The sequence below is a fragment of the Heterodontus francisci genome, chromosome 2 (genome assembly GCF_036365525.1).
Source record: "Heterodontus francisci isolate sHetFra1 chromosome 2, sHetFra1.hap1, whole genome shotgun sequence".
Classification (NCBI taxonomy): domain Eukaryota; kingdom Metazoa; phylum Chordata; class Chondrichthyes; order Heterodontiformes; family Heterodontidae; genus Heterodontus; species Heterodontus francisci.
Window position 1 is genome coordinate 210,265,894 of NC_090372.1, and position 128,877 is coordinate 210,394,770.

Below are 128,877 nucleotides of genomic sequence, written 5' to 3' on the forward strand. Positions count from 1 at the left end.
CCATTAGTTAGACTCTTCCCTGCATCCTACAGCTCAAAAACTTTTAGTCAAATAATTTGCAGGAAGTGTGAGTTGATAACAGCGAGGGCAGCGTGGGACCTTCGTAAATGATGGAACGAGCTGAGTAACTCCTTAACCAATGAGATGTAAGAATTGAGAAAGACGTGGAGGAACAGCAGAGAAGTAAAGTGAATTAGAGTCAAAATCAGGTACTGAAAGATAAATAAAGAGCAGGAAAAGATTGGATTAAGAGGGGAAAAAAAGACAAAAAGGAAAACTAAAATGTGACACTAGAGATATTGCATTAGGACTAATTATCCGTTGGCTTTGAAAAGCTAAAGAGATAAATAACAAACTATATCTGAACAGGAAGTTGGCTTAATGCCAGCACCTCTGACAATGCAGCAACTCACCATAGGTTAGGTGCTCAAGTCTTTGAAATGTGCACTTGACTTCACAACCTTTCTCAGACATGAGTGCTACCAACTGAGCCATGGCTTTTCAATTGAAAGTGGGAGGGCGGGGGGGGGGGGGGGGGGGGGGGCAAGCAAAGAGTTCAAGGTGGGCTCTAAAAGATAGGATAATGAATAAATGATTAATTTAGAAAATAGTTGTAAAAAAAGAAAGAAAAGTGGGAAAGAGTGAATCTAAGGAGTTGAGGTGAACAGAATTAATCAATTTTTTGGGTTGAAGTTCTATTTTAAGACATTTGCTCTTGTTGTTTACAGTATTATTCTAGGTATCACACTTCAGGAAGGATGTAAGGCCTTGGAGAGAAGCGTTACTAGGATAATACCAGTGATGAGGGATTTCAGATGTGGAGCAGGTAGGGAAGCTGTGATTGTTCTCCTTTGTGTAGAAAAGATTAAGGGAAGATTTAATAGAAGTGTCCAAAAAAAATGAAGGATTTTGATAAAGTCGATAGAGGGAGACTGTTTCCACAGGCAGGAGAGCCACTAATCAGAGGACACAGATTTATAACAATTGTAAAAAAAATAGGGGAGATGAAGAGAATTATTTTTATGCAGTGTTTTAATATGATCTGGAATGCGCTGTCTTTAAGGGTGATGGAAGCAGGTTAAATAGTAACTTTCAAAAGAGAATTGGATAAATACTTAAAAAGGAAAACCTATGTAGAGCTCGAAGGAAAGAGCAGAGGCCTGTGACTAATTGGTTAACACTTTCAATGAGATGGAACAGTCATGAAAGGGTGAATAGCCTCCTTCTCTGCTAGATTTCTGCCATGAAACTACTTTTGATATTTGCGTAAGTTTGTTTTTGTAATATTACTGTTTGTTGCAACATCATAATGAAGAGCACAAAATTCCCTGCATGTGACGGTAGTTGAGTAAGAGTTTATAAGTCATTTAATTGGAATGGAATGAGGTGATGATACTTAGTAGCTTTGGTGGACATCCGATCTTTTCTAGTAGTCTGAAGAGACCACGTCTGCTGACGAGGTCAAAGGCTTTGGTGAGATCAATGAAAGCAATGTAGAGGGGCATCTGCTGTTCACGGCATTTCTCCTGTATCTGACGAAGGGAGAACAGCATGTCAATAGTCGATCTCTCTGCACGAAAGCCACACTGTGCCTCAGGGTAGACGCGCTCGGCCAGCTTCTGGAGCCTGTTCAGAGCGACTCGAGCAAAGACTTTCCCCACTATGCTGAGCAGGGAGATTCCACGGTAGTTGTTGCAGTCACCGCGGTCACCTTTGTTTTTATAGAGGGTGATGATGTTGGCATCGCGCATGTCCTGGGGTACTGCTCCCTCGTCCCAGCACAGGCATAGCAGTTCATGTAGTGCTGAGAGTATAGCAGGCTTGGCACTCTTGATTATTTCAGGGGTAATGCTGTCCTTCCCAGGGGCTTTTCCGCTGGCTAGGGAATCAATGGCATCACTGAGTTCCGATTTGGTTGGCTGTATGTCCAGCTCATCCATGACTGGTAGAGGCTGGGCTGCATTGAGGGCAGTCTCAGTGACAGCATTCTCCCTGGAGTACAGTTCTAGGTAGTGCTCAATATGAAAGGCACAATTCAACATGGTGGCTCCTCATCAGAGCCCTTTCCTATCCTGAGTGGTGTGAAACAGGGCTGTGTTCTCGCACCCACACTTTTTGGGATTTTCTTCTCCCTGCTGCTTTCACATGCGTTCAAATCCTCTGAAGAAGGAATTTTCCTCCACACAAGATCAGGGGGCAGGTTGTTCAACCTTGCCCGTCTAAGAGCGAAGTCCAAAGTACAGAAAGTCCTCATCAGAGAACTCCTCTTTGCTGACGATGCTGCTTTAACATCTCACACTGAAGAATGCCTGCAGAGTCTCATCGACAGGTTTGCGTCTGCCTGCAATGAATTTGGCCTAACCATCAGCCTCAAGAAAACGAACATCATGGGGCAGGATGTCAGAAATGCTCCATCCATCAATATTGGCGACCATGCTCTGGAAGTGGTTCAAGAGTTCACCTACTTAGGCTCAACTATCACCAGTAAACCTGTCTCTAGATGCAGAAATCAACAAGCGCATGGGTAAGGCTTCCACTGCTATGTTCAGACTGGCCAAGAGAGTGTGGGAAAATGGCGCACTGACACGGAACACAAAAGTCCGAGTGTATCAGGCCTGTGTCCTCAGTACCTTGCTCTACGGCAGCGAGGCCTGGACAACGTATGCCAGCCAAGAGCGACGTCTCAATTCATTCCATCTTCGCTGCCTTCGGAGAATACTTGGCATCAGGTGGCAGGACTATATCTCCAACACAGAAGTCCTTGAAGCGGCCAACATCCCCAGCTTATACACCCTACTGAGTCAGCGGCGCTTGAGATGGCTTGGCCATGTGAGCCGCATGGAAGATGGCAGGATCCCCAAAGACACATTGTACAGCGAGCTCGCCACTGGTATCAGACCCACCGGCCGTCCATGTCTCCGTTATAAAGACGTCTGCAAACGCGACATGAAATCGTGTGACATTGATCACAAGTCGTGGGAGTCAGTTGCCAGCATTCGCCAGAGCTGGCGGGCAGCCATAAAGACAGGGCTAAATTGTGGCGAGTCGAAGAGACTTAGTAGTTGGCAGGAAAAAAGACAGAGGCGCAAGGGGAGAGCCAACTGTGCAACAGCCCCAACAAACAAATTTCTCTGCAGCACCTGTGGAAGAGCCTGTTACTCCAGAATTGGCCTTTATAGCCACTCCAGGCGCTGCTTCACAAACCACTGACCACCTCCAGGCGCGTATCCATTGTCTCTCGCGATAAGGAGGCCCAAAGAAGTAATTGGAATGTTTTGGGACTTAAGTTTTCAAGTTGATCTTTCTTTTCATTTCATTGATTATTGTTTCAAAGCTTTTACTGAGCTATTTTGGGTCAATACTGGATCAATATTGGATCAATCTGAATCCAGTGCAGAACAAATAGTTGTGGCACTCAAATGAATGTTGACTTTCTCGCCCGCAAAGCATATTGCAATGCTTTGCTGAGCTAATGCCTGAGCAAAGATCAGAGATAAGGAGGTGATAAAATGATTGTTGATGATAGGCTGAGGTCATGAAAAGTTCTATGTAGAGATGAGACATTCTTTACAAAATGTACAGTATGCAATAAAAAGATTGTTTTATCACAGACTAGAACATTAGATAAGAGACGTGAAAGGGAGATTTGCTCCCTCTCTCAAATTTACATCAGCATCAATATCCCTCATAAATACATAAATGTAATAAAAGTCTAGTTAAGGCCTCTATAAGTGTCAGATTTTATAGATATGCATTCTACTGCTTTCAACAAACACCAAAGTCTGATAGGAAACAGCTCAGAGTCTAAAATAGATTGTCCAGTATTAAGTTACTAAGGCCATCAGTGCATTGGCGATGAGCATGTTTAAAAAAAGACATACACTGTATAACACGCCACACGTCCATCTCTAAAATGATCCAAGCTTCCAGCTACGGACTGACATAAACTTAGATAGAATCTTTGGTTAGGTATCACTTGGAATACTGTGCACTTTTCTGGTTTCCATATTACAAAATAGGATATAAAGGCACTGGGAGAAAATGCAGAAAAAAAGATTTACAAGATGATACCAGAACTGAGAGGGTGTAGCTATCAGGACAGACAAACCATGCTGGGGCTCTTTTCTCTGGAAGAGAGAAGGCTGAGGGGTGACCTGATTGAGGAATTTAAAATTATAATGGGGTTCGATAAGGTAGATATGGAGAAAATGTTTCCACTTGTTGCGGTGTCTAAAACTAGGGGTCATCAATATGAGATATAAGTCAACAATAAATCAAATAAGAAAATCAGGAGAGTCGTCTTTCCTCACAGCAGACTGATAAGACCTGAAGTAATAGCATCTGTGGAACACAGCAGTAATGAGAATTGTGCACTCTAGAGGCGGCTCATCAAATGAGGAGGACTATGCCCCAAGGAGGGACAGGAGGACAACTGGTCAGGGGAACACAAAACCTGCTGGCTCAGTGCGGCCTCGTAATGGAGGAGGGGGAGAAGGTGGCAGAGTGGCCCGGGTGCAGCCACCTGTTAGGAGACGAGCCTACCCAGCAGGCAGGGTCTACTGCCCGTATTAGAGCTTCCTGAAACTGTCAGAATGCCAGCAAGGGTCTCCAGAATTATTGTCGTGTGCTCCACCTTACATAACCTGGCGATGGAGAGGGGAGATTCCCTGAAGGATGATGAAGGTCAGTGCAAGGCTTCCTCAGACAAGAATGGTGATATGGATGGGGAAGAGGGGCCACAGCCAACTGAACAGTGGGGAGATGGAGCTGAAGGTCAGGTGGAGTTGAGTGCAAGGGAGATCTGGAGGCTCTAATACTCAGGTGTTTCACCTGCACAGAGCCCCATCAACCATAAACCGACATAGCAGTCTGAGGAGTCAATGACAGGAGCTGGAAGGGCAGAGGCACTCACTCACCTTCAGGGGGAAATCTGATCTGAACCAGGACACCATTCCATCAAACACCATTCCATCAAACACCATCCAGCCCAAATGTGTCACATTTCAAATAACCCTTCTCATGCAGTGCAACCATATCACCTACAACAGCAGCAATGACGTTTGACATGTAAAAATGCCAAGTGAAAACTTTAATTACTTATAGTGCGTTGAGATATGAAATAAAAATTTACATCTTGCACCAGTGACCCTGGAGTGCTGTCACTGTGATTTTTTTGAAATGTTTGCAAATGCTCACACGTGTGGACGATCCCTCTCCGCCAGCCACACCAGAGGCAGTGGCTGATCAGGCTGCCGCTTTGCTCCGGATGACTTTGTCAGGCGTCCTCTGCCTGCCCGAGGCCATGTGGGCTTCATCATCTCAAGGTGACCATGAGAAGTCTCAGGAACACCCTCTGACACCCTGGGAGTATGCGGTACTGATGTCACTGGCAGAGGGGACAAGGAGCTACAGGATGCATGAGGAGCGCCAGGAGAGGACCTCCCATCTGAAATCTGCTGCTGCCCCAGTGCCCTCCTGAGACTCGATTGGTCCTCAGTGCTAACCTCAGAGGGATGAGCAGCCTCAAACTGTCGCCTGCGCATCAGATTCCATTCTCTAATGCTCTGGTCCAAGGAGGCCACTCTCTCTGTGAGGTTATGCATTGCATCCAGGATCAGCCCCTCCACTACAGTCGTCAATCTGTCAATGGAGGAGGCCAGATGGTCAGATGACAGAGAATGTGCAGCACTCAGGCCCTGGACGGACACCTGCAGTATGAGTCAGAGCACGCAAAGTCTCTCATAACTCTGCCAGATCTTCACGCACCGCATGCTGCACTTGAAGCATCTCCTGCCGAATGGTTGTCATCAGAGGCTCGTCATCAGCTTGTGGCTCTGCACTGGCCTGGCCTCCCACAGTCCTCCGATTGTCAGAGGTATCGGCCGGGACTGCCTCTGGCAGCTGGCTCGGCAATTGTGTGGTGCTGGCACCAGGTTGTGACCACGATTCCGAGGAGACAAGCATCCCAACTGCGTTGTGGGCACATCTGTGTGATTTCACGTTTGGGAGCACCCTTCAGTGTCTGAGACAATCGCCTCATCACACGCCCCTACCCACTCACCCACTACCCCTCAACCACACACTGGGGAACTCACTCTCCTGGCCAGATGTGCCGGCATCGCCCTCAGCTATACAGAGTCCTCTGTCCTCCCCTGCCAGCATTAATGCATCATCCTCCAGTCTGCTCAGATTTGCCAGGCTGGCCGCTCTGCCACCCCTCTCAGGCATTATGTGCCCTCTTCTCCTGTGTATACACAAAAGGACTTAGTTAAGACATATCACTTGGATGATCACGCACTCACCCCTTGGGTTGAGTGCTGCATCTCAAACCAATGCCAGTGAAGTGTACAGATGGAACACATCTGGACCACTGAGCATCACAGATGTGCCCATTATGTGGCCCAAGGCATGGCTGCAGCTAAGGACTGGACATGGACAGCTTCCACCTTGCAGCTTCAGCATTCATTGACCCTTCCGTTTCACATAAAAGATGAGATGAATGCGGAATGCCCCTTAACCGGGCAGTGCGTATAAGGTCATTGACCCGCTTGCAGCACTGGAGCCATGTCAAAGAACAAAGAACAAAGAAAATTACAGCACAGGAACAGGCCCTTCGGCCCTCCAAGCCTGCGCCGATCCAGATCCTCTTTCTAAACATGACGCCTATTTTCTAAGGGTCTGTATCTCTTTACTTCCTGCCCATTCATGTATCTGCCTAGATACATCTTAAAAGTCGCTATCGTGCCCACGTCTACCACCTCCGCTGGCAACGCGTTCCAGGCTCCCACCACCCTCTGCGTAAAGAACTTCCCACGCATATCCCCCCTAAACTTTTCCCCTCTCACTTTGAACTCGTGTCCCCTTGTAATTGAATCCCCCACTCTGGGAAAAAGCTTCTTGCTATCCACACCGTCTATACCTCTCATGATTTTATACACCTCAATCAGGTCCCCCCTCAACCTCCGTCTTTCTAATGAAAATAATCCTAATCTACTCAACCTCTCTTCATAGCTAGCGCCCTCCATACCAGGCAACATCCTGGTGAACCTCCTCTGCACCCTCTCCAAATCATCTACATCCTTTTGGTAATGTGGCGACCAGAACTGCACGCAGTATTCCAAATGTGGCCGAACCAAAGTCCTATACAACTGTAACATGACCTGCCAACTCTTGTACTCAATACCCCGTCCGATGAAGGAAAGCATGCCGTATGCCTTCTTGACCACTCTATTGACCTGCGTTGCCACCTTCAGGGAACAATGGACCTGAACACCCAAATCTGTCTGTACATCAATTTTCCCCAGGACTTTTCCATTTACTGTATAGTTCACTCTTGAATTGGATCTTCCAAAATGCATTACCTTGCATTTGCCCTGATTGAACTCCATCTGCCAATTCTCTGCCCAACTCTCCAGTCTATCTATGTTCTGCTGTATTCTCTGACAGTCTCCTTCACTATCTGCTACTCCACCAATCATAGTGTCGTTTGCAAACTTGCTAATCAGACCACCTATACTTTCCTCCAAATCATTTATGTATATCACAAACAACAGTGGTCCCAGCACGGATCCCTGTGGAACACCGCTGGTCACACGTCTCCTGTTGCCCAGCCAGTTCTTTATCCATCTAGCTAGTACACCTTGGACACCATGTGCCTTCACTTTCTCCATCAGCCTACCATGGGGAACCTTATCAAACGCCTTACTGAAGTCCATGTATATGACATCTACAGCCCTTCCCTCATCAATCAACTTTGTCACTTCCTCAAAGAATTCTATGAAGTTGGTAAGACATGACCTTCCCTGCACAAAACCATGTTGCCTATCACTGATAAGCCCATTTTCTTCCAAATGGGAATTGATCATATCCCTCAGTAACTTCTCCAGCAGCTTCCCTACCACTGACGTCAGGCTCACCGGTCTATAATTACCTGGATTATCCCTGCTACCCTTCTTAAACAAGGGGACAACATTAGCAATTCTCCAGTCCTCCAGGACCTCACCCGTGTTTAAGGATGCTGCAAAGATATCTGTTAAGGCCCCAGCTATTTCCTCTCTCGCTTCCCTCAGTAACCTGAGATAGATCCCATCCGGACCTGGGGACTTGTCCACCTTAATGCCTTTTAGAATACCCAACACTTCCTCCCTCCTTATGCCAACTTGACCTAGAGTAATCAAACATCTGTCCCTAACGTCAACATCCATCATGTCCCTCTCCTCGGTGAATACTGATGCAAAGTACTCGTTTGGAATCTCACCCATTTACTCTGACTCCACGCATAACTTTCCTCCTTTGTCCTTGAGTGGGCCAATCCTTTCTCTAGTTACCCTCTTGCTCCTTATATATGAATAAAAGGCTTTGGGATTTTCCTTAATCCTGTTTGCTAAAGATATTTCATGACCCCTTTTAGCCCTCTTAATTCCTCGTTTCAGATTGGTCCTACATTCCCGATATTCTTTCAAAGCTTCGTCTTTCTTCAGCCACATAGACCTTATGTATGCTTCCTTTTTCCTCTTAGCTAGTCTCACAATTTCACCTGTCATCCATGGTTCCCTAATCTTGCCATTTCTATCCCTCATTTTCACAGGAACATGTCTCTCCTGCACGCTAATCAACCTCTCTTTAAAAGCCTCCCACATATCAAATGTGGATTAACCTTCAAACAGCTGCTCCCAATCTACATTCCCCAGCTCCTGCCGAATTTTGGTATAGTTGGCCTTCCCCCAATTTAGCACTCTTCCTTTAGGACCACTCTCGTCTTTGTCCATGAGTATTCTAAAACTTACGGAATTGTGATCACTATTCCCAAAGTAGTCCCCTACTGAAACTTCAACCACCTGGCTGGGCTCATTCCCCAACACCAGGTCCAGTATGGCCCCTTCCCGAGTTGGACTATTTACAAACTGCTCTAGAAAACCCTCCTGGATGCTCCTGACAAATTCTGCTCCATCTAGACCTCTAACTCTAAGTGAATCCCAGTCAATGTTGGGAAAATTAAAATCTCCTATCACCACCACCCTGTTGCTCCTACATCTTTCCATAATCAGTTTACATATTTGTACCTCTATCTCACGCTCGCTGTTGGGAGACCTGTAGTACAGCCCCAACATTGTTACCGCACCCTTCCTATTTCTGAGTTCTGTCCATATTGCCTCACTGCTCGAGTCCTCCATAGTGCCCTCCTTCAGCACAGCTGTGATATCTTCTTTGACCAGTAATGCAACTCCTCCACCCCTTTTACCTCCCTCTCTATCCCGCCTGAAGCATCGATATCCTGGGATATTTAGTTGCCAATCATGCCCTTCCCTCAACCAAGTCTCAGTAATAGCAATAACATCATACTCCCAGGTACTAATCCAAGCCCTAAGTTCATCTGCCTTACCTACTACACTTCTTGCATTAAAACAAATGCACCTCAGACCACCAGTCCCTTTGCGTTCATCATCTGCTCCCTGCCTACTCTTCCCCTTAGTCACGCTGACTTCATTATCTAGTTCCTTACAGGCTTTCGTTACTACCTCCTTACTGTCCACTGTCCTCCTCATTTGGTTCCCATCCCCCTGCCACATTAGTTTAAACCCTCCCCAACAGCATCCTCCTGACAATGCCGTAGCTGCTGACCTCCTCTGCTAACTCCTGCCACGGCCTTCTTTGTAACATGGGAAAGCCTCCTTCTTCCGTCAGATGGGAAGAGGAGCTCCCGCCTTGCCTCAGCCACCAGGAGGAAGACCTGTAAGGATTCCTCTGAGAAGTGGGGTGCCATGCAGCTACCTCTCCCTTCCATTCCTGCAATTTGTTTCTGGTGGGATTCTGATTTTTCTGAAGTGTTGGCTTGGTGAGCACTTTCAGATCTCCTACTGTCCTTTCAGCCTCAGACCCTTGTTTTTTCTCCTCGCATGTGTTCAGTGTCTCCGATCAACATCCTCCTTCTTGCTTCAGGTAAGCCTTTATGAGTTTTAAATGGCTTTTAAATGGCTTTCAGACGATTCTTCCGGTTCTCGCCCCACCCTCGCCGACTCTCAGCCTCCCGCCCTTTTCAGTCGGAAGTCCGCCGCCGGATCGCTAATTGGCTGCCTCGCGTCTGATACCGGCGGCAACGGGTTGTGGAGCGGGAGCGAGTTCTTCACTCGCTTCCGCCTCATCAGACTGTGAGCTGCCGTCAACAGTAAAATTCCAACCGTGATCCGAGAGTTTGGAACTTTCCAACACAGTGACGAATCTGGAGGGATGATTTTAACTTGGGTGTCTACCCTCTCAGCTGAGGTAAAAAAAATCCCACGACATGTTTGAAAGACACCCCACTGTCCTGATCGATATTTATCCCTCAACCAATATCAATAAAAGAAAATTAGTCTTTTCAAAGAAAATTGTTTCCAGTACCTTGTGGTTTCACTTTCGGGTTTCCAGCATCCACAGTCTTTCTGTTTCATTAATATATATTATCTAGTCATCATCCCGGCACTGTTCATGGGAGCTTGCTGTGCACAGATCGGTTGCTGCAATGGCCTAACATTCCAACAGTGACTACACTTTTAAATGTACTTGATTGGCACAAAAGGTCTTGGGGGCGTCCTGCTGTTGTGAAAGGCGCTATATAAATGCAGGTCATTCTTTCTGCATACAGAGAGGGCACCTCCCACCCAGTGACATGTTCGAAATTGAGATGTTGAGGAAAAGAATTGATATAGGGAAGGAACTGGTGGGAAAAGTGGTGACTTTCCAGCTCAGCATTTCACGGACCGTTTGGTCAACTCCATCGAGCAAGTAGACAATGAACTGCAGAACAAGAAGTCTGACTGTAACACCAACCTCCCTCCTTCACTCTGAGGCATTTTGATAGTCGGGGGGATGTTTTATTACTCTGTGTAAGCTTGTGGGCCTGGAGTTTCCTCTGTGGGCACAAGTTGGAAATTGTGCTCATCTTGTCGATGCCGAGTTAACACCCAAGTATCCTCCCAATCTCATTAGGATATTCCCAAACTTTAAAAAGAGTGTAAATGGCTGGAAAAAAAATCTGGCCCCAGCAAACCATGAACCCACACCACATATTTCTTCCTTGAGTCTTAATATTTTATGTTTCAACTCATTTCACCCTCATTCGTGTATGTTTAAGAACCTGCAATAGTTAATGTTCTTCAATTTATACTTATGTCATAAAAAGGCATTGGAAGAAACTGAAAATTTATAGCAAGTCTCGCTGAGCACAACTTTTTTTAAAAATGCTTAAATCATTGCAATTAAGAGACCAGAAATATGGCCTGCCTCTTCTGCAGTATCAAAAGATCTAGCCACAATACTGAGACACTTTTTTAGATAATTGGCAAAAGAATCAAAGGAAGATAAATAATTTTACTCAGCGAGTTGTTTTGATCTGGAATGCACTGCCTGAAAAGATGATGGAAGAATAGTGACTTTCTAAAGGGAATTAGTATGTACTTGAAAAGGAAATACTTGGCAGGCAGTGGGGAAGGAGAAGAGATCTTTCACAGAGCTGGCATAGGCACGATGGCCTGAATGGCCTCTTTTTGGGCTGTACGATTCTATAATTCTATGCATTGCGCTCCATGCACTCAAGGTTTCTTTTAATTTGAACGATTTTCCTGCTTTAATTTTTCAGCCACTGAGGCCAGATTACTGTGTGATTTATTCTGCTGTCTTACCTTAGCTCTGCATAATGCATCTCTCCATAGGTCATTTTATCCCTTCCTCACTGGAAGGTGCAACTCTTATTCGGATACAGTTCCATTGGCACCAACATGCTTTCTTCATGTGTGAGCTAAGAGGAAAGAGCAGTGGGGTGGAACTAATTGGGTAGCTCTTTCAAAGAGCTGGCATAGGCATGTCGGGTCGAATGGTCTCCTTCTGTGCTGTTCGATCCCATGACCCCATTCTTCCCCCAAGCAAGCACAATTGAAGGATACTCGCACTGGAGAGTTGGAGAGCGTGGCATGTTTTGTGGGTGGAAATGAGTTTGGGTGGAGAACTTGCTGGATGGTGATTAAAGAAAAAAAAGAGAGAAAGACTGTTAAAGATCGAGGCACATTGGGCATATTGTAATTATGCATGTAACTCATTTTAAGTGAATTTAGTAAATGCATATATAAGGTCCACGAACTCTAGAGCTAGAATGAGTTGGAGTGCATCATCAACTATATTGTCAGCACCTAGACCCAACTTAGGCACTGGATATTGATGTTACCCCTTGATATGACAGAAGGTGAAGTGCATTGGTTAATTTCATCTGGTTCTTCAAATTCATGAAGGTGTGTGTGTGTGTGTGTGTGTGTGTGTGTGTGTGTGTGTGTGTGTGTGTGTGTGTTGGGGGCGAAGGTTAATCATTGGTTCAATGGTTTGAAGTTGGTGTCAGCCATGGCTCAGTGGTAGAATTACAACAAAAGTATTTCATTGGCTATAAAGTGTTTCGGGATGTCCTGAGGTTGTGAAAGGTGCTATATAAATGCATATTCTCTCCTTAAAGTTAAGATCACAATATTTCATCGTTCTCATTAGACGCCCGAGTTCCTTTTTGGATTTCGAACTTGCTTCTTTTCTGTTCTCCTTATTTGGTATAAAATTTTCAAGAAGTTCATTAGGTGGAAACTATTTCATCTTCATCCAACTGCCAAGGAGAAACTTCAGTTTTATTGTCCTTTTAATTCAAAAGATGATATTTTAACTTCTCCAGATGCCAACAAATCTCTTAAAACTGAGTCAGCATTTCCAGTTAATGGCATATTGCTTTCTCAAGATCTATTGGTAAGATTTATTAATAGTGGTAAGATTTATTATATTGGTAGGGTTTATTAATAGTGGTAAAGTTCATTATTATTGGTAAGGCTATTAATAATAGTGAGATTTATTATTGGTAGTAGTAAGGTTTATTAACACTTAGCAGAGTAAGGTTTATTGCAGGAGCCAGTTTTATGAATAATAGATAGAGGAACAGCAGGACTTCTCTGACCTCTAGCATCTACATACAGTGCTCTGTGGGAGCTCCAGGACTCTTCCCATTTCCTGGATAATCATATGTGCAGGAAGTGTCATCGGTTGCAGCAGTCCGAGCTCTGGATTTTGGAACTTGAGCAGCAGCTGACATCACTGTGGTGCATCCATGAGTTTGAGAGCTTCATGGATAGCACATTAATAGATGTGGTCATCTGCAGCTTAACAGTATGCAGGGAGAAAGGGAATGGGTGACCACCAGACAGTCAAGGAGAAACAGGCAGGTAGTGCAGGAGACATAGGAACATAGTAGCAGGAGTAGGCTATTCAGCCCATTGAGCCTGCTCTGCCATTCAATACGATCATGGCTGATCATCCACTTCAATGCCTTTTCCCCACACTATCCTCATATCCCCTTATGTCATTGGTATTTATAAATTTATCAATCTCTGCTTTAAACATACTCAATGACTGAGCTTCCACAGCCCTTTGGGGTAGAGAATTCCAAAGATTCACAACCCTCTGAGTAAAGAAATTTCTCCTCATCTCAGTCCTAAGTGACTTCCCCTTTATGTGAAATTGTGTCCCCTGTTTCTAGACTCCTCAACCAGGGGAAACATCTCAGCTGCATCTACACTGTCTATCCCTTTAAGTATTTTGTAGGTTTCAATGAGATCAACTCTCATTCTTTAAAACTCTAGAGAATACAAGCCCAGTTTCCCCAAACTCTCTTCATAGGACAGTCCCGCCGTCCCGGGAGCAAGTCTGGTGAACCTTCATTGCACCCTCTAAGACAACAATATCCTTCCTAAGGTAAGGGGACCAAAACTGCACACAGTACTCCAGGTGAGGTCTAACCAAGGTTCCATACAATTAAAGCAAGACTTCACTGCTCCTGTACTCCCATCCTTTTGCAATAGTGACCCCTAAGTGCATCCCACTCTCCGATGAGTATTCGGTTCTGAATACTGAGGAAAGTGATGGTTCATCTGGGGATTGCAGCCAGAGCCAAGTCCACGGCACCACAGGTAGCTCAGCTGTACAGGGCGGGGGTGGGAGGGTGGCACGGTTCAAGATGGAATGGAAGAGCAATAGTAATAGACGATTCAATAGCTGAGGGAAAATACAGGCATGTCTCTGGCTGCAGACGTGAATCCAGGATGGGGTGTTGCCTCCCTGGTGCTAGGATTAAGGGCAGCACAGTGGTGCAGTGGTTAGCACCGCAGCCTCACAGCTCCAGCGATCTGGATTCAGTTCTGGGTACTGCCTGTGCAGAGTTTGCAAGCTCTCCCTGTGACCGCGTGGGTTTCCGCCAGGTGCTCGGTTCCTCCCACAGCCAAAGACTTGCAGGTTAATAGGTAAATTGGCCATTGTAAATTGCCCCTAGTGTAGGTAGGTGGTAGGAGAATGGTGGGGATGTGGTAGGGGATATGGGATTAATGTAGGATTAGTATAAATGGGTGGTTGATGGTCAGCACAGACTCAGTGGGCTGAAGGGCCTGTTTCAGTGCTGTATCTCACAATAAATAAAAAAATGTTACTGAATGGCTGCAGAGCACACTGAGGAGGGAGGGTCCAGCAGACATAATTCACATTGGCAGGAGTAATATAGGCAGAGAGATGGAGTCCTGCAGTCAGAATTTAGGGAGCTAGGCAGGAAATTGGCAAGCAAGATCTCAAAAATAGTAACCTCCAGGTCACGCCCAGTACCATGTGCAAGTGAGTTTAGAAATAGGAGGATAAAGCAGATGAATGCATGGCTGGAAAGATGGTGCAGGCGGGAGGGCTTTAGATTGTTGGAACATTGGGACCGGCTCTGGGGAGATGGGAGCTGCAGAGGCTGGATGGGTTATGTAAATAGAGCTGGGACTGAGCTCTTTGTGGGGTGATTTGCTAGTGCTATTGGGGAGGTTTTAAACTAACTTGGCAGGGGTGTGGGAACCAGGAGGTAATATCAGAGAATAACATCAAGGTGCACAGCATACTGGGGGAAATAGATAGCACTAGAGTAGGGAATGGTAAGTTATTAGGTGGTGTCAGAGTAAGGGAGAAAGTAATAAAGTCTGAATCAGGGTTAATGTGCATGTATGCGAACGGACAGAGTGTGGTTAATAAGACTGGTGAGGTACAGGTACAGATTGACATATGGAAATATGATGTTATGGCTATAACAGAGACCAGATACAAGGTGTTCAGGAAAAATAGGAAAGGAGGAAAAGGGGGAGGGGGTGACAGTATTCGCAGAATCACAGAATTGTTACAGTACAGAAGGAGGCCATTTGGCCCATCATGTCAGCACCAGCTCTCTGAAAGAGCAATTCCCCTGCCTTCTCCCCGTAACCCTGCACATTCTTTCTCTTCATATCACTGTCTAATTCCCTTTTGAATGCTTCAGTTGAACTGCCTCCACCACGTTCTCAGCCAACGCATTCCAGATCGTAACCACTCACTGCATGAAAATGTTTTTCCTCACGTCACTTTTGCTTCTCTTACCAAACACTTTAAATCTGTGCCCTCACTTTCTCGATCCTTTCACGAGTGGGAACAGTTTCTCTCTATCTACTCTGTCCAGACCCCTCATGATTTTGAATACCTCTATCAAATCACCTCTCAGCCTTCTCTTCTCCAAGGAAAACAGTCCTAACTTCTCCAATCTATCTTCATAACTGAAATTCCTCATCCCTGGAACCATTCCCGTAAATTTCTTCTGTTCTCTCTCCAATGCCTTCAAGTCTTTCCTCAAGTGCAGCGCCCAGAATTGGATGCAATACTCCAGTGAGGACAAACCAGTGTCTTATACAAGTTCAACATAACTTCATTGCTCTTGTACTTTATGCCCCTATTAATAAAGCCCAAGATATTTTATGCTTTATTAACCACTTTCTCAACCTGTCCTGTCACCTTCAGTGACTTATGCACATATACAACTAGGTCCCTCTGCTCCTGCACCCCCTTTGGAATTGTACCCCTCATTCTAAATTGTCTCTGCATGTTCTTCCTACATTTTTCTGCAGTGAACTTCATGTGCCATCTGTCTGCCCATTCCAACAACTTGTCTGTGTCCTTTTGAAATTCTACACTATCCTTCTCACAGTTCACAATGCTTCCAAGTTTTTTATCATCTGCAAACTTTGAAATTATACCCTGTACACCAAAGTCTAGGTCATTAATTTATATCAGGAAAAGCAAGGGTCCCAAGACTGACCCCTGGGGAACTCCACTACAAACCTTCCTTCAACCCGAAAAACGTCCATTAACCACTACTCTTTGTTTCCTGTCACTCAGCCAATTTCGTATCTATGTTGCTACCATCCCTTTCATTCCATGAGCTACAAGTTTGCTCACAAGGCTGTTGTGTGGCACTGTATCAAATGCCTTTTGAAAGTCCATGTACATCACATCAACAGCATTGCCCTCATCAACCCTCTCTGTTACCTCCTCAAAAAACTCTAGCAAGTTAGTTAAACATGATTTTCCCTCAACAAATCCATGTTGGCTTTCCTTAATTAACTCACATTTGTCCAGATGAGTATTGCTCTTGTCTATTGATTTTGACTATTGATTAATGAGAGCATTGCAGGGCTGGAGAAAAAGGATGTCCCAGAGGGGTCAAGGACAGAATCAATTTGGCGAGAGCTAAGGAACAAAAAGAGTGCAATTACATTGCTCGGTGTTGTCTATAGGCCACCAGCTAGTGGGAAGGATGTGGAGGAACAAATTTGAAAGGAAATTACAGAGGTGTACCTTCCTTCAATGATAAGGTCAGAAATGGGGATGTTCGCTGATGATTGCACAATGTTCAGCACCATTTGTGGCCCCTCAGGTACTGAAGCAGTCCATGTAGAAATGCAGCAATATCTGGACAATATCCAGGCTTGGGCTGATAAGTGGCAAGTAACCTTTGTGTCACACAAGTGCCAGGAAATGACCATCTCCAACAAGAGAGAATCTAACCATCTCCCCTTGACATTCAATGGCATTATCATCACTGAATCCCCCACTATCAATATCCTAGGGGCTACCATTGACCAGAAATTGAACTGGAGTAGCCATATAAATACCGTGGCTACAAGAGCAGGTCAGAGGCTAGGAATCCTGCGGCGAGTAACTCACCTCCTGACTCCCCAAAGCCTGTCCACCATCTACAAGGCACAAGTCAGGAGTGTGATGGAATACTCTCCACTTGCCTGGATGGGTGCAGCTCCAACAACACTCAAGAAGCTCAACACCATCCAGGACAAAGCATCTGCTTGATTGGCACCCCATCCACAAACATTCACTTCCTCCACCACCGATGCACAGTGGCAGCAGTGTGTACCATCTACAAGATGCATTGCAGCAATGCACCAAGGCTCCTCAGACAGCACCTTCCAAACCCGCGACCTCTACCAACTAGAAGGACAAGGGCAGCAAATGCATGGGAATACCACCACCTGCAATTTCCCCTGCAAGTCACACACCTTCCTGATTTGGAACTATATCGCTGTTCCTTCACTGTCACTGGGTCAAAATCCTGGAACTCCCTCCCTAACAGCACTGTGGGTGTACCTACCCCACATGGACTGCAGCGGTTCAAGAAGGCAGCTCACCACCATCTTCTCAAGGGCAATAAATGCTGGCCTGGCCAGCGACGCCTACATCCCATGAATGAATAAAAAAAAAATCAAGTCTCCAGCAGATACAAACCTCGCCTATCCAACCTTTCCTCATAAGACAACCCACCCATTCCAGGTATTCAGCTAGTAAATCTTCTCTGAACTGCTTCCAAAGCATTTATATCCTTCCTTAAATAAGGAGGGCCAATACTGTACACAATACTCCAGATGTGGTCTCACCAATGTATAGCTGAAGCATAACCTCCCTACTTTTGTATTCAATTCCCCTCGCAGTAAATGATAACACTCTATTAACTTTCCTAATTATTTGCTGTACCTGCATACTAACCATAAAGTTTAACAAGTGATTTTGTACTGTTAGCAATGCTAACCAGTTACCAGAATAGTTATTAGAATGCGGAAGGATTTTTAAGTTCTCAGTGAAAACAGAGATGAGGAGAAATCTTTTCTCTCATAGGGTTGTGAGTCTTTGGAATTCTCTTCCTCAAAAGGTGGTGAAAGCAGAGTCTTTGAATATTTTTAAGGCAGAGGTAGATAGATTCTTGATAAACAAGGGGGTGAAAGGTTATTGGGGTTAGGCAGGAATGTGGAGTTGAGGTTACAATCAGATCAGCCATGATCTTGTTGAATGGCAGAGCAGGTTCAAGGGACCGAGCAGCCGACTCCTGCTCCTAATTCGTATTTTTGTATGTTGAGGAATGTCCATAATTGGCAACTTATTAATGTTCTGTATTAAGACCTGGCTTCCCCAAACTGGCACTCATGAACCTAGTGCAGTATTCTTTAACCCACAATTTAGGCTTTGATATCAGAAACACGAATTCTAAATTTGCAGATGACATTAGTTGGTGGTTTAGTCAATACTGAGGGGTCTGCAATAAGTTACGAGAAGGTATTAACAAATTTGCAGAATAGGCATATAATTGGCAAATTAATTTTGACATAGATAAATGCAAGGCATTACATTTTGGCAAGAAAAATAAGGAGAACATAAGAAATAGGTGCAGGAGTAGACCATACAGCCCCTCGAGTCTGCTCTGCCATTTGATATGGTCATTAAAGGCCAGCTCGGATCTGCAAAGGAAACCCGACCCATGCCCGACAGAACCACATGCGACCCGAGCCCGAGACGGCCCGAGGCCTTTCATTTTTTCCCGGCGCCCAACCCGACCCGACCAGCAGTTAACCTAGCTTCCGTTTTTCACTTTGTTGCTTATCTGCACAAGCTTAAAAAAAACTGTAACTAAACAACCTTTCTAGTCCAAAAAGAACATTAACATTGAAGCCACTTACCGGAGGTGGTGACAGAATGTGTCCGACCCGACCCGATCTGAGCCAGAACGCCAGACCTGGAAGAGCGACCCGACCCGACCCGAACCCGACACGTCGTCGGCTGATCTTTGTCCTCAATTCCACTTTCCTGTCTGCTCCCCATATCCCTTGATTCCCTGAGAGACCAAAAATCTGTCTATCCCAGCCTTAGATATATTTAATGATGGAGCATCCACATTCCAAAAATTCATAACCTTTGAGTGAAGAAATTTCTCCTCATCCCAGTCCTAAATGATCGACCCCTTATCCTGAGACTGTGCCCCTGTTTTCTAGATTCTTCAGCCAGGGGAAATAACCTCAGTGTCTACCCTGTCAAACCCATCCAGAATCTTCAATATTTCAAAGAGATCACCTCATTCTTCTGAACTCCAGAGAGCAGAGGCCCAATTTACTCAGCCTCTCATCGCAGGACAACCCTCTCATCCCAGGAACTAATCTAGGAGTTTGCATATTACTTGGAAAATAGAATCTAAAGAGTCGAGGAGCAAAGGGATCTGGGAGTACAAACACTCAAATCACTAAAAGTACCAATACAGGTTAACAAGGCTATCAAAAAAGCAAACCAAGTGCTAGAGGGATAGAATTGAAAAGTAAACAAGTTATGCTAAACTTGTTTTGAACCTTGCTCAGACCACACCTGTGGTCCTTGAGTGCTGTGTCATTATAAAAAAAGATTTATAGGCATTGGAGAGGGTCCAAAAATGATTTACAATGATGATACCAGAAATGTGGGGGTATACATAGTAGGAGAGGATGAACAGGCTAGGGCTCTTTTCTCTTGAAAAGAGAAGGCTGAGGGGTGACCTAATAGAGGTCTTTAAATTATGAAAGGTTTTGATAGCATAGATACAGAGAGAGTGTTTCCACTTGTGGGGAAAAGCAAAACTAGAAGCCATCAATATAAGAAATCAAATAGGGAATTCAGAAGAAAATTCTTCCACCAAAGAGTGGTGAGAATATGGAACTTGTACCATAGGGAGTGGTGGGCATGAATAGTCAGGATGCATTTAAGGGGAGGCTAGATAAGTATATGAGGGAGAGAGGAATAGATGGTTAGTTTTTTTTTTAATTAATTCATTCACGGGATGTGGGTGCTGCTGGCTAGGCTGACATTTATTGCCCATCCCTAATTATCCTTGAGAAGGTGTTGGTGAGCTGCCTTCTTGATAGAGTTAGATGAGGAAGGATGGGAGGCGGTAAGTTGCAGCACAAACTCATTTGCATAGTCCAAATGTAAAATCTTCCATGAATCAGTGTAATGGTGCAATGTAATCGATCACAATTGATTATTAAATGGGACATAGCCAATGGAGCCTCAAGATTATTGAATGAAACTAAATGAAACTGAAAATGTGTTCAAGTACTTGCTTAAGCTAAGGAACCAGGCCAATCAGTGGTGTCCATTGACTGTCTTCTGTATCAAAATTGACTGAATTTGTACTCATATAACTGAATTTAATGTAACTGTAGCATTGGTCTGAGAAACAGACCTGAGTGAGGCTTCTGGTCACTGCAGCTCATTAATGATGGAGTAATGTGACCACTGGTGCCTGCGTGCCCAAAGCTCTGGACACGTTTTGATGGACACCCCCAAATGGCACAATGGGCATTGAAGTCCTTTGGGACATCATGAGATCATGTAAGGTATTATATAAATGCAAGTATTTCCTTTTTAGTCAAGAGTTGGATTATTGTGTACAGTATTAGAAACTCCAAAAAAGGAAGGATATTAACACAGTAGAATAGATACAGAAAAGGAACATTGTCATTTGTAAAGAGGCATTAACATTATCCAAAGCAGCCTTAATGTCTGGCAGTGCATAACCATTGAGTTTTACTGACAGAATCACATATCCCTTAGTTAGACTGAAGTCTGCTCCACTCTCACTGCATCCGTTTATGTCTCCTATACAAATAAACCCATCATAAAAAAGATGGGTTCCGAAGAAGGGTCACTGACCCGAAACGTTAACTCTGCTTCTCTTTTCACAGATGCTGCCAGACCTGCTGAGTGGTTCCAGCATTTCTTGTTTTTATTTCAGATTTCCAGCATCCGCAGTATTTTGCTTTTATTATATAAAAAAGATGTGAAAGTGTGATTGAGCTTGAGGTCAAAGTTAAGCCAATCATTTTGCAGGACATTCGTGTAAAATGTGTTGAAATTTTAATGCTTCTAATGTTCACCCTTCACAACCAAAAGAAGTTTGAGAAGTTTATGAGGCATGCTGTTGTTTTACATGTAAATCCAAAAACTTGTCACATCTTTTGCTGCTGTATTGTTTTAAGTACCTCCACATGGTTCTAAACTGGTTCCACTGATAAATCTTAGGTAGAAAATTGTAGATTTCTCTGAGCGCTAGCATAGTTTTCTTTTCTTCCTCCTGTGAACAACATCAGACAGTCACATATTGGTTGTGGCACAGCTTAGGGAGCCAAGTAAAGGGTTGGAAGTTATGCTACAGTTGCCTAAGGGTTTGGTTAGACCACTTCTGGAGTACTGAGTTGAGTTTAGCTCTGGGCACTGCACCAGAGGAAGGATATATTGGCCTCAGTTCAGATTCAACAGAATGATACCGGGGCTAAAGGGTTAAATTATGAGGACAGGTTTCATAGACTAGACTTGTATTCACTTGAGTATAGAAAATTAAGGAGTGATCTAATAGAATGCTCCTGTGAAGTGGCTTAAAGGTGCAATATAAATACAAGTTTTGTGGATTAAAGGAGTTATCGAAGGTATTTCCTCTAGTGGAGGAATCCAGAACAAGGAGGTAAACCTTAAAATTTAAGCGAGGTTATTCAGGGGTGATGTGAGGAAGCACTTTTACACACAGAGGATTGGAAATCTGGCATTCTCTCCCCCAATAAGCTGTTAAGGCTAGGGACCAATTGAAATCTCAGAACTGTGATTGATAGTTTTTTGATAAGTGAGGGTAGTAAGGGTTAGAGAGCCAAGTAGGGTAAATGGGCTTGTGGCACCAATCCACCATGATCGAATTGAATTGTGAAACAGGCTTGAGGGGATGAATGGCCTCCTCTTTTCCTGTGTTCTCAATGATATGCCTCAGCTCCAATCACCTAATGACGTATACCTACCGCTCCAGGGAGACACTTTTTCCCCCATTTTTCTCACACAAGTTATTACTGTTTGAATGAGATTAGGGGTCTGAAATGCTATGGTGCTCTTACTAGTCTCTTGCTGGAATTGCAGAAGAAATAACCTCAGCAGCTGAATGTGGTTGCTGATGCTGTTCATCAAGGAATTCCAGTGGTCTCCGGCTGGAGTTATGGTCTGGAGACCAGTAGCAAACCCTGACCTCTCCCACAAACAATTGCTGGGCCTACTGCTTTAATCCAAATTGGGGCAGTTTTGTGCTGGAGGCAAGTAACTATAAGGAGCTGATTTGAGATTGATCCCTTACAACAGCAAAGTACAATAAAGAAATACTTGAAAGGAAGACTTACAATTTATACATATCTTTGCCTTGAATTTCCGATTCAAGAGAATGATACCAGGACTAAAAGAATTAAATTATGAAGATAGGACAAACTAGATTTGTATTCACTTGAGTATAGAAGATTAAGGGGTGATGCAATCGAAGGCTCCTGCAAAGTGCCTTAAAGGTGCATAATTAATTAAAGGAGTTGATAGAATAGATTGAGAGAAATGCCACAACCTTAGGCCCTCCCAAAGCCCTTGAAGTACTTGTTGAAGTGTTGTCAAATGTAGGGAAACACGAGAGCCAATTCAAGCACAGCAGGGTCCCATAAATAGAGAGAGAAATGTTCCGAGCCATCCTACTCGAGGACCAGCTTCGGCATAACAGGCCACAGTTGAAACTGTAATATTCTGATGCTGATTAGTCTGAAAGACTGATGGTTACAGGAACAGGAATGTATTTACATGCATCTGCTATCTATGGCTTCCAATTTCAGTCTGCAGGAGGGTCTGTGCAAGTTCAGTTACATCACTTCCTGTGATGACGCACACAAACTATTTACATATTCTGCCCAATAACAACCCTATATCACATTATACTACAGAAACCAGAGAAGACATTTTAACTGCTATCTGTATGGTTCATGGCCTCTTAATGAAAGCCATTTTACGATCAGGTGAGGGGGGACGGAGTCACCAGACTCCCTCTTGTCCTCCTCCTTGTTTCACTCCAACAGGGTTTATTCCCTTTTAATACAGTGGATGTGCTTACCACCTCAGTAAGCATTTTAACTTTTTCCTTTGTTGTGATCATAAAAGAACCAATCAGACAGGTTTGCTTGAGTTTAAACAAGAAAGAGGTAAGTTTGTTGTCCTTAACCAAAAGCCCAATATAGATAAAATAATAAAATTATACTACACTTTCACTCACACACGAACACAAGAATCATACGGCTGGATTTTAAGAGCCTGCCATCGATCTTGGCAGTGAGCTCAAACGATTGCGGCTCACGTGCACTGGCCACACGCCAAACAGCCACCGCAATCGCTGGTGCGGCAGCTCATTTAAATAACCCCTGAATTGCGTGGAGGGGGAAGGCTGTCCATCGCCGTCAATGGCAACAGCTGTCTGTGTGGAGGCGCATGCGCCATTTTTAAAGGGCAGCCAGCCCAAACTTTATACAATAAATTTCTAATGCCCCTTTCCCAACTCCAATAACAATTCATTAACTATTTGCCCTTTCCCCCTCAAAACACTTACCTTTTCAATCCCCACAAACTACACAAAGTTTAAAGTTCACCCCTTCCCACCATCCCTTAAACCTATTATGTTTATTTGACCCCATCCCTCTCCCCACCACACTGAAAATCTTACCTCCTTCTCCCTCCTCATCAATGTCACGCCGGCTTTCCCCAGATGGGGAATTGAAGGCATGGGAGTGATGGCTGCTGCACTGAGGATTGTGGCAGGCCTGGAAGATGGAAGGTAAGTTTATTCAAATGTATTCACTTTATTGATTTAAATATTGAAATTCAGGTCCCATCGCCCAGAGGCGGGGGAGCCACCACGGGACCTTCCTGCCACTGGGAGGATCGAGCTGGGCCCTCCTGGCATCAGCCACCGTGGGGGGGCGGCTGCCGGACCCATATTCCAGGCCCCCCGTCACAGAGCCCATGTCGTGGGCTTGGTAAAACCCTGCCCTTACACACAAATAAAGGACAGAGTGATAAGAAATAGTTTGGTTTGAATTAGAGTCCAGAACAAGTAAAAATGAATACACAGTCTGTGGGGTAGGATGATTCGTTGTCTTCTGGCTGAAGTTGTGATCCTGGGGTTCTGGGTTGATAGTTGTTCTTGGAGACAGTTGAGCAGAGGGTGTCCTTCCCAGGTCTTTCTCTTGGAACTAGCAGCTGGCAGCTGGGCCTCGCACTCCCCACATGAGGTCTTCTGGAGAGAGGGAGAGAGAGACATCCCTTCTAGCTTCTGCACAGATTGAATTGTCTGCTGTGTGTAACAAAACTCCCAGTTTTACACAGTCTGGGGAGATGGTCACTTGGTTCTCTCAATCCCCTTGGTTTCTGATGAGGTCTAAAGTCTAAAACCCAAGACCTCTCTCAGGTGGTATTGTCATTGTTTTCCCCTTGGAGGGACATCTCCACTCATCGATGCCTCAAGATGGCTTTGAATGTCCTGCTAATGAAAGCGATCTCGGTAGTTCAATCAATATAGCAAGCCATTGTGTTGGGTAAAGGCTAATCAGACATACATCTCCACTTTGATGCCTTGTAATGTGAAAGATGTTCAAATGCAATTTCTAGCTGTGGCAGAGTCTTCCTAAAAATTGAATGCAATATTCCAGCTTTCCTTTTTTTTTAAGTTTAATGTAGGTTTCCAATCGATAAATTAAAAAATCATCCTTTGGCATAGTAGGTTTTCTTGACACCATTCTGAACCAGTAAAAATGCCTTTAGGATGCTCACACATTGAGACTCTTCAAGTTTCTTTGATCCGTCAGCTGAGTAATCACTAACCTAGGATATTTCATCTGTTACGACCGACTGGTCCAGTCAAAGCCCCCAATCAAAATATCCAATTCTGATTGTGGTGAGACAAATGCACTATTAATTTAATCCCATCCCTCCACAGATTGCCTAACATATCATCTTTAAACTTTCCAAATTAAAGAAAGACCCAGCCAAACTGTACCATCAGTGATGTACCATCACCCTGAATGATGCTAACCAAATCAGGTGTCTTTAAATCAACAAACTAACTGTTTAATTATAAAAACTAAATTCTTAAACACTACTAAGACATAAACAACATTTAAAATAAAAAAAATTAGGGTCCTTGCAAATTTACAGTCCAATGTTGCTTGAAGACCTCACAGCCGTCCAATGGGGAGAAATGTTCTTCAACAGTAGAACAGTCTGTAGTCTAATTCAAGCAATAAGTGATGATTTCCTTCTCCAGCGATGAATTTCAATAAGGAACGACTTGCAAACACTTTCTAAATGAATCAATTTGACTTTAGAATTTTTGAGGGATAAAATATTGTCACAGTCTAACTTTCCTTTCCTCAATTTAAATTATCAGAGATCTCTGTTTTGGCTTGAATTTTTTTAGAATTTTGCGAGACAATAATAAATAAACAGACTAAGTTCTCTTCCTTGAGTTTAAATGGTCTGTTTCTCCTTTCAGGTGCTAACACACAGCTGTTTCTCTGTTTCTCCTGTTAGAACAGACTGTTTGTGCTGTAAGCCTGTTCAAAATTGAATTGTAACAAATGTATCTCTCGATACTCAGTCCGGGTCGCTGTATCCAAGGCAACGAGAACAAAGAACAAAGAACAAAGAAAATTACAGCACAGGAACAGGCCCTTCGGCCCTCCAAGCCTGCGCCGATCCAGATCCTCTATCTAAACCTGTCGCCTATTTTCTAAGGGTCTGTATCTCTTTGCTTCCTGCCCATTCATGTATCTGTCTAGATACATCTTAAAAGACGCTGTCGTGCCCGCGTCTACCACCTCCGCTGGCAACGCGTTCCAGGCACCCACCACCCTCTGCGTAAAGAACTTTGAATCACAGTCTCCAAATGGCTGTGTCCAAGGCAACGAGAATGCACTCTTTGACTCAGTCTATACAGCTGGCTGCCTTAAAGCAGTATGGCTCTTTTCCAGCCTTAAAGGCATACCGCATTCTTTCTGGAAGATAAAACTACAGGCTCATAACACATCCGAAACTGTGATTGAGGCAGACTCCTGGCTACAGCCCGTATTAAGATTAGGACAGCACAGTGGTGCAGTGGTTAGCACCGCAGCCTCAAAACTCCAGCGACCTGTGTTCGGTTCTGGGTACTGCCTATGCGGACTTTGCAAGTTCTCCCTATGACCGCGTGGGTTTCCGCTGGGTGCTCTGGTTTCCTCCCACAGCCAAAGACTTGCAGGTTGATAGATAAATTGGCCATTGTAAATTGCCCCTAGTGTAGGTAGGTGGTAGGAGAATGGTGGGGATTTGGTAGGGAATATGGGTATACAGGATTAGTTGTAAATGGGTGGTTGTTGGTCAGCACAGACTCGGTGGGCCGAAGGGCCTGTTTCAGTGCTGTGTCTCTCTATGACTCTAAGAGCTGGAACTCTAGAAGGAGTAATGTGCAGCACATAAAATAGGCAGAGTCCAGCTCCAACCAAATCATGGTAAATCTAATTGCATTTCCCATAGCTACTCTCAGCTAAGATATCGCCAGTTAATTTCTTGGGCTGGATTTAGTTCTCCCCCAGGCTTCAGGTTCCATGACAGGGGGCCCACCCCGCCACTCAGTGACAGGACCCCCATTTGAATATTAAAATGAATGCGTTAGTGACATTCACGTCACCACCTGATATCCCGCTGTGATCTTCAGCCCGTTGGTTGGTATTCCCATGCCTTCCGATCCCCGCCTGGGTAAACGAGGCATCACACTGGTGGGGAGAGGGGAGGAGGTAAGTTTATCAGGGTGCGGGAGGTGGGGAACAGAGTCAAATTAACATCATGTGTTGGGTAGGGTGGGAAGGGATGGAGTTGAACATTTATGCAGTTTTGGGGGGTAAAGGTCAGATTGTAAAGGGAGGAAGGCAAGTAATTAATTTAATTGTTATGAAGGGGGGGGGGGGGAGAGGGGCAAAAGAAATGTATTTATTTATTTATATTCACTTTATCTTTAAATATTTAATTTCCTGGTAGGGCTGACAGCACTGGAAGCTGATGCCATTGCCGGGGACAGACAGCCCACCCCTTGCACGTGATCGGGGGGAGGTGGCGGCCCATGCTGGCTATTTAAATGAGCCACCACACAGAAGATTGCTGTGGCTCTGTGATATGCGGCCCGCATGGACGGGCTGCCGTTTTCTTTCGACCTGCCGCCAATGTGCACGGAAGATCGAGCCCCATATTTCTGACCACTGTGATTTTTTTTTGTCAGTTTTATTGAAAGCCCATGTATAAATACTCTGGTCTATCTGCTACATTATACTGATACATAACATTTACAGCACAGAACAGGCCATTGCAGACCAGCAGGTCCATGTTGGTACTTATACTCCACCCGAGCCTCCTCCCATCCCTCATCATCTAATCCTATCAGCATATCCTTCTATTCCTTTCTCCCTTATGTGCTTATATAGATTCCCCTTGAATGCATCCATACTATTCACCCCAACTACTCCTTGTGGTAGTGAGTTCCACATTCTCACCATTCTCTGGGTAAGGAAGCTTTTCCTGAATTCCCTATTGAATTTATTAGTGGCTGTCTTATATTTGTTGCCACTAGTTCCGGTTTTCCCCACAAGTGGAAACATCTTCTCTACATCTACCCCATCAAACCCTTTCAGAATTTTATTGACCTCTATCACCTCAGCCTTCTCTTTTCTAAAGAAAAGAGCCCCAGCCTGTTCAATTTTTCCTGCTAAGTATATCTTCTCGGTGTCATATTTGTGAATCTTTTTTGCAACTTCTCCAGTGCCTCTACCAGTGCAATAATCAGGGGGCATAGATTTAAGGTAAGGGGCAAGAGGTTTAGAGGGGATTTGAGGAAAATAAATTCACCCAGAGGGCGGTTGGAATCAGGAACGCACTGTCTGAAGAGGTGGTAGAGGTAGGAACCCTCACAACATTTAAGAAGTATTTAGATGAGCACTTGAAAAGCCACAGCATACAGGGCTACGGGCCAAGTGCTGGAAAATGGGATTAGAATAGTTAGGTGCTTGATGGCCATAGGAATATAATGGGCCGAAGGGCCTGTTTCTGTGCTGTATAACTCTATGACTCTATATTTTCTACATAATATTGAGACCGGAACCTTACACAGTTCAAGTGTGATCTACATGTTTGATAGAAGCTTAACATAACCTCTCTGCTTTTCAATTCTACTCCTCCATTAGTGAAATCTAGTGCTTGGTTTATATTTTTAATATCCTCATTCACCTGTATCACTAATATTAGTGATTTGTAAATGCGTACCCCTAGATCTCCTGCTCCTCCACCCCATTTAAACTTTTTATTTAAGCAGTATGTGGCTTCCTTATTGATCCTGCCAAAACACACTGCCTCACACTTATCAGTATTGAAATTAATATGCCAATTACAAGACTGTTCTGCAAGCTTATTTATGTCTCCTTCTATTTTGTCAGTTCTTCCTCAGTATTCACGATACCTTCCAATTTAGTGCTGTTCACAATTTAACCAGTGTTCTGGCCAGCAGATGATTTTGTCATTTATTTGCTGTTTGTGGGATCTTGCTGTCCGCAAATTGGCTGCCATGTTTCCCATATTACAACAGTGACTACACATCAAAAAGTACTTCATTCATAGAATAAAATCATAGAACGGTTACAGTGCAGAAGGCCATTCAGCCCATTGAGCCCATGCTGGCTCTCGGCAAGAGCAACTCAGTACTCCCACACCTTGCCTTTTCCCCTGAGCCCCACAAATTCATCCTCTTCAGGTGCTTATCCGATTCCCTTTTGAAAGCCCCAATTGAACCTGTCTCCACCACACTCTCAGGCAGTGCATTCCAGATCCTAACCACTCGCTGTGTAAAAAAAAAAGCTTTTCCTCGTGCTGCCTTTGCTTCTTTTGTCAGTCACCTTAAATCGATGCCCTCTGGATCTCGATCCTCCCGCCAATGGGAACAGTTTCCCCCTATCAACTCCGTCCGGACCCCTCATGATTTTGAACACCTCTATCAAATCTCCTGTCAACCTTCTCTCCTCTAAGGAGAACAGTCCCAGCTTCTCCAATCTATCCATGTGACTGAAGTCCCTCATCCCTGGAACCATTCATTGGCGCTAAAGTACTTGGGATGTCCTGAGGTCACATAGATGCAAGTCTTAGAAGATGGGGGAGAGAATCCAAGATTTTTACCCTATATTGGCCCTTTCTTGTTTTTTTCTTTCCCAGGATGGAGAGTTCCTCACAATGAGGGGGATTGTAGGGCTGACAGTGCCTGTAGGTTACTGAAGCTCTGGATGGGACAACAGTAAGGCATCGTTTGCTCTTCTCCCTCACTCTGCCCTATCTCCGGACTAAAGTTATACACTACTGATAGGTACGTAATAGGGAAAAAATGCAACTCTCCTTGAAACGATTGGCCCCGCGCTGCAGAAAATCCAGCTGTTCCAATATATTATGGATTTCCGACGTGCTCCCTTCATTGGAAACGATCTGCTTTGTTTCAAGTCAGGGCAGATTTGTCTCCTCAGTTAATGATGCAAATGCCGATGTGGGGCATGTCATCGCTCCTGTTCTCAAGTCAAGACTTCAGCACCTGGAAGCCAGATGGTTTCTTTCTGTGCCCTGGCTCGGAGGAGAAGCAGAGTTAAGAGGGAGATGTCAGGAATAATCTTGTGTCAATATATTTATTCCACCTTCATCCAACAAGCCTGACAGCTGCTGAACAGTGTGGTATGTCTAACTCCTTTGCTGGCTCCTATTAATGTTCAACAACAGGTCGGTCTGTCTCTCTCTCTCTCTCTCCACCCCATTCCCGCCCCTCTTTACAAACCCATGTCATTTCGTGTCAGTTTCATTCACAGCCTGTCCATTTCAGCAGCTGCGGGGGTCCTGGGGCAGACAGTTTTCGGGCCAAGCACCAAACTCCAGAGACGGGAGTGGCCAATAGACCCTCCCTCAGAGCCCTTGAGGCAGGGGAGTGCGTGTAACGACCGAATTTTCTCAGAGAGGAATTGCTGACGAGCTGCGGGCGCACGTATCCAGTGCAATGCAGCCGTTTACTCTGCACCTCACCTTGTCTCTGCTCTCTTACCCGCTGGTAAGTTTGTTTTAGTATATAAATATAATTGCTTCTCTTGGCTTTCAATGTGACAACTCCTTATCCCCGTCTTTCCGTTACGTTCCACTCTTGGGTAATGGTTCAATGCAATTATTTTTGTTGTGTTTTTAAAATAACATTTGAACAAGCTACTCAATATTTACAAGGGAACTGGTATAAGAGGACCGAATGCAATCTGGAAGTAAGAGGACACTGTCCCCTGGCACCACGTTGCCAATCTATTGCCTTCAAGAGAGATCAAGACAATGCCGAAAGTTGCCAGGTACTGATCCTCGCTGCTTCCTGAGGTGAAACTTGTTTCTCAAAGAGAGCCGAGAGTTCTCTCCATTTGTAATCAGACGGAGATGGTGATTGCACCCCTCCAAGCCCAATATATCTGACCTGAGGTGTGGTGTCCCAAAACTGAACATAATACTCTAGATGGGGTCTTTTTTAAAATTTGTTTCATGGGATGTGGGCATCACTGGCAAGACCAGCATTTATTGCCCATCCCTAATTGCCCTTGAGAAGGTGTTGGTGAGCTGCCTTCTTGAACTGCTGCTGCAGTGCACCCACAGTGCTGTTAGGGAAGGAGTTCCAGGATTTTGACCCAGTGACAGTGAAGGAACGGCGATACAGTTCCAAGTCAGGATAGTGTGTGACTTGGAGGGGAACTTGCAGGTGGTGGTGTTCCCATGTAATTGCTGCCCTTGTCCTTCCAGTTGCGGGTTTGGAAGGTGCTGTCCAAGGAGCCTTGGTGAATAACTGCAGTGCATCTTGTCGATGATACACACAGCTGCCACCACTGGAGAGATTTCCCCTTCGCTTTACATTCACTTCAATTTTGCTCGGACTCCTTGATACCACACCCAGTCAAATGCTGCCTTGATTTCACTCTCACCTCACCTCTTGAGTTCAGCTCTTTTGTCCATGTTTGGACCAAGGCAGTAATGAGGTTAGGAGCTGAGTGGCCCTGGCGGAACCCAAACTGAGCATCAGTGAGCAGGTTGTTGCTGTTAATGTGGCACTGGATAGCTCTATCAACAACACCTTTCATCACTTTGATGATGACTGAGAGTAGACTGATGGGATGGTAATTGGCCAGGTTGGATTTGTCCTGCTTTTTGTGGACAGGACATACCTGGGCAATTTTCCAAATTCTGTTCTGATGAAAGGTCACAGACCTGAAACATTAACTCTGCTTCTCGCTCTACAGATGCTGCCAGACCTGCTGAGAATTTCCAGCACTTTCTGTTTTTATTTCAGATTTCCAGCATCTGCAGTATTTTGCTTTCAATTTTCCTCATTGTTGGGTCGATGCTAGTTCTGCTCCCATCTGCACAACTTATTATCACTCCTAAATTAAATAGTGTCATTGGCAAACTTGGAAATATAACTCTCTATTCCTTCCTCTAAGCCGTTAATAAATATGGTGAAAAGTTCAGGCCCAAGTATAGATCCCTGGGGAAGACCACTTGTCACAATCTGAGTACATACACTCTAGGGCCACTCTCGATCACCTATCTGTTAACTAATTTCCAACCCAAGTCAAAAGGCTTGGGCACAATTCAAAGGGCACAAGTCAAAAGGCACAATTCTGTGCTCTCTCATTTTTGTCAATAATCTTTTCTGTGGAACATTATTGATAGTCCATATAGTTAAATATTATATACACTATCCTTTGTTCTACTTTATTAGTGACCTCATCAAAACGTTCAACAGGATTAGTCATAAACAGTTTATCTTGAACAACACCATGCTGGTTTTTTCTGATCAGCTTGCATCAGCCAAGGTGCTCAGCAATGAAATATTGAAACATTCTGGTAGCTCCACCACAACTGACAACTGAGAAAAACCACAGACTGCAGTATTGTGGAGTTAGAGACAGAATACAAACTGCAATCATGTGCAGGGTTAGTAAGAGAACTCAAGCTGCTTATTGCATACAATTGCTATTGATTGAAAAATCAGATTAGGGTTAGATTTAATTATGAGGAATTGACATATTCTACCTTGCAAACCCAAATAACGAGTTTCATGGAGTTCCTTTATTTTAAAAGATTTGTAATATTTCTCTCGAGCTCTTGAGAACAGCAACAAGTGATGATGCAGCTTGTTATCAAATATAGACATGAGATGAGTTTAAGGAGGAAATCCGTTGAACAACTCAGAGAGCTCATACTCCGCGTTGTGGAATGTTCCAGATATTTCCTCAGTAATTCCAGATTAGTAGTCAAAATGTTATTACTAAGAATAACATTAAGATAAATAAAGCAAATTTTATGACCTATTGTGAATGTACTGGCACTTTTACACGGTTTCTCGCACTGTGGACTGTATCGTGACTGGAATCAGCAGTTATCAGGTTGCTATTAAGGAGAGAGAGACCTATTGCACTGGAGTGGTTAGATCTGAATTTTCTATTTGGGGAAACACGTAAGACTCACATTGGTCAATATTTTAAACATGGTCTTTTAAAATATCTGAGTTGTTTCTCTCCAAAGCGAGTTATTAGGTGAAACTTTTTCATCAATTTGTTATTTGCAAACTTCAGACTATTTTACAAGAGGGATGAACTTGCATTTAATCAGTGCCTTTCATGACCTCAGTACTTCTCAAAGCATGGCACTTTATTTTGAAGTGTTGTAATGTATTCGCCATTGTAATGCAGGAAACGCAGAGGCTAATTTGCTCACAGCAAGCTCCTGCAAACAACAATGAGGTAATTATCAATATTGGACAGGACACTGAGGAAAACTTCCCTGCTCTTCTTTGAAAAAGTGCCATGGGATCTTATACAGACGCCTGAGAGGGTGGACAATTTCGGTTTAAGGGCACAGGGAGTGGTAATGGGACAAGTAAAGGAAGAAAAGATGTGTCTAGAGGAGGTGTGAATACCATCTGAAAGCAAAGAAAAGGAATGAAGAACAAAGAAAGAAAAAGAAAACAAACCAGCAATAAAAAGGAAACAAAATGGGAGCAGAGGTTACGATCTGAAATTGTTGAACTCTGCCTAGTAATAACAGCCCCAATGTTGTGAGTAGGTTTGATGACATCTTAGAGAACTTCGATCTGCAATGACATGTTCAGTCCAAATTTTAAAGTTCAATATTTTATCAATGGCTTGACCTCCTGATCCCTATGCCTCATTAATATACGCACATACAAATTAAGAACAGTAATGGCACTCCTCTCTACCAGACAAGAACTTGCATTTATATAGCGCCTTTTACAAACTCAGTACATCTCAAATCACTTTATAACCAATTAAATACTTTAAAAGTGCAGTCACTACTATAATATAGGAAATCTGACAGCCAATTTGCGCACAGGAAGCTCCCACAAACAGCAATGTGATCATCTGAAAACAAAATACTGCAGATGTTGGAAATCTGAAATCAAAACAAGAAATGCTGGAAATACTCAGCAGGTCTGGCAGCATCTGTGGAGAGAGAAGCAGAGTTAACATTTCAGGTCAGTGACTTTTCATCAGAACTGGCAAAGGTTAGAGGTGTATCCTGACCTGAAACGTTAACTCTGCTTCTACACTTAGCTTCCTCATAAATGCTCTCATTGGGTGAAGTTTCACTGTGGGACTGCACATGATAGTTATACCCTGTACTGCAAGGGTATCCCAAAATGTTCCGTTGTCGATTGGAGATTTGTGATGCTTTCAGAATTTGTTCTCATGGACTTTCTGCAATTGCTGATGATAGATAATCATTGTATTTCTCAGTACAAAAAGGAGACCATTCAGCCAACTGAGCATGTGCTGTCTCTTTGAAAAGGCTCTCCATTTACTCCCTATTTCCTGCCCTTCATCAAATATTATTCACTTCCCTTTTAAAAGCTATTATCGATTCTGCTTCCTTCATTATTTCCATTAGGGCATTCCATGTCCTAACAACAATTTGCATAAAAGTATTGATCCTTAACTCTCCCGATTATCATTTGGTGATATCCCTAAATTTATGATGTCTTCTTGACAACTTACTGGTGGAAACAGTTCTGCCCGATTCACCCTTATCAAAACACGTCATAAGCAGATCTCCTTTGGAAAGACCAAGCAGTGATTTAGTTTGGAAGGAAGTGTGAGGAAAGGCAATATAAATTAACCGGTGCAATTTTAAAGGTGATACCGAAGCAGAGAGACCTGGGATGTACACATACAAATCTTTGAAAGTGGCAGGGCAAGCTGAGAAGGCTGTTAAATGTTGTGCAGGATCCTTGGCTTCATGAATAGAGCCACAGAGTAGAAAAGCAAGGAAGTTGTGCTAAACATTTATAACCTGGTTACGCCCCAGCTGGTGTATTGTGTCCAGTTCTGGACACCACACTTTAGGAACGATGTCAAGGCCCTGCAGAGGGTGCAGAGGAGATTTACTGGAATAATATCAGGGCTGAGGGACTTCAGTTATGGAGAGACTGGAGGGCTGAGATTGCATTCCTTTGACCAGAGTAGGATAAAGGGGAGATTTATTAGAGGTGTCTATAAGTTTTGAGGAGTAAATCAAGTCCACTCGTGGGGATGAAGGATGGCCATCAGTGGACACAGATTTAAGAGATAATTGGTAATTGATTCAGAGAGGAGATAAGGAAAATGTTCCTTATGCAGCGAGTTGTAATGACCTGGAATGCATTGCCTGATCAGATGATTGGATAAAACTTTGAATGAGCTGTCACAGAAACGATGGACTGAATTGTCTCCTTCCACGTTGTATGATTCTGTGACTCTATCTCCTCTTAGCCCTCTCTACTCTGGTGAAAAGAGGTTCAATTTTTCTACTCTCTCCTCATAACTGGAGTCTCCCATGCTCAACCACATCGTCATCAAATTATTGATGATTATTGATGAGTGATTAAAATCAGGGATTTGCAAGAGGCCCGAATTAGAGAGTGCAGAATCTCAGAGGGTTGTGGGGCTGGAGGAGATCACAGAGATAGGGAGGGGGCGAGGTCATGGAGGGATTTGAAAACCAGGATGAGAATTTTAAAATCAAGACGTTGCTTGACCAGGAGCCAATGTAGGTCAGCAAGCACAGGGGTGATAGGGGAACAGGACTTGGTGTGAGTAAGGACATGGGCAGCAGGAGTTTGGTTGACCTCAAGTTTACAGTGTGTAGTATGTGGGAAACCAGCCAGGAGTTCATTGGAATAGTCAAGTCTAGAGGTAACAAAGGCATGAATGAGGGTTTCAGCAGCAGACAAGCTGTGACGGGTATAGTCAGGCAATGTCATGGAGGTGGAAATAGATGGTCATACTGATGGTTCGAATATGAGGTCAGAAGCTCATCTCTGGGTCAAATGTAACACCAAGGTGGCCAACAGACTGACTTAATCTCAGACTGTTCCAGGGAGAGGGATGAAATCACACAATAGCCTGTTGATATTTCTCCCGGTTTCTCCAGTGCCTGGAAGACCAATCTTCAATTCCTGGGGACCCTATTTCCAACCCCGATTCCAACAAGTAGCAGCTCGTGCTGTACAATCTCCGAATTGTATATCCCGGTTTTGAGCAACCTAATCGGTGGTCATTAAGAGGACGGCTCAAAGAAAAGGTTCCAAAGCGTTGGGAAGTTGCATTCTTTGTGGATTCGGAAGGGATGGGAATTCTCCCTTTGGCTTCACAAAACAACTGCCAACTCATGTTCACCCTCCTTCCTGATCACCTCCCAGGTCTTACCTGTGGGCCTTGAGGCTACGCCTGGATTAGAGATGGCAGCTCGCTGGAATTGGGATGACAATGAGGTCTGAAGACTATTTTATTCCAGTCAGAATTGCTCCCGATTTCATGTACTGTCCTGCTTCTACCTCCCGTTTTCTCAGCTGGTATCTTTATCACTTTACAATGTACTTTATTTAGTATTCTTTCTTTCTTTTTTTCTTTTGGGCCTCCTTATCTCGAGAGACAATGAATAAGCGCCTGGAGGTGGTCAGTGGTTTGTGAAGCAGCGCCTGGAGTGGCTATAAAGGCCAATTCTGGAGTGACAGGCTCTTCCACAGGTGCTGCAGAGAAATTTGTTTGTCGGGGCTGTTGCACAGTTGGCTCTCCCCTTGCGCCTCTGTCTTTTTTCCTGCCAACTACTAAGTCTCTTCGACTCGCCACAATTTAGCCCTGTCTTTATGGCTGCCCACCAGCTCTGGCGAATGCTGGCAACTGACTCCCACGACTTGTGATCAATGTCACACGATTTCATGTCGCGTTTGCAGACGTCTTTATAGCGGAGACATGGACGGCCGGTGGGTCTGATACCAGTGGCGAGCTCGCTGTACAATGTGTCTTTGGGGATCCTGCCATCTTCCATGCGGCTCACATGGCCAAGCCATCTCAAGCGCCGCTGACTCAGTAGTGTGTATAAGCTGGGGGTGTTGGCCGCTTCAAGGACTTCTGTGTTGGAGATATAGTCCTGCCACCTGATGCCAAGTATTCTCCGGAGGCAGCGAAGATGGAATGAATTGAGACGTCGCTCTTGGCTGGCATACGTTGCCCAGGCCTCGCTGCCGTAGAGCAAGGTACTGAGGACACAGGCCTGATACACTCGGACTTTTGTGTTCCGTGTCAGTGTGCCATTTTCCCACACTCTCTTGGCCAGTCTGGACATAGCAGTGGAAGCCTTACCCATGCGCTTGTTGATTTCTGCATCTAGAGACAGGTTACTGGTGATAGTTGAGCCTAGTTAGGTGAACTCTTGAACCACTTCCAGAGCGTGGTTGCCAATATTGATGGATGGAGCATTTCTGACGTCCTGCCCCATGATGTTCGTTTTCTTGAGGCTGATGGTTAGGCCAAATTCATTGCAGGCAGACGCAAACCTGTCGATGAGACTCTGCAGGCACTCTTCAGTGTGAGATGTTAAAGCAGCATCGTCAGCAAAGAGGAGTTCTCTGATGAGGACTTTCCGTACTTTGGACTTCGCTCTTAGACGGGCAAGGTTGAACAACCTGCCCCCTGATCTTGTGTGGAGGAAAATTCCTTCTTCAGAGGATTTGAACGCATGTGAAAGCAGCAGGGAGAAGAAAATCCCAAAAAGTGTGGGTGCGAGAACACAGCCCTGTTTCACACCACTCAGGATAGGAAAGGGCTCTGATGAGGAGCCACCATGTTGAATTGTGCCTTTCATATTGTCATGGAATGAGGTGATGATACTTAATAGCTTTGGTGGACATCCGATCTTTTCTAGTAGTCTGAAGAGACCACGTCTGCTGACGAGGTCAAAGGCTTTGGTGAGATCAATGAAAGCAATGTAGAGGGGCATCTGTTGTTCACGGCATTTCTCCTGTATCTGACGAAGGGAGAACAGCATGTCAACGGTCGATCTCTCTGCATGAAAGCCACACTGTGCCTCAGGGTAGACGCGCTCGGCCAGCTTCTGGAGCCTGTTCAGAGCGACTCGAGCAAAGACTTTCCCCACTATGCTGAGCAGGGAGATTCCACGGTAGTTGTTGCAGTCACCGCGGTCACCTTTGTTTTTATAGAGGGTGATGATGTTGGCATCGCGCATGTCCTGGGGTACTGCTCCCTCGTCCCAGCACAGGCATAGCAGTTCATGTAGTGCTGAGAGTATAGCAGGCTTGGCACTCTTGATTATTTCAGGGGTAATGCTGTCCTTCCCAGGGGCTTTTCCGCTGGCTAGAGAATCAATGGCATCACTGAGTTCCGATTTGGTTGGCTGTATGTCCAGCTCATCCATGACTGGTAGAGGCTGGGCTGCATTGAGGGCAGTCTCAGTGACAGCATTCTCCCTGGAGTACAGTTCTAGGTAGTGCTCAACCCAGCGGTCCATCTGTTTGCGTTGGTCAGTGATTATGTCCCCCGATTTAGATTTGAGGGGGGCGATCTTCTTGATGGTTGGCCCAAGAGCTCTCTTCATGCCATCATATATTCCTCTGATGTTTCCGGTGTCTGAGGCCAGCTGAATATGACTGCATAGGTGTTGCCAGTAGTCGTTTGCGCAACGCCTAGCTGTTCTTTGTGCAGTACTTCTGGCTGCTTTAAGTGCTGCGGATGTTAAATCGCTGGGGGCTTTCTTGTAGTTCAACAGTGCAATGCGCTTAGCGGCTATGACAGGTTCCAGCTCTTCATTATGAGATTGAAACCAGTCTGCATTTCTCTTCGCACTTTTGCCGTAGGTGGTCAAAGCTGACTCATAGATGGCGTCTCTGATGTGGGCCCACTTGGTCTCAGCATCCCCTGTGGGAGTGTTTTGAAGGGCTGTTACAAGTGAATTTAGAAATTTTTGTAACGGCTGTGGGTGAGAAATTCTGCTCGTGTTGATGCGCAGGTGGCCCTTCTGCTTGGAATGATGCAACTTCTTTGGTCTGAGTCTAACCTTGCTGCACACCAGGGAGTGGTCAGTGTCGCAGTCCACACTGTGGAAGCTGCGTGTGATTTGAACACTGTTTAAGGTGGCTCGCCTTGTGACAATGAGGTCTAGCTGGTGCCAACGACGTGCTCTTGGGTGCCTCCATGAAACCTGGTGACAGGGTTTAGTGTGAAAGAACGAGTTGGTGATGCAGAGGTTATGATAGGTACACAACTCAAGCAGTCTCTGCCCGTTCTCATTCATCCTTCCAACGCCATAGCGCCCAAGGCAGGAGGGCCATGAGTCATGGTCGGCCCCAACCCTGGCATTAAAGTCCCCCAGCAGGAATAGGTGTTCGGTGTTGGGGATGCTGCTAATGATGTTATGCAGTTGTTCATAGAACTGGTCTTTAGCTTCAGGTGGGGAGCAGAGTGTTGGAACATAGATGCTGAGTAGGTGTACTGGACCAGAGGTGGTGAGCAGTCGGATGGACAGTATGCGTTCCGAGCCATTTGAGGGAGGCTCCATCATGCTGAGCAAGGAGTTTCTGATGGCGAAGCCCACTCCATGCTGTCTTGGTTCTTCAGGATCCCTGCCCTGCCAGAAGAAGGTGTAGTCTTGCTCTGCTAGAGAGCCACTCGCGGCTATTATTTAGTATAGGAATACACTATGACACAACCCACATGGCTGGCTCATATCACACCTATGCCACAGAATTGGCTTTCATCCTTCATTATAACTTTAATCAATGGGATTTCCCAGTTGATATACTTATCACCACCAGCCCCCCCCCACCCCCAAAGAATATACCCATCAGCATGAAGCTGTATCCCAGATCTTTATTTCAGATTGTACCAAAGTGCTTGGAAATATCTTAGTTGACGTTTCAGGTCAGTAACCCTGGCAGTTCTGATGACGGGTCACTGACCTGAAACATTAACTCTGTTTCTCTCTCCATAGATGCTGCCAGGCACGCTGAATATTTCCAACATTTCTTGTTTTTATTTCAGATTTCCAGCATCTGCAGTATTTTGCTTTTATTATTATGGAAATATCTTATATTGATTTTGCTCTAAACAGTTGTAACACAAAACAGATGATTTTACGAATGCTATATGATGTCCAATTAAAACTCTGCTGATTACACCTTGCAATGGAAATATAAGCCAGATATTGGATTTTGACTATCTCAAACTCCCTAAGCAAATTATTATCTTGCTGCTTGGCAACTGTTTAGTATCTTATAAAGTGCAAGTGATGAAAGACTAGCACCTGGAAGTTTTCACATGACTGATCTAAAATTAAGTTAGGAGACTGCGTCGAAACTTTTACTGCACAGCATTGATATGAAGCCTGGTAAGATAGGGATGGTTTCTACCCCCTTCTAAGGTGGTAATAGACTTGGCAACACAAATCTTGTTGTGAATCGACTTTATTGAGATAAAGGTAAAGACAAGTTTATTAAGTTTTCAGATAAGCCATCGTCACAAACACAGGCAGTGACTAACAGCCTAACACAGATATTACCCGTATTGGAGACTGGACGGCAGAGCACATGACTCTTTCTCTTGTAGCTTTTGGTCTTCAAGTTTTTGGTTGCTCTCTCTCTCTCTTGTATCTTGTTGTTCAAAAATTCTCTGCCTGCGGGGACACGGTCAAGGCTTCTGTTATCCTGGCAGCTTTCCAATTAACCCTCCCCCCTCCCAATCAGTGATTAGTCTTGTATTTCTTAACCAACCAAAAGATCATTTTGTAATGGTTGCTAACCTTTCACATTTGTGTAAGTAGTACTCCTTTGATTTGACTACTTTATCTCAATGCTTTTACATTTCGAGGCTCCTTATCTCTTTACAAGGCAAATCTACACAGAAGCTGTTTTCACTGTCTGTTCTCAAGCTGTTAACCATTTTGTTGCAAGTAAGCATTTTAAAACTTGACATAATCTCCAAGAATTCCTCTCGCTGACATCTTGTCTATACTGTGCCCTATTTCCTAAGTTTTCCACTTTAACCATACTACAAAGAAGGGCTCTAATAAAGCTAATCCTTTTTTCTCAACCAAGGATTCCCCCTCACTGTGGTTGACGGGGCCCTCAACCGTGTCTGGACCATTTCCCGCACCTTTACCCTCACCCCTTCCCCTCCCTCCCAGAACCATGACAGGGTTCCCCTTGTCCTCACTTTCCACCCCATCAGCCTCCACGTCCAAAGGATCATCCTCCGCCATTTCTGCCACCTCCAGCGTGATGCCACTACCAAACGCATCTTCCCCTCCCTTCCCCTGTCAGCATTCCGAAGGGATCGTTCCCTCCGTGACACCCTGGTCCACTCCTCCATTACCCCCACCACCTCGTCCCCTTCCCGTGGCACCTTCCCCTGCAATTGCAGGAGGTGTAATACCTGCCCATTTACCTCCTCTCTCCTCACTATCCCAGGCCCCAAACACTCCTTTCAGGTGAAGCAGCGATTTACTTGTACTTCTTTCAATGTAGTATACTGTATTCGCTGCTCACAATGTGGTCTCCTCTACATTGGGGAGACTAAACGCAGACTGGGTGATCGCTTTGCGGAACACCTCCGCTCAGTCCGCAAGCAGGACCCTGTGCTTCCGGTTGCTTGCCATTTCAACACTCCCCCCTGCTCTCATGCCCACATATCTGTCCTGGGATTGCTGCAGTGTTCCAGTGAACATCAACGCAAGCTCGAAAAACAGCATCGCATTTGCCGATTAGGCACACTACAGCCTGCCGGACTGAACATTGAGTTCAATAATTTCAGAGCATGACAGGCCCCCCATTTTACATATATTTTTGGTTCTTTTTTCTTTTTTATATTTTTTTTGTGTGTTTATTTTATCTCATCTTAGTTTGTTCAGTTTGCTTATCCACTGTTTTTTTCATGTTTGTACTTGCTGCTGTTCAATTTTCAGTCCGTTAACACCCTATCTGTACTAATGCTTTGTCTTCAACACACCATTAACATATTGTTTGCCTTTGCTCCACGACCTTCTGGTCAGCTATTCTGTGACCTTGTCCTATCTACACCTTCTCCTTTGTTATCTCTTGCCCCACCCCTGCTTTACTTGCTTATAACCTTTCACATTTCTAATATTTGCCAGTTCTGAAGAAGGGTCACTGACCTGAAACGTTAACTCTGCTTCTCTCTCCACAGATGCTACCAGACCTGTTGAGTATTTCCAGCATTTCTTGTTTTTATTTCAGATTTCCAGCATCAGCAGTATTTTGCTTTTATTATAATAAAGCTAGATGTTAGTTTATGATAATAAGTTAGTTGTTAGTTTATAATAGCTGGATTTTTAAGAATTAGTACACTGGTTAGTAACTTTTAGTAGCCTCATAATCTTGCAGCAGTATTTGTATAGACAGAGATCTATAACAACAAGATTTTACATTTACATAGCGCCTTTAACATGGTGAATCGCTGCAGGGTGATTCACAGGAGCGTTATCAGACAAAATTTGACACTGAACCACTTAAAGAGGTGTTAGGGCAGGTGACATAAGGACATAAAAACAGGAGCAGGAGTAGGCCATTCGGTCTCTCGAGCCTTCTCCGCCATTTAATAAGATTATAGCTGATCTGATTGTGGCCTCAACTCCACTTTTCCGCTGGCCTCCCATAACCCTTGACCCCCTTGTAGATCAAAAATCTGTCTAACTCAATGACCCAGCCTCATTGAGCAATGAGCTTGGTCAAGGAGGTAGGTATTAAGGAACAGCTTACAGGAGAAAAGCCTGTTAGAGAGGCAGAAAGGTTTAGGGAATGGATTTCTGAGCTTAGGGCCTAGGCAACTGGAGGCACAGCTCCAATGGTGGAACGAAGGAAATTGAGGGCCAGAATTGGAGGAGTGAAGAGATCTCAGAGGGTTGTAGGGAGGAGATTACAGCGTTAGGGAGGGATGGAGTCATTTGATCATCAGGATGAGAATTTTAAAATCAAGACACTGACAAACTGGAGGCTGATGTAGGTCAGAATGCACAGGGGTGTTGGGTGAGAAGGATTTGGTTTGAGTTAGGATATGTGCAGCAGAGTATTGGATAAGCTCAAGTTTACTGAAGCTAATGCTTACACCGCTGAGCTAACAACCCAGAGATCTCGGCCTGGACTTTATGCTGGTGACGGGGGTCTCGACGTCTGGAAAAAGTGATGCTCTTCTCCGGAAGACCCGCTGAATCTAGTACCAATCAGGGCAATCAGGGCAACTGGCGTCGGAAGTCCCGCCCTCAGAGACGCACCAGCCAATCAGAGATTGGCAGCTCTTCCACTGAGCAGCTGCTGCCGGCGGAGCAACTACCCGAGACCCAGGTGTGTCGCTGGACCCAGGCCACAAGTAGGTCAGGGCGGGAGGGGTTTTGCAGGGTGCGGGTCACAGGAAAGGGGAGTGTAGGGGCGTCAGTAGCAAGGGGGTGGCTTTCAGCAGGCTCCCCCCCACTTCCCGATGCCTAGTCCGTCGTTTAGGTATTAAGTGCCTTTTAACAAGGGAACCCCCCAACCCCCCAGAGCCAGGAAGCAGCCCGCACAGTCTTTTGTGCTGTGCCTCCCATGTGGTGACAGGGCCACCTGCTGTACGGCTAATTGCGGTGACAGCAACATGAGGCCCTTAATTGAACATTAATTGCCCAGTTAAGGGCCTCAATTGGCAGCGGGGCAGGAAGACCGTACACATGCCTTCCTGCCCCAGACTAAATTTTGGCGGAGGCGAGAAGATGGCGTCTCCAAACACGCCGTGCGGGAGGGCATAAATTTCCCCCCCTTGAGTTCAAATCCCACTGGGCCAAGATACAAACTTGAGTTCCATTAGTCTGATAGTTCCTGGGATGGCACCTAGAAACAAAAATGAAAGGGGCTGCATTGTTATAAAAATGTTCTTCAGGAAGGGAATTGTACATTCCGACCTGGCCTGACCTACACCTAATACCAGTCACACAATAGCTGGTTAATTTTTATGGCAGGGTGAGTGGGTAATTTTAAGGCTTATCCCCGATTGGGAAGTGGTGAGAGTGAATTGAGAGCTTGTTTTACGCCTCGCCTGATCCATTTAAGGAAAACTAAAATCGGGCGAGGTGTAATGCAGCTTGCCAATTCTCTACCGGCCATTTTTCAACACACAACGAGGAATGACCCTCTTGGTGCTCACGGAAGTGACCTGTCGAAGCACTCAGCTGCCAGGTGATCACTGTGTGTCATCATGGGAGCGTCATCATGAAACCACGAGCATCAAAGGTTGAACGAAGGCCCACCACCACCTTTCGTGTGCTTCTAGTATTGGGCAAAAAAAACCCGACCTCACCAGCCTCACCTACAACCTGAGACCAAATGAAAAGAACTGGTTAAGATCCTGGATGTTCTTTTAAAAGAGTTATTGGTTGCTTTTTGGTTAATGAAAATGGATTTGTTGCAGGCAAAACTTGCATCCGCAGTGCCTGTTTTTTGGGTAGCGTGAGTGTCCTTAGAAGTCAAAAATGGTGTATGCTGGGGTGCACTCAGTTCTGGTGCAGGTTGCACTGGATGCCACATTAGTGAGTGCATTAGTGCGCACAGTGAGCATTTGTCTGAATATGCAGAGTAGGCATATCATGACGTCAATCAGGGTGTAACGCTGATTTGACACCTACACTGCCATTTTCGAGGTCAATTCTCTAGCAAAAGCTGTCTGTTAATCAAACAGGGCTGAACATGCACTCAGTGCCAAGAAGAACCCCCCACAACGACACTCCCCTCCACCCAGTGCTATTTAAAGGGATCAGCAACTACTTAAAGGAAAGTTGGTGATTGATTTCAACTGGCTGTTGCCACAATAGTTTAAATGTTTGGTGCTTTCTGGAGTTGTGTAAAGTTGGTGACGTCTACAGGGAGTGGTGTGGCAGGCACTGAAGATTCAGCACAAACCAGTTGCTCCCAGACATGAGTGCAATAGTAGCTCTTCCCTTTGGAGAGTGAACAGAGGCCACGCAGAGCAGGACAAGCTGCTGGAGGAGGGAGGAGGGAGTGAAGGGCTCTCAGCAGGAGGCTATATCTGCCCAGGGTGTTCAGGGAGCAATTCCCCTACCTGAACCTCAGTGAGGGATAATGTCTGAGACATCTGTGTTTCAGTAAGGACATCTCATTGAAATCTGTTGTCTGTTTCAGCCACAGCAGCAATGGTGGGAGGATGAATGCTGTCATGCTGCGAAAGAACAGCAGGTTCATGCTCCATGGAGCCACTGCCACTCCTGTGGGGCAGCACCTCAACAATCCTAGTAATCAGCTGGAGGACAGGTTGCTGGACTGTTGTGGCATCCTGCAAGACCCTTTGCACACTGTAATTCACAGCCATATTGGCAACAATCTGAGCTTGCATGTCAACAAACTGAGCTTACATGACAGCAATCTGAGTTTCCGCTGCAGCACCTTGGGGTTGGGTGGGGGGAGGTTGTGCGGTGGGGGGGGGGGGGGGCGATGCTCCTGCTTGTGCTTCAGTGGAAGCTGAGGCATTGGACATCAGACCTTGCATCATAGTGGGGTCTATAAGAGTGAGTTGACCACCACTTCCACACTGCAAGCTGCGTGAAAAGCCCTGTTCCAAGTTGGCGCCAGCCTCCTTCATACTCCTTGACATTTACCATAGGCTTTCTGGCAGCCCTGCCAGTGCACCAAGCATTTCATTGTGTCTATCCCTCAGCCTTCTTCTGTAGGTCACCCCATCGAAGACCTCATCTGCGTTCTCTGCAGCAGGACTCATGTGCGACCTTGCCCTTGGATGAGCTGGCAGCTGCGCAACCCTTGCCCCTGCTTTGTCTGAAGGCCACTCATGCCCACTGTCTGACCACGTGCAGATCCCACCTCTAAGCTACCCTCTGATACAGAGTGTTAGTATCGGAACTGGTGGCTGTGTGGGGGAGATCGAGTGATGGTTTTTCTTCTTCATCACTGTCTTCTTCCTCTTTATCCTCCTTCTCTTCTACCACTGCCTGACCAGGAGGCACTCTCCCGATTTTGTGTCCCCTGCTGAGACCTGCAGCAGCTCAACTGCACAGTTAGCACTGGCTGCAAGCTACATGGTAATGAGCATCTGAAACTCTGGGCCTGTTTTCAGGGGCTGTCCAATTTAGCCCCCATCAAATTATACAGCAGCGTGCTAGCCACTTGGCCTTACTTGCCTGCAGTTTACCTACACCCTCTTTTTCTATTTGAAATATTTGCTCAATTCCCTTCCACCATTGTTTCTGGAAGAGCATTCCATATCACAACAGCTCTCTTTTTTAAATTTATTCATTCATGGGATGTGGGCATCCCTAGCCAGGCCAGCATTTATTGCCCATCCCTAATTGCCCTTGAGAAGGTGGTGGTGAGCTGCCTTCTTGAACTGCTGCAGTCCTTGGGTGTAGGTACACCCACAGTGCTGTTCTATTGATTTTGATTCTGTGCTGATATAACTACATGTTATCTGAAAGGAGGAAGCCACATAGTTAAGGGGAGGGGAGAAATTATGAATGTATATTTATACTATCTACAGCTTGTAAATCAGAAGAGACTGTATGATGTGCGGTTAGTGGAATGTGAGAAGGAGGATTAGATATGCTAAATGAATCATCAAATGAGGCCATATGGGTTGAGTTCAGAAATAAAAAAGGGGCAGCCACATTACTCGGAGTGTACTATAGACCCCCAAATAGTGAGAGGGAGATAGATGAACAAACATGTAGGCAAATTTCTGAGTGCAAAAACTATAGGGCAATAATAGTTGGGGATTTCAACTGCCCATATATCAACTGGGATACAAACAGTCTGAAGGGCACAGAGGGAACAAAATTCTTGAACTGCATTCAAGAGAACATTTTTAGCCAGCAGGCAACAAGCCCAACGAGAGTGGGCGCAAATCTAGATTTAGTCTTCGGTAATGAATTTGGGCAAGTGGAGGAAGTAACAGTGGGTGACCATTTTGGAGATAATGACCATAATACATTTAGATTTAGCATTATTATGGAAAAGGACAAGGATAGAGCAGGAGCAAAGGTTCTAAATTGGGGCAAGACAAATTTTACGAAATTGAGAAGTGATCTGGTGATAGTGAACTGGATACAGCTACTTGAAGGAGAATCAGTGGCAAACCAGTGGGAGGCATTCAAAAATGAGATTCTAAAGACACAGTCTTGGCATGTCCCCACAAAGATAAAAGGTGGTACGGCCAAATCTAGAGCTCCCTCGTTATCTAGAAGCATACAGAGTAAGTTAAAGCAGTAAAAGAAAGCTTATATAATAAAAGCAAAATACTGTAGATGCTGGAAATCTAAAATAAAAACAAGAAATGCTGGAAATACTCAGCAGGTCTGGCAGCATCTGTGCAGAGAGAAGCAGAGTTAACGTTTCAGGTCAGAGACCCTTCATCAGAACTGGCAAATATTAGAAATGTAAAAGGTTTTAAGCAAGAAAAGCAGGGGTGGGGCAAGAGATAACAAAGGTGAAGGTGTTGATAGGACAAGATCACAGAGAATAACTGACCAGAAGGTCATGGAACAAAGGCGAACGGTATGTTAATGGTGTGCTGAAAGACAAAGCGTTAGTACAGAGAGGGTGTGAATGACTGTAAAAGCACAAAGCACACCAAGCACAAACATAAAAAAACACGTGGAAAAAACCAAAACAGTGGGTAAGCACAGTGGAAACAAACTGAAAAACCTAAAATAAAATAACCAAAGAAAAAAGGAAAAAGAAAAAAATGACTAAGCATAAAAAGGGGGACCCGTCATGCTCTGAAATTATTGAACTCAATGTTCAGTCCGGCAGGCTGTAGTGTGCCTAATCGGTAAATGAGGTGCTGTTCCTCGAGCTTGCGTTGATATTCACTGGAACACTGCAGCAATCCCAGGACAGAGATGTGGGCATGAGAGCAGGGGGGAGTAATAAAATGGCCAGCAACCGGAAGCTCAGGGTCCTGCTTACGGACTGAGTGGATGTGTTCCACAAAGCGGTCACCCAATCTGCGTTTGGTCTCCCCAATGTAGAGGAGACCACATTGTGAGCAGCGAATACAGTATACTACATTGAAAGAAGTACAAGTAAATCGCTGCTTCACCTGAAAGGAGTGTTTGGGGCCTGGGATAGTGAGGAGAGAGGAGGTAAATGGGCAGGTATTACACCTCCTGCGGTTGCAGGGGAAGGTGCTGTGGGAAGGGGACGAGGTGGTGGGGGTAATGGAGGAGTGGACCAGGGTGTCGCGGAGGGAACGATCCCTTCGGAATGCTGACGGGGAAAGGAGGGGAAGATGCGTTTAGTAGTGGCATCATACTGGATGTGGCAGAAGTGGCGGAGGATGATCCTTTGGATCTGGAGGCTGATGGGGTGGAAAGTGAGGACAAGGGGAACCCTGTCACAGTGCTGGGAGGGAGGAGAAGGGGTGAGGATAGAGGTGCGGGAAATGGGCCGGACACGGTTGAGGGCCCTGTCAACCACTGTAGGAGGGGGGGAATTCTCGGTTGAGGAAAAAGGAAGACATATCAGAAGCACCGTCATGGAAGGTAGCATCATCAGAGCAGATGAGTCAGCGACGGAGAAACTGGGAGAATGGAATGGAGTCCTTACAGGAGGTAGGGTGTGAAGAAGTGTAGTCGAGGTAGCAGTGGGGGTCAGTGGGGTTATAATGAATATTCGTAGACAGCCTAAGCCCAGAGATGGAGACAGAGAAGTTGAGGAAGGGAAGGGAAGTATCGGAGATGGACCATGTAAAGGTGAGAGAAGGGTGGAAATTGGAAGCAAAGTTAATAAAGTTTTCCGGTTCTGAGCAGGAGCAGGAAATGATACAGTCATCAGGGTAATTTATCCAGCTGTTCCCCTTCGTTGCACTTCCCCTAAGATTCCCCTACCAACTCGAAGCTGCAGTCTTGTGGTATTCCACTCCTGCAGGGATCTTGTAACCTTTAGGACTCACAGAATCCTCAATTGCGGGTACACAGCAGAGCTTACCTCTCTGTAAACCATGTTGGAAAGTGTATTTTCAACATACTACATTGGAGCTTAGTTCAGATTCAGAATTAACTAACGATGATTTACAGAAATTAGATAGGATATGTATCAAACAGTAGGCCAGTGTTTGAAGCTATAGAAACAGAAAGAGGCCATTCGGTCCATCGTGCCTGTACTGGCTCTTTGAAAGAGCTATCCAAATAGCCCCATTCCCTTGCTCTTTGTCCATAGCCCTGTAAATTTCTCCTCTATAAGTATTTATCCAAAACCCTATTAGATGTTTCTATTCCTCCACCTTTTAAGGCAGTACATTCTAGATCAGAACAAAACACAGCACAAAAAAAAATTCTCCTAATCTCCCCTAAATATCTTAAATATACTATACTCATCCTTGATTTTAAATAATGTATTTTCCAAGAGTCTGTAACATGTTCCAGCATTCGCTGTCACTTCAGAATCACTCAGGACTACCCTGGGCTATTGTCATTTTGACTTCTCTCTCTCTTTGTCTCACAGTCCCTGAACTTAAAAGGGCCATTAGCCTTTGAACGGTCTGAAATGCACACTAATGGAAAAACGTTTCCAGTAACATGTTCAAAGATGCATATATGTGTGCTGTCAAAGCATCCAAATGAGGTCTTCCTGGTTTAATTAATACAGTAACTTGGACAATTGTGGATTAATTAGGGAAAGCCAGCACAGATATGTTAAAGGCAAATGGTGTCTAACTAATTTGTTTGAGTTTATTGATGAGAGAGGTTTGATGAGGGTAATGAGGGTACATTTGGTAGGTGGAGTGTAATGTGGGAAAATGTGAACTTTCCCACTTTGGAAGGAAGAATAGAAAAGCAGAATGTTATTTTAAATGGAGAGAGATTACAAAACTCAGTGGTACAGAGGGATTTGGGTGTCCTGGTACGTGAATCACAAAAAGTTAGTATGCAGGTGCAGCAAGTGATTAAGAAGGCAAATGAAATGTTGTTGTTTATTGCTAGGGTAATAGAATATAAAAGTAGGGAAGTGTTGCTACTGCTGTGCAGAGCCTTGGTGAGACCACATCTGTGTGCAGTTTTGGTCTCCTAACTCAAGGAAGGATAAAATTGCATTGGAAGCAGTTCAGAGAAGGTTCACTCGACTGATTCCTGGGATGAAGAGGTTATGTTATGAGAAAAGGTTGAGCAGGTTGTGGCTATACCCATTGGAGTTTAGAAGAATGAGAGGTGATCTTACTGAAACATCTAAGATCCTGAGGGGACTTGATAGGGTGGATGCTGGAGGGATGTTTCCATTTATGGGAGAGAGCAGAACGTTGGGACACAGTTTAAAATAAAGGGGTCTCCCATTTAAGATGGAGATGAGGAGAATTTTTTTCTCTCTGAGGGTTTTTCATCTGTGGAATTCGCTTCCTTAGAGAGCAGTAGAGACTGGGTCATTGAATATATTCAAGGCTGAGGTAGATAGATTCTTGACCAAGGAATCAAATGTTATGGGGGGCAGTCAGGAAATTGGAGTTGAGGCCACATTCAGATCAGTCATGTTTGAGGGCCGAATGGCCTACTGCTGCTTCTAATTCGTATGTTCATATGCAATTCAGTTGATGTGGCGCATATGGATTTTCAATAGGCTTGCCAGCAAAGTTAAAGCCCATGCAATAAAAGGGACAGTGGCAGCATGGATACGAAGTTGGCTGAATGATAGGAAACAGAGTAATGGGGTTTTCTAGGGGGTCAATACTAGGGCCACTACTTTTCTAAATATATATTAATGACTTAGGTTTCATGTACAGGACACAATTTCAAAGAATGCAGATGACGCAAACCTTGGAAGTATTGTGAACTGTGAAGAGGATTGGACAACGTATGTCAGCCAAGAGCAACGTCTCAATTCATTCCATCTTCGCTGCCTCCGGAGAATACTTGGCATCAGGTGGCAGGACTGTATCTCCAACACAGAAGTCCTCGAGGCGGCCAACATCCCCAGCTTATACACACTACTGAGTCAGCGGCGCTTGAGATGGCTTGGCCATGTGAGTCGCATGGAAGATGGCAGGATCCCCAAAGACACATTGTACAGCGAGCTCGCCACTGGTATCAGACCCACCGGCCGTCCATGTCTCCGCTTTAAAGACGTCTGCAAACGCGACATGAAGTCCTGTGACATTGATCACAACTCATGGGAGTCAGTTGCCAGCGTTCGCCAGAGCTGGCGGGCAGCCATAAAGGCGGGGCTAAAGTGTGGCGAGTCGAAGAGACTTAGCAGCTGGCAGGAAAAAAGACAGATCCGCAAGGGGAGAGCCAACTGTGTAACAGCCCCGACAACCAATTTTATCTGCAGCACCTGTGGAAGAGTCTGTCACTCTAGTATTGGCCTTTATAGCCACTCCAGGCGCTGCTCCACAAACCACTGACCACCTCCAGGCGCTTACCCATTGTCTCTCGAGATAAGGAGGCCAAAGAAGAAAAAGAAGAAGAGGATAGTGATAAACTTCAAGAGGGTATAGACAGGCTGGTGGAATGGGTGGACAAGTGGCAGATGAAATTTAATGCAGAGAAGTGTAAAGTGATAATTGGGGTAGGAAGAATGAGGAGAGGCAATATAAAATAAAGGACACAATTCTAAAGGGGGTGCAGGAGCAGAGGGACCTGTGGGTAGATGTGCACAAATTGTTGAAGGTAGCAGGGCAGTGTGAGAAAGTGGTGAAAAAGGCATACGGGATCCTGGGCTTTATAAATCAAATCAGAGAGTATAAAAGAAACCAAGTTATGATGAACTTTTAAAACACTCGCTTGGCCTCAACTGGTGCATTCTGTCACATTCTGGCACCTGTGAAGGCTCTAGAGAGGGTTCAGAAAAGATTTTCGAGCTTGCATCCAGGGATGAGGAACTTCAGTTACACGGATACATTGAAGAAGCTGGGGCTGTACTCCTTAGAGAAAAGAAGGTTGAAAGGTGATTTGATAGACGTTTTCGAAATCATGAGGGGTCCGGACAGAGCAGATAGAGAGAAACTGTTCCCATTGGTGGAAGGGTCAAGAACCAGAGGACACTGATTTAAGATGATTGGCACAAGATTGGTGATATGAGGAAAAATGTTTTTACACAGTGAGTGGTTAGGGTCTGGAATGCACGGCCTGAGAGTGAGGTGGAGGCAGATTCAATCGAGGCCTTCAAAAGGGAATTGGATACGTACCTGAAGGGAAAAAGCTGCAGGGCTACAGGGAAAGGGCGAGGAAGTGGGACAAGCTAAAATTGCTCTTGCAGAGAGCTGGCACCGACTTGACAGACTGTACGGCCTCTTTCTGTGCTGTAATCATCATATGATTCGATGAAAGCATTTATTAATACTGTATGAAAAGTGAAGACAAGGGCAATCTTTGAGCAGCCATCTTGGACCTTTTTTTAGTCTGATTTTTATTGTTAATAAGAACATAGGAGCAGGAGGACGTCATTCAGTCCCTTGAGCCTGTTCTGCCATTCAGTGAGATCATGGCTGATTTATATCTTAACTTCATCTACCATCCTTGATTCTGTAACCCGTAATACCCTTACCCAACAAGAACCTATCAATCTTCAGTTTTAACATTTTGAATTGACCCCCAGCCTCAACAGCTTTTCAGCAGAGAGAATTCCTGATTTCCCTACCCTTTGTGTCAGAAAGTGCTGCCTGACATCATCACTGAGCAGGCTAGCTCTAATATATTTACCGATATATATATATAAACAGAAAGCCTCTTTGCACCTGCATGCTGGGTAGCTCCAGTGCAGTGCTGAGGGAGTGCTGCACTGTTGGAGGTGCCATCTTTCAGATGAGATGTTAAACCAAGACACTGTCTGCCCTCTCAGGAGGTCATAAAAGATCCCTATTATGGCATTATTTCGAAGAAGAGCAGAGTGGTTATACCTGATAAGCTGGCCAATATTTATCCTTCAATCAACATCAGGAAAACAGATTATCTGCTCATATCACATTGCTGCTTGTGGGAGCTTGCTGTGCACAAATTGGTGGCTGTGTTCCCGACATCACAACACTTCAAAAGTACTTCATTGGCTGTAAAGCACTTAGGGACATCCAGTGGTCATTAAGGCTGCTATATAAATGCAAGTCTGTCCTGGTTGCTGTAATGATTAATCAATATTGTGAACAATAATGCACATTTGTATATTTGTTTTACAGATTAACTCAATGCATCCAAATTGTATTATATTGCAACATATCCAAGAAGATGAAACCAGCTGTGCAGGGATAAACTCGAACCAGTCTGAAGAATTCAACGACACTGCTGCAGGAGCATTTGGTATGTGACTTTGCTTCTATTCCTCCACAGCAAACAATTCAGTCAGCTCCTCGCTGTGCGAAAGGATGCACAGACGTGCTAATGTGGTGACCTGAAATTCCTAACCTAAAAATATCAACCAATTTATGGTATTTGTGTTTAAATACCCATGTCAGGTATAAAAGTCAGGTGTCATCTGTAGCTCAGTTGGTAGCTCTCCCCTCCAAGGTGCAGGTTGTGAATTCACATCCCAATCCAACGACTTGAGTGCAAAATCCAGGCTGACATTCCCAGTGCAGTACTGAGGGAGTGCTGCACTATCGCAGGTGCTGTTTTCTGGATGAGCTGTTGAATTGAGTCCCCGTCTTCTCTCTCAGGTGGACTTAAAGATCCCCATGGTGCTATTTGAAGAAGAGCAGGGGAGTTCTTCCTAGTGTCCTGGCCAATATTTATCCCTCAACCAACATCAGATAAAAAACAAAATAAAAGCAAAATACTGCGGATGCTGGAAATCTGAAACAAAAACAAGAAATGCTGGATTCACTCAGCAGGTCTGGCAGCATCTGTGGAAAGAGAAGCAGAGTTAACGTTTCGGGTCAGTGACCCTTCTTCGGAACTGACAAATATTAGAAAAGTCACAGATTATAAACAAGTGAGGTGGGGGTTGGGCAAGAGATAACAAAGGAGAAGGTGCAGATTGGACCAGGCCACATAGCTGACCAAAAGGTCACGGAGCAAAGGCAAACAATATGTTAATGGTGTGTTGAAAGACAAAGCATTAGTACAGATTAGGTGTGAATATACTGAATATTGAACATCAGCAAGTGCAAACCTGAAGAAAAACAACCTGAAAAAAACAGAGGGTAAGCAAACTGAACAAACTAAGATGAAATGAAATAAATGCAAAAAAAAGATTGTAAAAAATGTAAAAAGGAATGCAAAAAAAAGGATGAAAAAATAACTAAAAATGAAAGTAAAGTGGGGGGCTGTCATGCTCTGAAATTATTGAACTCAATGTTCAGTCCGGCAGGCTGTAGTGTGCCTAATCGGTAGATGAGATGCTGTTCCTCGAGCTTGCGTTGATGTTCACTGGAACACTGCAGCAATCCCAGGACAGAGATGTGAGCATGAGAGCAGGGGGGAGTGTTGAAATGGCAAGCAACCGGAAGCTCAGGGTCCTGTTTGCGGACTGAGCGGAGATGTTCCGCAAAGCGGTCACCCAGTCTGCGCTTGGTCTCCCCAATGTAGAGGAGACCACACTGTGAGCAGCGAATACAGTATACTACATTGAAAGAAGTACAAGTAAATCGCTGCTTCACCTGAAAGGAGTGTTTGGGGCCTGGGATAGTGAGGAGAGAGGAGGTAAATGGGCAGGTATTACACCTCCTGCGATTGCAAGGGAAGGTGCCCTGGGACGGGGACGAGGTGGTGGGGGTAATGGAGGAGTGGACCAGGGTGTCGCGGAGGGAACGATCCCTTCGGAATGCTGACAGGGGAAGGGAGGGGAAGATGCGACTGGTAGTGGCATCACGCTGGAGGTGGCGAAAATGGCGGAGGATGATCCTTTGGATATGGAGGCTGGTGGGATGAAAAGTGAGGACAAGGGGAACCCTGTCACGGTTCTGGGAGGGAGGGGAAGGGGTGAGGGTAGAGGTGCGGGGAATGGGTCGGACACGGTTGAGGGCCCTGTCAACCACAGTGGGGGGAGGTTTGCACTTGCTGATGTTCAATATTCAGTATATTCACACCTAATCTGTACTAATGCTTTGTCTTTCAACACACCATTAACATATTGTTTGCCTTTGCTCCGTGACCTTTTGGTCAGCTATGTGGCCTGGTCCAATCTGCACCTTCTCCTTTGTTATCTCTTGCCCAACCCCCACCTCACTTGTTTATAATCTGTGACTTTTCTAATATTTGTCAGTTCCGAAGAAGGGTCACTGACCTGAAACGTTAACTCAGATAAAAAACAGTTTAATTGGTAATTTATCGCATTGTTATTTGAGGGGCCTTTCTGCCTGAAAATTGGTTGCTGCATTTGCTACATTACAACAGAGACTACACTTCATTGGATATAAAGCACTTTAAGACATCTTGAAATCATGAAAGGCACCATATAAATGCAATTTCTTTCTTTCTTTCTTTCTTTCTTTATTAATATCGCACCGTATGATTTCAGTCCGACAGTTTGATAATGTGCGGCCCCTTTCATAAGGCTTCAGCCAAGAGGAGCACTGAAAGAAGCCAGTGGGGGATGGGTGGAGGGTAGAAATTGGGTTTGTTTGCGCCCATTTCATTGGCCGGAAAATTAGGGCTGGAGGGACGAGAATCAAGTGGCGATCTCTCTCACGCACGATCTCCCCCTTCGAGTGCATTGGCTGCCAAATTGGAAACTGGCGACTTTCGAGCGTGCAGGGTGCTTGCCTGAATCAGGCATTAGGCATCTTAACTCAGCAAACCGGGGTTCTAAACTGCTTTCTCCCTCCATGGTCTCATCAATGGGAAATTCAGAAGCAGCACGGATCAGACAGATTAAATTCCGTGGTCCAGTTCGAATGATCCCTGTTCCTGTTAAGTGGGATTTAGTGTCAGAAGCACAATGCCTCATACGGGTGTCACAATTTACCCAGAAATTAGGGTTTCTCATAGCAGTTTATTAACCTATTCCAGAAATACAGGACTGAATTTTCCTGATGGCGTGTTTGCAGGTGTTGGGGCCCTGTTGGGACGGTTCCCTTACACATTCCTGCCGCCACAGTTAGGGCCGATTTTGCGGCACCGCCAGCATTTTATCACCAGTGGAGTGCCCCCCCCCCACCCCACCCCGCCGCCACGTGTGTGGAAGTCGCCAGCTCCGTGGAGACAGCCTCCCTGCGGCAATCCGGGGAGCGGGGCATCTGAGACAAAGGCTGTATGTCCCAGTGATGGGGTCAGGGGCAGGAAAGGCAGCCGATGATTCCACTGGATGATATCCACTCCGATCCATGGGTCTACTGGCTTGGCCTCTCTGTAATCTTGGCCTCTCCCGGTGGGGCTGCCAAGGCTCTAGAGCTGACGGGCCTCTGATTGAGCCGGCAGCATTGGGGGCCCTCCCACCATCCTTAATAGGACAGCATGTGTGGAGGCGGCCAACTAGAAGGCCGGCTTTGGGAAGATAGCTCCATCCCGGTAAGTGCAGGCTTGGGACCTCCCATTGGTCCCAATGTTGGAGTTCTGAACCCAGGAGGAAAACCCAGTAGGGTCCGGCTTCTATTACCATTACACCTCAGAAATTAGTGGAGATGGGTGTAACGGGCCACAAATTATGGTGGTCCTAGCTGGATACACAGCAGCCAGTGGCCTGGACACATAAACGGCACAGTTCCAGAAATTTCCATGTGGGCTGCCCGATCGTAACTTTGACAGAGAGATTGGGTGACAACCTTGTAGAAATGGCCGTCAATGTCAACAACTTGTACTTAAATAGTACCTTTAACATGGTGAAAATGTTCCCACGGTGCTTCACAAGTGCATTATGAAAACAAAATTTGAGGCACATAGAGAGGTATTAGGACAGGTGAGCAAATGCTTGGTCAAAGAAGTAGGTTTTAAGATATTTAGGAAGCCTTGAGGAAATTCTATCTCGCACATGGATTCCAAAGCTCAGGAGCAAGGATGTCTTGCTGCAGTTATACAGGGCCTTGGTGAGACCACATCTGTATGCAGTTTTGGTCTCCTTATCTGAGGAAGGATGTTCTTGCTATGGAGGGAGTGCAGCGAAGGTTCACCAGACTGATTCCTGGGATGGCAGGACTGACGCATGAAGAGAGATTGGGTCGATTAGGCTTGTATTCGCGAGAGTTTAGAAGAATGAGAGGGGATCTCATAGAAACCTACAAAATTCTAACAGGACTGGACAGACTAGATGCAGGAAGGAGTGGCAGGGGAGTCCAGGACCGGGGTCACAGTCTAAGGATAAGGGGTAACCCATTTAGGACTAAGATGAGGAGAGATTTCTTCACAGAAAGCAGTTAAGGCCAAATCATTAAATATATTCAAGAAAGAGTTAGATATAATTCTTAGGGTTAAAGGGATCAAGGGATACAGGGAGAAAACGGGAACAAGGTACTGAGTTTAGACGATCAGCCATGATTGTATTGAATGGCGGTGCAGGGTCGAAGGGCCGAATGGCCTACTCCTGCTCATATTTTCTATGTTTGTATGTTTCTATATTTTAGCCTCATAGAAGGTGCAGCACCACTTCACCAGAATGATACCAGGGCTTAAAGAGTTAAATTATGAGGCGAGGTTGCATAGATTTGACTCGTATTGCCTTGCACTTAGAAGGTTGAGGGGGGATCTAACTGAGGTGTATAAAATGATGAAGAATTTAATAGAGTAAATACAGTGAAACTATTTCCTCTGGTGGGGAATACAGAACAAGAGGGCTTAGTCTTAAAGTGAGAACTAGGCCATTTATGGGTGAGGAAATCAGGAAGCACTTTTTCACACAAAAGATCATGGAGATCTGCAATTGTCTCCCCAAAAGGCTGTGGATGCTGGGGCAAGTGAAATTTTCAAGATTGAGATCGAAAGATTTTGGTTATATAAGGCTATCATGGGCGGGCAAATGGAGTCGAGGGACAGGTCAGCCATGATTTAACTGAAAGGGCGAACAGCCTCGAGGGGCTGAATGGCCTCTTGTTGTTCCAAAGCTTGCGAAGCTTAGACTCTACCAACCTTGGTCTAAGCTCCTTTGGGTAAGTGGGATGTGACCCTATGGAGGGAGAGTGTGGGCTCTATACTGGACCGGCAGATAGCCTACAGCTGGGTGAAGAATTCCAAGTAGCAGGAATTCGAATAGGAGCATGGAGAAGGGTCTCAGTATATGTCCCTCAACAGAGAAAGCAAAAACAAGGAGATAGCCTCTAGTAGTGTTTGAATGAGGATTACAGCAATGTTGAGTATCTCATGAGAAACAACGTAATAATTATATTGCTCCGAGAATGTTCCAGATAATATTATGCTTGGAACATATTGGCCATCAGTAACTCCCTGGTTCTCCGAAACATTAGTTTTTAATTGGTAATGAACAGCTCCAGGACCGATAATGATTATAATTCATTCCAAATTACATGAGTGCATAAATTAAATTAACCATATTAGCTCTCAGAGAAAAATATGAGAAAGAATTTTGGCTTGTAGGCTTTGACTTGTCTAAACATATCAACTATTGTTCCCTGAGCTTATGGAATTAAATATTGTGCTGTTCATTACCTAATTACTGTTGTGCCACATGGGAATATATAGTGCTTTGCATGACCTCAGGTTGTCCCAAAGTGCTTCACAGCCAATGAAGTACATCAGAAAGGGAATTAGCTGCACCTTGCTCTTCAAGGTTAAAGATTTATGTTTTAGTTTAGAGGAAGTAGCGAAGGAAATTCCTGTGCCTAAAGCAGAGATCAGCAGAGATGGGAGGCAAATATCAGAGATGCCTTTATGGGGAAGCTGCATAGGTATATGAGGGAGAAAGTGATGGAAAGATATGTTGATAGGATAAGATGATGTAGGATGGGAGGAGGCTCTTGTGGAACATAAACACCAACATAGAGCAGGTAGGCCGAATGGCCTATTTCTGTGCAGTAATATAACGTATCTAAGAGCAAGATGGCCACAGCTTCTGATTGTAAAGGATAAGATTAAGACAGATGCCAGGAATTCCAGAGTCTAGGGCATAGGCAACTGAAAGCTGGCAATTAAAATGCTGGAGCGATTAAATCAGGGATGTACCAGACGCCAGAATTGGAAAGCACAGAGATCTCAAAAGCTTGTCAGGCTGAAGGAGGTTACAGCGATAGGGAGGGGTGTGGCCATAGAGGGATTTGAAAATAAGGATGAGGATTATAAAATGGAGGCATTGTCAGACTTGGAACCAGTGAAGGTCAGCGAGCATGGTGGTGATGGATGAATGGGATTTGGAGTGAGTGAAGAGACAGGTAGCAGAGTTTTGGATCAGCACAAGTTTATGGAGGGTGGAAGGTGAGAGGTCAGGCAGCAGTGTGTTGGAAAAGTCAAGTCCAGAGGTAACAGCAGCAGAAGGATATTTCACAGGTGGAAGTAGGTGAGCTTGGTGATAGTGTGGATATAAAAACTCATGTTGGGGTCAAACACAACTTCAAGGTTGCAAACCAATAAAAGCAGGCTATTTCTCCGCAAAATGCAGTCAGTGGAGGATAGTTACGTAATACAAATTATGAAGATAAAATCGATCCCAGTCATTTCCTGCAGGCATGATTGCCGAGGGATTTACCCAAGCATCTCATTTCTTGCCACGACTTAGGGTGTCACTATATGCAGCCATAAATGTGTGAGATGTCTTGATAATGAGATAAGGCATTATATAAGTACAACTCTCTCCTTTTATCAGTGCCAACTCAAACAGTAAGTGTGGTTAAAATCATCAAACCTTGTGAATCTCCCAGTGGGAGGACGAGAGGGATGGTCGGGAGCCTAGAAGAAGGATACCTGACTGTCTAGGTGATTAGTACAATGACCTAAAGGAGGAATAGAAAAGTTAGAATTAAAAGATGAGGCAATCGAAGAAATTCAAACCCACTTTGCCAGCGACACCCATATCCCAAGAATAAAACAAGAAGTTTAGTCTCTGCTGTCAGAATTCCATCTTCAGGATTCTGGCAGGAGCACTCAGCTTCAAAGCACTTGTTTAACTGAAATATTATCAGACTCAGATTATTCAGGGAATGTCTCCAACCTGGACACTCAAGCAGAGGTTGCACTGAAATGAAAATGAATATTGTTGGAAATGCTCATCAGTTTCTCTGGCAACAGGAAGATAGGGCTAGCATGTCATGCTGAAGAACGTTCATCGGAAGTCCCATATCTTAGAGTCATAGAGTAGTACAGCATAGAAACAGGCCCTTCGGCCCACTGCGTCCATGCCGACCATAATGCCTGTCTATACTAGTCCCACCTGCCTGCATTAATTCCATATCCCTCTATGCCTTGCTCATTCAAGTACCTGTCCAGATGCCTCTTAAATGTTGCTACTGTTCCTGCCTCCACCACCTCCTCAGCTCATTCCAGATACCCACTATTCTTTGTGTGAAAAATTTACCCCTTTGATCCCCTTTAAATCTCCTCCCTCTCATCTTAAATCTCTAGTTTCAAGTCACCCCTACCATGGGAAACAGACTCTGGCTATCTACCCTATCTATGCCTCTCATAATTTTATATACCTCTATCATGTCCCCTCTCAGCCTCCTTCACTCCAGGGAAAACAGACCCAGCCTATCCAATCTCTCTTTATAACTCAAGCCCTCCAAACCAGGCAACATCCTTGTGAATCTTTTCTGCACCCTCTCTAGCTTAATCACATCTTTCCTGTAGTGCGGCGTGTTGATGGCATGTTGACAATTGTTGAAGTAAGGGAACATCTATAGTTGCTCACGTGTTAGCATTACAGAAATGATTTATGCTCCCTCTACCTTACTGCTCTGTGTTCTTGTCTTGTTCCTTCCCTGAAGGTTGCCCTTGGGAATGGGACGGCTTGATTTGCTGGCCTTCAGCTGCCATTGGAGAAATGGTCAACAGGACCTGTCCCAGTTTTTTGGATCCTCTTTTAGCCAAGAAGGGTAAACATTTTCTCCTACTGTTACAGTTCCCAACATTGATATCAATAAGCTTTCAAAAGAACCATCACAGGTACAATGGCCTCCTTCTGTTCTGTATTGTGCCCATACTAGCACCACACTGGGCTTTCTTTTTATTTGTTCATGAGATACAGGCATCGTTGGCTAAGCCAACATTTACTGCTCATCCCTTAATAGCTGATAGGCTGTAATCCAATGTCTTGCCTGTTGCCCTTTATCCTGTTATGTTTTAGCTCCACTGTACATCTCATTCACTTTTAAATGTTATGGTTGACTCAGCTTCATCGGCTTTTTATTTTATTCATTCTTGGGTCATTAACATCGCTGGCAAGGCCAGCATTTATCACCTATCTCCAATTCCCCCTCAAACTGAGTGGCTTGCTCGGCCATTTCAGAGGGCAGTTAAGAGTCAATCACATTGCTATGATCTGGAGTCACATGTAGGCCAGACCAGGTAAGGATGGCAGATTTCCTTCCTTGAAGAACATTAGTGAATCAGATGGGTCTTTATGATAATCTGGTAGTGTCTTGATCATTATCAATGAGACTAGCTTTTTAATTCCAGATTTATTAATTCATTGAATTTAAATTCCCCAAGATGATGTGCTGGGATTTGAACTCATATCTCCAGAGCATTAGTCCAGATCTCTGAATTACTAGGCTAGTAACATTATCGCTATGCTACCGCGCCCTTGATTATGGCAATGTGCTCCATATTCAAATTACCCTGTGCATGTAAATTATTTCTCTAAAACCTACCTTTTATGTTTCATTTCTTTCACATATCCTGTGACCCCAGTGATGAAAGATGAGAATTCTTTTTGTTTCCATTTTGGTCCATTATAGTAAAGTAAGAAAGTATTTCCATTTTATAGCACCTTTCACTTCCTCCCATTGCCCCATCTTTGGCGGCTGCGCCTTCAATTGCTTATACTCTAAGCTCTGGAATTCCCTCCCTAAACCTCGATACCTCTCTACCCGTGTCTCCTCATTTAAGATACTCCTTAAAACCATCAATTTGACCAAACTTCTGGTCCTAATAGCTCCCTATATGGCTCGATGTCAAATTTTAATAATTGCTCCTGTGAAGCGCCTTGGGGCGTTTTACTACATTGAAGGCGCTATATAAATGCAAGTTGGTGTTGTACCCTGACCGATGTTTATTCTTCAAACAACTAATCATCGGGCCATTATCACATGGGTGTTTGTGGGATCTTGCTGTGCGCAAATTGGTTGCCACGCTTCCTACATTACAACAGTGAGTACACCTTAAAAAGGGCTGTAAAGTGGTTTGGGGCATCCTGAGGATGGGAAAGGTGCTATAGAAATGGGAGTTCTTTCTTTTTCACTGCCGATGAAGTAGCCCAGTCAAGGCAATGGTGGGACCATTTCTGTGGGGCCAGGAGGAATAGCAGTGGTCTGATGTTAATATGACTGTAGTTACAAATCACTGTTGCTTTTTTGGCTTGAAGTACAAGTGACAGGGTTGCAGAGAACCCAAAATCAACCTCTTTGTGTGACATGGATATCAGGATAGATTCAGCTTACAAAGCGTTAACTCTCAGAGATACACATTCCATTTAGAATATGGATTATAATGTTTCCCAGGTAGAGTACCGGTCATCTTAGACTGCTTACATTTGACTATCATATTAACTTTTGAGACAATGTAGTCATTAACACTTGGTCAAAAGTATTTAATGCCATTATGATAGAAGGAGTTTTCATTCATTCAGCCCAGCTGAATAAACAGATCGAGTGCTGCAATGTTCACCACCAACAAGGCAGCTATTGGTTCAGAGGTGATCGCTTTGATTGGCGGCTTAGTGGACCAATCCTCAACACCCAGAAGTGAGGGTCAGGTCAGAGGTCAGATATTCCTCTTGCTCTCTGCCTCTGGAGGGAGGCTTTGAAATAGGGAGACACAGAGAGATCTTGCTCTCGAGCCAAACAAGGAGATTGAGAGCTTCTAGGCTTAGTCATCAGCATGGACAGTCTGTAAAACAGGATGGCTCACTCAGTGACAGCTAATTTGCTAAGTGAGTTTAGCCTATAATGGTGGCATGGACCGATATCATAGTACAAGGAGTTTTAAGAAACAGATTTATTTCACCGGAAAACCCTTCATAGGAACTGGGATAAGGTGCTCAGCACCTTGAGCCTGTCCCACCATTCAATTAGATCCTGGCTGATCTGTATTCTAACTCCAATTGCCCTCCTTAGTTATGTAAAATAAAACTTTTCTGAAATAGAGTGCTTTCCTGTTTTTCTTCTAAAACAGAAAAATGCACATGAAATACACAAGATCATATTATCCAGCAAACAGAACAAAGTGGATCTGTATCACAGTATTGTTTATCCAGATATTGGCCATTAGAGGTGAACTCCACTTAGTAAGGGACTTGATGTCCACTTATGACCAGCTCCCATTCTCTTTTCCAAAGAAACAAAGACAGGCTTCTTGAATCTATGCATAGTTTAAATTCCTGATACCTCCAAGACATCTTTGTTCCATACCTTTGTATCTCCCCAAGAGCAATTTCAACCTCAATGTTATTGTATATTTAACAAAATTGTTCTTTATGTTTCTCAGGGGTTATATACCGAAAGTGTACAGAACAAGGATGGAGTAATTTGATGCCAGCCTTTAAAGTGGCATGTGAATTTCTGAACATGTCTTCTGAAGAATTTGACTTTGATATGGTGTGTATATTAACACATATTTTTCAGAAACACAATCTTTATTACACAGCTATAGCTCATGAGAGCTATACGGTAACACTTGAAGAACAGGGATTAGAAAAGTTTAGAATCAATTTGGAAATATCAGTACAGAAGTGTTGATTAGTTTTGGGGCTTGTAATTGCTGCATATGTAATCTATCTAATCCCATTTCCCTGTTCTACTCGAATCCCATTTGCCTTTTCTCTACTCAGGGTCCATAATCATGATCCTTACTCTAATCCCATTTACCACTCTTTTCCTGTGTGCTTTACTATGTTTATTTAAGTGTTATTTTAAATGCCTTTTTAATTCCACAATTGGCTTGGCTTCAATTGCACTTGTGGTAATGCAGTCTAACAATCCTCTGCATGAACACATTTATTCCATCTCTTCGTTTTTATGCTTCTAGAGCTAGGGGTAAATTTGTGCCAAATTTCTACCAATTCACCAGCCAGTGGAAATCATTTTTCACTATTTATCCTTTCAGTGCCTTTCATAATTTCAAACGCATCAATTAGATCTTTCTCTGCTCCAGTAATTAAAATATTGAGTTTCTCATCATAACTATATCATCTCATCCCTGGTATTAAGTCAGTGAATTTTCATGGAATCATAGTATGTTCACAACACAGAGGGAGGCCTTTCCACCTGTCTTGTCCGTGCTATCTCTTTACAAGAGCAACGCAGCTGGTCGCACTTCACTGCCTTTTTTCCCTGTGGCTCTGCACATTTTTTCTCTTCAGATAATTATCCAATTCTCTTTTGAAGGCCATGATTGAATCTGCCTCCATCACACTCTCAGGCAGTGTTTTCCAGATCCTAACTACTTGCTGCACAAAAAGATTTTCCTCATGTCGCTTCTGGTTCTTTTGCCAATCACCTCAAATCGGTGTCCTCTGGTTCTCGACCCTTCTGCCAATGGTACATTGTACCCTTTCTATCTACCTTTGCTGACCTGGTGGGAGGTATTTTACCAGGCCCTTGGAGGTGGGTTTGGAAGTGGGGCGGGGTGGGGGGGGGGCGGAGGAGAGCAAAATTAGAGAAAAATGCATTGGGCCAGTTTGCCGATGTGTCCTGCCTCCAACCACTTTTCCCAGGGGCGGCCTGAATCCTATATTGGCAAAGATCCACAGAACCATGCACCAGCTCTGCATGAACCAGTGTCTACAGAAAAGAAGGAGGAGGCATGTAAATGGTAAATGGTACTATTAATAGTTAATTAATCAGAACTAGGTAGTTCAAGGGTGATCAGGAAGCAATTCTTCACACAAAAGGTAGTGGAAATCTGGAGCTCTCCCTGCAGAAAGCTATTGAGGCTGGAAGGGCGGGGAGCTGGGTCAATTAACAATTTCAAACTAAGGTTGATAGATTATGTTAGATAAAGGTGTTAAGGAATATGGAACCAAGGCGAGTAATTGTAGTTGAGTTATAGGTCAGCTATGATCTAGTGGAATGGTGGAACAGGCTCGAGGAGTGGCCTGCTCCTGTTCCTATCTCCCTAAAAGGAATCTCAATACGATGCTCACTGCAAAGTGTGAACTTGTGCTTGAAGGTCATCACTCATACAACATGCTATGTGCTTAGTTGGTACAAATAACGTGAGCACTATTTAAAATCTTTTTCTTTTTTACAATCAGAAATCCTATTATATCACTCTTAAGCGAGTGTACACTGCAGGATATGCAACATCCATGATCGCCCTGGTAACTGCTATCATAATCTTTACAGCCTTCAGGTATGAGGTTTGATGGATTAAATCTTTGCTTGGTCACCTGTTCAATATCTTTCGCACGTGACTGATTGTCTGTTGTTCCACCCAGGAAGTTCCACTGTACGCGGAATTACATCCACTTGAATCTCTTTGTGTCCTTTATCCTCCGCGCTGCCTCAGTCTTCACCAAAGATGCCATTTTGTTTTCGGACTCTACTATAAACCACTGTTCCATCTCAACGGTAGGACATCCTTGAGTAGATTTTAGATGTCAAGGCATGTTGTCGTCATCAGTTGAAACGTTATAACCAAGACCCATATCTGACTTCTCAGTTGGATGTAAAAGATCCAATGGCCACTATTGAAAGAAGAGCAGAGGGAGTTCTCCCTGTTGTCCGGGCCAATACTTATCCCCCAACCAAATTTACTACAACCACTTATCTGGTCGCTTATTACATTTTGGTTTGTGGGAGCTTGCTGTGCACAAATTGGCTGCATGCTTCCTACATTACAACAGGGACTACACTATGAGTGTACAATTTGCTATAAAATGCTTGGGATGTCCCGAGGTCAGGAAAGGCGCTATATAAAGGCAAGTCTTTCTTACATTGGTTAACTCAACTTGTCAGAAAAAGATAGAATTTTGTTTAACTGGACTGAAATATCGGGAATAGGCTTTCAGCTGACCCCTGTCCAGTACAATGAATATCCATGAGATTAACGGGACCTAGGAGTGCTGGATAGAGATATTCTCCCCCTCTTTCCTCCAGGTCTTAAATACAAAATAGCCACTGATAAATTCAATAGGAGAAGCTTCCATGCCCAGAGAATGATTAGAATGTGGGATTCACTACCACATGGGGTAGTTGGGCAAATAGTATCAATGTATTTAAGGGGAAGCTCGATAAGCACATGAGGGAGAAAGGAATTGAAGGATGTGCTGATAGGCTGGGATGAAATCGAGGCGGGAGGAAGCTCTTATGGAGCAGAAACACCAGGCTAGACCAGTTGGGTTGAATGGCCTGGTTCTGACTCCAGATAACTTGATGTAATTCATTTTTGTTTTCCAGGTGACTTGTAAAGCCGCTATCACATTCTTTCAGTACTGTATCCTGGCTAATTTCTCGTGGCTTCTGGTGGAAGGGCTGTACCTGCAAACACTGCTCAGCCTAACGTTTGTATCAAACAAAAAGTACTTCTGGTGGTACTGTTTAATTGGTTGGGGTTGGTATTTCCTGTCTTGTTTCCTGTGTCAAGAGCCGGGCGGGGTCATGAGGCGATCGCGGGTCGTTCACTGCGTAGGCGTTTTGGCAAAGAGGGGTGGGGGTAGGGGGTGAGCAGTGCATGAATTATTTTATCATCATTCAGATCAGTTTAGATTTTTACTGCATGCTGGAACTTTTTCTAGGAGTCTCCAAGATTTATTTCCTGGACACCACAGTAAGCAACACAGGAAATGAGTGCACCGACTTGGAGGGGAGGAGTGGAAAAGGGGCAATTTTGAAGAACTCTGCCTGGCAGAAACGGGGCTGAGGTACCCCGAAGCTGGTGGGGTATGGCTTCCCACTGATGCTACCTGAGGAAGTACCTACCCGCTGGACCAGGCTGCCCGACATTGCACCAGTTGGAGAGGTGTCCTAGGATGCTTCAGTTCTACTACCCCTATGTTAACAAAGCCTGATCCTCAAATAGGACTGGCCCACTCATCATCAGAATCCTTTCGCAGTATGTCCAGCCAGAGTTGGCAACTCAACTTTTAAGGAGCAGAACTTGACAGCACAGGATTTTTATAGATAGCTACAGCGAACAATTATTGACAAAGAACCAGGGTTGGCAATGTGTCCATACACAGACATCAGAGTCTGTGGTAAAAACCTGAGATCCGTGGTAATTTTAAATGTCTTGCTCCAAGGTCAAGCCTTTAAACTTGTTTTATAATAACCTAGTGGTTAGGTTAGCAGGACAGTTAAAATTAGCAGGAGTGAAAGTAGTTTATTTTATATTTGCTCAGATCTGGGCATCGCTGGCTAGGCCAGCTTTTATTGCTCATCCCTCCCTTGAGAAGGTGGTGGTGAGCTGCCTTCTTGAACCGCTCCAGTCCTTGTGGGGTACGTACATCCACAGTGCTGTTCGGAAGGGAGTTCCAGGATTTTGACCCAGCGACAGTGAAGGAACGGTGATGTAGTTCCAAGTCAGGGTGGTGTGTGGCTTGGAGGGAAACTTGCAGGTGATGGTGCACCCATGCATCTGCTGCCCTTGTTCTTCTAGGTGATAGAGGTCGCGGGTTTGGAAGGTGCTGTCGAAGGAGCCTTGGTGCATTGCTGCAGTGCATCTTGTAGATGGTACACATGACTGCCACTGTGCATTGGTGTTGAAGTGAGTGAATGTTGAAGGTGGTGGATGGGGTGCCAATTAAGCAGGCTGCTTTGTCCTGGATGGTGTCAAGCTTCTTAAGTGTCATTGGAGCTGTGCCCATCCAGGCAAGTGGAGAGTATTCCATCACATTCCTGACTTGTGCCTTGTAGATGGTGGACAGGCTTTGGGGAGTCAGGAGGTGAGTTACTCGCCACAGAATTCCCAGCCTCTGACCTGCTCTTGTAGCCACAATATCTATGTGGCTGGTCCAGTTCAGTTTCTGGTCAATGGTAGCCCCTAGGATGTTGATAGTGGAAGATTCAGCGATGGTAATGCTATTGAATGTCAAGGGGACATGGTTAGATTCTCTCTTGTGTGAGATGGTAATTGCCTGGCACTTGTGTGGTGCGAATGTTACTTGCCACTTATCAGCCCAAACCTGGATGTTGTCCAGGTCTTGCTGCATCTCGACACAGACTGCTTCAGTATCTGAGGAGTCGCGAATGGTGTTGAACATTTTGCAATCATTAGCGATCATCCCCACTTCTGATCTTATGATGGAGGGATTGACTTCCAGCAACCACAACCATCTTCCTTTGTGCTAGGTGTGACTCCAACCAGTGAAGAGTTTGCCCACTGATTCCTATTGACTCCAGTTTTGTTAGGGCTCCTTGATGCCATACTCAGTCAAATGTTGCCTTGATGTAAAGGGCAGTCACTCTCACCTCACCTCTGGAGTTCAGCTCTTTTGCCTATGCTTGGACCAAGGCTGTAATGAACTCAGGAGCTGAGTGGCCCTGGTAGAACCCAAATTGAGCAGTGAGCAGGTTATTGCTGAGCAAGTGCCGCTTGATAGCACTGTCTATGACCCCTTCATCACTTTACTGATGATAGAGCGTAGACTGATAGGGCAGTAATTGGTCAGGTTGGATTAGTCCTGTTTTTTGTCTGCAAGATTAATTTGGGCAATTTTCCGCATTGCCGGGTAGATGCCAGTGCTGTAACTGTACTGGAACAGCTTGGCTCGGGGCAGGGCTAGTTCTGGAGCACAAGTCTTCAGTACTATTGTCGGAATGTTATCAGGCTCCATAGCCTTTGCAGTATCGAGTGCCTTCAGCTGTTTTTTTTGATATCACGTGGAAGGAATCAGATTGGCTGAAGACTGGCATCTGTGATGCTGGGGACCTCAGGAGGAGGCCGAGATGGATCATCAACTCGGCACTTCTGTCTGACGATGGATGCAAATGCTCAGCCTTGTCTTCTGCACTGATGATGGGGATATTTGTGGAGCCTCCTTCTCCTCTAAGTTGTTTAATTGTTCACCACCATTCACGACTCAATGTGGTAGGACTGCAGAGCTGTGATCAGATCCATTGGTTGCGGGATCACTTAGCCCTGTGTATTGCATGCTGTTTCCGCTGTTTGGAATGCAAGTAGTCCTGTGTTGTAGCTTCATCAGGCTGACATCTCATTTTTAGGTATACCAGGTGCTGCTGCTCCAGGGCATGCCCTCCTGCAATCTTCATTGACCAGGGTTGATTCCCCGGCTAGATGGTAATGGTAGAGTGGGGGATATGCCGGGCCATGAGGTTACAGACTGTGGTTGAGTACAATTCTGCTGCTGCTGATGGCCCACAGCATCTCATGGATGTCCAGTTTTGCATTGCTAGATATGTTCAAAATCTATCTCATTTAGCACAATGGTAGTACCAGACCACATGATGGTGGGGACCCTCGGTGTGAATATGGGACTTGGTCTCCACAAGGACTGTGCAGTGGTCACTCTTACCAATACTATCATGGACAAATGCATCTGCGACAGGTAGGTTGGTGAAGAGAAGGTCAAGTATGTTTTTCCCTCTTGTTGGTTCCCTCTTCACTTGCCGCAGACCCAGTCTAGCAGCTATGTCCTTTAGGATTCAGCCAGTAGTATTGCTACCGAGCCACTCTTGGTGATGGACATTGAAGTCCCCCACCCACAGTACCTTCAGTGCCCTTGCCACTCTCAATGCTTCTTCCAATCTGCGGCACAGTGGCGCAGTGGTTAGCACCGCAGCCTCACAGCTCCAGCGACCCGGGTTCAATTCTAGGTACTGCCTGTGTGGAGTTTGCAAGTTCTCCCTGTGTCTGCGTGGGTTTCCTCCGGGTGCTCCGGTTTCCTCCCACATGCCAAAGACTTGCAGGTTGATAGGTTAATTGGCCATTATATATTGCCCCTAGCATAGGTAGGTGGTAGGGAAATATAGGGACAGGTGGGGATGTGGTAGGAATATGGGATTAGTGTAGGATTAGTATAAAGGGGTGGTTGATGGTCGGCACAGACTCGGTGGGCCGAAGGGCCTGTTTCAGTGCTGTATCTCTAAACTAAACTAAACAATCGGTGTTCAATATGGAGAAGTACTGATTCATCAGCAGAGTGGGGTAGGGTGGGGTGAGGGGGGGGTCAGTAGGTGGTGATCAGCAGAAGGTTTCCTTGCCCATGTTTGACCTGATGCCATGAGACTTCATGGGGTCCAGAGTCAATCTTGAGGACTCCCAGGGCAACTTGCTGCCAACTGTATACCTCTGGTGGGTCTATCCTGGCAGTGGGACAGGACATACCCAGCGATGGTGATGTCTGGGACATTGTCTATAAGGTATGATTCCGTGAGTATGACTATGTCAGGCTGTTGCTTGACTAGACTGTGGGACAGCTCTCCCAATTTTGGCACAAGCCCCCAGATGTTAGTAAGGAGGACTTTGCAGGGCCAACAGAGCTGGGTTTGCTATTGTCATTTCCAGTGCCTAGTTTGATGCCGTATGTTCCATCTGGTTTCCTTGCTTTTCTTACACTTTGTAGCAGTTTGATACAACTGAGTGGCTTGCTAGGCCATTTCAGAGGGCATTTAAGAGTCAACCACATTGCTGTGGACCTGGAGTCACATGTAGGCCAGACCAGGTAAGGATGGCAGATTTCCCTAAAGGAAGGAAATTATTGAAGGACCATCAGTGAACCAGATGGGTCTTTACAACAATTGATAATGGTTTCATGGTCACCATTAGACTAGCTTTTAATTCCAGATTTATTAATTGAATTCTAATTTCACCATCTGCTATGGTAGGCTTCGAGCTCATGCCCCCAGAGCATTATCCTAGGCCTCTGGATTACTAGTCCAGTGACATTACCACTATGCCACCGCCTCCCCATCAAGGATCGGAGCATCGGACTAGGTTCCAGCTGGCTACATGCCAATGAAAATTTGACACGTGGTGTAGGCTCTCTTTATTCTGTCAACAAAACTAATTCACATTGGCATTGCATACTGTTTTGCTTGCTAGCTGGGTTAGTACAGTTGTGCTGCTCTCCATTGATGTTTGTGTGCTTAGCTACATTATTTATGGAAGGAAATGTGTTTTAAATCAGACTTTGTGTTGATGGCATTAGTCTGGCTGTACACTTTACCTAAAGATTAATTTCCCCCATGTCCGTGGCTGAGTCAATAATTTTGTCAAGTGTTCGTGGTGCTCCATGTTGGTGCCTATCCCTGCAGAGAACCATTTCACAGCCAGCCTCGGACCCTGCTTTGTGCAGGTAGGCTACCAGCTGCCTGGATCAGACAGGCGTAATGACAGACCTGGGCCTGCAAATTTAATCAGACAGGCCTCAGGGATCCTTGGGATGGCTGAGGTGCCTCCCCTCCCTCCTTACCTTCCCCTGTTTACCAATTTTTCAACTTTTCAAGCTCACAGCTGATGGCTGGGAAGTTGAAAATAGGCCCTCACATGTCAACATTTAAGGAGAGATGATTGAAGGAAAAGGAATTAAAGTGATCAAGGAACAAAGCAGGTGAACGGGATTAAGACTACTGCCTGTATAAATGCCAACATGACCTGCTTACTCCTATTATAACTGGTACATGTCGATTTTCAATGGTAAATGTTGACAGTAATTGTGCAATTAAATAATAGAGGTGAAGTTTCCATATACAATAGATCTTTTAATAGAATATATAGATAATAAGTATTGCCTTAAAGTTTTTAATTGGCAGCTTTCTAAACAGTTTTGCTTTCCATTTCCCGTAGGTGCACCGTCCATTGTACTAGCAATTTGGATCATTATAAAGCTGTGCATTGATAACGAAGGGTAAGTCTAAATCATTTCTGAAATCTAGGGCCTGATTTTAACTCTGTTTAACTCTGTCCAACTCTGTCCAAGTGAATGGGTTTTGAATAAGTTGAAATGGGAACCTCGTGGCTTAAACATCTCATTTTTTGTTTTGCTTTTTCCGAGATCATTTTGCACCTTCAGGAATCTAAAAAGTGAATGAAAAGCAAATTTTAGAAACCAGAGTGAAATTTTCTGGGCCTAGCACTGCCCTGCTCCCCACCACCCCCCACCGGCCCCTCCCCCAACCACCACCCCCTTGCCCCCTCACTATCTCACATCGAACAGTAGGGTAACTGCAAAACCATAGGGGTGGAAGGGGGCAGGGATATTGACTGCAGTTTCTAGCCAACAGAGCACATGATAGACCCTCAGCCTGAACTCAGGAACCACGGGGATAATTTAGGCCGCCAAGTGAATTCATTTTGTCAACGTTTCTCTGCCAAATAGGCATATGGGAGCCTTGGCTTTATAAATAGAGGCATAGAACACGGGTTAAGTCTCAGTTGGAGTATTGTGTCCAGTTCTGGACACTACACTCGAGGAAGATGTCAAGGTCTTGGAGAAGGTGAAGAGGATACTTACCAGAATGGGACCAGGGATGAGGAACTTCAGATAGGGGAGAGACTGGAGAAGCTAGGATTGTTCTCCTTAGAGCAGAGAAAGGTAAGAGGAGAGTTAATAGAGGTGTTCAAAATCATGAGGGGCTTTTGATAAAGTAGATGAGGAGATTGCTTGCACTGGTAGCAGTGTAAGTAACTGGCAGAACCAGACCTGAGATTATTGGCAAAGAATCTCGGGAGGAAATGAGGAGAAGTTTTTTAATGCAGTGAGTTGTTATGATCTGGAATGTACTGCTTAAAAGGGCAGTGGGAGCAGATTCGATAGTAACTTTCAAAAAAGAATCGAATAAATACTTAAAAAGGACATATTTGTAGGGCTATGGGGAAAGAGTGGTGGAGTGGGACTAATTGGATAGCTCTTTCAAAGAGACATTACCCCAAGCATAATGGGCCAAATGGGCTCCTTTTGTGCTGTGGGATTCTCTGGCACATCTTTAAATCCACTGGCTCTGCCTTCCTCTATCCCACTGGTTTGCTAGTCCAGGGAAGGCGTATGGGCCACAGAAGGGTGCGAATGGACAGCTGTGGTCTCCTGAGCAACATCCTTGAAAATGGCTGCCCTGTTGAGGTAATTTGCCTGAGATTCATTGTCAGTTATTAACTTGTGCATATTTTTTTTCTCATCTCTCTTCAACCTTCACCTCAATAGAAATTGTCAAAACAGAGATTGATAGATTTTTGTTACGCCAGGAATATGGAAGCAAGGCAGGTAAATGGAGTTAAGTTACAGATCAGTTGTGATCTAATTGAATGGCAGAACAGGCTTGAGGGGCTGAATGGCCCACTGCTGTAATATGTTCTTCTCCCAAAGTTGTTGATTCCCTTGCTGGCATTATTGTAGTTGCCTCCAATGCCCATACCATCGGTCAGCCCTGACAATGGGGCTCGGTAGGACAATAATCTAAGGGAGGACAATTGGCATCACAGCCAAGCCTAATCTCTGTCATCCACACCTTCCAACAGGGCTCACTGGATTAACGATTGGTTAATTTTTCCCTTCCCTGCCCCAGGGTTCATGATGTTAATTATCGGGCCCCAGCCACATACCTGGGTTGATTCAGCACAGGGGAGGAGAACTTCCTGTTGTGGGACTCAGCAATCACTCAATCATTATCTCTCCTCCCATCTCTTCTCTTGGTGAAGGGAAAAGAAGATAAAAGAGGATAAAATGGAACAGATCCATAGCAACGACTAGGCCTTCGGATTTGGTCCTGTCATACAGCATTCAGAGAAATTCAAACTAATGATTACATTTTTTGCAGAAGAAAAATTCATTATTTTATTTTTAAGGTTTACCTTTGTGCAGTTCAATGAGAGGACGGGTGAATTGAATTGCAAAACAAGCTGAAGTTTTGGCTGAGAGTTAAATGGACCTGGAGTTGAAGTTTTAGCAAATTACTAATGTAAAAAAGTGGTTCAATTTTTTTTTCATGTCCATTACAGTACCTGGCATTAATCTTTATTTTGCTTGTTTTATTTATTAATTTCTTCTCAAAATGTAAGTGATGCTGACAAGGCTTCATTTAATTGTCCATCCCTGGTTGCCGTGACAATGTGGAGTTGGTTTTAGGGCAGTTCCCTGGCTTAGGGAAGTGTAATCATCGAACTCATACTTGGACACTCTGGTGGGAGGACAGTATGATCCTTCCAGACGGACCTTGCGATTTGCTCTGCTGTTTACCCAAAGAAATTAACTTTACAACCAAAAGGTTAATTTATTTTGCCATTATAAGTTATTGTTGTGTCTCAGTGAGTTAAACAATGAGTGGCTGATCTGCACAAACTGTAAAGGTCCCAAGTTTGATCCCTGGTCTGTGTTGCATTAGCTGATTTTAAGTCAGGAAATAATTAACATCATAAATGACCTTTAGTGTCTCGGAGTTCAAGTATAGGAAAACCGTCTGAGGTTCCTTCTTCAGGTAAGGAGAGGATAGAAAGAAGAAACCTGTAAACTCCAGGAAGGTATCAATGGACTAGTCAGGTGGGTGGAACAGTGGCAAATAGAGTTCAATCCAGAGAAGTGTGAGGTAATGCATTTGGGGAAGGCCAACAAGGTACGGGAATACACAATAAATGGTAGGATACTGAGAAGTGTAGAGGAGCAGAGGGACCTTGGAGTGCATGTCCACAGACCCCTGAAGGTGGCTGGACAGGTAGATAAGGTGATCAAGACGGCACACGGGATACTTACCTTTATTAGCCAAAGCATAGAATATAAGAAATAAAAATAGAAAGTGCTGGAAAAACTCAGCAGGTCTAGCAGCATCGGTGGAGAGAGAAGCAGAGTTAGTGTTTTGGGTCAGTGACCTTTCCCACTGACCTGAAACATTATCTCTGCTTCTCTCTCCACCGATGCTGCTAGACCTGCTGAGTTTTTCCATCACTTTCTGTTTTTATTTCCGATTTCCAGCATCCGCAGTATTTTGCTTTTAGCATAGAATGTAAGTGCAGGGAGATTATGCTGGAACTGTGTAAAATACTAGTTAGGCTACAGCTGGCGTACTGTGTGCAGTTCTACTCATTACACTATAGGAAAGATGCAATTGCACTATAGAGAGTACAGAGGAGATTTACGAGCATGTAACCTGGACTGGAGAATTTTAATTAAGAGAAAGACTGGATAGGCTAGGGTTGTTTTCTTTGGAACAGAGGAGGCTGAGGGGAGACCTATCTGAAGTGTATAAAATTATGAGAGGTCTAGATAGTGTGGATAGGAAGGTCCTATTCCCCTTTGTTAAGGGGGGCATAGGTTTAGGGTAAGAGGTAGGAGGTTTAGAGGGGATTCAAGGGGAATTTTTTTCATTCAGATAGTGATGGGAATCTGGAACTCACTGCCTGAAAGGGTGGTGGAGGCAGAAGCCCTTATAATATTTAAGAAGTACTGGGATATGCACATAAAGTGTCATAACCTACAAATCTATGGACGAAGAGCTGGAAAGTGGGATTAAGCTGGATGGCTACTTATCGGCTGGTGTGGCCACGATGGGCCGAATGGCCTCATTCTGTGCTGTAAATTTCTCTAATTCTATGATTCCATAAAAGACCTGGGTGTAGTGTTCCGGCAGTCACTGGTGTGAAATATAATAACTTTGATGAGGAACCTAGTGGAACTGGCCCTGGTGTGCAGTTAGAATGCTCACTAGTTCTTCTTCTTTGCGCCCCTCTATGAACATTTTCCATGTTACATACCATCAAACACTACAAGCAGTGAACCGAGGACCACCTTTCAGAGCTCCAGTGCTGTACAATAGTCACTGAGAGGTGCATAAAGTGATTGTGCAGGACTTGCCCACCATCGACATACAGGACCACCAAGGAGTGGCCAACTCACCAGGATTGCCCTGGAGTCTCCAGGAATTAAAGACTAATCTCCAGGGGGAAAAGTCACAGTGGCATTAAAATAAAATGGTGTGTTTTAAAAAAAAAAAAAATTCTTTCAACTCTTCGGTTATTTATAATAAAAAATATCTGAGATGGGGGAAGAGGCTCAAAAGCTATCCAATCGAGTAAAGAGGAGTCTCTTCGCTTTCCGATTGGCCGTGGGGAGGCGGATGCTTTGATAATGGGCGCGATGGGTGACCAATGGCGAGAAAGTGGGGGCAGGGCAGAATGAATGACACTTCCAGGAATGCAACCAACTGGAGTTGGCAAATCTACCATCACACCAATTTAATGAATAAAATTGAACTGAACTGTAAGATTAATGCAAGAAATGACACCCAGGAGTGCCAATGACAGAAAGCTTTATACATTGAGTATAATGTATTGTGGAACAACCTGGTAATTTACTATTTTTTAAACTGTCTTGATTCCCTTCTAGATGTTGGGATGATAACGAGAATGTCTATATCTGGTGGATTATAAGAGGTGCCATATTGCTCGCAGTCTTAGTGAGTAAAAACATTATTTTTTTGATCAAATGAATGGAGTAAAATTAAATTAGAATATTAATTAAATCTAGGCTGACACTCTATAGCAATACTGAGAGAGTACTTCATCTTTGGAGGTGCCATCTTTTGGATGAGATGTTAATCTGAGGCTCCACCCGTCCTATGAGCAAGGAGGTGAAAGGTTATTGGGGTGAGCTGGGAATGTGGAATTGAGGTTACAATCAGATCAGCCATGGTGGAGCAGGCTCAGGGGGCCGAGTGGCCTACTTCTGCTCCTAATTTGTATTCGAAGTACTTTTGAAGTGTAGTCACTGTTGTAATGCAGGAAACGCAGCAGCCAATTTGCACACAGCAAGCTCCCACAAACAGTTGTTTCCCTTCCGGGGGAGTTATGAGTGGATACCTAGCAGAAGAGAATGTCCTGGTAAAGAAAATCCATTTGTAGTGAGTGGAGTAATATGGCTTCTACGCAATGGCACTATCTACATTAATGAAAGCCAATCAGCTGACTGTTCAAAGACATGGGAAGCAGGGTCTTTTGGAAAAATTTGTTAATGCTTTATCTGCAGAAACTGCTGTAGGACATGATAAATAAAGGAAGCTTATTTTATAATCAGACAATCCATTGTAGTGATTTGGTTGAGGGATTAATATTGCCAGGACACCAAGGAGAATTTCCCAACTCCTCTTCAAAATAATGCCATGGATCTCTTACAGCCAGTTGAGAGGGCAGACGAGGGCTTGGTTTTACATCTTATCTGAAATTCCAACTTTTAACAGTGCAGCGCGCCCTCTGTACAGTATCGATTCTGTACGCAAGTCTCTGGAGTGGGAATTGAACCCACAATTTTGTGACTCAGAGGTTACTTAGATGAAGTGGGTTAAGGAGAATTTCAAATATTGAGGGTTGGAGAATGGGCTCAATGGACCAAGTACTTTTTTTCTCATTCTGTTCTCATGTTTTAAATCAGTATGGTTGTCAAATATCAGGGGACATAGATCAAAGAAAAGAAACCAGGAGCAAGGCGGGTAAAGGAAAAATGTTAGCACTCCCATGGGCCAGGGATTTCTGCAATAGGAAAGTTACTGGAGTGTCAATGTCTGCTGTGGCTCAATTGGTTGCACTCTGAGTGAGGAGATTGTAGCTTCAGGTCCCACTTGAGCACAATAATTAAGGCTGATACTCCAGTGCAGTACTGAGGGAGTGCGACACTGATGTAGGTGCTGTCTTTTGAGTGAGATGTTAAACTGGGGCCCTGTCTGCCTTCTCAGTTGCACATGAAAGATCATATGGCACTATTTCAAAGAAAAGAAGGGGAGTTAACCCTAGTGTCTGGATAGTCTTTATCCCTCAATCTACATCACGGAGACTGTAATAAAAAGTCAGCAGCATTTATTTCTAAAAGGACGGCCATTTTTAATGAACTTCATTGCAATTTTTAAGGAAGTAACCGAAAAAGTAGACAAGGGAAGTGGAGTGGACATGGTATATGTGGACTTTAAGGCACCTTAGAGTGGAATTACTGGAGTAAACTTTAATTGCTTTTATAAATCAAATTTAGATTTCCATTGTCTGCAATCTAATATCAAATTAAGCTCTGCAAATACTTGATAACAAGGTTTCAAATGAACAGGATGTTCTGTTTTTATATTTATTGCAAAGGTCAACTTCATGATATTTCTGAATATCATTCATATTCTGGTGCAGAAGCTGAGATCACCAGATGTAGGAGGAAACTCATCCGCCCATTTCTCGTAAGTGACTATTTACAACAGGATGACAGATCTACCTTGGGTATGAGTTATTAATTTGGACTAACATGGCAGAGAAGATGATATTCGTAGATTTTCCCTGTAATAAGGTGTAAATAGTTTTAGAGTCATAGAATCATTTACGGCACAGAAGGAGGCCACTTGGCCCATTCAGCCCATCGAGTCCATGCCAGCTTTTCACTGAGCAATCCAGTCAGTCCCTGCTTGATCCCCGGAGCCCTGCAAGTCTATTTCCTTCAAGTGCCCATCCAGTTTCCTTTTCAAATCATTGATTATCTCCGCTTCCACCACCCTCATAGGCAGTGAGTTCCAGGCCATTACCACTCACTGCAGAAAAAGTTCTTCCTCACATCCCCCCTGCATCTCTTGCCCAAAACCTTCACTCTGTGTCCCCTAGTCCTTGTACCAACAGTTAATGCGGACAGTTTATCCTTGTCTAACTTACATATCTATGCTTGTCATAATCTTGTACACCTCTATCAAATCGCCCCTCAATCTCATTTGCTCCAGGGAGAACAACCCCAGCTTTTCCAACGTACCTTTGTACCTAAAATCCCCCTTCCCTGGAACCATTCTGGTGAATCTCCTCTGCACCTTCTCAAGGACCCTTACATCCTTCCTAAAGTGTGGTGACCAGAACTTGACGCAATATTATAGTTGGGGCCTAACCCAGAGCTTTATAAAGGTTTCCTACGTAAATGTATCAGTTCTTTATAAAAGCATCTCTTCCTCTAGTAATAATACAGCACTGTATTACATTATGAGAAAGAACACTGATATGGGGTGCAAAGGATAGATCTGAAGAGTGTATCAGCTTAGGAACATAGGAACATAGAAAATAGGAGTAGGAGTAGGCCATTCGGCCGATCGAGCCTGCTCCACCATTCAAACAGATCATGGATGATCATCTACCACTACGCCATTTTCCCCCACTATCCCTATATTCCTTGATGTTGTTAGTATCCAGAAATATAATCAATTTCTGTCTTGAACATGCTCAGTGATTGAGCTTCCACAGCTCTCTGGAGTAGGGAATTCCACAGATTCACCACCCTCTGAGTAAAGAAATTCCTCTTCATCTCAGTCTTAAATGGCCTGCCCCTTATTCTGAGACTGTGTCCCCTGGTTCTAGACTCACCAGCCAGAGGGAAACATCCTATCCACATCCACCCTGTCACGCTCTGTAGGAACTTTTAAAGTTTCAATGAGATCATCTCTGATTCTTCGAAACTCTAGAGAATACAGGCCCAGTTTCTGCAATCCCTCCTAATAAGACAATCCCGCCATCCCAGGGATTAGTCTGGTGAACCTCTGTTGCACTTCCTCTATGGCAAGTATATCCTTCCTTAGATAAGGAAACCAAAACTGTACTGAATACTCTTGGTGCGGTCTCACCAAGGCTCTATACAATTGCAGCAAGACCTCTTTACTCCTGTACTCAAATCCTCTTGTGATGAAGGCCAACATACCATTTGCCTTCCTAATTGCTTGCTGCACCTGCTTTTAGTGACTCATGAACAAGGACACCCAGGTCCCTTTGGACATCAACACTTCCCAACCTCTCACCATCTAAGAAATACTCTGCCTTTTTGTTTTATCTAGCAAAGTGGATCACTTCACACTTATTCACATTATATCTCATCTGCCATGTTCTTGCCCATTCACTTAGCCTGTCCAAATCCCTTTGAGGCCTCCTTGCCTCCTCCTCACAACTTACATTCCAACCTAGTTTTGTGTCATCAGAAAATTTGGAAATATATCATTTGGTTCCCCACATCGAAATCATTTCTATAGTTTGTGAACAGCTGTGGCCCAAGCACTGATCCTTGCAGTACCCCACTAGTAACAGCCTGCCATCCTGAGAATGACCCATTTATTCCTACTGTCTGCTTTCTGTCTGTTAACCAATTCTCAGTCCATATTACCCCCAATCTCATGTGCTCTAATTTTGTTTACTAACCTCTTGTGTGGGACCTTATCAAAAGCCTTCTGGAAATCCAAATACACCACATCCACTGGTTCTCCTTTATCTATGCTACAAGTAACTTCCTTAAAGAACTCCAGCAGGCTTGTTAAACATGATTTCCCTTCCATAAATCCATGTTGACTCTGCATTTCATATCATTATTTTCCCAGTTATCTCATCCTTTATAACAGATTCTGACATTTTCTCTACTACTGACATCAAACTAACAGGTCTGGAGTTCTCAGTTTTCTCTCTCACTCCCTTCTGAAGTAGTGGGGTTACATTTGTTACTTTCCAGTCTGCAGGAACCCTTCCAGGATCTAAAGAATATTAAAAAATGTATCCACTATCTGTATGGCCACCTCCTTCAATACTCTGGGATGTAGCTCATCTGGTCCAGGGGATCTATCAACTTTCAATCCAATTAATTTTTTTAGTACTACTTCTTTATTGATACTAATTTCTTTCAGTTACTCATTTTTACAAGTCCCTTTGTTCTCTTGTATTTCTGAGAGATTTTCTGTGTCTTCCTCCATGAAGACAGACACACAGTCTCTCCACCGTTTCCCTATTCTCCACCACAAATTCTCCTGTCTCTGCCTGTAATGGACCAACATTCATCCTAGCTAATTTTTTCCTTTTCACACAGCTAAAGAAGCTTTTACAGTCCGCCTTTATGTTTGTGGCTAGCTTCCCTTCATATTCTCTTTTCCCTTTCTTTATCAGTTCCTTGGTCCTCCATTGTTGGACTCTAAATTGCTCCCAATCCTCAGGCTTACCACTTTTTCTGGCGACTTTATAATCCACTTCCTTTGATCTAATGCAATCTTTAACTTCTTTTGTTAGCCACGGTTGATTCATCTTTCCTGCTGAGTTTTGTGTCTTACAGGAATGTATATTTGTTGTAAACCGTGTAATACTGAGCTTGGCTGAGTTGGTATCACTCTTCCTTCTGGTTCAAACCTTTCTGGGTTCTAGCCACATAAGGGTGTGATCTCATAATCCAGAGAATGTGAGCTCATATACCATGGAAGTTTGAGAATTCAGTCAAAAACATGCAGAAAGAAAACAACTGACATCAGTAAAAGTGAGCATCGTGCTGTGGGATTGTTGTTAAAAATCCAACTGGTTCACTTAATGTTCCTTCCGGCAAGGAAACTTGCCAACCTTACCCCAGTCTGGCCTATCTATATGTGACTCCAGTCCCACATCAATGTGGTTCTCTCTTAACTGCCCTCAAAAGTGATTTGGCAGGCCACTCAGTTACCATTACCTTCTCAGGACAACTTGGCTTGAACATTAAATGCCAGCTTTGCCAGTAACGCCCACATCCCGCGAATGAATGGGACGCCACCAGTACAGTGCAGTAGTGAGGGAGTACAGCACTGCCAAAGTTGGTGTCCTTTGATGGTCATTCATTTCACTGGACTGATGTTTGTAGGATCTTGTTTTGCAAATATATAAGACACTGTAGTCTATGTCTGGTGAAGTACTATGCTACTTGATAAGGTGCTTCATAAATACAAGCCTTGCTTTTCATAATAATGGTCAGATGTATATCCATTGGGTCTGAGACTGGTATCTGCTTAAAAATAACATGAGAGTGGCTGACCTGAGTTATACTGTCAGCTCTGTAATGCTTTCTGGGCTGCTTCAGCATCCAAGCAGCAGTTAAAAGTCATTGTTAACAGCAACTTTAATTCCTACAGATTCCAATGCATTGCTTGGGATCTTTTTAAGCCTCCTCATATCACTTTGAGTTTGTAGTTGATGCAAAGCTCGAAGTTGTGTGGGGCTACTTTATCAAGATGGACCCACACTGCTTGCCTAAGTCCCTTAAATTCAACCAATTTGACCTTAAAGCTGGAGCCTAACTAGGTTATTAATCAAGAGGGGCATATTGGTCGCATCCAATCCTCTTGACTTCAAGCAGTAAACGTTGGATAGAGCTCAGGGATGGGAACAGAACCATAGAAAAGTTATGGTACAAAAGGAGGCCATTCAGCCGATCATGTCTAATGTTGGCAGGTTCTTCCTTTTCCCTAGCCCAGGATGCGTTAAGGCAGTGGCTGTACTCTCTTTCCTCCATCACCTTTGGCAGTTGTCAGGGATGTAACCTGGACTGTCTGAGTGCTGCAGAACAGAGAACAGAAATAGAATGGAGAAAGCTGGATGCACACAAAATAGAGATAGGCTACTACTCGGGGATTGGACCCTATCTCAGAACTGGAAGAAAAGTCTACAGACAACTCACATTATGGGGCTTAGCTAAAGGAAAGAGGAGAGAGCAGCCATTGAAATTTAGTAATCAAATTGGCTAAATGCTTGCACATCAATACAGCTCATGAAATTGGGAGATTTGTTCAAAAAACTGGAAAGAGACAGGATTTCTTCATGTTATACATAGAAGCCATTCAGCCCATCCAGTCTATTCTTGGATGTTTCTATGGTTAGTACCTCAACCTGGAAGTGAATTCCACAGCCTCACGATACTCTGTGTGAGGACGTTTCTCTTGCCCTCTGTTCCAAATCTCTTCCACTTAATCTTGTATTTACGGTGCTTCGTTCTATACCCCTCAACTGTCTGCTTCTATCTAGCCTGACCTGTCCTTCCATAACTTTAAAGAGCTCTATAATATCAGTCTTTAAACTGTTATTTTAGGGAAGAACATTTTTTCAAGTCTTTCCTTATATTATGATGTCTTAATACAAGGCAGCAACAAATCTAGTGTTCTGCCCTGTCTAATGCCTCAATATCCTTCCTGTAGTGCCCAATACTGCACACACAGCTCTAACTGAGGCTTTATTAAGGGTTATAATAGGTTCATGATTATAGAGTTGTAGAGTCATAACGGCCCTGAAGGAGACTATTCAGCCCATCGAGTCCTTACCGGCTGTCTGTAGAGCAGTAAGGTTCACCAGACTTGTTCCCGGGATGGCAGGACTGTCCTATGAAGAGAGATTGGGGAAATTGGGCCTGGATTGTCTGGAGTTTCGAAGAATGAGAGGTAATCTCATTGAAACCTACAGAATACTTAATGGGATAGACAGGGTAGATGCAGATAAGATGTTTCCCCCAGTTGCAGAGTCTAGAAGCATGGGGGACAATTTCAAAATCAGGGCTGAGATGAGGAGAAATTTCTTTACTCAGATGGCTGTGAATCTTTGGAATTCTCTACCCCAGAGGGCTGTGGAAGCTCAGTCATTGAGTATGTTTAAAGCAGAGATGACAGATTTCTAAATACCAATGACATAAAGGGATATGGGGATAATGTAGGAAAAAGGCATTGAACTGCATGATTGTATTGAACGGCTGAGCAGACTCGATGGGCTGAATGGCCTACTCCTGCTCTTATGTTCCTATGTTCCTTCCTATGTAATACAGTTAGTCCCATTCCCCTGCAATTTTATTACCCCCAAGCGACCATCCAATTTTCTTTTGAAATCACTCATTGTCTCTGCTTCCACCACCCTCGTGGGCAGCGAGTCCCAGGTCATTCCCAATCACTGTTTAAAAAAGTTCTTCCTTACATCCACCCTGCATCTCTTCCCCAAAACTTTAACTTTGCGTCCCCTCGTCCTTTAGATTACTTCTTCGGTTTTATATTCTGCCTCTTGTCTCTAAACCTAAAATTTCATTTGCTCTTTTTTACGGCCTTATCAAGGCCTTTAACAGCTAAAAATTCCCCATGTCTTTGTTTCAAGAATGCTACATGGAGATAGGAACCCCTCTGGACATCGGGGCAACATTGTAAGAATTTTTGTGAAGGCTTCTCTATTCCATGGTCTTTAGCTAAATCTTAAACCGGTTATAAAATCCATTTTCAATGAGGGATATTGAACTGAGGAAATCTTCACAACCATGCTCCCAGTGACCCTCCATTCCTGGCCCTTGTTCACTCTTTGCCCTTCCCTGAGATGAGGGCAGTAGTTCAAGTTTGAATTTTTTTTGTTTTTGTTTTAAAAATACACTTTCTTTTCCAGGAGACTGACCAAATCAACTCTGCTCCTCATCCCACTCTTTGGCGTCCATTATATTGTGTGCGTGTTTCTCCCCGATCACATCGCGGAAGATCTGAGGCTCCACATCGAGCTTGGGATAGGATCGTTTCAGGTACAGTCCACACCATTCAAGCTAAGCACGGGCTGTCACTGATATCAGATAAACACGGACCATTCGCCGGTGCATAAGAACCTAAGAACATAAGAGATAGGAGCAGGAGTAGGCCATTCGGCCCCTTGAGCCTGCTCCGCCATTCAATAGATCATGGCTGATCTGATTGTGGCCTCAACTCCATTTTTCTGTCTGCCCCCCCAGAACCCTTGACTCCCTTGTAAATCAAAAATCTGTCTAACTCAGCCTTGAATATATTCAATGTCCCAGCCTCCACTGCTCTCCGGGGGAGACAATTCCAAAGATTAATGACCCTCTCAGAGAAGAAATTCCTCCTCATCGACATCTTAAATGGGAGAGCCCTTATTTTTAAACTATGCCCTCTAGTTCTAGATTCCCCCATAAGGGGAAACATTGGTGCTTTTTATAAAAGGCTTTTAACACATTAAGCGCAGTCAATAAATCCTTATTCTGTACTTACCATTTGAAAGGCTGTGCTGAATTCAGGTAAAATCAGGCTTTCAAGCAGTTCCAATCAGCTGCTTGCATCGTGTCACCATAGTGATGAGAATCTGAGTGCAATGGTTAGCCACTAGGAGGTGATAATATTTTTACAATATGCTGGTTGCTTACCTTGACTGTGTTGCCAATCCGGGTGCATAGCTCACAAATCACACGAGCATCAACTCACCCATTATAAGCATTGGGGACTGTATGTGCTCAGACATTCAGAGGGCAACTTTAAACCCCACCTCCCAAAAAAAAACAGGAGGGTTTGGATGGGCTGGGAAGTTAAAATGTTAAAACTCTGACAGAGGAATCCAGCCATCATTGAACCTGCCCATTTCTAGTCTTAAAGGAGGCAGAATGAGGAGCGGGTGATTAACCTACTCCCAGGAGTTGGGTTGGTCAGAAAAACCCTTTAAGGAGACTGTGTGCCTACATTTTACCAGTGATTCTATTTTTAACCACAGTCAGCCAGGTTTCCAAGGCCTCAGGGTACAATTCTAAAGGGGGTGCAGGAGCAGAGGGACCTAGGTGTATATGTGCATAAGTTATTGAAGTTGACAGGACAGGTTGAGAGAGCGGTTAATAAAGCATACAGTATCCTGGACTTTATTAATCGGGGCATAGAGTACAAGAGCAAGGAAGTTATGTTGAACTTGTATAAGACACTAGTTCGGTCTTAGCTGGAGTATTGCATCCAGTACTGGGTGCTGCACTTTAGGAAAAACGTGAGGACATTGGAGAGAGTACAGAAAAGATTCACAAGAATGGTTCCAGGAATGAGGAACTTCAGTTATGAAGACAGATTGGTGAAGTTAGGACTGTTTTCCTTGGAGAGAAGGCTGAGAGGTGATTTGATAGAGGTATTCAAAATCATGAGGGACTGGACAGAGGAGATAGAAAGAAAGTGTTTCCACTCGTGAAAGGATCGAGAATGGGAGGGCACAGATTTAAAGTATTTGGTAAGAGAAGCAAAAGTGAGATGAGGAAATACTTTTTCACGCAGTGAGTGTTTAAGTTCTGGAATGTGCTGCCTGAGAACGTGGTGGAGGCAGGTTCAATTGAAGCATTCAAAAGGGAATTGTACAGTGATATGAAAAGGAAGAATGTGCAGGGTTATGGGGAGAAGGCAGGAGGATGGAACTGAGGGATTTGCTCAATCGGAGAGCCAGTGGGCACAATGGGCTGAATGGCCTCCTTCTGTACTGTAACGATTCTGTGATTCTGACAGGTAAAAGGGGGCAAGATGGACTGATCTGTGAGGCAAGTGCCTTTACAGCACTGCTTGTGGGCCTGGAGAAGCAAAAGTGTTTCTTCCAGGCCCAACAAATTACCCAGTAAACACCCGCCTGGACCTCCACTGTCTCTCCCCAACTAACATCCCCTTGATCACCGACACCCCTCTCCTCGATCTCTGAACCTCAATGTGATCACCAATGTGATTTCTGGCTCCATCACCGCTCTCTCCCCTCCCCTGTATCTGTTTCTGATCCTTGACTCTGCCTCTGATTTCTTCTCGACCACTCCACAACACACTGTACCCATCCCCTCCTCCCCCTCCCCCACAATCTCTAACCCCAACAGCACTAAACCGTCTGTTCCTGGACTGCGGCCTTACCTGCAGCAATCCCCACCCAACAGGGTAACAAACCTGTCACTCAGACTGACTTTGGGGCAGGAAACCTGTTAAAAAAACACAGACAAGGCAGAGTTAAATTTGGCACTTGGGCAATTCTGAAATACATCTCTGCCATTGACCTTAACTTTTTAAACATTTTTTCATGGGATGTGGGTGTCACTGGCAAGGCCAGCATTTGTTGCCCATCCCTAATTGTCCTTACCAACTGAGTAGCTTGCTCGGCCATTTCAGTGGGCAGTTAAGAATCAACCACAATGCTGTGGGCCTGGATTCACATGTAGGCCAGACCAGGCAAGAACAGCAGATTTTTTTTTCCCTAAACAGCATTAGTGAACCAAATAATAGCTTGTTCGTGGGCCCATTACTAAGACAAGTAATGCCACATTTTCAATTACTTGAATTCATTAATTAAGTCTAAATTCCACCAGCTTCCAGGGTGGGATTTGAATCCCTCTCCCCAGGATCAGTAGGCTATTGGCATTACCACTGTCTCCCCCAATCTTCTCTTCTATGTGGCAGTAACATTCCACATTCTAACCACTGGCTGGGTAAAGAAAACCCTTGGTTCCTTATCATCTGCTCATTCCAGAACACCAATCCTACCATCTTTCCGTTACAACGTCTAGCTAATTCTTAAATGAGATGAGTGTCATTTGGAACAGACACACTTCAGCAATATTGAAGAAGTAAATATAATTGTACAGCTCTAATGTAACTGATTCTACTCCTTTCTTTTTAAAACAGGGCTTTGCTGTGGCTCTACTATATTGTTTCCTGAATGGAGAGGTAAGAAATTATTCATTGGAGATGCTTGCAGGAGGCATTATAGTTACAGAGCTGGCACCAATTGTGAAGAGCAGGCTTGTTTGGAGTTTTCTCCGGACATTCCCACGATTCTATGGCTGCTAGCCATGCCAGTTAGAATGTCAGGCAGCAAGTTCCAGAGAAAGTATAAGAACAGAGGAATATGCTTTATATAAACTACTTGAACCTCTCAATTAGTTTTGAGTCTGTAACTCAACCCTAGGCATCCATTTTTCTATATAGAAATCACCTGAATCCTGCAATTTAATTCCAGCCTATAATTCACTCCCGGGTATCCATTATCTGATAGATAAACCATTTGAACCCCTCAGATTCGTGTCCTAGGCCTAACTATCTTGAGCTGTTCCATCAATGACCTTCCCTCCATCATACGGTCAGAATCCAGAAGTAGGGATGTGTGTTGATTGCACAATGTTCAGTTCCATTCATAACTCCTCAGATACTGAAACAGTCCGTGCCCGTACAAAAATTGGACAACATTCAGCCTCCAGCAAGTAACATTCGTACCACACTAGTTCCAGGCAATGATCATCTCCAACAAGAGAGAATCTAACCATCTCCCCTTGATGTTCAATGACATTACCATTGCTGAAACCCCCACTATCAACATTATGGGGGTTACCATTGACCAGAAACTGAACTGGAACTGGCAACCACATAAATACTGTGGCTACAAGAGCAGGTCAGAGGCTGGGGATTCTGCAATGGGTAACTCACCTCCTGACTCCCCAAAGCCTGTCCACCACCTACAAGGCACAAGCCAGGAGTGCAATGGAATACTCTCCAAATGCCTGGATGAGTACAGCTCCAACACTCAAAAAGCTCAACACCATCCAAGCTAAAGCAGCCCCCTTGATTGGCACCTCTCCACCACCTTAAAAATTTACTCCCTCCACCACCAATGCACAGTGGCAGCAGTGTGCACCATCGGATCATTCGGGAGGTGGAGGGGATTATTGACAGGAGTTATAGGGAGGCAGTCACACCTCAGGTAAAAGAAGTAGGTAGATGGGTTACCGTCAGGGGAAGGAAAGGGAACCAGCAGGCAGTGCAGGGATCCCCTGTGGCCGTTTCCCTCAACAACAGGTATACCGTTTTGGATACTGTTGGGGGGGACGACTTACCAGGGGTAAGCAATGGGGTGCAGGTCTCTGGCACAGAGTCTGTCCCTGTTGCTCAGAAGGGAAAGGGGAAGAGGAGCAGAGCATTAGTCATTGGGGACTCCATAGTTAGGGGAACAGATAGGAGGTTCTGTGGGAACGAGAGAGACTCACGGTTGGTGTGTTGCCTCCCAGGTGCCAGGGTACGTGATGTCTCTGATCGTGTTTTTGGGATCCTTAAGGGGGAGGGGGAGCACCCCCAAGTCGTGGTCCACATAGGCACCAACGACATAGGTAGGAAGAGAGATGGGGATTTAAGGCAGAAATTCAGGGAGCTAGGGTGGAAGCTTAGAGCGAGAACAACCAGAGTTGTTATCTCTGGGTTGTTGCCCGTGCCACGTGCTAGCGAAGAGAGGAACAGGGAGAGAGAGGAGTTGAACACGTGGCTGCAGGGATGGTGTAGGAGGTTTTGGTTTCCTGGATAATTGGGGCTCTTTCTGGGGTAGGTAGGACCTCTACAAACAGGATGGTCTTCACCTGAACCAGAGGGGTACCAATATCCTGGGGGGGAGATTTGTTAGTGCTCTTCGGGGGGGTTTAAACTAAATCAGCAGGGGAATGGGAACCTAAATTGTAGTTCCAGTGTACAGGCTGTTGAGAGTAGTGAGGTAGGGGATAAGGTTACAAGGACGCAAGAGGGCACTGGCAAGCAAGAACTTGGTTTAAAGTGTGTCCACTTCAACGCCAGGAGCATCCGGAATAAGGTGGGTGAGCTTGCAGCATGGGTTGGTACCTGGGATCTCGATGTAGTGGCCATTTCAGAGACATGGGTAGAGCAGGGGCAGGAATGGATGTTGCAGGTTCCGGGATTTAGATGTTTCAGTAAGAACAGAGAAGAGGGTAAAAGAGGGGGGGGTGTGGCATTGTTAATCAAGGAAAGTATTACAGCGGCAGAAAGGACGTTTGAGGACTCGTCTACTGAGGTAGTATGGGCCGAGGTTAGAAACAGGAGAGGAGAGGTCACCCTGTTGGGAGTTTTCTATAGACCTCCGAATAGTTCCAGAGATGTAGAGGAAAGGATAGCAAACATGATTCTCGACAGGAGCGAGAGTAACAGGGTAGTGGTTATGGGGGACTTTAACTTTCCAAATATTGACTGGAAATACTATAGTTCGAGTACTTTAGATGGGTCTGTTTTTGTCCAGTGTGTGCAGGAGGGTTTTCTGACACAGTATGTGGACAGGCCAACCAGGGGCGATGCCACATTGGATTTGGTACTGGGTAATGAACCCGGCCAGGTGTTCGATTTAGATGTAGGTGAGCACTTTGGCGATAGTGATCACAATTCGGTTAGGTTTACCTTAGCGATGGGCAGGGACAGGTATATACCGCAGGGCAAGAATTAGAGCTGGGGGAAAGGAAATTATGACGCGATTAGGCAAGATTTAGGATGTGTAGGATGGGGAAGGAAACTGCAGGGGATGGGCACAAACGAAATGTGGAGCTTATTCAAGGAGCAGCTAATGCGTGTCCTTGATAAGTATGTACCTGTCAGGCAGGGAGGAAGTTGTCGAGCGAGGGAGCCGTGGTTTACTCAAGAAGTTGAAGCGCTTGTCAAGAGGAAGAGGGCGGCTTATGTTAGGATGAGACGTGAAGGCTCAGTTAGGGCACTTGAGAGTTACAAGCTAGCCAGGAAGGATCTAAAGGGAGGGCTAAGAAGAGCAAGGAGAGGACACGAGAAGTCATTGGCGGATAGGATCAAAGAAAATCCTAAGGCTTTCTTTAGGTATATCAGGAATAAAAGAATGATAAGAGTTAGAACAGGGCCAATCAAGGATAGTAGTGGGAAGTTGTGTGCGGAATCAGAGGAGATAGGGGAAGCGTTAAATGAATATTTTTCGTCAGTATTTACAGTAGAGAAAGAAAATGTTGCCGAGGAGATTACTGAGATACAGCCTACTAGGCTAGATGGGATTGAGATTCACAAGGAGGAGGTGTTAACAATTTTGGAAAGAGTGAAAATAGATAAGTCCCCTGGGCCAGATGGGATTTATCCTAGGATTCTCTGGGAAGCCAGGGAGGAGATTGCAGAGCCGTTGTTGTTGATCTTTATGTCGTCATTGTCGACAGGAGTAGTGCCGGAGGACTGGAGGATAGCAAATGTTGTCCCCTTGTTCAAGAAGGGGAGTAGAGACAGCCCTGGTAATTATAGACCTGTGAGCCTTACTTCAGTTGTGGGTAAAATGTTGGAAAAGGTTATAAGAGATAGGATTTATAATCATCTTGAAAAGAATAAGTTCATTTGCGATAGTCAGCACGGTTTTGTGAAAGGTAGGTCGTGCCTCACAAACCTTATTGAGTTTTTCGAGAAGGTGACCAAACAGGTGGATGAGGGTAAAGCCGTGGATGTGGTGTATATGGATTTCAGTAAGGCGTTTGATAAGGTTCCCCACGGTAGGCTATTGCAGAAAATACGGAAGTATGGGGTTGAAGGTGATTTAGAGCTTTGGATCAGAAATTGGCTAGCTGAAAGAAGACAGAGGGTGGTGGTTGATGGCAAATGTTCATCCTGGAGTTTAGTTACTAGTGGTGTACCGCAAGGTTCTGTTTTGGGGCCACCGCTGTTTGTCATTTTTATAAATGACCTGGATGAGGGTGTAGAAGGGTGGGTTAGTAAATTTGCGGATGACACGAAGGTCGGTGGAGTTGTGGATAGTGTCGAAGGGTGTTGTAGGGTACAGAGGGGACATAGATAGGCTGCAGAGCTGGGCTGGGAGATGGCAAATGGAGTTTAATGCGGAGAAGTGTGAGGTGATTCACTTTGGAAGGAGTAACAGCAATGCAGAGTACTGGGCTAATGGGAAGATTCTTGGTAGTGTAGATGAGCAGAGAGATCTTGGTGTCCAGGTACATAAATCCCTGAAAGTTGCTACCCAGGTTAATAGGGCTGTTAAGAAGGCATATGGTGTGTTAGCTTTTATTAGTAGGGGGATCGAGTTTCAGAGCCACGAGGTCATGATGCAGCTGTACAAAACTCTGGTGAGGCCGCACCTTGAGTATTGCGTGCAGTTCTGGTCACCGCATTATAGGAAGGATGTGGAAGCTTTGGAAAGGGTGCAGAGGAGATTTACTAGGATGTTGCCTGGTATGGAAGGAAGGTCTTACGAGGAAAGGCTGAGGGACTTGGGGTTGTTTTCGTTAGAGAGAAGGAGGAGAAGAGGTGACTTAATAGAGACATATAAGATAATCAGAGGGTTAGATAGGGTGGATAGTGAGAGTCTTTTTCCTCGGATGATGATGGCAAACACGAGGGGACATAGCTTTAAGTGGAGGGGTGAAAGATATAGGACAGATGTCAGAGGTAGTTTCTTTACGCAGAGAGTAGTAGGGGCGTGGAACGCCCTGCCTGCAACAGTAGTAGACTCGCCAACTTTAAGGGCATTTAAGTGGTCATTGGATAGACATATGGATGAAAATGGAATAGTGTAGGTCAGATGGTCGGCGCAACATCGAGGGACGAAGGGCCTGTACTGCACTGTAATGTTCTAATGTTCTAATCTACAAGATGCGCTGCAGCAACTCACCAAGACTCCTTCGACAGCACCTTCCAAACCCGCAACCTCTATTACCTAGGACGACAAGGGCAGCATGGGAACACCACCACCTGCAAGTTCTCCTCCAAGCTGTGCACACCATCCTGACTTGAAACTGTATTGCCGTTCCTTCACTGGTGCTGGGTCAAAATCCTGGAACTCCCTTGCTAACAGCACTGTGGGTATACCAACCCCACATGGACTGCAGCGGTTCAAGAAGGCGGTTCACCACCATCTTCTCAAGGGCAATTAGGGATGGGCAATAAATGCTGGCCTGGCCAGCGACACCCACATCCCATGAATGAATTTTTAAAAAAACTTGATTTTAACCCCACTTCCTACTCGCTGATGGCAACAGCAACAGGTTTAGAAGGTGTTGTCTAAGGCGCCTTGGTGCGTTTCTGCAGTGCATTTTGTAGATGGTACACACTGCTGCCACTGTGCGTCAGTGGTGGAGGGACTGAATGTTTGTGGATGGGGTGCCAATCAAACGGGCTACTTTGTCCTGGATGGTGTCGAGCTTCTTGAGTGTTGTTGGAAGTCAGTCATAAAATGACGTGATTCCTTCAGTAAAGTCACAGAAAAATAACAAAGTTTCTTTGATTAAAGAACAAATATTGGATACCCAAGAGCTGGAATACAAGCTGGAATCTTTAATCAAGAAGTTCATATGGTTTAAAGCACTGGATAACCGGGAATTACAAGATAGAATCTACCTGAGCAGTTAAGATGGTTTATGTGCAGAATAATGCATAGTTTGGAATTGCTTAAGGCTGGAATCTCACCAAATGAGTCACAAACTTTGTATAAAGAATATAACGAGGCCCAGTACTGAGTTACAAACTGGAATCTAGACAGGTGTGCAAGGGGTTCAATGAATAACTGAAATAATGAGAGGTTCATGATTTAATTAATGGATTCATAAGTTTATATGTGAATCGGAGCTTCATAAATAAGAGTGTTCAAAGTTCGTTTAGTAGTACAGAACTTGAGTATTGCTGAAAATAGAGACATGTTGTCGAAGCTTTTCGTCTTGCACTCATCAGGACAATCCGCAAGAATAACCAATGTAAGGGAAAACAACTTATACTGCATGAGAAGAGAGTGCTGATTGGTTGGTAAATGAACTCTGATTGGTAGAGGCATTGCCATGGACAATGCACTAGTTTACAGTGACAGACAGTTAACTGCCAAGCTTTGTTTGAAATTTAAACCAGGCAGCTTGACTCTGATTCTTGCGGATTGTTCTGATGAGTGTTCAAAGGTTTATATATATCTATAGCCCTGTCTCTCCTGCCTCTCCTTCTCTGTCTCTCCTGTGTATATCCCTCTTACTGTGTCTCCCTTCCTCTCTTTGTGTCTCTTTTTCTCTCAGTGTAGAATCATAGAATGGTTACAGCACAGAAGGGGGCCATTTGGCCCATCATTTCTGTGCCACCTCTCTGCAAGAGCAACTCACCTAGTCGCACCCCACCCCCCCACCGCCTTTTCCCGTAGCCCTTCAAATTTTTTCTAGTCAGATAATTATTCAATTCTCCTTTGAAGGCCTTGATTGAATCTGCCTTCACCATAAAGTCTGGCTCGGGTCTGCAAATGAAACCCGACCAGAGCCCAACAGAACCACATCCGACCCAGAGCCCGATCCGGCCCTAGTCCTTCCATTTTTTTCCCGCGCCCGACCCAACCCGACCATCAGTTAACCTACCTTCCGTTTTTCACTTTGTTGCTGATCTGCATAAGCTTAAAATAACTGTAACAAAACCACCTTTCAAGCCCAAAAAGTAAATGAATCCTCTTAATCTTCTCTTCTCCAAGGAGCACAGGCCCAGCTTCTCCAATCTATTCACATAACTGAGGTTCCTCATCCCTGGAACCATTCTTGTGAATCTTTTCCGCACCCTCTCTAATGCCTTCACATCTTTTCTAAAGTGTGGTGCCCAGAACTGGACACAATACTCCAGCTGAGGCCAAACCAGTGTTTTATCCAGGTTTATCATAACTTCCTTGTTCTTGTACTCTAGGCCTCTATTTATAAAGCCCAGGATCCCATATGCTTAATTAACCATTTTCTCAACCCGCTCTGCAATGATTTGTGCACATATACCCCCAGGTCACTCTGCCCCTTCACCCCCTTTCGAATTGTATCCTTTATTTTATATTGCCGTTCCTCGTTCTTCCTATCAAATTGAATCACTTCATACTTCCCTGCATTAAATTTCATCTGCCACATGTCCACCCATTCCGTCTTTTGAAGATTATCACTATCCTCCTCACAGTTCACAATACTTCCAAGTTTTGTGTCATCTGCAATTTTGAAATAGTGCCCTGCACACACAAGTCTAGGTCATTAATATTTCTTTTGGGCCTCCTTATCTCGAGAGACAATGGATACGCGCCTGGAGGTGGTCAGTGGTTTGTGAAGCAGCGCCTGGAGTGGCTATAAAGGCCAATTCTAGAGTGACAGGCTCTTCCACAGGTGCTGCAGAGAATTTGTTTGTCGGGGCTGTTGCACAGTTGGCTCTCCCCTTGCTCCTCTGTCTTTTTTCCTGCCAACTACTAAGTCTCTTCGACTCGCCATTAATATAGATTAAGAAAAGCAGCGGTCCTACACTGACCCCTGGGGAACCCCACTCTATACCTTCCTCCTGTCCAAAAAACAATTGTTCACCACTATTCTCTGTTTCCTGTCACTCAGCCAATTTCATATCCATGCTGCCACTGTTCCTTTTATTCCGTAGGCTTTAACTTTGCTGACCAGACTGTAATGTGGCACTTTATCAAAAATACCTTTTGGAAGTCCATGTGCACCACATCAACTGCATTACCCTCATCAGCCTTCTCTGTTATCTCAGCAAAAAACGCAATCAAATTAGTTAAACACGAATTGTCTTCAACAAATCCATACTGGCTTTCCCCAATTAATTCACACTTGTCCAAGTGACTGTTAATTTTGCCCCGAATTATCGTTTCTAAAAGCTTTCCCACCACCGAGGTTAAACTGACTGGCCTGAAGTTCCTTACACTTTTTTTGGACACGGGTGTAACATTTGTGATTCTCCAGTCCTATGGCACCACCCTTGTGTCTAAGGAGGATTGGAAGATTATGGCCAGTGCCTCCGCAATTTCCTCCCTTACTTTCCTAAGTTATCTTTGGATGCATCTCATCCGGTCCTAGTAACTAATCAACTTTAGGTACAACTGGTCTTTCTAATATATCCGCTTGATCTATTTTTAGCCCATCCAGTGTCTCGATTATCTCTTCTTTCACCATGAATTAGGAGGCATCTTCTTGCTTGGTAAAGGCAGATGCAAAGTATTTATTTAGTATCTCAGCCATGCCCTCTGCCTCCATGTGTAAATCCCCTTTTTGGTCCCTAATCAGCCCCACTCCTCCTTTTAACATCCTTTTACTATTTATATGCCTATAGAAGACTTTTGGATTCCCTCTTATATTAGCTGCCAGTCTCTTCTCATACACTCTCTTTGTCTTATTTGTTTTTCACTTCCCGTCTGAGCCTTTCATATTCCACCTTGTTCTCAATTGTATTATCCACCCGACACCTGTCATATGCAACCTTTTTCTATTTCATCTTACTCTCTATTTCTTTCGCCATCCAGGGAGCTCTCGGTGTTTGTTTTACCTTTCCCACTCGTGGGAATGTATCTTAACTGTACCCAAACTATCTCTTTAAAGGCAGCCCATTGTTCAATTACAGTTTTGCCTGCTAATCTTTGATTCCACTTTATCTGGGCCAGATCTCACCCCATTGAAGTTAGTCCACCCCCAATTATTTATTTTTACTCTGGATTGTTCCTTGCCCTTTTCCAGAGGTAATCAATACCTTATGAAACTATGATCACTGTTACCTAAATGTTACACTACTGACAGTTGATCCACTTGTCCCACCTCATTCCCCAGAACCAGATCCAGCAATGCCTCCTTCCTCACTGAACTGGAAACATACTGCTGTGGAATATTCTCCTGAACACATGCTAGAAACCCTTGCCCCTCTCTGCCCTTTACATTATTACTTTCCCAGTCTATATTAGAATAATTATAACTACTTGATAATTCTTGCACCTCTCTGTAATTTCCTTGCAAATGTGTTCCTCTATATCTTTCCCACTAGTTGGTAGCCTATAGAATACACACAGTAATGTAATGGCGCCTCGATTGTTCCTTAGCTGCAGCCAAATAGATTCAGTCCTTGAGCCCTCTAGGACATCCTCTCCCTCTCCATTAATGTAATATTCTTCTTAATCAATACTGCTACCCCTCCTCCTTTCTTTCCTTCCTTATCTTTCCTGAACACCTTGTATCCAGGAATATTTAGTACCAAGTCCTGTATTTTTTGGAGCCTGGTCTCTGTTATCCCCATGACATCATGGCGAGATAATACTAGCCTACTCAGGACAAGCTGGGAGGTGCATTGGTGCTTAAAATGGTGAGGGAAAGCTGTAGGGGGGGGGGGGGGGGGGGAAACGCGTGGGTGGTGGGAGGGAGGGGGTTGAGTGCCTTCACAATGCCATGGAATTTTACCAGGGCAGGAAAGGTCAAGGATGGCTTTCTCACTCAGACTTGTTGAGGCCCTTAAATGGCTAATTAAGGGTCACTTAAAGGCCGCTTCCTGCCGCTGCTAGTATTTTACCAGCAGCAGGGGTGCCCTCTGCTACTTGGGGAAGGCGCCCAGTAAAAGCCGGTGGCCTTCCTGCAGGCTTGGCGGAGGGGTGGGAGGGGGCTACATGTGTCCTTCTATTGGGGCACCCTGTGGCTCACAGAGGGACCCCCATTTCGGAAAGACCTCCCTACCCTCAGGACGACATCCCCATCTCCTGCTGGGGTCTGCCTCACTTGCCCCGATCAGCCCCACAAACTCACCTCGATTCCGGAGCCTCCTCCATGCAGACCTGCTGCATTCCCAGTGGCCGGCAGCTCTTGGAGACAGGCCCTCTGCCCGGCGGAAGGCAGTTAACTGTCTGATTGCCATTGAATTCCATTTGGACTTCCGAAAATGGCTGAGGCTGGCTCGGCCCTGGCTTCCCAACCTGGTTTTGGGACCCCCGCTGCAGGGACAAAATCCAGCTTCAGAAATGAAACCGGATGGGCCACCCGGCATTGACCTAGGCACCGGAAACGACAATGGCAAACCCAGCCCTGTCGACCCTGCAAAGTCCTCCTTACTAACATCTGGGGGCTTGTGCAAAAGTTGGGAGAGCTGTCCCACAGACTAGTCAAGCAACAGCCTGACATAGTCATACTCACGGAATCATACCTTGCAGACAATGTTCCAGACACTGCAATCACTATCCCTGGGTATGTCCTGTCCCACTGGCAGGACAGACCCAGCAGTGGTGGGACAGTGGACTACAGTAGGGAGGGAGTTGCCCTGGGAGTCTTCAACATCGACTCCGGACCCCATAAAGTCTCATGGCATCAGGTCAAACATGGGCAAGATAACCCCCTACTGATTACCACCTACCGTCCTCCCTCAGCTGCTGTTGAACAGTACTTGGAGGAAGCACTGAGGTTGGCAAGAGCACAAAATGTACTCTGAGTGGGGGACTTCAATGTCCATTACCAAGAATGGCTCGGTAGCACCACTACTGACCGAGCTGGCCGAGTACTAAAGGACATAGCTACTAGACTAGGTCTGTGGCAGGTGGTGGGGGAACCAACAAGAGGGAAAAACATACTTGACCTTGTCCTCACCAATCTGCCTGCCGCAGACGCATCTGTCCATGAGTGTATTGGTCGGTGTGACCACCGCACAGTCCTTGTGGAGACGAAATCCCGCCTTCACATTGAAGATACCATCCATCGTGTTGTGTGGCACTACCACCGTGCTAAATGGGATAGATTTCGAACAGATCTAGCAATGCAAAACTGGGCATCCATGAGATGCTGTGGGCCATCAGCAGCAGCAGCAGAATTGTACTCAACCACAATCTGTAACCTCATGGCCCGGCATATCCCCCACTCTACCATTACCAACAAGCCAGGAGACCAACCCTGATTCAATGAAGAGTGCAGGAGGGCATGCCAGGAGCAAAATGAGGTGTCAACCTGGTGAAGCTACAACACGGGACTATCTGTGTGCCAAACAGCACAAGCAGCATGTGATAGACAGAGCTAAGCGATTCCATCACCAACGGATCAAATCTAAGCTCTGCAGTCCTGCCACATCCAGTCGTGAATGGTGGTGGACAATTAAACAACTAACTGGAGGAGGTGGCTCCACAAATATCCCCATCCTCAATGATGGGGGAGCCCAGCACATCAGTGCGAAAGATAAGGCTGAAGCATTTGCAACAATCTTCAGCCAGAAGTGCCGAGTTGGTGATCCATCTTGGCCCCCTCCTGAAGTCCCCAGCATTACAGATGCCAGACTTCAGCCAATTCAATTCACTCCGCGTGATATCAAGAAACGACTGAAGGCACTGGATACTGCAAAGGCTATGGGTCCTGACAATATTCTGGCAATAGTACTGAAGACCTGTGCTCCAGAACTTGCCGCACCCCTAGCCAAGCTGTTCCAGTATAACTACAACACTGACATCTACCCGGCAATGTGGAAAATTGCTCAGGTCTGTCCTGTACACAAAAAGCAGGACAAATCCAACCCAGCCAATTAACGCCCCATCAGTCTACTCTCAAAAATCAGTAAAGTGATGGAAGGTGTCATCAATAGTGCCATCAAGCAGCACTTGCTTCGCAATAACCTGCTCAGTGATGCTCAGTTTGGGTTCCACCAGGTCCACTCAGCCTGGCCTCATTACAGCCTTGGTTCAAACATGGACAAAAGAGCTGAACTCAAGAGGTGAGGTGAGACTGACTGCCCTTGACATCAAGGCAGCATTTGACTGAGTATGGCATCAAGGAGCCCTAGCAAAACTGGAGTCAATGGGAATCAGGGGAAAACCCTCCGCTGGCTGGAGTCATATCTAGCGCAAAGGAAGATGGTTGTGGTTGTTGGAGGTCAATCATCTAAGCTCCAGGACATCACTGCAGGAGTTCCTCAGGGTAGTGTCCTAGACCCAACCATCTTCAGCTGCTTCATCAATGACCTTCCTTCAATCATAAGGTCTGAAGTGGGGATGTTCGCTGATGATTGCATAATGTTCAGCACCATTCGCGACTCCTCAAATACTGAAGCAGTCCGTGTAGAATTGCAGCAAGACCTGGACAATATCCAGGCTTGGGCTGATAAATGGCAAGTAACATTTGCGCCACACAAGTGCCAGGCAATGACCATCTCCAACAAGAGAGAATCTAACCATCTCCCCATGACATTCAATGGCATTACGATCACTGAATCCCCCACTATCAACATCCTAGTGCCCACCATTGACCAGAAACTGAACTGGAGTAGCCATATAAATACCGTGGCTCCAAGAGCAGGTCAGAGGCTCGGAATCCTGAGGCGAGTAACTCCCCTCCTGACTCCCCAAAGCCTGTCCACCATCTACAAGGCACAAGTCAGGAGTGTGATGGAATACTCTCCACTTGCCTGGATGGGTGCAGCTCCAACAACACTCAAGAAGTTCGACACCATCCAGAACAAAGCAGCCCGCTTGATTGGCACACCATGCACAAACATTCACTCCCTCTACCACCAAGGCACAGTGGCAGCAGTGTGTAACATCTACAAGATGCACTGCAGCAACGCACCAAGTCTCCTTAGACAGCACCTTCCAAACCCACGACTTCTACCACCTCGAAGGACAAGAGCAGCAGATGCATGAGAACACCACCACCTGCAAGTTCCCGTCCAAGTCACACACCATCCTGACTTGGAACTATATCGCCGTTCCTTCACAGTTGCTGGGTCAAAATCCTGAAACTCCCATCCTAAAAGCACTGTGGGTATACCTACCTCACATGGACTGCAGCGGTTCAAGAAGGCAGCTCACCACCACCTTCTCAAGGGCAATTAGGGATGGGCAATAAATGCTGGCTTAGCCAGCGACGCCCACATCCCATGAATGAATAAAAGAAAAATTTCCACGTGGCTATCTGTGCCTGCAGCTCACCAACCCTCTATACCACACTCCATACATTCACATACACGCACAGTAAACATAATTTCGACCTTATTACATTCCTTCTGACTCTGACCCCACCCTACTATTTCCTACTCTCGTGTAATCTGTTTCTCCCAATTCTCTGTGCACTTTGGTTTTCCTCTCTAATATTACCTCCATATTTTCAGTAGCGGGAAATATGGTGGATCAGCTGCCCGCTGGGAGGTTAATTGAACTACTTAAGTGGCGAATTAAGGGCCACTTCCTAACTCCGCGGGCTTTACCCACATTGGAAGGGCCCGCCATCGCGATGGGGGGATCTGCCCAGTGAAACCTGGCTGCCTCCCAGTGGGTTCTGGGAGCTGGCCCTCCTTTATGGCCCACAAAGGTTCCTCTGGCAGCAATGACTGCCCTCACAGCACAGTGCCACTGGTGTCCTTCTCTCTCTGTGTCTCCTTCTCTGTGTGTCTCTCCTTCTCTCTGTGTGTCTCTCCTTCTCTCTGTGTGTCTCTCCTTCTCTGTGTCTCTCCTTCTCTCTGTGTGTCTCTCCTCTCTGTGTGTTTCTCCTTCTCTCTGTGTGTTTCTCCTTCTCTCTGTGTGTCTCCTTCTCTGTGTGTTTCTCCTTCTCTGTCAGTCTCCTTCTCTGTGTGTTTCTCCTTCTCTCTGTCTGTCTCCTTCTCTCTGTGTTTCTTCTTCTCTCTGTGTTTCTTCTTCTCTCTGTGTTTCTCCTTCTCTCTGTGTCTCTCCTTCTCTCTGTGTTTCTCCTTCTCTCTGTGTCTCTCCTTCTCTCTCTGTGTCTCTCCTTCTCTCTCTGTGTCTCTCCTTCTCTCTGTGTGTCTCTCCTTCTCTGTGTGTGTGTCTCTCCTTCTCTGTGTGTGTGTCTCTCCTTCTCTGTGTGTGTGTGTCTCTCCTTCTCTCTGTGTGTCTCTCCTTCTCTCTGTCTCTCCTTCTCTCTGCGTGTCTCTCCTTCTCTCTGCGTGTCTCTCTCCTTCTGTCTGTGTGTTACTCCTACTCTCTGCTTGTCTCTCTTTCTCTCTACATGTCTTTTTTTCTTTCTGTGTGGCTGGGATTTTGTGTGGACCCCTGAGACGGGGTTGGATGTGGGGGGGCCTGGAGCATCGTAATGGTGTGGGTGAAGTGTGGTGGCTCGGAGGGCCCATCACCTCCTCGTTTCCAAACGCTCTTCCCGGGGGTGGGATAAGCTGATGACAGTCTTTCTGCCCAGAGGCCAATTGAGGCACTTAAGTGGCATGTTTGGAACCTTTCCCACCGCCACTGGAATCTTACCAGCGGTGGGAGGGGGGGATACCTCCATTATGGGGAGGATGCTTTGGAACACGAAGCACCCTCCCTGCAGGCTTGGTGGGGTTCCCTCTTTCGTGGGCAATTTGTGGCCCACGTAGTCCCCCACTGGGAACCACCTTGTCCTCCCGCACTGCCCCCCACCCCCCCAAACTGCACAACCACCCACCAGCCCCACCTCACTGGGGCCTTCCGGAATGGTCCTGGTGACTCCGCCTCACTTACCTGAGGTCTGGGATTCCAGCACTGGGCCTGGGTCCGAGGCTTCTGCAGTTCCGGCAGTGGCCATCGCTCCTGGTGGCGTTGCCGATATGGCTGGGCTGCTGGCTCTCTGATTGGCTGGCAGCTCTTGGAGGCGGGTTCCTGATCCTGGCCCATGTTGTTAAATGACTGGAGGATCGCTCTGGGTGGGGGCGGGGGGGAGGGTGTGAAAAGGTTGAGGTGGGCTCTCCGCCACCTTTTTGGCCTGGCACCGGGAGCCCCAGTTCCAGCACAAAATCCACCGCTGTGTATCTCTCTCTCTCTCTCTCTCTCTCTTTCTCTCTGTATATCTCTTTTTCCCCATGTTTCTCTGTTTCTCTCTGTGTGTCTCTGACTCTCTTCATCCCTCAGCTATCATGGGAACCTGATCCTTTTACAGCTGACCTTTTCATCCCTGGGAGTAAGGGGTCCCCAACCTGTATGTCATGTCGATGCACTTGCATCTGTGCCTTAGTGATGGGCCTCAGCTCAGCCTGCCTGTTCCCTCAGATAAAAATACAATATAGAAATAAAGTGGTTCATATAAAGAGCCTGAGAAAGTGTGGAATAAGGGAAGGACATTCTGGGTGCTTAATCTCAAGCTTTGCACAGTCGTGATGACCAAGGAGGACCAAGAAACTGATAAAGAAAGGGGAAAGAGAATATGGATACAAGCTAGCTAGAAACATAAAAGCTACTTTAGGTATGTGAAATGGAAAAGATTAGCTGGGACAAATGTGGGTCATTACAGGTGGAGACAGGAGAATTTATAATGGAGAATAGGGAAATGGCAGAGAAACTAAACCATTACTTTGTGTCTGTCTTATAAGAACATAGAACATAGAACATAGAAAAATACAGCACAGAACAGGCCCTTCGGCCCACGATTTTTTTTTAGATTAGAGATACAGCACTGAAACAGGCCCTTCGGCCCACCGAGTCTGTGCCGACCATCAACCACCCATTTATACTAATCCTACACTAATCCCATATTCCTACCAAACATCGCCACCTGTCCCTATATTTCCCTACCACCTACCTATACTAGTGACAATTTATAATGGCCAATTTACCTATCAACCTGCAAGTCTTTTGGCTTGTGGGAGGAAACCGGAGCACCCGGAGAAAACCCACGCAGACACAGGGAGACTTGCAAACTCCACACAGGCAGTACCCGGAATCGAACCCGGGTCCCTGGAGCTGTGAGGCTGCGGTGCTAACCACTGCGCCACTGTGCCGCCCTTTGTGCCGATCCTTTGTCCTCTGTCAAGGACAATTTAATCTATACCCCATCATTCTCCTTTATCCATATACCTATCTAAAAGCCGTTTGAAAGTCCCTAAAGTTTCTGACTCAACAACTTCCCCAGGCAAGGCATTCCATGTCCCGACCACTCTCTGGGTAAAGAACCTTCCCCTGACATCCCCCTTATATCTCCCACCCTTCACTTTAAATTTATGACCCCTTGTAACGCTTTGCTCCACCCGGGGAAAAAGTTTCTGACTGTCTACCCTATCTATTCCCCTGATCATCTTATAAACCTCTATCATGTCACCCCTCATCCTTCTCCGTTCTAATGAGAAGAGGCCTAGAATGTTCAGCCTTTCCTCGTAAGACTTATTCTCCATTCCAGGCAACATCCTGGTAAATCTCCTCTGCACCCTCTCCAAGGCTTCCACATCCTTCCTAAAATGAGGCGACCAGAACTGCACACAGTACTCCAAATGAGGCCTTACCAAGGTCCTGTACAGCTGCATCATCACCTCACGGCTCTTAAATTCAATCCCTCTGCTAATGAACGCTAACACCCCATATGCCTTCTTCACAGCCCTATCCACTTGAGTTGCAACTTTCAACGATCTATGCACATAGACCCCAAGGTCTCTCTGCTCCTCCACATGCCCAAGAACCCTACCGTTAACCCAGTATTTTGCATTCGTGTTTGTCCTTCCAAAATGGACGACCTCACACTTTTCAGGGTTAAACTCCATCTGCCACTTTTCAGCCCAGCACTGCAACCTATCCAAGTCCCTTTGCAGACGACAATAGCCCTCCTCGGTATCCACAACTCCACCAACCTTTGTATCATCTGCAAATTTACTGACCCACCCTTCGACTTCCTCATCCAAGTCGTTAATAAAAATCACAAACAGGAGAGGACCCAGAACTGATCCCTGTGGCACGCCACTGGTAACTGGGCTCCAGGCTGAGTATTTACCATCTAAGACCACTCTCTGCCTTCTATCAGTTAGCCAATTCTTAATCCAACTGGCCACATTCCCCACTATCCCATGCCTCCTGACTTTCTCCATAAGTCTACCATGGGGGACCTTATCAAATGCCTTACTAAAATCCATGTACACCACATCCACTGGTTTACCCTCATCCACTTGCTTGGTCACCTGCTCAAAGAATTCAATCAGGCTTGTGAGGCAAGACCTACCCCTCACAAAACCGTGCTGACTGTCCCGAATCAAGCAGTGTCTTTCCAGATGCTCAGAAATCCTATCCCTCAGCACCTTTTCCATCAACTTGCCTACCACCGAAGTAAGACTAACTGGCCTGTAATTCCCAGGGTTGTTCCTATTCCCTTTCTTGAACAGGGGCACAACATTTGCCACCCTCCAATCACCTGGTACCACCCCCGTCAACAGAGAAGATGAAAAGATCATTGCCAGCGGCTCTGCAATTTCATCCCTTGCTTCCCATAACATCCTTGGATATACCCCGTCAGGCCCGGGAGACTTGTCTATCTTCAAGTTATTCAAAAACCCCAACACATCTTCCCTCCTAACGAGCACTTCCTCGAGCTTACCAGTCTGTTTCACACCGTCCTCTTCAGTAATACACCCCTTCTCATTCGTAAATACCGAAGAGAAGTACTCATTCAATACCTCACTTATCTCTTCCGGCTCAACACACAGTCTCCCGCTATTGTCCTTGACCGGACCTACGGTCCCCCTAGTCATCCTCATATTTCTGACATACGCGTAAAAGGCCTTGGGGTTTTCTTTTATCCTACCCGCCAAGCATTTTTCATGCCCTCTCTTAGCTCTCCTAATCCCTTTCTTCAGATCCTTCCTGGCCATCTTGTATCCCTCCAGAGCTATGCCTGTGCCCTTTTTCCTCAACCTTATATACGCATCCTTCTTCTTCCTAACAAGACTCTCAACCTCTCTTGTCAACCACGGTTCCCTCACATGACCATCCCTTCCCTGTCTGACAGGGACATGCTTATCAATGGCCCCTACTATCTGCTCCTTGAAAAAGTTCCACATTTCGACCGTGCCCTTCCCTGCCAGCATATGCTCCCAACTTATGCTCCTCAGTTCCTGCCTGACAGCATCATATCTACCCTTCCCCCAATTGTAAACCTTGCCCTGTTGCACATACCTATCCCTCTCCATTACCACAGTGAATGCTACAGAATTGTGATCACTATCTCCAAAGTGCTCGCCCACCAACAGCTCTATCACTTGCCCTGGTTCATTACCTAGTACCAAATCCAATATTGCCTCCCCTCTGGTCGGGCAGTCTACATACTGAGTCAGAAAAGCTTCCTGGACATACTGCACAAACACTACCCCATCCAAACTATTCGATCTAAAGAGTTGCCAATCAATATTTGGGAAGTTGAAATCCCCCATAATTACTACCCTGTGACTTCTGCTCCTTTCCAAAATCTGTTTCCCAATCTGCTCTTCCACCTCCCTGCTGCTATTGGGGGGCCGATAGAAAACTCCCATCAAGGTGACTGCTCCTTTCCTGTTCCTGACCTCAACCCACAGTGCCTCAGTCGGCAGATCCTCCTCGAAAATTCTTTCAGCAGTTGTTACACTATTTCTAACTAACAATGCCACCCCCCCACCTCTTTTACCACCATTCCTAATCTTATGAAAACATCTATAACCAGGTACCTCCAAGAACCATTCCTCCCCCTCACCTATCCACGTTTCAGTGATGGCCACAACATCGTAGTCCCAAGTGCCCATCCACGCCTTCAATTCACTCACCTTATTCCTGATGCTTCTTGCGTTGAAGTATACGCACTTTAACCCTTCTCCGTGCCCATCTGTCCTCTGCGACAGTGCTACCTTCCCCAATACCTCACTACACTCTTTGTCTTTCTGAGTGGACCCACTGGTCCCTGGACTACAAGTCCGGTTCCCATCCCCCTCCCAAACTAGTTTAAACCCTCCCGAACAGTACTAGCAAACCTCCCTCCCAGGATATTGGTGCCCCTCTGGTTCAGATGCAGCCCGTCCTGTTTGAACAGGTCCCATCTTCCCCAGAATGCAGTCCAATTATCCAAGAACTGGAAGCCCTCTCTTCTACACCATTCCTGCAGCCACGTGTTCAGCTGTGCTCTCTCCCTATTCCTAGCCTCACTATCACGTGGCGCCGGCAACAAACCAGAGATAACAACTCTGTCCGTCCGAGCTTTCAGCTTCCAGCCTAACTCCCTAAACTCACTTCTAACATCTGTGCCACCCTTCCTTCCTACGTCGTTGGTGCCAATGTGCACCACGACCTCTGGCTGCTCCCCCTCCCCTTTAAGGATCCTGAAGACGCGATCACAAACATCACGGACCCTGGCACCAGGTAGGCAACAAACCATCCGTGCGTCTCGCTTGCGCCCACAGAACCGCCTGTCGGTACTCCTCACCATCGAGTCCCCGATGACTAGTGCTCTCCCATTCTCCCTCCCTCCCTTCTGAGCCACAGTGCAGGACCCCGTGCCAGAGGCCCGTTCACTGCAGCCTGCCCCCGATAGGCCGTCCCCCCCAACAGTATCTAAAACTGTATACTTGTTGCTGAGGGGAACGACCACAGGAGATCCCTGCACTGACCTCTTCCCACCTCTAACTGTTACCCAGCTGCCTTTGTTTTGTGGAGTAACGACATCCCTGTAGCTTCTATCTATCACCCCCTCAGCTTCCCGAATGATCCTCAGTTCATCCAGCTCCAGCTCCAGTTCCCTAACACGGTCTGATAGGAGCTGGAGACGGATGCACTTCCAGCAGGTGAAGTCGGCAGGGTCACCGGAGGTTCCCCTCACCTCGAACATACTGCAGGAGGAGCACTGCACTCCCCTGGCTGCCATTTCTTTTACTCAATTATCCCTTAATTAAGTACAAATATAGATATTAACAAAAACAGTGAAATAGCTTACCTGTTCAGTCCTTTTTGGCTAGAGGAGGAGGGTAAAAAGGGTCTTATTATTATGTTAGAGGAGGAGGATGGGTGGGAGACACTACATTTGTAGTTTCTCGGGTTAACTCTGCTCCGCACCTTTAAAGAAAATACCTACCCAGGAGTCCTTGCTGCCGTCCAGCTTCCGGTTCCTCCCGCGCCAAAAGTAACTTGAACACAAGGAAAACAGTAAGAACAACTTTTAAAACACAGCTCCTGTTGCCTTCACTTACCCACCGAAGAGTCGCTACCTTCTCCTGCTTCTCCGCCGGGAAATGAGAACTAGGAGCAGGAGTCAGCAATTCAGCCCCTCGAACCTGCTCCGCCATTCAATATGATCATGACTGATCTCATCTCGGCCTCAACTCCACTTTCCTGCCCATTCTCCATAACCCTTCAACCCTTTACTAATTAAAAATCTGTCTATCACAGAAGAAGATACAGAAAATCTCCCAGAAATACTTGGCAACCAAGGGACATGTGAAACTGAGGAACTGAAAGAAATTAGTATTAGTAAAGAGGTATTACTTGAAAAGTTAACTGGATTGAATGTTGATAAATCCCCTGGACTAGATAAGCTACGTCCAAGATTACTGAAGGAGGCGGCTATAGAGATAATGATTATCTTTCAAAATTCTATAGATTCTGGAAATGTTCCTGCAGATTGGAAAGTAGCAAATGTAACCCTACTATTTACGAAGGGAGCGAGGGAGAAAACAGAGAACTACTGACCTGTAACTTTGACGTCAGTAGTGGGGAAAATGTTAAAATCTATTATATGTGACAACTGGACACTGGGAAAATAATGATAAAATTGGACAAAGTCAACATAGATTTATGAAAGTGAAATATTGTTTGACAAACCTGTTGGAGTTTCTTGAGAATGTTACTTGCAGCATAGATAAAGGAGAACCAGTGGATGTGGTGTATTTGGATTTCCAGAAGGCTTTTGATAAGGTCCCACACAAGAGGTTAGTGTACAAAATTAGAGCACATGGGATTGGGATAATATACTGCTATGGACTGAGAATTGGTTAACAGACAGACAGCAGACAGTAGGAATAAATGGGTCATTCTCAGGATGGCAGGCTGTTACTAGTGGGGTACTGCAAGGATCAGTGCTTGGGCCATAGCTGTTCACAATCTATAGAAATGATTTCGATGTGGGAATCAAATGTAATATTTCCAAATTTGATGATGACACAAAACTAGGTGCGAATGTAAGTTGTGAGGAAAATGCAAGGAGGCTTCAAGGGGATTTGGACAGTCTAAGTGAATGAGCAAGAACATGGCAGATGAATTATAATGTGAATAAGTGTGAAGTGATCCACTGTGGTAGAAAAAACAAAACCACAGAATATTTCTTAGATGGTGAGAGGTTGGGAAGTGTTGGTGTCCAAAGGGACTTGGGTGTCCTTGTTCATGAGTCACTGAAAGCTAGTATGCAGGTGCAGCAAGCAATTGGGAAAGCAAGTGGTATGTTGGCCTTCATTGCAAGGGGTTTTGAGTACAGAAGTAAACATGTCTTGATGCAATTCTATAGAGCCTTGGTGAGACCGCACCTGGAGTATTGTGTACAGTTTTGGTCTCCTTATCTAAGGAAGGATCTACTTGCCGTAGAGGGAATGCAATGGAGGTTTACCAGACTAATCCCTGGGATGGTGGGATTGTCTTATGAGGAGAGATTGAGGCCTGTATTCTCCAGCGTTTTGAAGAATGAGAGGTGATCTCATTGAAACTTAAAAAATTCTTACAGGGCATGACAGGGTGGATGTAGATAGGATGTTTCCCCTGGCTGGTGAGTCTAGAACCAGGGGACATAGTCTCAGAATAAGAGTTACACCATTAAGGACTGAGATGAGGAGGAATTTCTTCACTCAGGAGGTTTGAATCTTTGGGATTCTCTACCCCAGAGGGCCATGGAAGCTCAATCATTGAGCATGTTCAAGACAGTGATAGATATCTGGATACTAATGACCTTAAGGGATATGAGGATAGCGTGGGAAAGTGGCATTGAGGTAGATGATCAGCCATGATCTAATTGAATGGTGGAGCAGGCTCGATGGGCTGAATGTCCCACTCCTGCTCCTATGTTCCTATAATCCACTTGTCTGATGGACCCAATCCCTTTAGTCTTACGAAAGTGGGTCTCCTAATTTAATAGTTATACCAAAGGGCCAGCACAGGCATAATGGGCCAAATGGCCTCTTTCTGTGCACATTATTTTATAATTCTCTACTTAGGCCATTTCTCAGTCACTTCTCTTCAAGCCTGAAGAGTCCAATCCCATCTTTCCTTTCAGTCAATCCTCTATCCCCAGGGTTTGGCCTCATAATATCTGGGCCTAATTCTAAACCACCCTGAGGCCAGTGTCTAACTGTGTTTTCGTTGCATTTGGAGGTTATTGTACTGCTGTGTAACGACATTTTCTGGGTGTTTACGGAATGGTTGTTTATACTTGTAATACTTTCTGCCCCACTGTTGAACACATCACGGAAGGCAAGGATTCTTTCGAGCCCTATTTAATTGGTTATGGCATAAATCAGGATAACATATATCTTCAAGCTGCCTGTTTCGTGGCCAATTTAAATTTCACTGCAATTGTTTTTCATTGAGCTGCTCCTAATCCTGTTCCAGATGTGCTTCATTTGTTAATCAAAACACTAGAATCAATAGTACAAAATTGGGTGAAAATAATTGTTGAAAATTATTGGTTGCTTAGTGGGTTCAGGCATTTTCTTTGTAGCTTAGATATTTGGCCTCAAATTGAACTCAAAAGGAAACAAGCAAAGTTTCGTCTTTCTTGTGAAAAGTTCCTTCAGTTATCGCATCCCCTGCTTTGTAAAACTCGCTCCATTAACCACCTTATATCTCCCTATCTTCCTTCAAAACCCTTTTAAAATCCCATCTCTGGATTTCTCCCCCTTGTTTTTAAATCCCTGCATGGCCTCGCTCCCTCCTTACTGCTGTAAACACCTCCAGCCCTACAACCTTCCGAGATATCTGCTCTCCTCCACTTCTAGCCTCTTGCACACCCCTCATTTCCTTCGTTCCATCATTAGCGGCCGTGCCTTCAGCTTCTGAGGCCTCAAGTTCTGGAATTCCCTTCCTAAACCTCTCTGCCTCCCTGCCTCTCTCTCCTCCTTTAAGCTATGCCTTAAAACGTACCTCTTCGATAAAGTTTTTGGTCACCTGTCCTAATTTCTGCTCCTGTGACTTGGTGTCAGTTTGCTTTTTGATAACGCTCCTGAGAACTGCCTTACGTTAAAGACACAATATAAATGTAAGTTGTTGTTGTTTGCTCCTTGTTGCCCTTGAAAAGGACTCTGATTCGCTCTCGGTACACATGCTATTGGTGGCGCTGCTGCTGCTTTGACGTTGGTAGACCAGATATTCTCAACCAGCACGCGGACAGGGTAGGGGGATGGGGGAAACATAAGCCGACATTAATTTTCTAAAGTAGGAGCCAAATATCTCAGTCCGAGAATAAATTGTATTTGTGCAGTCATGGATGCTCCTCTGAACCTGGCTTTTCGCCAAAATGATGATCGAGATGGATATGTTCAAAGAGAAAAGTGAACGTTTACAGCTGGCGCTAGGTTTTACAGATGTTCCGAGAGGTTTTATTGAGGTATGGAAAGTATTAGTCATTTGCCAATGAATTAAAACTGGTATTTAAATTTGAGTAAGTGGAAGGTGAAGATGGCATCATTAAGTAAGAGAGTCAGCCACCTCCATGGCTTATTTGCCCCATGTGGGTAGCCTTGGTTCGGCCCTTCTGAGTTTGTACATGATACATGGGCAACTGAAGTAGGAGGAGGAATCTGCCAGCATGAGCTGGTACCCAACAAAAAGGGAAATTAATTGAGGGGTTGGGGCACAAATGAAAGAAAATGTATGGTACCACTTAATCCATAAACCAACCAAGTCAGTAAGAGCCAGTTCTTGCTTACTTTGTACTTAATGGTTGCGTAATGGTTGAGTCCAGGCTCCACTTTCCACAGCAGAGAAGGTGCAGGGGGAGAGCTGTTCAAAATCGTGAAGTGTCTTGATAGAGGGAATAAAGGAGAGTTTAGAATCAGAAGAAGCAGATTTAAGGTAATTGGCAAAAGAACCAGAAAGGGATTCGAGGAGAATGACTTTTATGCAGTGAGTTGTAGTGATCTGGAATGCACTGCCCGAATGGATGGTGGAAGCAAACTTAGTCGTAACTTGCAAAAGGGAATTGGACAAACAGTTGAAGAGGAAAAATTGTAGGGCTATGGGGAAAGAGTGGCACTAAGTGGATAGCTCTTCCAAAGGGCCAGTCCAGGCACGATGGGCTGAATGGCCTCCTTCTGTGCTGTAAGACTCTATATGGTTTTTGAATGAAAATTTCTGACCTGTCTTCTTCTCCCTAAGGTCCTCACGGAGCTGAGGAGGTGTCTGAGATGGTGGCACTCAAAAAGAAACTTGCGCTTCCACGAAAGACGCAACCGGAACCTATCAACAGAGAGCAGCGCCATGACCTATGTCACTCAAATGTCCTTGCTTGAGAAGTTTAGTCCAAAACGGAAGTCGTCAGACCACCGGAGCAGCCTTCAACCTGCGTGAAAAGGGGCCTCACACGTTGCATTTAATGAGCTATTTATAATTAATGAAGGTGAAATTATCAGCTGTCCTAGTTACATTTCTTTTTGTGAGTTTGCTTTAGTTTTTGTTCAATGTTCCTGATTTCCGCAAAGTTGCTGCTGATCATCCAACTTGTGGTGTGCGGGGAGGTCACTTCTCCACTGCAAGGATGTTGACGAGATGTGTGCAAGGAACTTCCAAAGCTCAAGAATATTATATATATAGATCCAGATCTTCAAAAGTTGATTCCTGTCCAAATGCCTCCCACTGGTTCAGCTTAGCACTTGTCTCCCTCGAGCAAAGGAGATTGAGGGGAGATTTGATAGAGGGGTACAAGATTATGATAGACTTAGATAAGTTAGACAAGGAAAATCTGTTCCCATTAACTGATGGTACAAGGATTACGGGGCACAGATTGAAGGTTTTGGGCAAGAGATGCAGGGGGAATGTGAGGAAGAACTTTTTTACGCAGTGAGTGGTAATGACCTGGAACTTGCTGCCCACGAGGGTGGTGGAAGCAGAAACAATCAATGATTTCAAAAGGAAATTGGATGGACACGAAGGAAATAGGGCGATGGGGATTGAGCAGGGGAGTGGGACTGACTGGATTTCTCAATAGACAGCCGGCATGGACTCGATGGGCCAAATGGCCTCCTTCTATGCTGTAAATGACTATGACTGTTGCGTCTGAGTCAGAAAGTCAAGTCCCACTCCAGAGACTTCAGCACCAAATCTAGGCTGATACTCCAATGCCGTACTGAGGGAATGCTGCAGTGTCAGAGGTGCCGTCTTTCAGACGAGATGTTAGACAGACATCTGCCCTCTTGAGTGAGTGTAAAAGATCCTATGGCACTATTTGAATAAGAGTTGATTGTGCCTTTGTGAGGTTGTGAAAAGCTCTACATAAATACTGTGCCACAGCTGACCTTTAACCTTAACTGCACTTTCCTGCCTGATCCCAATATACCTTGATTCCCCTTGAGTCTAAAAATCTATCAATCTCAGCCTTGAATATACTCAATGACTGAACATCCACAGCCCTCTGGGGTAGAGAATTCCAAAGATTTCTCCTTCTCTTGGTCTTAAATGGCCGAACCCTTCTACTGAGACTGTGTCCCCTAGTTCGAGACTCTCCGGCCAGCGGAAATAGCCTCTCAGCCTCACCTGACCCTAGGAGCCATTCCTCAGGTGTGAGCCCAGACTGAGTGAAGTACCATTGGAGGTGTGACAATTGAGCAGGGCCGACTGCACATTTTCCACCAGAAGTCACTCAGTGCCCACCGGGAGCAGGTGGGAATCCTGTGGGATCGAGGGGAAGGGGATCGACGTTTTTGCACTCTGTCCATTATTACTGCCCAGGAAGTAAATTGGGATGGGCTGTAAATCCAGCATTGCATCGCTTATTTCCCAACGTGCAGGTCAGGTTAAAATTGCCCCCGATTGTTCCAGCTCAACTATTCTCTCGGCTGACATCACCCAACTAAACATGGCGAGGCAACTTTTTTAAAATTGGCAAATCAAGGTGAAGGAATAGGATAACAAAAAAAACAACTTAAATTTATATAGTGTCTTTAAGGTAATAAAACATCTTAAGGTGCTACATAGAGGCATCTTTAAACAAAATTGGACCCCGAGCCACATAAGGAGATATTAGGGCAGATCACCAAAAGCTTGGTCAGCAAGGCAGGTTTCAAGGAGGAAAGCAAACGGAGAGGCAGGAAGTTAGGGAGGGCATTTCAGAGCTTAGGGCCTGTAATTAATTAAAGACCTGTGTTTAATTAAATTAGAAAGAATAGAAAAGACGTGATAAATGCAGCAGTTACAATTAGGTGCAGTTTAGATCATAAATAAGCTGACATTTCAGTGACAGTACTAAGGGAGTGCTGCACTCTCGGAGGTGCTGTCTTTCAGATGAGATTTTAAACCATCTGCCTCGATCAAGAGTATGTAAAAAGTCCCCTGGCACTATTTGAAGAAGAATAGGTGGCACTCTCACCACTGGCTCAGCCAATGTTTATCCCTCAATAAGCATGTAAAGCAGATAATGTGCTCATTTATCTTCCTGCTGTTCGTGGGATCTTGCTGTGTGCAAATTGGTTGCTGTAGTTCCCTGTATTAAAACAGTGACTACACTTTGATAGTACTTCACTGGCTGTCAAGGGCATTGACACATTCTATAGTGATGAAATGCAAGCTCCTTTTTTAACTCGGACAGATGTAAACTGACATCCCATCCCATGCTCCAGCAATCTGGAGTGTTGCCATCAAGGGATTGATTGATTAGTACCGTGGTCCTTGACAAGGCCTCAGTGGTTAACAGTGTCAGCAGAGAGAAGATCGTGGAATTGTGACCATAAACACATTTCTACGGTGTAAACATTTATAAAAATGCAAATATTGAATCACTGAATGCTGTTTTTTTTAGTACTCTTGTTTGCATGTGTACATGGTTGACTTATGCTATGTTATTGCTGTAAATACTTGTGGACACATCACTCTAAAATTTCTAAAACTTATCTGTGAACAGGAAGATGCCAAATAAACTTACCTGTGACACTATTGTTTTCAGCTCCAATAAGCATTTGATACAGTGCTGCACAACAGACTTGGGGGCAAGATTATAGCTCATGGAATAAAAGGGACAGTAGCAACATGGATACATAATTGGCTGAGTGATAGGGAACAGAGAGTAATGGTTAATAGATGTTTTTCGGGCTGGAGGAAGGTTTGTAGTGGAGTTCCCCAGGGATCAGTGTTGGGATCCTTGCTTTTCCTGATATATATTAATGACCTAGACCTTGGTGTACAGGGCACAATTTCATAATTTATGGAAGATACGAAACTTGGAAGCATTGTGAACTGTGAGGAGGATAGTGTAGAACTTCAGAAGGACATAGACAGGTTGGTGGAATGGGCAGACAAGTGGCAGATGACATTTAATGCAGTGAAGTGATTCATTTTGGCAGGAAGAACATGGAGAGACGATATAAAATAAAGAATGAAATTCTAAAGGGGGTTCAGAAGCAGAGGGACCTTGGTGTATATGTTTACATAAATCATTGAAGGTGGCAGGACAGGTTGAGAGAGTGGTTAATAGAGCATACAGTATCCTAGGCTTCATTAATAGCCCTTTCCTATCCTGAGTGGCGTGAAACAGGGCTGTGTTCTCGCACCCACACTTTTTGGGATTTTCTTCTCCCTGCTGCTTTCACATGCGTTCAAGTCCTCGGAAGAACGAATTTTCCTCCACACAAGATCAGGGGGCAGGTTGTTCAACCTTGCCCGTTTAAGAGCGAAGTCCAAAGTACGGAAAGTCCTCATCAGGGAACTCCTCTTTGCTGACGATGCTGCTTTAACATCTCACACTGAAGAGTGCCTGCAGAGTCTCATCGACAGGTTTGCGGCTGCCTGCAATGAATTTGGCCTAACCATCAGCCTCAAGAAAACGAACATCATGGGGCAGGATGTCAGAAATGCTCCATCCATCAATATTGGCGACCACGCTCTGGAAGTGGTTCAAGAGTTCACCTACCTAGGCTCAACTATCACCAGTAACCTGTCTCTCGATGCAGAAATCAACAAGCGCATGGGAAAGGCTTCCACTGCTATGTCCAGACTGGCCAAGAGAGTGTTGGAAAATGGCGCACTGACACGGAACACAAAAGTCCGAGTGTATCAGGCCTGTGTCCTCAGTACCTTGCTCTATGGCAGCGAGGCCTGGACAACGTATGTCAGCCAAGAGCGACATCTCAATTCATTCCATCTTCGCTGCCTCCGGAGAATACTTGGCATCAGGTGGCAGGACTGTATCTCCAACACAGAAGTCCTCGAGGCGGCCAACATCCCCAGCTTGTACACACTACTGAGTCAGCGGTGCTTGAGATGGCTTGGCCATGTGAGCCGCATGGAAGATGGCAGGATCCCCAAAGACACATTGTACAGCGAGCTCGCCACTGGTATCAGACCCACCGGCCGTCCATGTCTCCGCTATAAAGACGTCTGCAAACGCGACATGAAATCCTGTGACATTGATCACAAGTCGTGGGAGTCAGTTGCCAGCGTTCGCCAGAGCTGGCGGGCAGCCATAAAGACGGGGCTAAAATGTGGCGAGTCGAAGAGACTTAGTAGTTGGCAGGAAAAAAGACAGAGGCGCAAGGGGAGAGCCAACTGTGCAACAGCCCCGACAAATAAATTTCTCTGCAGCACCTGTGGAAAAGCCTGTCACTCTAGAATTGGCCTTTATAGCCACTCCAGGCGCTGCTTCACAAACCACTGACCACCTCCAGGCACGTATCCATTGACTCTCAAGATAAGGAGGCCCAAAGAAAGAAAGATTAATAGGGGCAATAGTACAATAGCAAGGAAGTTATGTTGAAGTTGTACTGAACACTGGTTCGGCCTCAACTGGAGTATTGTGTCCAATTATGGGCGCTACACTTTAAGAAGGATGTGAAGGCATTAGATGGGTGCAGAAAAGATTCACGAGAATGGTTCCAGGGATGAGGAACTTAAGTTATGTGGATGGATTGGAGATGTTGGGACTGGTTTCCTTGGAGGAGAAGGTTGAGGGGAGATTTGATAGAGGTATTCAAAATCATGAGGGGTCTGGACAGAGTAGATACGGAATAACAGTTGTCATGATCCTGTAATTTTGTTTCTCTGGGGAATATGCAGTTTGCCTTTAAGGCTTGCAAAGGATCAGTACTGCTTTAAGAACCAGCAAGGCTCAGGAGTTAAAGAGAAAATGCATTTTGGTTGCTGTTGGTTACAAGCATATGGAGAGGGAAGCAACCAGCTTCAAAGAATGCATCCTGGTTACCTGGCAACAGCCATTCGGAGACTACAATTCAAAGGGTGCATTCTCATTACCTTGGATGCAGCCACTTGGACTGAGCATCACGCGATACATTTGTTACAATTCAATTTTGAACCGGCTTTTTTAGTTGAAGACAGCCTGTTCTAACAGAGAACACAGACAGCTGGTGTTAGCACCTGAAAAAAGAGCTCCCAGCTATTTAAACTGAAGGAAGAGAATTTAGTCTGTTTATTATCTCTCAAATTTCTAAAAAAAAGTCAAGCCAAAACGGAGATCTCTGATAATTTAAACTGAAGGAAGGGAAGTAAGACAATATTTTATCCCTCAAAAACTCAAGTCAGATTGATTCTATTGAAGGTGTTTGCAAGTTGTTACTTGTTGAAATTCGCTGGAGAAGGAAAGCATCACTTACTGCTGGAATTAGACTATGGACTGTTCTACTGTGGAAGAACCTTTTTTCCCCCATTGGACAGCTGTGAGGACTTCAGGCAACATTGGACTGTAGATTTGCAAGGACTCTATTTTTTTCTATTTTAAATGTTGTTTATATCTTCATAGTGTTTAAGAATTTGGTTCTTCTAATTAAACAGTTAATTTGTTGATTTAAAGGCACCTGGTTTGGTTAGCCTCATTCGGGGATTAATAGATGGTACAATTTGGCTGGGTCTTTCTTTAATTTGGAAAGTTTAAAATTATATGTTAGGTGATCTGTGGAGGGACGGGATTGAATTAGCAGTGCATTTCTCCCACCACAATCACAATCGTATATTTTGATTGGGGGCTTTGACTGGAGCGGTCGGTCGTAACACTGTTCCCATTGGTGGAAGGATCGAGAACTGGAGAGTACAAATTTAAGGTAATTGGCAAAAGAAGCAATGGCGACATGCGGAAAAACTTTTTTTACACAACGGGTGGTTAGGATCTGGAATGCACGACCTGAGTGTGTGGTGGAGGCAGATTCAATCAAGGCCTTCAAGAGGGAATTGGATTGTTATCTGAAAAGGAGGAACGTGCAGGGCTACAGGGAGAAGGCGGGTAAGTGGCACTAGGTAAATTGCTCTTTCGGAGAGCCAGCACAGACATAATGGGCTGAATGGCCTCCTTCTGTGCTGTAACAGTTCTGTGATTCTGAAATAGGCTGAATTTTTGACAGCCTCCTGACTTTTGTATCCATGCAGTCGTCCCATCCTAATGTGAATGAGCCATAACGGGATCTGTAACATAAGCATGTCAGTTAAGATTGCCAACTCTGATTGGATGTATTCTTGGAGGTTACATTACATGGCATTCCACCTCCCGCTGCCCCGCCTCCACTCTCCCATCATTGGTCTTCCCAGCACGCCCATCCTCATAGCCCATCACCTTCCTGCACCAAATGCAAAGTGAAAAGACTTTTCGGCCGGGATTTTATGCTGCCAACGGGGGCATTGATGTGCAGAAAAAGCAATGCCAAGAACTCTGCGTCGCCTCTTCAGTGGGAGGCCCACCAACTCTAGTGCCAATCCGACACTTAAGTGGACAGCGGCGGGCCTTCCACAGGATCAAGGACCCTTTTTCTGGATGACCCACTCTCAGAGAGCTGCCGGCCAATCGGAGGGTGGCAGCTCTTCCACTGCGCAGCACCAGTGGAGCAACTACCCAAGGTCAAGGAGTGGCGCTGGACCCAGTCGGCAGCAAGGGCAGGGGGTGGCTCTCAGAGGGCCCCTCTTCCTAAGGCCTGGTCCCTCGTTCAGGCACTACGTGCCTTTTAACAAGGTTGCTCAGCTGATTGCAGCTGCGGCAAGGTTGGGGACCTTAATTGAGGATTAATTGCCCGGTTAAGAGCCTCAATTGGTGATGGGGCAGGAAGGCCGTTCACAGGCCTTCTCGCCCCGGACTAAATTTTGGTGGAGGCAGGAAGCCCTCCTGCCACTATCCCACTCTATTTTATGCTCTTCCCGCCTCCAAATCCACTGCAGGGGAAAGCATGAAATTCCCCCCTTCATGACTAAGTCGGATGAATATTGGTTCAGACAGCCTTTTCCTTTCCCCAAACTGCTATTTTTCTTTCAAATTAAAATACAGAAATGTGCAAAGAAATGAAAAAAAGACTCTGTGAATACTCCTAGGATATTTCTGCTGGGTTGCTTGCAGCTGTGTCCTGGAAAGTACTCTTTTTTGGAGACTCCAGGGCAGTCCTGAAGGATTGGCAACACTAATGTCACCTGGACTAAGTCAGATAGTTGTGAGTTCGTTCCCTTGGTGAGTGCACTTCTGTGGGAATACCCTGTTGGAGGGGTAATAGTTGTTCAAGATATCAGAAATACTTGTTCAAGATATTAACCTGTTACTAGTGGAGGAAGGCAGGGGGTTCTCCTAGCACTCTGCTCAGTGGTAATCTGGTCATGGTGGCATAGCAGTAATGTCACTGAACCAATAATCCAAAGACCCATGCGAATGCCCTGGGACATGAATTCAAATCCCACCATGGTAGCTGGTGGAATTTAAATTCAATTAATAAATTCAATTGATTAATGAAAATCTGGAATTGAAGCCTAGTCTCCGTAATCGTGCCATGTAACTGTCATTGATTGTCTTAAAAAATCCATTTGGTGCACTAATGTCCTTAAGGAAGGAAATCTGCCGTCCATACCTGGTCTGGCCTACATGTAACTCCAGACCCACAGCAATGTGGTTGGCTGTTAACAGCCCTCTGAAGTGGCCTAGCAAGGCACTCAGTTGTCAAGGGAAATTAGGGATGGACAACAAACCCACATTCCATGAAAGAATGAAAAAACATTCCCAGTAAAAACAAATGAACTAGCTGTTCATCTCATTGCTCTTTATAGGATCTGACTGCGTGCAAAATACTGACATAAAATGACATTGAAGAAGCCATTTGGCTTAACTGGTCTATGCTGATGTTTAGTCTCCTTCTACCACACTATATATAATCCTATCAGCTTCTATTCCTTTCTCCCTCATGCTCTTATCTAGTTTCCCCTTAAATGCATCCACCATTTGCCTCAACTGCTTCCTTTGGTAGCAGGTTCCACATTCTCACCACTCTTTGAGGAAAGAAGTTTCTCCCGATAATTTATTGGATTTATCAGCTCCTGGTTTATGTCTCCCCCATAAGTTTAAACAGTGCCTCTGTGTCTATGCAAACAAGCCCCTTCATAATTATAAAGACATCAATTAGGTAATTGCTCAACCTTCTCTTTTGTAAACAGCCCCAAATTGTTTCATCTTTTTTAATAGTTATAACCTCTCAGTTCTGGTAAATTCTTGTAAATCATTTTTATACTTTTTCCAGTGTCTCAATACCCTTCTATGATAATAGAAACCAGAAACATGCACAGTGATCTGTGTAGGTGCTTCAAAATAATTCTTTGCATGTGAAGGGCTTTGCAAGGTTTCTGAGACGTGACAAGGTGTTATCAAAACCCATTCTTCATGTTTCTCCATTGCAGTCTTCTGCTACTATCCTCCTTCATGCTAAGTAGGCAGGATGGTATGTTGCATACATCAATATGATTATTATCAATGTAACTCACAGTGATTCCAGGCCGATTCCTGTCAATATTCTCCTCCCCTACCCACCCCGGGGAATGGAGTACAGCAGCCAATCTAGCAGTCATTCGAGAACTTATCCAAAGAGGAAAAGATACTTAAAACACTAATCAAGCAGTGATTTGACCCTACGACATTGAACTTTGTTAAATTGAGAAAAAGGAGACTTTTGAGTCGATCTTATTACATTTTCACAATGAGCAAGGGGATTGATAAATTTGATGAAGGGAAAATATTCTGTCTGACAAAGGGTTCAAATGTACAAGTAAAAAAGAATGAAACATTTTTAACCAAATGGTAACAGACTTGTGGAATGACTACCAGGGAAGGTCAAGGAAACAGGCAAGATAATTGGGTTGAAGAGACAATTCGGCATGATTCTGCAGAGTAGAGGGATTGAGGGATGTGGTGAGACGTTGCTTAGCTGGGATTGAACTAGTTAGGAAAAAACAGGCTTTTTAGACCTTCAAACCTTTTTCTGTTCCAAGAAACTTTCAGGTGATATTGAGAAAACGGGTGAATGGGGCTAAGCTGTCAAAAAAGGGAAAGTCGAGCAGGCGAGATTGTTTAAATGTTTTCATTGTAATTTAAATTTTTGAAAATATTTTTCTAATGTAGAGACAAAATTACAGGAATAAAGCTCAAACTGGCATTTGGGAAGCTTTATTTCTGTAATATTGGGACCTGATTCAACATCAGTGTGTGAGCTGAAAAATAGAAAAAGAAAACAGTCCAGAGAGTTTGAAACATTTTGGAAATAAATCTTAAAGAGGGACAAGATCAGTGTCAATGAGTCAGGAAGAAACCGCAAGGGTCAGATGTAGACCTGGAAGCCAAAAAATGATGGAGAATTGGGGAATGGACCTTTTTCACTTTGCGAGGTTGTTTGTTTTTGAAATCCCCAAAGCCGGGAGATAACATGGTTAACGGGTGGATATTTCAGCTCCTGGTGTAGATGTGGGGATCCAGATCAGTGGCATTAAAACCTGACTGTGATTCTCAATAGCCCCAGGCTAATGTGTTGACTGCCTAAGAAGGGGTTCAGCAGTCCCTTGTGTATCAATCATGTGCAACATCCAGTACATTAACACAGAGGTACATTTAATGAAATCTGCACATAGTTTCATCACCATAAAAAACTCTAATATGTACATCTATGCACATCGATTATATCCCACTCATTGTAAACAGCAAATAAATAACTGCTCAAGGCAGTTTCCAATAGTTGATATTATCACAACAGCAGACTTGAGTAACAAACCATGGTCTTCATTGCTCCTAAGGTTCTCCTGATCTCTTAGGACTAATCAGGACCACCATTCATAACACATAACAATATTATCACTTGTAGTATCAATCTATATCGCCCCTTTTGCCAATTCTCTGCCAGCTGCTTATAATCCAAACCAGCCTTTCATTTTGTTCGTGTTTCCCCACAAGGATTAACTATCATAGAATGGTACAGTACAGAATGAGGCTATTCTGTGCCTGTGCCAGCTCTTTGAAAGAGCTAGCCAATTTGTCCCACTCCCCACTGCTCCTTCCCCATAGCCCTGCAACTATTTCCTTTCCAAGTATTTATCGAATTCCATTTTGAAAGTTACTACTTTTACATCACAACATGTCCCCTCTGGGTCTTTGGGCAATTACCTTCCTGATGAGAAACAAGGGAAAGTGTAAGGAAGGGCAGAAATTCCTGAAATGTGTACAGGAGAACCTTCTTGATCAGTGTGTTTCCAGCCCAGTGAAGAAGGAAGCAGTGCTTGATCAGGTTCTGGGGAATGAAGTGGGGAAAGTGGAGCATGCTTCACTGTTAGAGCATAGGAACAGGAGTAGGCCATTCAGGCTCTCGAGCCTGCTCTGCCATATAACTAGGTTAATGCTCATCTGTATCTCAACACCATTCACCTGCCTTTACTCCATACCCCTCGATACCCTATCGCTCTCAGTCTTTAAAGCTTCAATTGACACAGAATTCACGGATTTTTGGGGGGAGCAGCTTCCAGATTTTTACCACCCTGAGTGACCTGGCTCTAATTTTAAGATTACACTCCTTCGTTCTGGATTCCTCTGCCAGAGAAAATCAAATAATTTTATCGTTTTAAAAGCCTCGATTAGATCACCCCTCAATTTTCTATCCTCAGGTTTTAGCCAAAAGTTTATGCCGATGCCCTCCGTAGGAGTAGACATTCACTCCTGGGCACATCCTGATTGGACTAGAATATCCAAATCAGTTTTGTGACCCCTTGACACTTGGTTGCAATCCTCCATGGACGGTACAGCAGCCTATTGGTAAGGTTCCGAGACTAAACTAAAGATTGCAAACTCGAAATCCCACCATGGGAAGGTGTGAAATTAAATTCAATATATCTGTAGTTTTTGGGCTGGTATCAAAAAGTGATCATAAAAGTGGCTGGATTTTTGTAAAAACCCAACTTAATATCCTCAGGGGAAGTGGGAATGGGTGGTGAATACTACCCACTTTTCAAAATCAAACTAAGAAACTCTAACTCATTTCTTCCCAGGACCTCAAAACTATGGAATATGGTTCTGTCCCTCTTCTCATGTTTCTTTTCCCTTAAAGTCCACAGGCTGTTAAAACCCAAGTTTGATGTTCCCTAAGTATTCATGATTTCCCTGGTCCCACCTCTTTGTCATCTTGGTGGTGTGCTGTACTGCCTATTCAGTGGATTGCTCAATTATAAAGAAATGATCTTTCATAAGAACATAGGGAATAGGAGTAGAAGTAAGCTATTTAGCCCCTTGAGCCTGCTCCACTATTTAAAAAGATCATGGCTGCTCTTCTATCTTGACACCACCTTCCTGCCTGATCCCCGTAACTCTTAAAATCTATCAACCTCTGTCTTGAACATATTCAACGATGGAGCATCCACAACTCTCTGGGGTAGAAAATTCTAAAGATTCACAACTCTTCGAATGAAGAAATTTCTCCTCAGCTCAGCCCTAACTGGCCGAGCCCTTAACCTGAGACTATGTCCCCTTGTTCTAGACTCTCCAGTCAGGGGAAACAGCCTCTCAGTATCTTATCTGTCAATCCCTCAAAACCATCTGTCCTGTGAAAGGACATCAGAAGGACCCAAAATTCTTTTCACACAATGGTTGATTAACTGTTCACCTCGAATTTGAAATTAACTTCAATTATTGCCCATTAATCCTAAGGAGAATTATCATTTGGCTCCATAGATTGATAGCAATTTGGATCACATTTACATTTCCACATGGCTAATACATCTAGAATAATTAGGGCAGCTAGACACGAACTACATACACGTTACATAAAGCACTTTTCTAATCATTGCAACTCACTTTTTTTAAAAAAAGAGATTGGATTCCACTTTGACTAACCACTGCGTCACTTAATTATTTGTTACAAACCTTCAGGTATAAAAACATAGCTTTACACAGCATAACCCAGACAACAGGCTTTTGGACCAAGAGAAAGGATGAATGATAATGGACCACTTAGCCATCCAACAGACAATGCAATGAGTAGGATCCTCCTCAACGTATCCAATTCACCAAATAATGTTTCCACATAGAGAAGATTCTGTATAAAATGTCTGCCTGATCTTTGAATGGAAATAGGATAGAGTGGAAAGATAATAAGTGAACATGCTAATTGTCAGAATTCAACACTTCCCATCAATAACATTCCCATGCTTTCAATGAGATTCCGCTGAGTGATCGGAGGAACAAGATTTGTTGTTGCAGAGTTACCATCTTAATTGAGGATTTCATGCCCAGTCGGTAACCCATTCATTACTAATGCCATATCGGGTGACTGCAACCCACACAACGCCAACTGAGAGCCTGGACGATTGCCTTCTCTCTCCTGTTTATTCAGTAAACATCAGCTTCAGCTCTGAGAAGATTTCACATTTCCAATAAGCAATGACAAGGGGTTGAATATGAGACTGCACCCAACCACTAACCAGCCACCACCCTGCAGAAAAAGGTAATTAAGAATGGAAGCACCCGTTGCTAATTGGAATTGACAAGTTCTTTAGGGGTCAATTTCAACCAAACTCACCCAGTGGGAAATTGATAAAATCAGGTGCAACGTTGGCTTTGAATTCCTGCCCGATTTATTCTCTATTACAGAGAATGATATAGGGCGCAGTATTAAACCAACGTTGCAGACGATCTTGGCAGCTTCTCGACAGCTGGTCTAAGTTAAAACTGCCTCCAATTTGATCCATTATTTCCCTAATTGCCCATTGTAGCTTTAGGTGAATAGACATCGTTCCTTATAATAAAACAAACACCTGTTCATGAAAAGAAGGGAAAGATGTACTAAGACACTGCCTGCATCTAGTAATAAGTTTGGAGAAACATACTAATGGGTCATCACTCATTTCCAGTTGGCAAGACCCTTCCCCATTTCAATAAAACAGTCCTGCTCTGTCTTAAAGCACAGTTATTTAGATCTCTAATCCCATTTGAGGAGCTTTGGCAGCATTAGGTAGAGAGCTTAACAAATCAAATTTCCTTATTTGCTCTGGCTAAACAGTATTAATGAAACATTGTTATGTTTATACAATATATTGCGTAACTAAGTGCTCAGTTCTAACTGTACAAGTCACTGTCCTTCAAATTAGTGTGTTGAGTAATTGCGTAGGGGTGCTATATAACACAAGCCTTTCTAATTTCTCCTGGGCTTTCACGCAATTCGAATTACGCACATTCAATCCTTCTTGGTAATGCTCTCATCTCTGAATCAGAAAGTCATAGATTAAAGTCCCAATCCAGAGATTTGAGCACAAAATCTAAGCTGACAGTGCCAGTGTAGTACTGAGGGAGTGCTGCATTGCCGGAGGTGCCGCTGTCTGCTCTGTCAGGTGGATGTAAAAGATCCCGTGGCACTATTTTTAAAAAGAGTAGGAGAGTTCTTCCCAGTGTCCTGATCAATATTCATCCCTTAACCAACATCTCTAACACAGATTATCTGGTCATTAATTACATGATTGTTTGTGGGAGCTTGCTGTGCACAAATTAGCTGCCACTTTTCCTACAACAGTGACGACACTTCAAAAGTACTTCATTGGCTGTAAAGCGCTTTGGAACATTCTGAAATTGTGAAAGGTGCTATATCAATGCAAATCTTTCCTTCTTTTCTATTTTGATGCTTTTGTCCAATATAGAGGCATCATTTGTTTCATCGTCCTAAAGCACGTCAAATTGGACAACATGCTTTACGGGAGGTGAAATTCTTCTGGGAGCTTCTCCTGTTCTGCTGCCATAATTCCAACAGAGGTTGATTGGACAGCCCGTGTCTAACGGAGCTATAGAGGCAGAAGTCGAAGCAGATCTGAGTGGATTCACCTGTTCCAACCGGCTTTTCACGTAGCCCATTTAAAAGACCCATTGCCTTTCCATTAGTAAGTGGTAACAGTGTGTCCATTGCCTACTGGGATGGAAGATGATGCTTTCTAACAGAAGTGGTGCTTGCCCGGTCAGCACCCTGCTTTACATCCTGTGTACACCCGAGCTCATCCAAAACTCTGCTGCTAACTCGCACCAAGTCCCATTCAACCATCACCCCTGTGCTCGCTGACCTACATTGACTCCCGGCCCTGCAATACCTCGATTTTAAAATTCGCATCCTCCATGGCCTCGCCCCCTCCCTATTTCTGTAACCTCCTCCAGCCCCACAACTCTCCGTAAACTCTGTGCTCCTCCAATTCTGGCCTCTTGCGCATCCCCCATTTTCATTATCTCACCATTGGCGGCCATACCGTCAGCCGTTTAGGCCCTAAGCTCTGGAACTCCCTCCCTAAACTTTTTCACCTCTCTACCTCTTTCTCCCCCTTTAAGACACTCCTCAAAGCCTCGCTTTTTGACCAAGCCTGTCCTAATATTAATTTATTTGGCTCAGTGTCAAATTTCATGGGATAATGCTCCTGCGAGGAGCCTTGGGACGTTTTGCTATCTTAAAGGTGCTATATAAATGCGTTTTGCTGTTGGCATAAGATTGGCACAGTTCATTAAGATAGTTCCTGCTTTTCATTCTTGTTGCATCCAATCAAAGTGTCACTGATATCCTAACACTGATGGTTAAAAATGGTGTGTCACCTCACTGCCTCAATTAGTATGTATAACTCCAGAACTGTGTAACAGAAGGGAGCTGTAACTGAGAGCAAATGGGGACTTTTTTAAAAAGACAGTTATTACAATCTGGAATGCGCTACCTGAAAGGGTGGTGGAAGTAGGTTTATTAGTAACTTTCAAAAGGAGATTAGATAAATATTTGAAAAGGAAAAAAAATGGCAGGCCTATGGGGAAAGTATTAGGGGAGTGGCACTAATTGATAGCACTGTCAAAGAACTGACACAGGCACAATGGACCCTACTGGCCTCCTCACTGCTGTATATGATTCCAGGATTTCAAATGTCTGGCCAATATTAGTATTGAAGCAAAAGCAAAATACTGCAGATGCTGGAAATCTGAAATAAAAACAAGTAACGCTGGAAATACTCAGCAGGTCCGGCAGCATCTGTGCAGAGAGAAGCAGAGTTAACGTTTCAGGTCAGTGACCCTTCAATTAGTATTGCAGCTTCTGATTCCCAAAGAGCTGGAGCTGTTTACACATCGAATCTGTCCGACGAGTCACCCCAGTGCTCAGAATCATTCCATTTATATAACAAGTACTATTAATGCATTGCTTTGGAGAAACATGTTTCTCTCATCGCAACTGCTATTGCATGGTAGTTCAGGAAACAATTACAGTTTGCGGTTTTACGTATTTTCTTATTTATATGTATATTACATAGGTCTATTTCAAAATGATTGGCGAAATAATCAGATTTAATGAAGAATTTAGGAGGAATTTCTTTACCCAGACAGTGGTGAGAATGTGGAACTCACTGCCACATGGGCTGGGCTTTTATCTGGGTAACGGGAACCCCACGTTGCCCTTTCTGCGGGAGGCCCGCCGAATCAAGTGCCAATTAGGCACTTAACTGGGCAGCAGCGGGCCTTCCATGGGATCAAGGACCCTAGTGATGGAAGTCCCGCCCTCTGTGACCTGCTGGCCAATCATAGGCTGACAGACCTTTAACTGAGCAGTGCTACAGCGGAGGCGGTGGCTGCTGCAGGTGGAGCACCCACCCGAGGCCTAGGGCTCGGACCCAGGCCACAGGTAGGTCAGGGCAGGAGGGGGTCTCGCGGGGTGGGGGTTGCGTGGGAGGGGGGTGTAGGGGGCCGTCAGCAAGGGGGGGGGCTCTCAGCGGCCCCCCCCCCCCCCACTCCCCGATGCTGGGTGCTTCATTCAGGCATTAAGTGCTTTTTAGCGAGGGAACCTCCCTCTGCCGGAGCTAGGGAGCAACCTGCAGTGTTTTTCTTGCCGTGCTTCCTGTGCGGTGACAGGAATGCCCGCTGCTGGGAAAATTGCATCGGCGGTGGGATGAGGACCCTTAATTGGGCATTAATTACCCACCTAAGGGCCTCAATTGGTGACGGGGCGGGAAGGCCATTCACAGGCCTTAATTTCGGCGGAGGCGGGAAGATGGAGGGGGTGCCCCCCCCCCACCATCATCCCACCCGCTTACATGTTCTCCTGCCTCCAAACTGGCCGTGGCGGAGAGCATAAAATTCCCCATGGAGTGGTTGAAGCATTGATGCATTTAAGAGGAGGCTTGGTGGATATTTCAGGGAGTTGGGAATAGAGGGATATGGAGGTAATGTGGGAAGAGGTAAGTAGTGCAAGAGGAGGCTCGTGTGGTTGAGTACATGTCAGCATTGTCCAGCTCCACCTGTTTCTGTATTTCTATGTAACGAGTCAGTAATACGGAAGCATAAAATGTAAATTTTACTGAGAAATGAAGATGGAAAGTTATTTTTCACACAGATGGTTATTAGAACATGGAATGGTTCACCGCAAGTGACCACGCAGGCAGAGACCATCATATCATTTAAAAGAGAATAGCAGAAGCATTTGAAAGGGAGCATGTAAAAAGGACAGGAGAAAGAGATTACAGTAATAACAGCAACAGCTTGCACAGCATTTAGACACAGAAACAGGCCATTCGGCCAAACTGAGCTAGGCCACTGTCTATGTTCTGCACGAATCTCCTCTCAGGCCTCTTCATCTCACCCCATCAACATTACCTTCTATTCCTTTCTCCCTCGTCTGTCTATCTAGCTTCCCTATGAATGCATCAATGCGAGTCGCCTCAACCACCCTATATGGGATTGAGTTCCACATTGTAAACATTCTCTGAACCAAGAACTTGTATTGATATCGTGTCTTCTACACAGAAAAATGCCCCAAGGTACCAATGCCCCAAGCCAAAGAAGGAAGCATTAGGAGATGTGTGCACTGATCGAGGCAGTGAGGTAACACACCACTTTTGGCCACCAGTGTTGGGTAGGTTTTAAGGAACGTCTGAGATGGAGAGGTTAAGCAAGGGAATTTTGGAGTTTAGTGGTGGGCAGAAGTTCAGGGTTGGGGGCTGCAGTGTGGTGGGAATGGAGGATGTGACACACAAAATTATTCACAATTTACTCTGTTCAATTTTGCCAGGTTATAGAATTTGACCAGTTCTCAACAACAACAATAATTTAAACATATCTAGTGGCTTTCATGTGGTAAAATGTTCAAGGCACTTCACAGGAGCGTTATATGCCACATTAGGAGATAGTAGGACAGGTGAATGAGGAAGGTGTTAGGAGAATTATAAAAAAGAGGGAGGTGAGAAGGCAGGGGGACCTTCTGGAGGGGGATTCCAGAGCTTAGAGCCAGGGCAGCTGAAGGCAGAACCCTAGTAGAAATGACTGGATAATACCCCTGCCAATCACGATGACACCAGTGGGGGGGTGACTGGAATTGATTTTATGCACATAATTAGTATTGAGTAACTACCTCCATTGACTACATTTTGCTGGAGAAATCACCCTGCCTTTACTGGGAGCTTCTGCTGTAGTATTGGTCATGAGTTTGTCTTGCTGTTGTGTGTAGAATCTCTGGGCTGGATTTTAAAAGCTCGGTGGTGAGCTCAAAATATGACAGCCTGCCCACGCGCCAAAGAGGGTAGTCAGCCCTACCGGCTTATTTAAATATTTAAAGACATATTCAATAAAATTAAATAAATACATTTTTTTTGTCCCTCTTTAACCCCTCAATAACAATTGCATTAACTATTTGCCCGCCCCCCCACCCCCAAAATACTTACCTTTAACTTCTGACCTCCCCCCACAAACGGCACAAAGTTTAAGGTACAACCCTTCCCACCAGCCCCTACACCCATGATGTTTATTTGAACCAATTTCCCCCCCTTCCGCACTGATAAACCTACCTCTTCCCCCCTCCCCTCCAGTGTGGTGCCTCGTTTTCCCCCTGACGGGGATCCGAAGGCGGGAGAAAAATGCCGGCCGCTGTGCCGAAGATCGCAGCGGGCCCTCAAGATCTGGGCTAAGTATATGTAAATGTATTCATTTCATTAATTTGAATATGCTGATTGTGATCCTGTCGCTGAGCAGTGGCGGGGGGGGGGTGGAGGGGGGCGGGGGTGGGGAGGTGGTGGGTGACACCACGGTGCTTTGCCACCGGCAGGTGGATCGGGCCGGGCCCTGCCGGTGTCAAGGTCCGTGGCGGGCCTCATCCGGGGCCATCTTCAGGCTCCCCAATGCCACCAATCTCGACATTGAGGGCTGCTTAAAATCCAGCCCTCTGTTTAACTAGACTCTGTTTGCTGTGAATCCTGCCATTATAACCCCCTGGTTCCAACTCCTTGTCTGTTACACTGATGCCAATACTCACTTCCCATTTTAAACCCCTATAAACTACTGCAGTGTGAAAGCATTCAGGAGGCAACTTTAACTTATTCTTAATGTCACAT

The 128,877-nt window shown here is 44.9% G+C and overlaps 1 protein-coding gene across 2 annotated transcripts; it reads left to right on the forward strand.

Annotated features, from left to right (window-relative positions):
- Nucleotides 1-29,898: 29,898 nt before the first annotated feature.
- On the forward strand, nt 29,899-113,054 carry LOC137350711 (pituitary adenylate cyclase-activating polypeptide type I receptor-like). 2 transcript variants are annotated; one of them, XM_068015631.1, is made up of 13 exons: nt 29,899-30,133; nt 52,572-52,692; nt 60,195-60,302; nt 62,914-63,023; nt 64,682-64,779; nt 64,865-64,997; nt 65,826-65,979; nt 71,173-71,233; nt 75,698-75,767; nt 77,431-77,522; nt 83,491-83,620; nt 86,511-86,552; nt 110,443-113,054. In XM_068015631.1, the coding sequence occupies exons 1-13, from the start codon at nt 30,083-30,085 to the stop codon at nt 110,632-110,634; spliced, it is 1,362 nt and encodes a 453-aa protein (XP_067871732.1). In that variant the 5' UTR covers nt 29,899-30,082; the 3' UTR covers nt 110,635-113,054. The 2 variants fall into 2 exon arrangements, with proteins under 2 accessions (XP_067871732.1, XP_067871741.1); XM_068015640.1 differs by lacking the exon at nt 60,195-60,302.
- Nucleotides 113,055-128,877: the final 15,823 nt, after the last annotated feature.

Coding starts and splice junctions, on each gene's coding strand:
- LOC137350711 (XM_068015631.1), top strand. CDS start 30,083: ATGCAGCCGTTTACTCTGCACCTCACCTTGTCTCTGCTCTCTTACCCG. Junction 52,693..60,194: donor CACTGCTGCAGGAGCATTTG/GTATGTGACTTT, acceptor CCTTCCCTGAAG/GTTGCCCTTGGGAATGGGAC. Junction 77,523..83,490: donor AACTCATCCGCCCATTTCTC/GTAAGTGACTAT, acceptor TTTCTTTTCCAG/GAGACTGACCAAATCAACTC.